The 111440-nt window shown below is 42.6% G+C and overlaps 1 protein-coding gene across 1 annotated transcript; it reads left to right on the forward strand.

The window, feature by feature from the left end:
- Window positions 1–35206: 35206 nt before the first annotated feature.
- On the forward strand, window positions 35207–110476 carry RHBDD1 (rhomboid domain containing 1; the record flags this gene model as incomplete). Its single annotated transcript, XM_081095939.1, has 6 exons — window positions 35207–35639; window positions 36894–37026; window positions 63408–63496; window positions 66541–66597; window positions 74092–74235; window positions 110382–110476. The coding sequence occupies 6 exons, from the start codon at window positions 35207–35209 to the stop codon at window positions 110474–110476; spliced, it is 951 nt and encodes a 316-aa protein (XP_080952065.1).
- Window positions 110477–111440: the final 964 nt, after the last annotated feature.

Raw genomic sequence — 111440 nt, forward strand, 5'->3', positions numbered from 1 at the left:
CAACTACAAACTCTTTGAGAAGTGTGTCCTCTTTATTTGAGAATCATTCAGAACATCTAGTAACATATACTTGGTGCATAGCAGACACTCAGTGCTCAATTATAGAATTGAACGTTATTACATCATAACTTTGAGGGCCCACATAGATGATTTTGAATGCAGAGCAAAGAGCTCAGACTTACTGCATTAATAATGAGGAGCACTTGGTATGATAAACAGGAGAAGTAACATGAGCAGATGCAGGAAATAGAATAAAATGGAAACCTGGGGCAGGGGTAGGCTAGTTAGGAGTCTGTTTCAATAGATTAAGTGAGATGATGAGGCCCAGGGTTAGGTTTGTGCTGGTAAAATGAAGGTGCAGAAACCTTCAGAGGTGAAGATGATGGGCTTTGGAAACAGATGGGATGTTCGGGACAATCATTAAGGCAGCAGTCAAAGATGATGGCATTTCAATCCTGAGTGTTGGGAGGTTGGAAGGACATCTGATCACTTTTCTTTTTCAGAGATGAACGGCTTTATTGTAACTCACAGAAAAAGCAGTCGCCAGAAGTCAGCGTGTTGGAGCTAGGTCCCTATCTCTCCAAGTCCATAGGGTGATGCGGTGGCTGACATGGATGCTGCCCAAAGAGTGGGCTGCAGTACAGGGAGGAGCCCAGGGCCATGGGCCCAACAAGCAGCAAAAATTGCAGTAAGAAGCAAACAAGCCACCCTCCATCCCTAATGTCCTCTGGGGAGTAGGCAGTTGCTGACAGTTACACTGTGGGCACCTTGATCTACTGGGTTGCTTCCATGACTAGCAACAGAAACTGCTCAGCATCAGGAGATGGATCGGCCTTCAAGCTGGCTGCTCAGCTAGAATTTTCAGAGACTGCATGGGGGCCTGTGGAGGATGTGCCTCCCAACACCATTCGTTTGAAGTGCATGCATCTGACCACTTTTTAGGTTTAACAGACATTATTTTTTTTCCTTTCTTTGCCCAAACCTAACCTAATGATCCCCCCCCGCCCATAATCCTCATTTATAAACTCAAATTGTTGGTAACTGAAGGCATTAGTTGTCATCATGTAATTTTCCATAAATAATTATGTGACAAGTTAATTTCCACAATGAGCACAGTTGAAGTTATTTTTCTAACTTCTAACATAATATTTCATCATGAACAATTTCCTAGATTCTGCCTTTTGGAATCCCACTTCTTATCTAGTTTGGGAATTCTCTTTTCTAAAATAAGGACCAGTGTGTCAGATATTACAGTTACTATACATTTCATCTAAGGTTTAAAAATGCATTAAATGTTTCAAGTCTTCATTCCTCTAGGCAACATGGAAGTCTTTGGGAAATGTTTATATTGTATTAATTGAAGCATATCAAGATTGATTGACTCTAGTACCATGAATTCTACCTACATAACAGAAGGCAAAGGTAAAGTTAGAAGTTCCAATTTCTGCTTCACTTCATTCATTCTAGTTTAAGCTAATTACAGTAAACGTTATATTGAGGAAAAAGGTTATTTGAAGAGTTGTCACTATGTTTGTTTCTAGGAAAACTGAAGGGTTTTTTTACTCCAGTTTCTCAAGAAATCGTAGACTGAGTTTTCTGATGTTCTTCAAAGTGAAGTTTTCAGTACTCTGGCTACCAAAGGTTAATTTTTTCTCTCTAACTTACAATATATTCATGGATTCTTCAGACATTACAAGACAGGTCAACACTTTGGGGTGAGGGGAGTAGAACATAAAAGAGGCCATTTTGAGCTTTAAGTTATTTTTATAAAAAGATCTGCTCTGTGTCTCTTGTTAGAGAGGTGAAGCTGATGGCTCACCTATTGGTGTGCAGGTGGGGCTGACTGTCAACGTGTCTGGCTTCAGCTAAGAGGTGGATTCTATTGAACATTGTGCTGACTTGCAGGCTACAAAGCCTCTGACAAAGGATCATCACATCTGGAGCCTGATTTTATGTCAGTAGCTGACCTTCTTTTCACCTTCGTCCCCGGGGACTTCTTGACTTAGTATTTCTAAAGGTATTATACAGTGCCATCTTGCTGACTTAGACAAGGCAGTGACAAATTTAATGTTACTTCACCTCTGTGGGGGTGAATTCAAGACCCATCATTGTGTCCCAAAAACCAATAGCATATTTGAATATTATGAACTGCAAGGCTGGTTGCATTAACTGGAGTAGCATGAAAATGATGAAAAAAGACAAGCTGTGCAAGAAATTATCAGTTTATCTTGTGGAGAAGGTTACCTCAGAGGTCATACATTTCTTTTATCTAGCAATGGTTGGAATAGTTTAAGAAACAACCTAGTTATAGTCTAGGCTAAGGGATGAATAATCTCTTAAATTGTGCCTCATATTTAAGATTCTGTTGTTTGCAGGGTATGAACACCAGCTAGAAAACACAGGTCTAATGCCTTTTCTTGATCTCAATGTTTTTAAAAGACAATTTGCATTTGGGCTCATTTTTCACTGGTGCAAAATAACGATTTACATTTCAATTGTGGTTTTCCCTAGACGGACTAAAATGTGTAGTTCATTGAACATGTCAGTCTATCAGCATTTTCTGCAGTTAATGTTTCCAGTGTTTAAATGCTGTGACTATACCACTCACATGATACTATTTTTATTCTGTGTAAGAGTGCATAATGAGTTAGATCCTCCTGACAATATGTTTACTCCCTGAATTTAAGAGCAGGCAAGGTCAGAAGTTATATTAATTACGTGGGGAAAGGATCACTTGGTCACACGTCATCAAATAATTTTCTGAGAGCTAAAAATTAGTCAAATTATTGCCTTAACTAAGATGCCTAGTGGGTTAAAGTAAATGATTGTTCAGTTCAGTCACAGACAATCTGCTAGGCCTAGTTGATGATGTTCTAATTAATGTATTATAATAGTCAATCAAAAATTACTTACTGGGCACTGATCAGGTACATTACACTGATACTCAGTAGGGCGCCAAGAGGAAATAACCCACTAAGACATTAGCTAAATGAAGATGTATACTGAGCAACCATAAACTGCAAACTAATGAGGTAGATATTTATCATTATGAAGCATCAACCTGTAACCACAGAATTGAATGACCCAAAGGCACAGATGTGTTCTGGGTCGCCCAACCAAACATGGATCCAAGGAATCAAAAACTAAACCCACTTTAAATTGGACCTGTCTCTGCCTGGGTGAATAGGTAAGATACAGAAGTTAAGTCGGGCTGTGAAATGACCACATTGCCTATCCTCAAAGGGAGGAACCCCATTAATGGCTATATTAGAACCATCTCAGGACTGGGTGCTTGTACAAAGTCAGACTCCTGGGTGCCACCTGAGACTTAACACATGCAAATCCAACATGTAAATTTTAAATATGCTCTTTAGTTAATTCCGAAGTAGGTGGTTTGCCATTCACATATTGATAAATAAACTTATGGTTTCAGGTAGATTTCTAGACCTATCCTGTTGTTTTTTGTGTTTTTTTAAATCCTCACCTGAAGATATGTTTTTATTAATTTTAGAGAGGGAGGGAGGGGGAGAGAGAGAAAGAAGCATTGATGTGAGAGAGAAACATTGATTTGCTGCCTCCTGTATGCACTCCAACCAGGGATCAAACCTGTAACCTAGGTATGTGCCCTGGCTAGGAATTGAACCTGCAAAATTTTGGTGTACAGCAAGCATGTCAAACTCGCAGCCCACAACAAATATTTTTGCAGCCCAGCCAATATAATGGTATGTAACAAACGTTTTAATAAAAATTTCGTAACTTAATTTTTACAATATCCTGTTATACATAATGATTAATAACTACAACGTTTGCTACTGACTGATTACTATAATTGTGTTGCATTCATTTCCCTTATGTGCCTTCGCACGCAAGTGCACCATTTCTCTCCACTAATACTAGCAGCAAATACTAGTATTTTAGCAGCCAATTGCCATGTCATTAGTCTTGGACGGACTTGTTTGGTGTGCACAACAGGAAATATTTTGCTTTCAGGGAATAAGAAAAATGGGTTTATTTGCATTACGCTTATTAATTTGTGCAGTTATTCAGTGTCTGGTAAGTTAATGTTCAAGAAAAACATTAATTTTTATTAAAATGTTCTATTACTTTGTTAATAATTACTCAATTATATTCAGCCTTTTGTATTCAGCATGTCTCTGTCAAAATAAACCTACGTTTCTGTGAAAACTGAAGCTTTTGTTTTTTTGCGGACCACATAGTAGTAAATTTAAACCTTGTTTATTTGGCCCGTGTTAGCCTTTGAGTTGGACATGCTTGATGTACAGGGTGACACTCCAACTAACTGAGCCACCTGGCCAGGGCTTCCCTGTTTGTTTTTGTAAAGTATAACGTAAATGCAGTTTTAATGTTATATATAGGCTAATATAGAGGTATAAGACTTCCAAACTATGACATCATTTTCAGGTATTATTTCTATTAATATTTGTCTTATTTCATTAAACCAGAAGTTGCAAACTGTATCCTGCTGGCCAATGGGGTTCATGGGTGGTTTTTCAATTTTACCCAAATAGTATGTTTAAATTGTCAACATTAAACATTAGAAGATGATGCATCAAAAATTAAAATTCTAATTTCTCTTTAAAAATCAGAGTATGGGGCCCTGATTCCCACCTGGCCTCCGTCAGCCAAAATGGAGAGATAGCTGCCCCTCTCGGTGGCCACTTTGCGGTAATCCCACGACTCCAAGTCATCTCCCTGACACCATGGGCAATGCCAGGTGCCATTTGTCACCTGATGCTTCAGATGCTTCCTGCCACCCAGCCCGCGCGACTCATTTGTATCTCCTGCCTAGCTCCTCCGGGCGCTGGAGTGTGTGACCCTGTCTTAAGGGTACTTCAAAACCAATTGCTTTTGAACAGCATTTGATGATGAAGACAGATATTCCACATTCAGACCAGTTCTACTGAATTCCCCTGGGATGCCAGACTACGCTCCTGAGCAGAATCGGGGCTAATTCATTTAAAGAATGCCCATTAATCAAAAGGAGGTCCAATCTAGCTCAAGTCTTTCTAAGAGGCTACACAATTTGCCATGTTGAATGGATGTGCATATTTTATTTTGAGCGTATTTTGTACAGCAAAAGGAAATACACTGCTTATAGAGACTGCTGTCTTTCAGAAAACACAGATGGTTACAGTATTTTACCAAAAAAAATAAATAATAGTTTAAAAACCACTCTAAAAAACTTACCTTCAGCCAATCAGATTTAACAGCCCAAGAATATTCAATGGGTGACGTATTCTATATTTCATAAAAAATGTAGTTAAAATATCTTATATTATTTCTTAGCAGGAGCTTGAAAATTGAACAACAGGTTGCCCTTTCCCAAAACTAAATATAACCTGGCACTGGAAAGATAAGCCTTTCCCTTTGATTTTTATTCCCCCGATCATGTGTCCTGAAAACAAGTCTCAAGAAAATTCAAGGTAAAAATCTGTTAATAAAATATTAAGTCGAGGTTTAATTTTGAAAACTACATGTTATGGTATTAGTTTTCTCCTGCAATTCAAGTGTCTTTTTTTCGCCAGGAAAGCTAACGATCTATGGATGAATTCAGGTGATTTGGGTTTGCATTCCAACCCTCTTACTTTTTGTCTGTGTGATTTTGTTTCTGAGTTCTTTATCTGTAAAATAAGATAAAAATCCTATTTCATAGACTCATTCAGAGAATAAATGCAGTTTTATGGCCTAAGTACATGGCAGAGATTCAATAAACGAACGGCCTTCATTTTAACCAGTGAGGGTGATGCATTCTCATTCATTCTCTTTCATTCTCTCTCTCTCTCTCTCTCTCTCTCTCTCTCTCTCTCTCTCTCTCTCTCTCTCTCTCTCTCTCGACTAAAGAGTATTTCATAGGACCTAAGAAAAACTTCCTAAAAAAGTAAGCAGTGCACCCTTGTTTCCATTTCATTTTAAGAAACTTTATCCAGCCGACAAAAGGTAAGGCAATGAATATAGTATCCATAACACAGCATTGTTTAAGCTAATAGCTAGTCATCACTCCTAAGACTCTTGCTGAATCTTATAATACTCAGGTACAGACTCTAAGAAAGTCCACAGAAAAGTAAATATTTCTTTTAAAAATTAACTTTTACTCTAAAAGATCACAGAAGCTATTAGCACATCAAAAAATGAGTTTCCAGAATGTTAGCTGGTATTCCAAAGAACACTGTTAATGAAATGGGGCAATTCAAGATGGGCACACAGCACCCCAGCATCAGTATGATCTTTCCTGCTCTTCCTCTAGTCATCTGGTATCCCATCCTCTTTTTTCTTTGCTTCTCATGCTCTTGCTTTTCCTTCCCAAAGCAAAAAATTGAATATGAATGATGGAGAGTTTGGATTTATAGTTAACATTTTTTTTTTTTTAGCCCTTACTATTGACTAGTCGCTAAGATATACATTTTATGCCTTATCTCAACCAAGGTTGACAAGAAGTCACAGATGGTCTGGCCAGAGTGGCTCAGTGGATGGAGCATCACCCCATGCACCAAGAGGTCACCAGTTCGATTCCTGTCAGGGCACATGCCCGGGTTGCAGGGCTCAATCCCCAGTAGAGGGTGTGCAGGAGGTATCCAATTGATGTTTCTCATAGATATGTCTATCTTTCTCCTTCCCTCTTTCTCTAAAAGCAATTGAAAAAACATACTAGTATTTAAAAAAGAAAAAGAAATCGCAGAAGAATCATTGCCCCACTTAAGAGGCTGGTGAGATCACAAATTCCCTCGGCTAGGGCTAGAACTGAAGCTTGATTTGTCTGAATTCAAGCTACTTATAAATGCGATAATCCTATCTAATAATAGATAAACATGGTAATTGACTGTACCTTCGCCACGTCTCCCATAGGCTAATGAGTATGATATGCAAATTAACCACCAACAAAGATGGCGATTAATTTGCATACATAGGCCCCAAGCAGTGGAGTGAAGCCTCACAGCCCCGGGGCCAGCGGAGCAGCGAGGCCTCACGGCTCTGGGGCTGGCGGAGCAGCGAAGCCTGATGTTCCCGGGGCCGGCTCCGGCCAGAACTCAGCCAGAACGAAGGCCTGGGCCCCAGGTGCTGGAGGCAAACCGGTGCCAGCAGCCAGGGGAAAGGAAGGCCTATTGCACAAATCTCTTCATGCAACAGGCCTCTAGTCCTATATAACAAAAGCCCAGTGACCATAACGGCAGAACAACCAGAACGACCACTCGACCAGTCACTATGAGGTGCACTGACCACCTCTTGGTCTCTTTCACCGGCTGGCAGGCTCTGATCGCCAATGGTGAATAGGGAACCAGGGTGGGTGGCGGGGGATGTGGGTGGGGCCAGACCAAGTCCCCTGCCCCACCTGTCATCCCACAAAGGGTGACCAGCAGCAGGGGTGGGGCTGGTGAGCAGGCAGAACTGGCCAACCTCACAGTCCCTCCCCCAGCCACCAGGCTACCATCTCCAGATGAGGAATGAGAAACCGAGGTGGGTAGTGGTGGGGGGTGGGGGTGGGGGTGGGGGGGGAGGGGGCAGGGCCGGCTGCTGGCAGCTGGGAAGATGGCCCTGATCGCAGGCTAGGACCAGGGACTGAACCCACTCACGATATTGTGCACCGGGCCTCTAGTCATTAATAATGTTTTCTGTTTTGTTTTGTTTTAAAGGCACTGAATAACGTTTTTATATTTTTCTTTTAAATTAAAAATAATCAACTTATTCTTTGCTTGAATTGGTTCCATGGTTGTTGATTTTGTTTAGTTACTTAAAAACATTTTATTCCATGTAATACCTTAACCAATGAAGAAATTAAAGATTAAAAAAAATAAAAATAAAAATAAAACATTTTATTCTTATATGATTATGGTGGTGATTCTTTATCAAGATCTCTCTTTGGCTCTGCAACTCTTCTAGTCACATTTCAATATCTTACTGTCTTCTTTGATTTTTTTAACATGCTATTTATTTTTTTTCTAGATCTTAGAATATTAAAATACTTGAGTTGAAGGAGACTTGGAAATAATTTTTGTGAGTCCCTCATCTTATAGTTGAGAAAATTAAGTTTCAGAGGGTTTGAATGACCATAAAGTAGCTAGTGGCAGAGCCAAAAATCATATTCTGCACCCTTTCCAATTTTCTATATGCTTTCTTGATTATAAGTAAAAAAAAAAAAAAAAGAAGAAAAAGAAAAAAAAGGAAACAAAAACCATCATTAGGCCCCCAAATAGCTTTAAAGGTCTATGCAACAATATCCACGATGGCCTATTAGACCCATTACCATGCCCCACACCTCATCCTTGATAAGTTGTTCCTTTATGGCTTATTATATTCATTAAATCAATTTAGGTTCTGGGTTATTATTTAGTCAAATGAATTTATCTTTGTTGGAATACTTGTTCCTTGGTGTACATAAAGAAAGAAATGTTTGAGTCATGCTGGCAGTTCATCCCAAAGGGTCATTTGAATTTTATTGTTTAAAAGCTCTACTTCATATTTGGATGTGTGGTCTAGAATAGAATAGCTGTCAACATTTCCTCATAACTGAGCCCATGCAACTTGCATGTTGGCAAGTTACAATGGATAGAATAGTGTGCTAGATTTACTCTGGAAATTTAATATTAATAACATTTTTTTAAAAAAGAAACCAAATGAACCCTTGGAGTGTGTGTGTATGTGTGTGTAAGAAAATGAATGTGGAAGGAAAGGAGCATGTGGAAGGAAAGGAGCATCTTGACTGCAATCTTGGCTATAAAAAATGACTCAGAAAAAAACTGTGTGTGCATATAATGAGAAGAGAAGGCAGGGATAGACATACTAGGAGAAACACATGTTAACACTTAGAACATTTTGTGAATATACAGAAATTCTATGGACTATTTTTGTAATTATTCTATAAAGTCAAATTACTTGAAAATAATTTTTTTTTTAAAAAATTGGCAATGTGATGTGACATTTACTTAAAGACTGGCATCCTCATAACTTAAGACAAACAATGAGCTGTAAAACTACCTTTTCACTTCAGTTAGAAGTCAGGTGTGTTAAATTATAACAGGACAAGAAAAATCTAAATTTTGTGAGGTGAAGCTCTCTGTAATTTTAGGTGATGTCAAAATTCTCCCCACCCCCTACACCATCCTGTGGCTTCTATTTTTCCTCCCACTATTATTGTAAACTAGAGGCCAAGTGCACGAAATTTGTGCACTGGTAAGGTCCCTAGAGGCTGCCAGCTGTGGGCCGGGGCCTCCCTCTCTTCCCCCCGCCGGCTCCGCCCCCTGGTCGAACTCCTGGATGAACTCCTGGTCGAGGGGACAATTTGCATACTGTGCTTTTATTATATAGGATTGGATAGAGCTTTGCAAAAATTTCAACTGTCTTTTGTCCCAGATTTCCTCCACCCAAGATGCCTCTGCCTCCAGTTTCCTCCAATCACCACCCAGAATTGCCACTTGCTGGTGGACAGATTGACCCATGACTTTTAAGTGAAATTCATTCTCTCCTAAGGGTTCCCTCAACAGCCCTACATTTTAAATATGTTGTCTAATTGCAGATGGAAAGGTCTTTTTGAAGGGATTTTAAGTATAAGCAAGCAGTGGTGGAGATACTGCTGTGTGTATCTATTCTTATATGTCCAAAGGAGGTCCTAAAATCCCCTATGGACTAGGGGCTGACAGGAAAGTTAGCCAAAATGCCTGCCATCTGTACTGCATCCTCACAGCCTTATTTCCCATATTTTGATGCATGTTCCTTTTGGAACGTTTTTTCTTTTTCCTACCAAGAACATTCTTAAGTTCTTCTTTTCTAAAAATTCATTATCTAAATTAGTTTTTCATAAAGCACAAACACATTGTGCCAGATTTGAGGAGATGTGGTGGGTTAGGAAGGCTCCTATGAGGCCTCACATGGCATGTAGAAAATGAGATTTGGCAGCTGGAGTAAAATTATTCATTGTAGTCATGGAGGCATCAGAATTTTAGTTGATTAAAAAAACAGAATGGCATTTGCAAATGTAAAAGAAAAATGCTGTTAAAAATGATTATGAAAATAAACAGCTTATTTAGGATTTATTATTTGAAAGAAATAGGAGCTCTCAAACTATATTCCTATTATCCTGTAAAATTGAAAACAATGGGACATCTATAAAATCAGTTTAATTTTTAGATAATAATCATAATGAGTTAGAACAAGAATAAGGAAGACTTACCTAAAACACTCAGTAGAAAAAATACTTCCTAAAATAGAAAAATGTAGAAAATTGAAACACAGTCATTCAAAATAATTCTGAAATGGACAGTGAATAGTTGTCATTTCAGTTTTTTGTCATTTAGATAATGAAACAATGAAAACTTGATGAAACATGTACATGAATAAAAAAATTACCATGTATATGGACCATGATGCATCCAGTGACACACAGTACTGGACATTTACTATTCAGAGGTAGAGATAATATATTAGAAAGAAAGTGTGAACCATCAATCCTTCTCCCTACTAGCTTTGTGAGCTTTGGCAAATTACTTGGACTCTCTGACCCTCAGTTTCCTCATTTATAAAATGGAGGTGAAGTGCCTGGCATATAATAGACACTTAACAAATGGCAGCTACAGTAGCTATCAAAACAGTTAACACGTATTGAATATTTATTATGTGCCTGGCACTTTCATTAACTTACTTAAGTATTTTAAGTTTTTTTGTTTCCTCTACTGTACAGGCTAAAACTTCCAGTAAAGTTTTTTAAAATATATTTGTATTATTTCAGAGAGGAAGGGAGAGGGAGAGACAGAAACATCAATGATGAGAATCTTTGATTGGCTGCCTCCTGCATGCCCCCCACTGGGGAACGAGCCTGCAGCCCTGGGAATTGAAATGTGAACTCCTGGTTCACTGGTGGATGCTCAACCACTGAGCCACGCCGGCCAGGCAACTTTTTTTTAAAAATGTTTTTAATCTAGGAGAAAGCACTCAGTGTTAGCTGTAGGTTTTTCATGGATGCCCTTTATTAGAGTAAGGAAGTTTCCTTATAATCCTACTTTTTTGAGCGTTTTTACCATAAATGTTTGTTGAATTTTGTTAAAATACTGTCTCTGAAGTATTGGCTTTCAAAGCAGCTGGCAGCCAGACCTGAGTTCAGTATCAGGTAGACTTTTTCTGTCCTCTCAAATGTCTATGAACTTTTTCAATATTTGAAATTAAATATAATTGTCTAAGTATGTTCTTAACCCTTATATATAACATTTTTATGAGATTATTGTATTCAGCTTCTTGATTTGTAGCTCCCTTAAAATCACCTCTGTATCTGATATCTATACTAATAAAAGGGTAATATGCTAATTAGACCGGGAGACCTTACAGACGACCTTCCGGACAAAGCCAGACAAAGCCGTGGCTGGGAGGGCCGAGATAAGCCACCAAGGCTGGGAGGGCCCATCACAGAGCCCAGCCGGGTGGGCAGGGTCTCCCTCTACGCAGCATTGATCACAGAGCCCTGGCAGGTGGGCAGCGCAGGGAGGGCCTCCTTGTGGGCAGCAATTGATCGCAGGGCAGGCAGGGTCTCTGTGGGCAGGGATTAATGGCGGAGCCCAGGCCAAGTGGGAAACGCCTGCCTCTGCTCTGCCATTGATCCCAGAGCCCTGGCAGAGTGGGCAGGCAGGTGGGGGGAGGGGGAGGAGGCAGTTGGGGGTGAGCAGGCCAGCAGGGTGGGGACAGTTGGGGCAAGCAGGCTGCCTGGGGGGGGCAGTTGGGGGTGAGAAGGCTGGTGGGGGGGCAGTTGGGGGGCGAGCAGGCTGGTAGGCAGAGTGGTTAGGGGTGATCAGGCAGGCAGGTGAGTGGTTAGGAGCCAGCGGTCGGGATTGTGAGAGGCCTAAACCGGCAGTCGGACATCCCCCGAGGGGTCCCAGATTGAAGAGGGTGCAGGCCGGGCTGAGGGACACCCTGAATTTCGTGCACAGGGCCACTAGTATTAAGATAAGAACAAACTCCCGTTTGACCCAGCGATCCCACTTCAGGGAATATATCCTAAAAACTCCAAGACACCAATCAGAATGAATATACGCACCCCTATGTTCATAGCAGAGTTATTTACAATATCTAAGATTTGGAAACAGCCCAAGTGCCCATCAGTAGATAAATGGCTACAAATGCTGTGGGACATTTACACTGTGGAGTACTATGCAGCTGTAACAAAAGAGGGATCTCTTACCCTTTGGGACAGCATGGATGGACCTGGAAAATATCATGCTAAGTGAAATAAGCCAAACTGAGAAAGACGAATATCCCCACTAGCTGCTTGTCTCTACATCTGGCCACTCCAACGCAAGCCACTTGTTTGCATCAAATACGTTCACTGCAATACTTAACAACTAAGGCCCTCACATGGACACACAGACTGAGAAATGCAGCCGCAGACCCAAGCTTTGGGGAGTGAATAGCACACCCACGACCCTGTTTGGGGGCGTCCTTGGTAACCGTGGGTGCCGCCCGGAGACAGGCAGCTCTCTGCTGTCTGACAACTCATGAAGGTTTAAGTGTCTCTCACACCATCCACTTCACCAGCAGCATCGGACCCCTCGCAGCAGGTGGGGGGCCCTGGAAGGACAGTTTCGCGGCCCCCACGCAGCCCACTGGCTGCTGGTCTCCACGTCTGGTCCCTCCAACGCACGGTCCCTCCAACGCAGGTCGCTAGTTTGCTTTTCCTCTACGCACGCGCGGCAGAGGACGACAGTCCCTTAGGGCAGGGGAGACAATGGTTACCCCCTTTCCACTCGCAGTCGCAGGATGAGTCCACACGGTGCCCACGGAGCCACCGCCCTGTCACGGCCGCCCGCTTTACAGCCCCCCCTCCCTCCCCAACACGGGCCGCCCGAGGCGCGCCGCCACATCACCCACTGTCTCGCGCGCGCCAGCCTAGCCGTGGGGAAGAGGAGCGTCGATCGACGCCGCCCGTGCGTGATGACGCACGTGCGCGCGCGCGCAGACGTGAGGACGCAGGCGGGCCGTAGAGAGCGTGAGTTTCCGCGTCTGTTTGGTCCCGTTCGCGGCGTGGGTTCTGCGCGGTTTTTTTAGACGTTTCCCGGGGCCGCGGCGCCGGCGGCGGGGCGGGGACTGCGGGGCGACTGTCGGCGTCCCCGTAGGGCCGGGGGCAGGGGAGGGGATGGGGCAGGGGAGAGGGCAGGGGAGGGGATGGGGGCAGAGCGGATACGGGTTGGAGGCGCAGCCTAGGCGCCCCGGAGATAGGGGATCGCGGAGGGCGTTCCCTAGAGCGACCCTGCCGGGGTGCTCTTCACCCGCGCCTCTGCGCCGACCGCAGGGGACGACCTGCCGGGCTCTCAGGGTGGGGGCAGCTCCGGGGAGCGTTAAGGGATTGTCTTTAAAGGCAGGAGCTTACAGCGACGTTGCGTCAGCCACAGCTTTCACTTTCAGGTGCACTTGGATCAGTCACTTTCTGTTCTGGGAGCTAGCGGTGTGCAGGCGCACCCCACCCCGCTAACCCGCACCCCACCTCCCCAACCCGAGGAGTGGTGTTTCTCCCGCAGGGCAGAGGAAATCCACCCACCCCTTTAGCCCTTTCGGCCCGGACCTGCCAAGCCTCTCCCAAACCGGATCAGCATCTCTTTCCCAGACTCGGGTGCTCGCAGAAGGAAGGAATCATCGCTTAGTCACGATTGAGCTACCTATATGCGTAGGTCCCTTTGCAGGACACTCAGTGACAGCCGGACTTTGCTGCTCTTTTCTATTTCTCCCCTTTGGAATGTCTTCTTAAAAGTCTGTCTACTGTCTCAAATGTATATGTCAGAGTTTCTAATAGCGTGTAAAGACCTCATGTGCTGCCGGCATGGCAAGGCTTGGGAAGAGGTCATCTTACTTAGGAAGAGCAGCACTGCATTGGTTTCCTAAATTGTCCCTGGACTGCTAGTATCGGCATCCGTCTGTAACTTGTTGGAATTGTAAATTTGGGGGACGGACAGAATCAGAAATCTATTTCAACAAGCCTTCCGGTTGGTCCCAGTGCATCCGGGTGCTAAAGTTTGGGAATTACTGGCATATCGATAAAGAATAACCATTGGGAGTCGCCGTGGAATTTGACAGAATGGAAGGGATCCATGTAGGGCCTTTCCTGGGTGTAGGATCTTGGGCAAGTTACTGAACGGTTACTTCCTAGGACTTGTACGTCTTCAATGTGAAAGTGCACCAGCATACCTGGAAAACACTCAAAGATGAGATGTGACTTAATACCCGTTATGACTATACAATCTATACATAGGTTGTGGTGGAAGGTTCTTCATTGGGTTAGATAGGGGTTGTAGGATATTGTGATAACCGCTTAGATGGCATTTTATTTGTTTATTTGTGGTTTCCCAGTTATATTCTACAGAATTAAGGTTGTTTATTGGAGGCAGGATATTCAGTTCAAAGTTATAGTAATATGTACTATCTCAGACCAGTGCTGTGGTGGCTGGAGAATTTTTAAGAATCACATAAGTTACTGTTAAAAAGTACTTTAAAGAATTTTGGCCTTCTGGTCTCCAGCTGAGTTATACTTTTTGACCCAGAATTTGGTAAAGGAGGTAGAGTGGATAACTGAGCAGAGATTAGCCTTCGGGCTGAGGAGTATTATGGAGCAGTGACTTGCAAGCATAAGACAAGGCTGGAGATGTCTCCATCCTTATCTTTCTTTCCCGCATGTCAGACTGTACAGCCCAGATAGCAGGCAAGGCCGCCTCCCACCCGTTCTCCATACCTCTGTTTTCTGGGGGCATCACAAGAGCTAAGGTAGGAGTGCCAGCCACCTGTGGTTTTTGCAGATCATCAGTTGCAGTGTTACTCACAACTTTCCCCTTCCTTTTCCAGGGGGAGGCTTTTGGGGGAGAAAGAGAAGTATTCAGGATTTGAAGCAGGTGCCTTAAAGCCTAGACTCATTCCAGTGTTGAGAAAGGTCAGTGCCACCCTGTAGCCTAACCAGAGGCTTGGATTAGAGCACACTGCTCCCAGGGCCTTGCCGTGGCTCCTGGATATCGTGGGTGAGAGAGTTTTCAGATAATCAGGAGCCACGTCGGATATCAGCTGCTATAAATAATTTTGATAGTGCTGCCCCATTATGAAGCATTCATTTTCCAAAGGTCCCCACATTTTTCTTGTCCTCTGTTTCAGAGAGGCAGATCTATAGCAGGGGCTTGGGGTCAGGAAGACCCTGCTTTGAACCCTGCCTCGGCTGCATACTGATTGTATCCATTAGACAAGTTAACATCCTCCCAACCTTAATTTCCTCTCCTGTCAGATAGGGTTATGGTGTGTGATTGCCTCCGGACATTGGATAAAATGAAATGAAGTGCAGAACATGTCCACCAGGTGTTAGGCAGAGAAGCTCAATCACTACTGCACGGTAGACAGTAGAAAAAGGTAGTTACCACCTCAAACCGAACTTTATCCCATTCATATCCTCTTATGAATGAGGTAGTTTTAGCACCTAACTGCACTGCTTTTCTTAAATGATCAAAGATGCTGAAGTGAAAAGTCAAACCTTTTGCATTATAGTGAACAAAAGAAAGCCAACACTTGGAGAAAGTTAAAACTCTAAACATGGTAGAAAAACACTGCAGTTTTATCACCATCCAGAGCAACTTCCATAAGACTTTTTGGGGTGCTTACTGGAAGCTGAAGGTCAGGGGTGATTAATATTTAAGTTTCTTCAATTAGTTAATAGGGACAATCAGTTATAGAAGGGGACACTATGTTAGAGGAGATGAGAACTCAATAAAAATATGCACCAAAGTATAAGAAAGTACTATTAGTTCTGATATTGTTATTTTTTAATATGGATGCTTAATGATAGCAAAGTGAAAATCTTTGTTCAATTTTTTCAAAGTAATAGAAGTTTATGTGTGTGTGTGTGTGTGTGTGTGTACATATATCCTATATAATAAAAGCCTAATAATGCTAAGTGTCCAGTCATCCATTTGTCTAGTCAACCAATCAAAGCGTAATATGCTAATGATATGCTAAAGCCACTCACTGCTTGCTATGACATGCACTTACCACCAACCTCCCATGTCCCTCCCCGGCCTCGATTGTGCACCAGTGTGGTCCCTGGGCCTGGCCTGCACACTCTCATAATCTAGGACCCCTCGGGGCATGTTGGAGAGCAGGTTTTGGCCCAATCCCTCTCAATGCAGGAGTTGTCCCCTGGTAGCCGCTCAGCCAGAAGCCAGGCTCACAGATGGTGAGCTCAGCGGCGGTGGTGGGAGCTTCTCCCACCTTTGCGGCAGCGCTAAGGATGTCTGACTGCCAGCTTATTCCATTCCCTGTGGAGAGTGACCCTAAGCTGTCAGATGGACATTTCCCAAGGGCTCCTGGACTGTGAGAGGGCGCAGGCCGGGCTGAGGGACCCCCCCCCCCCCGAGTGCATGAATTTTATATACTGCGCCTCATATATATAAATAAATATATGAGCATGGAAAATACTTGAAAGATTCATACCAGGTCATAATTACTTGTAATATGGGGATGGGGTAAACCTATACAATTCATCTAAAGTTAGATATGTGCATGTTTATTTAAACAGTCTTTTAAAAAGATAGAAATGATGCTTTAAAACGATTTCCTTTTAGGCTGCAGTTGTCATCCAAGCATTGGGCATCAGATATTTTTAAAAGCAGGGATCCCTATTTAGCAGAATCTCAACTGTAGTGCTCAGGAGATGAGAGGCTTTAATGAAAGGCACGGGGCCTCAGCAGGGACACACCTGAGGCATGTCCCTGGGACCTAGGAGTCCAGGTCACTGGTCTGAAACTCTGTCTGAGGGATAAGAATCCTCAGGAGATGAACTACACCTAAGAAAGTCATGGCAGGAAGAATTCTTGTGGGTGGGAATCACAGATGTGTTCTGAAAACAATGCCCAAGGTTTTCAGCAATGTTAAACAGGTAGTATAGCTTCTCATGCAGAGGAGTGATTACTTAAAACAAAATCCAACCTTTAGTCTGACCCATATTTTATAAAAATAGAGAGGTGTCTATGCACATTTTTCTTTGAGAAATCATCTAAGCTTTTTTTTTTTTTAATCCCTCAAGTATGGCAGCTGTATCACTGTTAAAGCTATTTAATATTTTAACTGGCTGTTGTTTAGCATTACAAATGACTCAAGGAAAAAGAAACAAGGAGTCCACGGAAATACATTACTTGTGTTTACTGCCCCTGGGATTTTTTGTTGTATGGAAGAAGCTGGTTTGCATTTATATGATAAAGGATTTTTCTTAGAGTTAATTTTTAGTTAATAGTGAGCTTTCATAAGAAAAATCATTTCAAATGAATGCTAAGAATCAGATTGTTATTAATAGGGGAAGTAATATTGCTTTGTCTTTTTTTACACATTGAGGGTTTCCTGGTGACAGCTGGAGTGTGGGGGAGGGGCAGTCACTTTCAATCAACCAGCTGCTCTGTGCAGCATCCTGATGGTGACATTTCAAAGCCTGTGGATAATTTTGGCTGTATTCAGAAAAGAAAATGTATCGAATTTCTGGGAAGCAATAGATAGTGTGCAAGAGCCCTTTGGGATCTAGATGATAGCCAACTAACCACGCATGCATTCAGGTTTCCATGTTGGTGTTAGTTACCATCTACTTTCTTGGACATTGTTACTAGTACATGCACATAATAGTTATAAAGCAATAACGCTTAGATCCATGGGGGGAAAAGGCTCATTACTTTATGGAGAGGAAGGGAGAATGGAAAATAAATTTTGGGGGTGTGCTTCTTGTTTTCACATAATATGCTGTTTCATCTAGTCTTCACAATGACTCCAGGAAGTAAGGGAAGTTTTTCTCATCTCTGGATTAAGAAGCTCAGCAGGATTGATTATATGATTTGCCCTCGGTCACGTACCAGTAAGCGATGGCATCCAGATTTGACTGCATATCTGGCTTCAGCTTCAAGAGTGTTGTCATAAGAATTACAGCTGTTTCTCCATGGTGTTAACTTGCTTTTGCATTTTTAATTCAAAGTGTCAATATCAGGAGAGTTATGAATAAAATTTATATACATATTACAATTACATCTATTCTATATTCATAATATATAGGGAGAGAGTTGACAGCTACTAATTTTGGATTTTTTTCTCCTCGAGAAAAGTCTCTTGGGCAACACCGAAAGAAGTTTTGATACAGTTTTTATGTTACAAATACCAGCGATTTGCAATTATGTGTTATAATGAATCAGTTGTGATTCTAAGTTTGAAAAAAATGGAGGAATAAATATATATGCATATTGCCCTGTAGCAGAAGTCCCTGCCTTCATACCAAAGTTTTCAAGATTTCCTCCTTTCTTTCAAGGTGTGTTAATTTTGTATAAGTACAAAACCTTATAGATTTCTAAATTTCCAGCTTGTAGCTATACAAGAATATCCACCAAGTGATGACTTAAATCCTTTTATTTTTTGTGAAATTGCTCCACAACTTTTGACTATGAATTTTATTGGTCACTTCATCTCCTTCCCCATTGCCCACAGGATAATGCCTGCCCCAGTATTTTCTTTATTTCTCCACCGACACATCATACAAAACTTTAATTTTGCTACTTTGTAAACATTCCATGCACTTTTATATACAGTTCTATTATGGTTCTTTATCACACTATATTGTTGCTGTTTGTGTGTTTGCTTCTCTTCCTAGGCTGTGGTTGCCTCAAAGAACAGTGCTTGTCCCTTAGTGGATGTTCAGATATTATTAAACTAGAGGCCTGGTGATTTTCTTCACCCGGTGTCCAAGTTTATGCACTAACTATATGACTTTGAGAGGTCTTTGCCTTACTCTTGCAGAAGTTACTCTCACACTCACATGCTTGCACTGTGCTCTCTTTTCTCTTTAGGGCATGCCTGGAGCAGACCTTTGAGATACTGCTTTATACCCTGGGGGCTAGAATATTGTACGCAGTAGAAAATGAGAGCTGGTAATGCTTGAGGTAAACTAGGATTTGCTTGCCAGTCCTTGGCAAATGCCATAGTATTCTGGGTAGGGTTCTTTGACAGCAAACAACAAAACTAAGTTAAAGCTCATCCAGATAACTCAAGAGCAAGATATTGGAAGTGTATGGGTAAGCTCAGAGAACTGACAGAAAAGCCAAACCACCAGGCTACGGGACAGCAGCTTGGTGGGGTCTCAAGGTTTGCATAGACCTAGTAGATAAGAAAATTCTTTTATTAAAAAATATATTTTTATTGATTTCCGAGAGGAAGGGAGAGGGTGAGAGAGTTAGAAACATCAATGATGAGAGAGAATCATTGATCGGCTGCCCCCTGCACACCCCCTACTGGGGATGGGGCCGCAACCTGGGCATGTGCCCTTGTCCAGAATTAAATCCAGGACCCTTCAGGTCTGCAGACCGATGCTCTATCCACTGAGCCAAACCAGCTAAGGTTGGAAAATTCTTTAAGTTACTAGTAATGCTCTGAGTGTCAACTCCAGGAGTCGTTGGTATTAGTGTCTCTACACAAGTTTTAGATTCCAGGGAGAGAGTTGTTACTCCAATTCTGGTCACTGCCCCTCTTGATTGCCGGTCCCCTCAGGACCACATCCAGTGGAGGTCTGAGGTAGATTCCTATTACTGAAAGAATGAGGTATTGATGCTGGGCAGGCAAAATCCTCACGCTGTCCCTATCACCTAGTAATTAGTGGACGTCCTGTGTGCTTTCTGGGAGCAGAAACTACATCTCTGAAGTCTTGACTATTTCTTATGCTGGGCAGATTTCGGTTACATAAATAATTTACCAACAGTCCTTACACACATTAATTTAAAGGGTGTGGTGACTATCACTTTTTCATTGATTTTAGGTAGACAAAGAAATCTGGCGTGGAGCAACTGGGAGAGTGGAATTACTTAAATCCTCTTGAAGGGAGAGATGGTGGGATGTTGGCATTGCTGCTCCCTGTGTCTGCTGGTTTAGGCTCTATGTCTGATGGGCTGTCAGTGGAAGAACTTTAATGAGCCCTCATTACACTAAAGCTTGTAGTCTGTGAGAGAAGGAACTGGCTTATGATTGATATTGGAAATCATACGTGGTGATGGATCAAAATTGGAGTTGGCACTAATTCACCTCGCTGTGGAGCAAAAGTCAGGACTATGTACAAAATCCAGTAGTTTCATTTTTCATGTATAAAGATAATCTAATCATTTTTGTTAAGACAGTAACACTTAAATAGGAGGGAAAAATAAAAATTTGGCCATCTGACATTGATTTTTTTTTTTTAATCCTGAAATGGAGGATCATTAAATTTTCAAATGTAGTGATGATTTAAAGACAATTTTGACAAAAACTGGTTTGACATTTTATTATAAAATGTATTGTAATTAGAGAATCACTTCTATTTTCATGTGTCTTCCTAACACCCATCATATTGTTTAATGTGTGTGTAATTGAATCGCATGAAAAGGTTTAAAAATGTGGGATCATAGCCCTGACCAGGTGGCTGAGTTGGTTGGAGCATCATCCTCTAAATCAGCAGTTCTCAACCTGTGGGTCGCGACCCCTGAAAATACATCCTGCATATCAGATATTTACATTACGACTCATAACAGTAGCAAAATTACAGTTATGAAGTAGCAACAAAAATAATTTTATGGTTGGGGTCACCACAACATGAGGAACTGTATTAAAGGATCGCGGCATTAGGAAGGTTGAGAAACCAAAAGGTTGCAGGTTCAGTTCTAGGTCAGGGCACATACCTAGGTTGGGGGTTTGATCCCTGGTTGGAGCACATGAGGGAGGCAATCTCTCTCTCTTCCTCTCTCTCTCTCTCTTTCCCTCCCTCTGCTCTCTCTAAAAATCAATAAAAACATATCCTCTGGTGAAGATTAAAAAAAGAAAGTGGGCCTGGCCAGTGTGGCTCAGTATGAGTGTCGACCTATGAACCAGGAGGTCATGATTCCATTCTCATGGCACATGCCTGGGTTACGGGCTGAATCCCTGGTAGGGAGTGTGCAGGAGGCAGCTGATCAATGATTCTCATCATTGATGTTTCTATCTCACCCTCTCCCTCTCTCTGAAATCAATAAAAACATACTTTTTTCAAAAAAGTGGAATCATAGAAAACCCAGAAAATGTTAATTGGTTACTAAGTTATAAAAATACTGTAAAGCTATTTAAAATTGTTGATGTCTTATTTTACTTTGTTTATATGGGTTAAAATTACTGTCATTTCTAAGTTTATAAACATAAATAATCTCAATATAATCTCATTTAATGCTCACAACACCAAATACGCCTGCATCATTTCCTTTTACAGATGGGAAATGGCAGTTAAGTGACTTCCCTAAGGTCACATAAGTGGTGTATTGTAGAGCTCTTACCAAAAAGACCATGCCCTCAAACATTGTCCTATACTCTGCATACGTTAATATTGCCAGCCCTGTGCATCATTGTGACAAAAAGCATTGGGACATGTCTTTTCCCAGAGCCTGTCTGTTTACCCGAGCTTCCTGACAACTTCTTTGTGTTCGGAAAGTCTTCAGATGTGTCGCATTGCCCGTCACCTGTGCTTCTGTTTGCTGTGAACATGGCAGCCCTTCCCGCGGTGCAGGGTGTGCTCTGTGAAGCCTGTTGTCCTGTGTGCCTTAGAGCAGCCTGGCAGCCTTTCATGCTGAATCCAGCAAGGTTGCTTTTTTCATTTACCAGAGTTGGGGTGTCGCTTTCTAGGTGAACAATAATTAAATGCTTTTAAAGATGTATTTGATTAACAGGAAGCTGACCTGTGTAAATTAATTATAACTGTAATGATGTCATAGCCTTGTCTTTTATTATTAGCCAGGTAATTGACCAGAAGTTTGGAAGCTTATTGTAACTGACAGTTAGGGGTTTGACCTTGTGTGCTGTCTAGAAGCGAAACGTGCACAATGCATGCAAATGCAGTGTGTTGACTGTGCTGCATGTGTGGTCGGAGCATCTGATCTTGGCTTCTCATTTCTACTCTGTGCTGCTTTGAGGAAATTGGTATACTCAAACAGAATATTACACTGAATTCTCTCCGTAAAAGCATCGGGCCAAACACAGATGTCTGTGTCACTGAGTAATTACAATCAGATGGGAAACCTGGCACATTTAGGATGTGTAGTCAAATAAACAAATGCCCTGAATTAAATGAATCTTGTTTTTAAGTTCCATGTGAAGGGTGGCAAAACAACTTTTGGTAGAGAAGACGTAACAATAGGGGCATATTTGATAAGTTGAGAGAATTTGTCCCCTCCTATTCCAAATTGTCCGAGAAAGTTCAGAGCACATGGTATTTTCAGTATTTGAGTGATGAGAGCCTCTGACTTTGGTGGATTTGGTTGAAGAATGGGATGATGGTGGTAAACATGGAGGGGAAGCGGGGTAATAAGGACTAAGCAGCAGTGGTTCCTGGGTGTAGACGGTCCTCTCTCCTGCACACTTTCTACTAGGGGCAGAGTCAGCTCTGCTGGAATATGACATACGCATTCCTAAACTCACCATTCTGAGCACAATCAGGCAGTAAAAACCACAGGGGCTTATGGGGCACATGGTATTAGGAGCAAAACACCCCAAAACTTTGTCAGTGGTACATTAAAAAGAAGAGATAGGCCCTGGCTGGTTTGACTCAGTGGTTAGAGCGTCGGCCTATGGACCAACAGGTCCCGGTCAGGGCACATACCTCAGTTGCAGGCTCGATCCCCTGGCAACCAATCAATATGTCTCTCACATCTGTTCTCCCTCTCTCTCCCACTCCTTGCTCCCCTCCAATCTCTCTAAAAAAAAAAAAAATCCTCAGGTGAGGATTAATAAAAAAGAGAGGTAGGAACCTAATAAAATAGTAGCACAATTCTACGCCTTATATAATAAAAAATATACAAGTGCTACCATAAATACAGCTGCTCCCTTCAAAAAGTCCTAAATTTTGCTGTGGAAGTGGTAGCAACTTGTGAATTATTGTCAGTGGAAGAAGGAGGGATATCTGGAATTGGATGGCAGACATTGATGGGTGTAGCTCATAATACAATCTGTGAACTTGAGGTAGCTGGATTGAGGTGTGCAAATGTGTACATTTTGAGGATTTCCATGAAGCTTGCTTCAGCTGAGTATACTTTTCTGCATCCACCTGGTATTTCTTGCTGATGAAATACAATCAAAAGCGAAATATGCATTATGCTCAAATTGTTCCGTGATACTGTATATTAATTACAGTTGACAAATTTGCTTGTTTTAAGTACTGCAGCAGAAGTGACGGAGCCCGGTCAGGGAGTGGTGCTGGCAGTGCTGTAAGTTCTTTGCCTGAGTGCTTTCTCTGGCCCCTGTCACCTGTTTTGCCTGCTATGGCAAGCCACAGGGACGGGAGTTAAGGCGGACCCCTAGTCTTGGGGATAGCACTGAGGCATAACTCTACTAGTTCCCAGGGTTCCCGGTGGGATTATGCGCCAGTACTCACAGTGATGGCTGGCTTAACGATGCATACATTTTTGGCTCTTGCCTTCCCTATCTTGCTTCTCCATGACCCTGTCAAGGTATTTGTCACCTTCCAAATAAATTAGTTGCACAGAGACCTTTGTCTCAGAGTCTGCTTCCCGGAGAAGCCTAAACTATAACACTGATGTATAATAATAACAAGAAGCTACATTCATCAGGAGTGTGCTGATGGAGTCCTCATACTAACCCATTTGAAGATGGGGGAACAGACATGGCTTGATGAATTTGCCTAAGATAAGTCACACAGCTAATAAATAGACCAGCCATGTTTGCCACCACTTAGCACTGAGCGAAGACTCAGAGGCAAACACGATCTGATTGGGAAACTAGACATAGGATAGTAATAGAAAATAAGGTTAAGTACTCAATGTTTTCAATTTAATTACTGGGGCTTCAAGGGGCCTTTTAGCAATGTCTCCTATTCTGTGATTATAAAAGGTGTTTGTTTTTAAAGCAGCTGCTTGGGTTGGGGGTATGAAAATGGAATGTTCACACCTAATTTGGACATTTGCACTTCAGTATTTTTCCCAAAGTTAATCATGCGCATCCCAAAGTGCAGAGAGGAGCAAGGCCTGGCACCTTTCTAAGGTGCTGCCACCCTGGTCTCGCATGTGGATGTGTATGATTCTAGCCCAGTGATGGCGAACCTTTAGAGCTCGGCGTGTCAGCATTTTGAAAAACCCTAACTTAACTCTGGTGCCGTGTCACATATAGAAATTTTTTTATATTTGCAATCATAGTAAAACAAAGACTTATATTTTTGATATTCATTTTATATATTTAAATGCCATTTAACAAAGAAAAATCAACCAAAAAAATGAGTTCGGGTGTCACCTCTGACACGCATGTCATAGGTTCACCATCACTGTTCTAGGCAGAGTCTACAGGGCAGGGGACCTTTACAGGGCCCCCTTTCCTGGTGTTCTTATCCCTGGGAAATCCAAGGTGAGGTGACATTAGAGGTCCTGCGTCTGTGTGTCCTTTTCTGAATGCTCCCTGATCCCAGGGAGGATGCTTGAAAGCTATGCAGCAAATGGGCCACAATCCTCCTATCCAATAAAAGAGTAATATGCAAATTGACCATCATTCCAACACACAAGATGGCCACCCCCATGTGGACACAAGAAGGCTGCCACAAGATGACCGGCAGGGGAGGGAAGTTAGGGGTGAACGGGCCAGCAGGGGAGGGCAGTTAGGGGTGACCAGGCTGGCAGCAGAGGGCAGTTAGGGGCAATTGGGCTGGCAGGGGAGCAGATAGGCGTCGATCAGGCTAGCAGGGGAGTGGTTAGGGGGTGATCAGGCTGGCAGGCAGAAGCGGTTAGGGGCAATCAGGCAAGCAGGCAGGCAAACGGTTGGGAGCCAGTAGTCCTGAATTGTGAGAGGGATGTCTGACTGCCCATTTAGGCCCACCTAAACGGGAGGGTGCAGGCTGGGCTGAGGGACATACCCCACACACACAAATTTTGTGTACCGGGCCTCTAGTAAATGAATAAAAGTATGTGTGTGCACAAAAGAGCTCCTATTAACTGCAGAATCTTCTGTCAAACTTTTCTGGTGACTTAGAAGATAAGCTGGGGCAGTTCTGTCTCTGAATCTACACCCTTTGTCACCCTAGGGGGACGGGGGCGGGTAGGGTTAAGCATGGCTGCCTCTCCAATGATGTGCAGGAAATAATCAAAGCAACTTCTAAACTCCTTTAAAACAGCAGCAGTTGCCCTAACTGGTTTGGCTCAGTGGATAGAGCGTTGGCCTGTGGACTGAAAGGTCCCAGGTTCGATTCCCATCAAGGGCACGTGCTGGGTTGTGGGCTCGATCCCCAGTAGGGGGAGAGCAGGAGGCAACTGATCAATGATTCTCTCTCATCATTGATGTTTTTATCTCTCTCCCTCTCCCTTCCTCTCTGAAATCAATAAAAATATATTAAACAAACAGCAGCAGTTGTGTGCACTTTGTCTTTTTTCCCCTCCGAGCCTAAAAACTATCTGGCCTAATAGATGGTCAGTATGTTACTTTGTTGTCTGATTATATTGGTGACCTTGTTAAAGTTTAGCCTCTTCTAATCCTGAGAGAAGTTAAGCTTTCTTTCACCAGGCAGAATTGGTAGATGCTTTCCTCTGGTCTCTCTCTCTTCCCCTCTGCATCTCTCTGTCTTTTTCTCCATCTATGTCTGAATCTCTGTGTTTAGGGAGGACATTTCAGTCTTTAGACTATACTTCAGATTTCTGAGCTTTTTGTGGTGCAGAGCAACTTAACCGAACTGAACCTGAAGAAATAGACCATTTAAGTGTTTGATGATCTTGGACATTCAGGACCCCCAAGCTAGGAGCAGAACCAGCTGGGAGGAAGTGCTGACTTACTGGGGAATAGTCTGCCCAGTTCATTTTAATCAACTCTTTTTGCTTTTTACCTAAAGTTTTCAAATTGCCAGGAGTTGCCCGTAGACTGCTCACCACTACCACAGCCTCGTCCTTTCCTTTCACTTTGGCAAAACCCCAGTCCCTTGGAATGAATGAATTGTGGATCTTCATTTCCTTTGCTCTGTGTAAGTTAACTGGCATTAAGCTGACACACACAGCCAGTTGTTGAAACTAGTTCAGAGCATTTCCTAAATGTGCCATTCCTTTCCTGAGTCCTCTGCCTTTACCTGAGACCAGCTCATTATTCCTTAAGATTTCTTACCCTTAGCAGCCAGTCCTCAGTATAGTAGCAAAGCTTGGTCTTGGTGCTAATAGTGTTGATGGCTTTTTATTTGCTTGTTTTATCTTTTAGTTCTCACACCTTTCTACCTCCTTCTTGGTGGCAGGGCCAGGTATAAGCTGAAGTCTTGTGTTTAGCCTTGTGTACTTTGTACTGCGCCACAGTTCCTCCTGGTGAAATTGATCTAGCGTTTTCCAGCAGCAGTCGATCGATCTTATCACTTCCTGGATATTGTTAGACTCTAGGATAGAGCTGATTACCAAGGCCTGACTTGACCATTTCTTTTGGAGATTCCATTTATTGCCTTGGGGAGGTATTTCTATGGCTTAGAATAAGTGATTGTATCATTTGAAACCACTTTCCTGTATTTAATTTAAACTTATCTTTTCACAGCTACCACCTTAGTTTTGCCTCAGTAATTATCTATATAAGACACATGCAATTTTGGTCTTTCTTTTACGGTTCCACACCAAAACTGCAGAAAGGATTTCCACCAAATGGGGCAGTTATGTTTGGAATGGTCAGACTTACAATATAAGATAGGGGATGTGTGTTAAGTTCACTTTGGTGACCTCTGGTGGTAATAGTACCCCATGTGGCTGCCTATCTGAGGAGATGGCTTCACTTAATTAAGCACCTTGGACAGAGAAAGCTGATCCCTGAAATTTGAATCCCTGGGAAGTCTCCATTGAGCTTCTTTTCACATGGGCATCCTTCAGGAGAGATGGCAGGGCAGGGAATGATTTTCTTGGCAAGTGCTGTGTAGACCAGCTAGTAGATAATGTGGAACTAATATTGTCTTCACAGGACTGTGAGAATTAAATGAAACAAATGACACAACTCCTTTGTAAACTATCAATAATTTCACATATATGTTATTATTGGGAAGGTACATAAATGTTATAAGACATTGGATCCTGGACTGAAAGCCTTGAAGTTGATCAGATGATAAAGAGTTAACATCAGCTAATACTTATACAGTGCTTATTATGTTTTACATATGCTAACGCATCAACTCCATGAAGCAGGTTTATTATTATTTAGCATCTGTTTTATAAATGAAGACACTTAAGCATAAATTGATTGAGAACTTGCCCAAAGTTATACCCAAGCAATTGAGCCAGGAATCAAACTCAGGCCACTTGGCTCCAGAGTTCATTCTGTTAACCATAACACTGTTCAGTCTCATGATGAAGTACAGAAAGCTGTTATAGGTGAGAAAGCATGATGGATTGGGGCAGGGGATAACATGATGAGATTGGATTTAAATCAAATCGAGTGAGGTATTGTATAAAGTCGACTGAGGGAAGACTGTTAGGAGATAGGGCATGGTCTTCAGTGAGGTTTGTCACCACATAACATATGCCCTTAATAGTGGTTGCTTACTTGCCTGGAACATTCTTCTACTTCTATTACTTTAGTGGTCTTAAATTCTAACTCACCAGTGGTCAGGTATTCTGCCTTCCACGTGGATGGCATTTATATTTAAGGCAGGCTATTTTAAAGGACAGTTGGACAGTGTCTAACTAAGGTAAGGAAACTTTTATTTGTTTTCATTTGGGGAGATGGTATATGATTGGGGGGGGGGGAGGGAAAGAAAGGAAGTCTTGTATCTTAAGAACTCTAAATCTGGTAGTGTAAAATTAGAGGGATTTAGCCAGTTGGCATTAGGGAGATAGTTAATGGTTATGTGGAGCCAAATGAGACAATTTCTCATGTAGTTATAAAGATGAAGTGTATGAGTGTGGAGAACTACTGTATAAATGGGGGTCTCAGCAACCTCAAAAGAGGAAAGTGCTCTCAATTCTCAATTTCTCTTGGAACAGAGTCCCAGTTGTAGATAGTTCTGTGGCTACATGCTGGAATGTAATTACTGAGAGTGGCACAATATTCATAAAGACTAGATTCCCATTACCTTCTTCATATAATTGGGTTCCAGTTTTCATTTTTTATTTATAAAGTCAGTTTTCATTCATTTGATTGTCTTCCACGAGCACAGGGCCTCTTATGGTCCTCGGATGGAGATTCCTCCCTGCACTCCCAGGATCCCCATTGACCAATCAACTCAGGTAGCTGATGTGTTGTGATAAATTGAACACAGTGTAGTGATGTGAAGCTGTTGCATTTAATATTTAAATATTAAGTTTTAAAATCATAATTTACATGTTATACATACAGCTATGTATTGCATATACCAATTATGTATTGCACATAAGCTATAAGCTTTTTGAAATACATTCATGTATTTGAAAAGTGGAAACAAGTTACTTTGAAGTCTTTCATTAATAAATTCTTGTTCATTAAATGCAAATACATATTATACTATACAATTTTCTTATTTTCAAAAACTATCTTGAAAATCTGCATTTTGTAGTTAGGTTCTCTTGGGGCCTAAGGAAGCTAATGCCTTTTAGGGAAAAAATATGCTAAGTAGGAAAAAAATTACACTAAGTAGGAGAAAAAATTATGCTTAGCAATTTTATTGGAAAAACAGAATTCTATTATTGTCTGGACTAAAAAGTTCTCACTTATTGGTCCTATAGTAACAAGCTGAGAAAATAATTTGTTATGTTAGGATTTGAAAGCCATGAATGATAAGACTCCTGAGAGAGTTACAGGAGAAGAATTGGTCAGTTCAGTTCATTCCTAGAGAGAACAGACTGTCTTGAAACAGAATGAGAGAGAGAGAAAAAAGCATCTAGTGTGTATAGTGTGACCAAGTTCATGTGGTATTTTTGATGCACTGATTTGTTGTCCAACTCTTGTAATTTAAAAAGCAGAGGGAGTTTTTATGTTTAGCATAAAGAGTCTGCTATTTCTATAGCATTTTTGCTTTGTTTGAAGCAATAAAGCACACTAGCCTTCTGTTTCTTTCAAAAGCAATTTTACAGTATCGCTAGTTGAATGTGTTGGTCCCTGTCCCTGCTATTGGACTACATTCCCATTCAACGCAGCACATCACAGGGGAGGGAAGTGCTGACATCCTTGCAGTTGAACCTGAACAATGTCTTTGTAGTTTCATTTTTCTTTCTGAAGCATTCGTTTGACCGGAGCTTGTTAAACTGTTTCAGAAAGAGAGACAGAGTGAGAGCGAGAGCGAGAGCGAGAGCGAGAGAGAGAGAGCGAGCTTGTCTGTATGGTTCTGTGTACCTGTGAGCATGTGTGTTTATATTATGTTTTAAGCAATGAAAGTTTTAGCATTTGCTCATCAGTAGTCATTGTGGAAATATAAATCAATACCGCTTCACTCCCACTAGGATGACTATGATTAAAAACTGGATAAAAACAAGTATTGTTGAAGATGAGAAATTGGAGATCTCTGACACTGCGAAATGTAAAAGAGTACAGAAATTTGGAAAACAGTTGGGCAGTTCCTCAAAAAGTTAACAAATAAGCCAGCAATTCTACTCCTAGGTATGTGCCCAAGAGAACTGAAAACAGAATCTATGTTTCTATAAAAAAACAACAACAACTGTTTATGAATGCTCATAGCAGCACTATTCACTATAGCCAAAAAGTGAAACAACCAAGATGTCCATCATCTGATGTATGGACAAGTCAGTGTTGTATCTCTCTATAATGAAATGTCATTCTGTCATAAAAAAGGAACTACTATATTATTAATACATGATACAACATTGAAAACATGCCAAATGAAAGCAGCCAGACACAAAAGGCCACATGCTGTATGATTCAGTTTATATGAAATGTTTAGAATAGGCAAATCCATAGAGACAAAGTAGATTAGTGATTGCCAGGAACTGGGATAGAGGGGAGAGCAGGAAGTGACTGCTAATGGGTACAGAGTTTCATTTTGGGGCAATGAGAATGGTCTGGAATAGATAGTGGTGTTGATTTTACAACCTGTGAATATACTGAAAAACACTGAATCATACACGGTAAGAGTGAATTTCATGGTATGTGATTTATATATCTCAATTTTTTAAAAAACAAAGCTTAAGCATCTAGAAAATCAGGCATTAGCAAAGTACTGAGTCTGAGAGATAGTAAGCCTTTGATAAGTACTTGCCAAATGAGTTGAACAAACCTACTCTCTCCTCTATGACATTTTTAGGTAATATACTTAAAATATATGGTACTATTATTAAATGAAATTTACCACATGCATGAAAATAGTAGTAATGGCAATAGCATTAATTAATCTCACAGATGTAGTGATTGGCCTTTTCTTGAGTCTTAAAGAAAAACACACAAAAAAAAATCAGTGAGTAATTGTAAGAGTTGTTGCACTTTTAGTGATATGGAAGGCTGTTTTTCAGAATAGCATTTTATTATTCCCATTAAGACTCTGTCATTTCTTTCTTTCTTGTGAAATTAATTTGGTTACTATCCAATGCCAAATTGGATATATAATTTATAACTGTTGTATATTCTTGCAAGTTAATGCTCTAAATTGTTCTTGAACATTTAATCTGAAAGTTGAGATATATACCTCCCTATTAAATGATAATGATGAAATATGTCCCACTTTGTAAGTAGAGTTGAAAATCACCACAATTAGTTTCTTTTCCTTTTTTATAGAACTCCTTTCTCTCCCCCTTGAGACACATTGGTTTCCCAAGTTATGAATTCAGTTTCTTTTGTTTGTTCCAGCCATTTAGTTTTTCTTATTACATACCTGTTAAATTTTTAATTTCTCATTAAAAGTAAATATGGATAATTTTCCTATCAATATTTCAAGAAGCCTTTCATTTTCTATCTGTCACAACTTTGGTGTGTATTACTACATAATTAAAATGCCATTTTAAAAAATCAACTAGTACTAGCAAAATAGCCTATTAATACATTTTAAATGGATCAAAGGTTAATTTCTGTAAAGTTGAGATAAATGTTATAAACACTTCTGGAACTAAAAATGGCAAGTGGAACAATATAGTGTTCTGGGGAAGGTTTCTACAATTGTAGGACAAATTCTTAGAGATAAACATCTCATCAGTATTCAGAACTTTTCAGTCCACTTATTGTATAATCAAGATGTAATAAAAAATACTAATCTTGAGTCATTGGTCAAATACTTACTAAGCACTGACTATATGCCAGTCACTGGGCTAGGCTATGGGTATTCAGTGGTGATCAAAATGGATAAGACAGTTCTGCCCTTGGCTATTTATGCTGTAATCCTGGAGCTCCTGGTGTGGGAGCCCCCATGTGGCTGGAGGCTAGTGACCGAGGCAGAGACCGGTGTGAGATGAGACCAGAGAAGTGGTCAGGGCACTAGTAAGCACAAGTGTTGAGTTATGGTGAAGAGTTTGGTCTTCATTCCAACTGTAATGATAAGCTACTGGAGGCTTACTGCAGGGGAATCCAACTGTAGTTTTTTGAATATTGCTCTGAGCAGCAGTAGAATGGTGTAAGAAGTTGGTACGTGTAAGAAGAGAAACAAGGAATCCTGCTAGGGAATTTGTTGTAATCCAGGCTTAGACTACAGTAGTGGCCCTAGAGTTAGAAGCATGTAAATGGGTAACAAACTGGAAGGATTAACTGAGTCTTATATGGATGGGTGTTTGAGATAGTGAGGTGATGAGGGCCAAGGATGTGTAAAGGGTGTTTTCTACATCACTGACTTGAACTGGTTGCCTGGGGATTCCATGTCATGAGATGGGAAACATGGGTGGGAGGACAGACTTGGAAGGGACCACCTCGTGTTGTTTTGGGCATGTTTAGTGTGCAGGAGGATGTGTTTCTGAGGTGGGATGTACAGAGACTAGCCTGCTTTTTTCTTTGAGCTGCAGTGACTAGTTTATGGTCTGGATACAAATTAGAATAAAGAAATCACTTCCCAAACACATTGTACCAGTTTCTAGCTCATAGATAAATTGCTATAATCGATCATGCCTCTGTGGTCTCTCTTACAACTCAGCACTGTAAAAATCTCTGTGTATTTGATGGGTGGGACAAAGCAATATTCATTTTATTGTCAACACTTGCTTACTTCCATCTGTTGTCTTTGTCTTTGGTGTTCCTAGCCCACAAGGTCAAGTTACAGATTTGGTCTTCACATGCACCAGTTGGGTTTTCTATTACCTTGTCACCAGCTTCATCCTTCGCGTTGGGTGGCTGACTTATTAAACTACTAAGGGAGCTGGTATGAAATGGTGCCAATTAATCTTTGCTACTTAAAACTCAAACTTAGGTTCTACCTACACTGATACTCTAGTGGCCTCTATGAAAGCGGGGCCCAGCATATTGTGCCCTTCTCACATTGACTGTGCTTATATCTGCCTTCGCAGTAAGTATATATTTATTTTATTCATCTTCTGATTTTCTGCAGCCAGAATTTTTGTTTCCTTCAGCAAGTAGAAATGGGCCATTTAGGGGCTAGAGTTGTATTTTGTTCTTTGCTGTGCCTCTAGTGACTGGCATGCATTTGGCGCCTGATATTTATTAAATAAATGAGTGATGGAAAGAATGCTGAGTAGTCATTCTGTGTGAAGAGGGTCAATTTATTTTCCAGAAACCAAAGAGATCAGGCAGACTATATACTTCCTATAAGATTATATTCTTGGAACCTACTGAGAAATCAGGGCTGAAAAATATAAATGTGGGAATCATTCCAAGGAAAAGAATGATAGAAAGCATGAGAGTGGAATTCCATGAGTGTGTGGAAAGACTAAGGATAGGTGGGAAGTGAAAATCAGAGGAGGGTGAAGGCAGGGAAAGTACAGTGTCCTGGGAAGCAGGAGCCTTCAGCAGTAGAGCTGAGAGGTGAGGAGGGAGGCGGACAGAAAGGGACCTTTAGATTTGGGCAGAAGTAAAGCAAATATAATGAGAGCCTGGGTGTACAGTGTGAAAAATGATTGGGGACATTCTATTCTTTTGTTTATACTTTTCATCACTAACAATTCCAATCAAGGGAGAACTTTCTCTTAAGCAAAGACATAATTAGTTTTTATTTTCTCCTGTTCATAGCCTGGCCTCCATAGTACACTGTTCGTACTGGTACTGAAGGGTTTATTTGTTAGTTAATGATCAAGGCCATATTTTTTCATTGCTCTGATTATAGGTAATGATGTTTTAATACATGTGATTATATGGGAGGATTGTGAGAAAGTCACAGTAGTTGAAGAAGAAAATCATCCTGAAGGCCAATGTGAAAAATAGAGACCATTTCTCCAAAATTATTTGGGAACTTTTCAGTTGAAATTTTATGAGAGTGCTACAGAGCTATAATAATAAGCCCACGCAATAAAGAAACTGGGGTTGTGCTAGTAATGAGGATATGCACACACATAGGCACATAGAGTTTTTTCTTGGGCATTTCTTTTTGGGGTGATGTTGATAAGAATTTATATGGGGGGATGGGAAGTACCTTTGAGCCTTATCAGGATGCTTCCATTTGCAAAGGATTTTTCACCAAAATGAGGTTACCTTTTCATAGTGAAAAAGTAGCTACCGTTTATTCAGCACCTACTTTGTTCCAGACATTTTACAGTCATCCTGGGAAGGAGGTGTTATTCCTAACTGAAAGTGAAGAAATTGAAGTTCAGAGAGTTCAGTACTTTGCTCTGGGTCATAGGGTTAGTACATAGGAGAATCCTGCTCTTTTTTACTCCAAAGCCTGTGTATGTTCCGACGTGCCCTCTGAATGAGAGTCTTTAGTGTATCAGAGTGTGTTTCTTGTTTGGGTGGAAGCCAAGAAGGCTCCACAGGGAAAACAGAGCCCCCTCAATGAGCACTTTTTCGGAGTCCTGTCTCCTAATCTGCCTACTGACCCATATCTGCATTTATTGATGGCATAAATGCCATAACGAACAAGGCTCTTCCCTTTAAGGACTTGACTTTTTTTGTTTATCTCTTGAATTGTTAGTCTGTGTCTCTTTCTTCACAAGCTTCTTCCCATGAGCATAAATCAGTCCCTCACCAAAGCAATTGCCTTCCGTTTTGGTCAGTAATTGCTGTATTAACAAACCCCTCCAAAACTCCGTGAAGTAAATAGTTTATGTGGGTCACGGTTCTGTGGGTCAGCAAGTTAGTCTGGGCTCAGCTGGACTCACCCATTTTGTGGGAAGCTGCTGGTCACCTAGACAACCTTGCTTCTGGGCATTAGCTGGTTGGTGGCCGGGACCACCAGGGTGGCTGGCCATCTTGGACTTGTCCACGTGTGTGGGAGGGTTTCAAGAGAGAGCAGAAGCCTGCAGATCATCTTAAGGCCTCGATTCCTCTGCATCCTGTCAACTGAAGGCAGTCACAAGGTCAGCCAGGACCCGGGATGCAGAAGCAGACTGCTGGACCCTGGCACTCCCCTGTGTCACTAATTCCTGTCCACTCTTGAGACAGGAGGCGCATCACCGCCTCGGGCTGAAGTGTGTGCCTAGCATCTCGGTTCCCCCTGTCACTGTGTTTAGAACATTGTGTGGCACTTGTCAATTTACTTCTTAGTAGAATGTGAGCTCCTTAAAAACAGTGTTGCAATCCAGGATTTAGTTCCTACTAGGTAATGTTTAAAAGCTAAAGTTTCTGTGAAAATAAAGTATTCCGGGAGTTGATACCTTCCAAAGTGGATTAGAAGATAATATATGCTTACCTTTTAAATCTGGCTTGTTGATGTTTGAACACTTTGGAGCAGACTCTGTCTAAAATATCAAAATTGACTATTTCTTTGAGAAAATGAAGGGGGTGAAGAATCCTTATCAGCATTGAGTAGAAATCATTATTAAATATTTATGTACTATCTTTGTAGGTTTTTTTTAAAATTAGGTTGCAAGTTTGCTCAAAAGGAAGACAAGTCATATTTTCATAGCATATTTATCAGAGAAAGCATACCCACCCATTCACTGGTCCATTGGGATTTGGGAGAAAAGTCTCTATTTTAGAATGTGATATGAAGGAAGGACATCATCCAATGTCTGGAAGACACTGAAATAAATGCTGCTGGTAGATGAGAGATGGGGTACACAATGGAAGCTCATCTTTAAGTGAGTAGTATATATTGCATTCATTCTTCATTGATGGATGTTCATGTGCATTTTATTTTTTGTTTTAGGTTCAGCTGTCTGTATACCTCCCTGGATCCCACATTTCCCCCTCACTGGGTTGGCATCTAACCATGCAACGGAGACCAAGAGGACTGAATGCTGGGCTTATTCTGCTCCTTTCTCAAATCTTCCATGTTGGCATCAATAATATTCCACCTGTCACCCTGGCTACTTTGGCTGTCAACATCTGGTTCTTCCTGAGTCCTTTGAAGCCAGTGTATAGCTCCTGCCTTAGTGTGGAGAAATGTTACCAGGAGAAAGACTGGCAGCGCTTGCTGCTCTCCCCCTTTCACCACGCGGACGACTGGCATCTGTATTTCAATATGGTGTCCATGCTATGGAAAGGAATACATCTGGAAAGAAGACTAGGAAGCCGATGGTTTGCCTATGTTATCACCACGTTCTCCCTACTCACTGGCGTGGTGTACCTTTTCTTGGAATTTGCTTTTGCAGAGTGTATGGGTGAGCCCGACTTCAAAAGGAGTTGTGCTGTAGGTTTCTCAGGTAAGGCCGACAGGTTTCTAGGGGGGCATGCATAGAGACAGTAAGGCAGGTGGGCTGCTGTCTTTTATGAAGCGTGGGCCATACTTGATGAAGGAAACACATATTGAGTGGGTAAGGGCTGCCAGAGGCTGTATTTTGGAGAGGGGGGGCTCATTGGACCACAGGAGGGACATAGATTTGGCTCTGGATCATTTACTCTTGGACAGTTTGGACTACAGTCTGTTCAAAGGTGGTTTTATAGGAGACGCAATACTGATATCTGCGCACTGGCTCCTTGATGGTGGGACCAGGGAGAGACCCACAAGTGTATTTGTGATGGGGAGTTCTGTAAAAAGATGAGTATGCCTCTTAATAACTTCATTCAAATAAATGCATCATGCTTGCCATGGCATGCTTACCATGTTTTAGGAGCCAAGATAAATCGCTCTATATAACTCACTAATTAATATTCATATAACAGGTTCATAGGGAGCTGGCATTGTCTTGGTTTTGTAGATGAGGAAGCTAAGACTCAGAGAAGTAAAGAACTTCCAAAAACTTGCTCAAGGTTACACACCTAGTAGGTGGGAAGCTGAGATTTGAACCATGCTGCATGACTTTACCCATGCGTTGCCTTACCGCTCCCTTTAACCTTTACTGGTTCTTTTTTATATATATGTCATAGGACTTAAATGGCCATCAGGGCATAAATTAGGTGTTCTGTAAATAAGAAAGTGAAGGGGAGGAAGGAAATGATCCTGAAACAAAGGAAATCTAACCCTGTACTTCCCCTGCTGTTGCTCCCCCTCCCTCTAAGATGCACCCTCTTGCATCTAATTGTGGGAGAAGAAAGAAAAATGTCCTTCCTTCAGCATCTTTCCATTGAGGTTAGAAAAATACATGTGACTTAGCATACTTATTTTCTATTGAGTTAAAATTCACATGGCATAAAATGAATGATTTTGAAGTGTACATTTCAGTGGCATTTAGTGCCATTGCTGGTGTTTTATAACTTCATTTTATGTGTTACGTATTTAGTAGCATGCAGAAAATCAGTATTAACTTCTGTGTTAAGAAACATCACAAGAATTATTACTTTGTACATTGTCTTTCTACTGCTCGCTGGGTTGACTTGTAAGCAGTTAAAGTATGTTTCAAAGCAAGAAGTTGATGTAGTGGAATAATCATTTTCACTTTCAACTAGTTTTCTTTGTAAATGTTGATTATCTCCACATTTGGATTGTTAATATTTGTATGCTCTTTCTTCTCTTTCAGGAGTTTTGTTTGCTTTGAAAGTTCTTAACAACCATTATTTCCCTGGAGGCTTTGTCAACGTTTTGGGTTTTCCTGTACCCCACAAATTTAGTTGTTGGGCGGAGCTTGTGGCTATTCATTTAATCACTCCAGGGTAAGTATTTATTTACTCTTAGAAAATACAAATGAAGAACCTCATGTTCTATGGAAAAGAAATTAGAATAATAATGAAGTAACTAATTGTTCAGTGAAGTTTATTCTTTAACTATAAGAATAGAATCAGTGTCAGGCATTCCTGAGTTTGAATCCTGTCACCTCTGAGCTGTGTGATTTTGGTGTACTTGAATTATCTGAGGTTTGGTGTCCTCATCTTTTATGTAGGAACTAGAAGCCCAGTGCACGAAATTCCTGCATGGGTATGGTCTCTAGGCTTGGCTGGTGATCAGGGCCAATTGGAGCTTTCCAGCTGCTGGCCTGGGCCTTTCTTCATTCCACACCAAACCCTGGTGGTCAGCACACGTCATAGCAAGCAATCTAACTCACGGTCGAACTCCTGAGGGGACACTTTGCATATTAGCCTTTTATATATATAGATAATAGAACATGATATACAGATTTGAGGGTTGACTTTAACCAGCCTTTCAGTCCAGTAACTCAAACAACAATAATTCAAAGAGGCACATAATTATAAAGATTAAAAAACAACAACAACAAGGTATGTTGGTTCAATGCTTTTATTCCATTTTAGTTGTGAATTGTCTTGGTAATAAACTCTTGTGGACCAAAAGGGGCTACATGCTAACCAGCTCAGGGAAGGCCTGCATGGCAATCTTGCAAACTCAGAGACTTATAGTAACCACAAAGGATACTCTGAAATGAAAACTTTTTAACTAAAAGCAGTTTATAGCTCATGTCGTAGGCTAGAATCTTCCCTGAGAAAAGTTAAATACCTTAACCAACCTGTCTATTGTCTTTTTTTTTCTTCTGTCTATTGTCTTTTGCATCTACCATAACATTCCTTCACAATGTCAGGGTAACTCCCTTTTCTCCAGACCCCTCAGGGCACAACCAATGCACCAGGGTGGAGACCTTAAATCCTCTCATTGTTAATTGTTGACTATGTAGGATTCCGGTAACCACCTATGCAAAAGATGTATGTGTCTATCATTTTACTTTTCATCCAATAACAGAGGTTTCCCTGTATTGCTTTCTCCCACCTCCCTAATCTATCACCAATGGATTTCTTGTATCCATTTGCATCTTCTTTTTTAATTGTATTATATAAAATATGGTGCAAGACGGCCATTCTCTGGAGCATTCTCTTAGTCCCTTGAGATTTTGTTTCCTGACAATTGTCCGCTGTTTGGCTGAAATAAACTCACCAAAAAAATCACCACAAGTTTAAATGTTTCTTATCTTGACACTTTAAACAAAAGTCTTTACTCACAAACTTGATATATAAAATGGATCAACTTTTCACTCTTTGGGGTTGAGAGGAAGCAAGAGACCCCATTCCTTTTTGCCTTACCCCTGTGTCACTGTGGCTGCCTCAAAGGCACGTCCACAGAACCCTAGGGTTCCAAGGAGCACAGTTTGAGAACTACTGAAGTCTCAATGTTTTATACTGATGAGGGCAAGGACATTCAGGAAGTTAAGGGACCCATCAAAGGACTCCTGGTAGACTCCAGGACTAGTTAGGATTCAGGCCTCTGACTGCTGGTCCCCTGCTTCTGTCTGGGGTACTGGGCTTTTCCACTTGGGTCCCTGTCTCTGCTTTCTGGGTAGAAAAAAGGGGGTGAATTGTGCTATTTTCCCCCTTATTCCACCAGCCTCATTTCTCTTAATCTGTATAATGCAGCTGAAAACCCATGGCTTGTTTGTTGACTTTTACTGTGGGGACCTGGACACTGTTTGGAGAATGGGCTGATTTAGGAAAGTTCAGAAAGAAGTGAGGAGGATTTTTTTTCTCTCTGCTGTTCCTTTCAGAGAGCAGTGTTGTTTTTAACTTGCTTTTTGTTTGTACGTCTGTGTTGAGTGTCCTCCTTCATTTGGGAATATTCTCCTTGGGCTGTTGTATGTGAGCCCAGTAACCCTGAGTCTTTCTTTAATGCTAATTTCCATCCCAGCCAGCTGGCCTGTAAAAAAGCAGTGCGTGGCCACTGAGCACCACTCATTTGCAACTGTATTGTTATTTTGTGACAGTTCCTGGAAGAAAGCTTAACAAAATCTTCAAAGTTTTCTTTGAAAAAAGGGTTCTGTAATGTCTGCCCCTTATCTGAACAACCCTCTTTCCACCTTGTCACTCACAGCTCCCTTACTCACTTGACATGACTCACTTCTCTGTGTAGACCAGAGACTTGTCTGTGACAGCAACACCCAACATTCATATGAAAATCACTCCCAGTGGTGCTGGGACTTTTATTCTATAATGAACCCTTTGAATAGCAGTGCCTTTAATATGCTCATTCAGCTATTTCTGAAGACTCTCACCACACATTTTATTTTTTTTTTTAGTGTCCCTTTCTTACGTGGACAAGGCATAGTTGTATTTTTATGTAATATGCTTATTATGGGTGGAGGAACCTGGAAATTAAATGAGATTTCTTCCCTTTGAGGTTTGAAAGAATAGATCTTTTGGTTTTTAAGATTTGATTACTTTGAATGATAAACTTCTGATAGCTACGCATCTACTTATGCATGTGTCCAAATAATGACTGAGCTAAACACTGGTCCAGGAAACCTGAGAAGCAAGTGCTTCTTTGAGATGGATCTTGGAAAAGTGGGAGAAACCAGAGCTCTTTGCCCTGCATTGTTCTTCTGGTAGTTGTCAATTGTAATTTTCATTGGGAAAACACTGTAAATGTTCAGGACAGAGCCTGCTTTATTGTTGGACCTAATGAGCTGCCCGTTGGGAGGGAAAAAAAAATCTGCCAAGCAGACATTTGGTGGACCTCTGAATTTTATGAAAGCCATGGAATTAGTAATTTCCCCTAGTTTTATGGCGGGAAGCCTCTCCAAACAGCCAGCCATTAGGCATTGTGAGGGGTGTGGACTTGACCAGCATGTTGAAGTACCCACATTCAGTCCTTTGGGGGTGCTTTTGCTTTTCACAGTACTTGTGTGTGCCTCGTTTCAGTGATTGCACTGCCTCATGTGGTCTTTTTATTCCTCTGTATGTGCTGGGACCCTGGGAGGGGATTGTGTCTGACGTAGTGCCTCTGCTCATGAGTGACACAGGAGGGCGGTATGCATGCTGCCTCCTCCCAGGCATGGCTGTGCCCTCGCCCACCTCTAACCCCAGCCACCTTCTGTTGATGGAAAGAAGGGGGATCTGATGCCTCATGTTACTTTCTAGCCCCCAGTACTAGCCCAAATTATGAACTTCTGCAGTTTCTCTATGAGTTTAAGGTTGTCTAGTCTGAAAACTGAAGCTCAGAGCCCTGAAGGTTATCCAGAGTAAGACAGCCGCTTGGTGACCATACTAGAGGATGGTAGTCAGTAACCCTCCTCCTTAAGGTTTATGAGTATCACTCGTGACCCTTGTCTGAATTGGTTATTTCATGGTGAGTCCTGAAGGATGACTTCCTGATTCTATCATTCCTTGTACATTTACTGTATGGGGTTAATCTGGGCTTGGAAGTTCATAGCCAAAGGCAAAGAATTGAGAAAGGTGAGTGTTCTGTTAAAGGCAAATCTTAGTTTTACAGGCTTGAAGCTTATTCAATTTTGTGGGTCCTCCTTAAGAAGGAAATACAAAATTAGAAACAAAAAAGTAAAAATTTTAAGTGAGAAAAGAAAGTACAACAATTGACAAATTTTTAAGAGCTGACAAATACTATAAACATTACAAAATCCATAAATGTAATATTATGTTAACTCCCTGGCATCTCCCACAGGTTTTGCTTGCATATCTGATCTCTTCATCATATGATATTAATTTGGTAATAGTGTTTCTGTAGAGGGAATAGCATGGTGCAACAAAGTCAGTTTTTATTATTATTGAGAGTTTAGAAAAGTTTTCTCAACTCATCTAAATTTTTAGAATTCTTGTCAGATTTGGGGAAACTTCTATCAAGATATTTTTACATACAAGCTGTAAAATCTCAGGGCTTTTCAAGTTTTCTTGTGCAGCTTTCTTTTCAAGTATCTTGACTGTTCTTTGAATTGATTTGAATGTCATCTGATATATTCTTTAAATATGTTTTTGTTTGTTTTTTATTGACTTCAGAGAGAGGACAAGAAAGAAACATCAATGATGAGAGAGAACCATTGATCAGCTGCTTCCTACTGGGGATCGAGTCCACAACCCGGGCATGTGCCCTTACCAGGAATTGAACCATGACCTCCTGGTTCATGGATCAATGCTAACCATTGAATCACACCAGCCAGGCTTGTCAGTGATCTTTATTGGCATAGTTCGAGATTTATTTTTTCTTCATGGACATCAATGCTTTGTGCTGTTTAACAAGAAATATTAGTACTAATATTTTTATGATTCACTCTCATTAATTAGGTTACCAGAAATCCAAGAATTTATTACAGCTTTTGATATAATTTAAAAATATTTTTGTTTGATAGCTACAAACACAGGAATTCTGATAAAGTTTATTTTGCATGATTCTCAAAAAAGAAAGGGAAAGGTGATGGTGCATTTAGAATTTCATGCACTACATTATCCAGCATATCCCTGACAGAGAACTTCTGCTGAATTTCTGTTTTAACTATGTAGTAATGGGAACTGAATCCTCCACTTACAGTTTTGCCTGGTTGGTGATTGGAAGAATTTTCCAGACTCTGGGTTCTGACTTCAGCACGATAGCTGGTCGCCCGAGAGAGTTGTGGGATTTCTACTCCTGTGCCCCAGTTAGAATTATAGCCAATGATGCACAGAGGGTATTAAGAGTATTTCTGAAAGCTGTTTCTATACAGCAGTGACTAACAGTGACCTAACCCTGCACTGAGATGACTGTGAACCCCATAAATAAGCCCCACTGAACTCGAGCTTAATATATCTTCAATTTGGCTTCCCTCTAGTTAAATCTGAAACATATCTGTGGCCACCCCAGGGGCACCTGACCTGGGGGGAAGTGTGATAGAGAGGAAGTTGGAGTGGAAAGAGATAGCAGTTTTAGTGATTGTGGTTAAGATATCTCACTTTCACAAATTTTATAAAACATGTGACCTTGTGAACATGTTGTTTGCTCCCCTCCCACAGCTGTGAAGGGTCCCTGGCAAGGGAGAGGCCTTATGCTTTGTGAGCTTCCTGGCCAATTCTACTTGTGGCTTCTGTTGAGGACTGTCCCAGTGATGACCATGGGGAAGGGAAAGAAATGAAACTGAAGAGGCCTATAGACTGTGGGCAAAAGAAGGGATGAACAGTGGAGGTTTTGTCAAGTTTGAAAACCGAGAGAATTGTGTGGATAGGAACTGGTACCAGGAAACAGGATGCTGGAGTTTGTTTTACTGGTGACATGGTTCAGAGCAGGTCTGTGGTGGTATGAAACTGAGGAATGGTAGAAGAGAAGGTCATTCAGCCTTCAAGGTCACATTGCTCTCCCCTCTCCAATCTCTGTCAAATCTTTCTCTGCCTCTCCTTTATAAAGACACTAGAGACCTGGTGCACGAAATTTGTGCACTGAAGGTTGGGGGTCCCTCAGCCCAGCCTGCCCCCTTCACAGTCCGGGAGTCCTCAGGGGATGTCCATGGGGTGTGGGCCTAAGCCACAGTCTGGCTGTGGAGGCTCGGAGCAGGTGCCCCGTGTGTATGTGTGTGTGTGTCCCCGCTGGGGTCCTGCGCCGAGGAGGCTTGAAGCAGGTGCTCCTCTGTGTTGATCTCTCAGGCTCAGCCGAGCCCGGCCCCTTCTCCTGAGCTGGTCGTGACCATGATGGAGTCTCAACCTCATTTGCATATTACTTCTTTTATACACACACACACACACACACACACACATATAATTTGTTATTGCATTTAGGACTCACCCTGGTAGTCTAGCATAACTGCCCCATCTCAAGATCCTTAACTACACTTGGAGAGTCCTTGCCATATAAGGTACCATTCACCAGTTCCAGATATTAGGATATGGATATCTTTCTTATTTTGGGGGGAGGCAAGGGGTCATATTCAGCCTACCATACCATCAAAGTTGAATTGCCCTGGCTGGTGTGGTTGGGCATCGTCCTATGCATTGAGAGGTCACTGGTTCAATTCCTGGTCAGAGCACATGCCTGGGGTTGTGAGTTCTGTCCCCAGTAGGGGCAAACAGCTGATCGATGTTTCACTCTCACATCAATGTTTTGCTCTCTCCCTCTCCCTTTTTCTCTCTCTCTAAAAAAAAAAATCACAAACTTTTTTTAGTTTTAGTTTGATAATATGATATCACCAAGTTGTTCAGTGTGCATATGTGTGTATATATGAATGTGTGTGCATTTATAAATACATTTATTTATTTATTTATTGTCGAGAATGAGCATTTTCTGAAGCATTGGGTTTCTGTTTATATTGCACAATCACATCTTTTTTTTTTTTTATGTACTGGGACTGTTGCATTTTTCTCCTAAGCTTAGATAAAAAAATATATATAGAATTGATACTCACCCTCTGTTTTATTTCATGGAAACATATTTTTGGAGCCTGTTAAAGAGTTCAGTTTGAAACAACATTCCAGGACTGTCCGGAGCAGATTTTGTGAAGTAGGGGGAATTTCTTTACGGCATTTCTCGGATGTTCATTTGTACATTTACTCCCTCCTGTCTTTGCAGGCTCCCATAAAGGAAAGTTGTGTGTCTTATAAAGAGTTACTTTGTCTGTCTCCCACGAGGGCTTAGAGTTGAACAGGATTCAAGGTGAGAGCAGTACTTAACCAAAGCTAAGATGCCCTGGAGTTTGATTTTATGAGATGAGAATGAGAAATTTTGAGGCAGGGAACTTTTCCCTCCCACTAGAATTTGAACTCTGAGGGAAAGGGTAAGTCATCTTTTTGGCTCTGGAGTCCAAGCCTGTGGAAAGAGGTCTAGAGGACCCAGCCTTGTCTTGGATATCTGGACAAAGTGATCATCCTTGATGGTTTTAGGAAGAATTTTGAGGTGAACAGGAAGTGCATGGAGAACAGAAAAGACAATTTTATCTCAATACTGATTTTTCTTCAGATACTTTCTTATAGGAGATTTAGTATAACAAAGTTTTTTAAGACAATGGTTAAACTACATAAATAGTTAAACTGAAAAGAAAGTAGTAGCTAAATGAATGTTTAACACAATTTCCCTGTTCCTAATTGAAAGAACAAAATATTTTTTATAGAAGAGTTGAAAGTATATAAATGTATGATGAAAAAAACAAATTTTCCATCATCTCCTACCCAGAGAAAATTACTATTAGAATTCTGCTATCAAACACCCCTACCCTCATGCAGAGTTATATCTTCTACACTTTCATTTAACTTGTTATAAGCACAGTTCTTCAAAAGCTTCAGTTTTAATGGCTACATAATAGTGTCTGTTGTACTTCCTTTAGTTTATTATCTCTTTCACTAATTTTACTACTGAATCATTCAACTTACAAGTGAGGATTTCTGTCAGAGCATTATCTTGGCTCCCGGGCCCGAATATGTCCTTGGAGTAGATTCCCAGACATGGAATCAGGGGTTAAGAGTTTGAACTATTTTCATGGCTCTTAATTTGTACTGCCAACATCATATGAAAGTGTCCACTTCCTCACTTTCTGGCCATTCTGATGTTTTAAGAAATTTTGTATGTAACAGAATTATTTTACTGCTGTTATTTACAATTCTTTTATTAGTGAAATGGGATAACTTTTTTTAAGTAAGTTGTTTTTCCCTGTATATGGTTTGTCTGTTTGTGTTCTCTGTGTATTTTCAAGAAGCTGTAATTGTTTAGTGTTAAGGATGGTTTATATTAAATTCCAAGAGGCCTTTCTTATTAGATTATGTAAACTAAGAGACCTTAAGTATATAGTACAATTTCAGATCCTATAAATAATAGCTAAGACAATGCTTATGGGATATTTTTTTTTTTTTGCTGTTGTTAATAGATAATGATTTATTCTCAACTGTACCTAAGAACAGAAAGTCTTTTACACTGAAAATAAAGAAATGATAAGATGTATTGTTTGGAGGGAGAGCGAAGACATAGGTTTTATTTATGTATGTATTTTAAATACATTTTATTTTTTACAATTATTTTAGGTTTACAGAAAAGTTGGGGCAATATACAGGAAGCTCCCATATAACCTGCACCCAGTCTCACCACATTATTATCTTAACATTAGTATGGTACATTTGTTATAATTAACATGCCAATATCGACACATTATTATTAACTACACTATTCAAATTTCCCTAGTGTTTCTGTTCCAGGATCTCATCCGGTATGACACATAACATTTATTCTTCATATCTCTTTAGACTCCTGTCATAGCTTGGGCTGTCCATACAAAAATACAAAATAATAATAAGTGTGGCTTAAATAACAGAAGTTTATTTTCTCCCAGTTCTAGAGGCTACAAGTCCAAGTTCAAGGTGCCAGCCTGGTCAGTTTCCAGTGAGGACTCTCTTCCTGGTTTGCAGAGTTCTCATCGTGTCCTCATGTAGCAGGGAGCGAAAGCAAGAGAGGAGAGCGATTGTGCTCTCTGGTGTCTCTTTATAAGAGCACTAATGCCATCAGCAGGGCCCTGCCCTATGGCCTCATCTAAACCTAATTATCTCCCAAAGGCCCCACCTCCACCTACAATCACATTGGGAATTAGGGCTTCAGCATAGGAATTTGGATGGGGACACAGTTCAGTGCAGCTTCTCTTCCTCGTGACAGTTAGCTTTATTTTGGTTTTATTATTCATACAAAATAACATTTTTGAATGTCTGTGAATGAGAGTTAACTTCCTCTCATTTGTCCTCATGTGATTCAGAAGCAGTGTTCAATTAGCCACATAACCTGGTTTCTAAGCAAGTGCTAATTTAGGTGTCTGAACACATGTTGTTTTCTGTAATTGGACAGTCCTGCTGTGGTTCCACTTTGAGATGTATATGTCATACTCAGAGGTAGATATGAGAAATTTCCATCACAACCAGCAAGCACCCCTGCTGTTTTTAAATCAGTCAGACCTTCTTTAGGGCCTGCTTTGCCCAATTGGCTGGCGCGGAATAAAAGAGAAGAGCAGTGGGTGGAAATAAGGAAGCATCTGTTTTTCAGTTGAACACAGAGTTGTCAGGAATAAGGTTCACTACCCAGGTTGAAACGAATTGGCCATCATGCTGTGATGTAATTGCCGGTGTGCGGATGGTAACACCTATCTGATCTGTACTTAACTAACTAGGCCTGTTAATGATCAATTCTGGTGAGTTGGTGACAGGTACAAGGTTTGGGTTTACTATATTGGATGTCCCAGGTAAGGATGACTGAATGTTATTTTTAAAAGATACTTCTTTTTTTTTTAATTTGAACAAAGTCATTTTTCTGGGTTAAAAGGTGATGTCAGTAAGTGCATCGTATTAAATTGAAGAGCTGTATAATGTGTTTTACAGAAAAAGGGTGTTTTTAATCTCAAAAGTTAATTACCAAATGGAGCAATTATTTTGACTTGATTCTTTTTCTACTAATATTGTTTCATTAAAAAATAATGAACCCTGTGAAGCACATTTATTTCCCTTTGGAGTATTTAGAATATGCACTTTGGCCTATTTGGATTTTTTTCAAGGAGACACTATTGGAGATAAATGTTACACAATTAAATATTCACTCTCAACTAATAAGATGATAAATCACATCTCTGGAGATTTCAGATGCATTTACTTAATTCTTCCCATTTCAGTCTAAGGAGGAATGTTTTTAAATAGAAAGTTCTTTATATTTGCTAATTTTCCCCTTCCTCTTCTGCAGAATTAAGTGACTTTTAGTTAAAAGTCAGGAGAGTTAAATAGGCAAGAGGACTGTTTTCCATTTACATTCAGATTTGGTTCAAATTATGCAAAATGCAGACAGTCTGTGCTATGAGTTGAAATCATTAGTATATCAATTATTCTGTGATAACCAGCTGAGGACAGGCTGCAGACTGCTGAACACTTCTTCCATTTAAAGTTGGCTTCTCATTAGCGTACAGAAGACATGAAATAATTTGATGCTAATTTATCTCTCTTTAAGTGGACATTGTTCCCCTCTGGATTCAAGAGAAGAGCATTTTAATTTTGTAGTCATTTATAACACAGGTCAAATAAATAACACGTTTTACTTCTAGCAGTATATGTCTCTTCTACTATTTGTGTTATCCTAGTTCTTTGACTCTAAAACACTTTTTTCTACATTTTTAAAGATAAAATAGATCACAAACATAATAATAAATAAATAGGCCACTAACATAGTAAAGATAATAAGAAAAATCAGTAGGGAACATAGGGTTATTTAGTTAAATGGTATGTGAATGTTCTAATCATTTGGAAGAAAGTAAAGATAGAGCTTTACCTCACTATACTCCAAAACAAATTTTTAATAGTTTACGTTTAGGAGACATAAATATAATCTCTATAAAATGTCTAAGAATGTGTGAGAGAAAATGTTCAATTATTGAGTTGGGAAGAAATATATAAAATACATAAAAATGGCAGTGCTCTTGGCGGTCCCGAATCTGTCTCTTGCTGATCACCTATGAGCTCCCATGTTTGTCAGAATTATTCCACCGAGGTGGAGGTGGCAGTCAACCACCTGGCCAACCTGCATCTGCGGGCCTCCCACATCTACCTCTCTCTGGGCTTCTATTTCCACCATGATGCTGTGGCTCTGGAGGGCATGGACCACTTCTTCCTGGAGTTGGTGGAGAAGCACGGAGGCACTGAGCGTCTCTTAAAGTTAAAAAGCCAGCACGGTGGCTGCATTCTCTTCCAGGATGTGCTGAAGCCTCCCCAGGATGAGTAGGGCAAAACTCAGGATGCCATTGGACCAAATGAAACAATAAAGCTTTTTGCAGCAAATAAATAAAATAAAATGAATGGTAAGAATACTCCATATCTAACCTGTGGGCTATGGCAAACTCTTAAATGCTTTTTATAATATAGCAAGAAAGTTTAAAAGGAAATAGTTTAAGCCCTCAACTTAAGAGGCTGGAGAAGTAACAAAAGATTAGAGGAAGTGGAATTGATACTGATAAAAACAAAATTTAATAAACTTAAAAAGAAAAAAAATGATAGAATTGATCCTTGAAGAACCATATCTTTGAAAAGGCAAATAAAGTAGGAAGCTTGTGGCAAATTGAATTACGATTATTACAAGGGAAACTTGAAGCAGTAGATATTAAAAAGAAGATGTAAACAGAAATACGGCAACCTACATCAACTACTAGAAGGTTGTATATTTTGAGAGGGTATCTTCTTCTGTTTTAAGAGAAAACCATTTGTGAGTGTGTGTGTGTGTGTGTGTGTGTATGTTAAAACTTGGATTAATTTATTAAAACCAAATTTTCTTTTTAAAAGAAAACATGGACATTTTGTGATCCAAACAATATTTATGTATTTTTTAACAAGTCTTTTATATTTCCCTGATGTATTCCAACTGCTGCATCACTATTGCATCAGAAGTTGTAGAGTTTATCTCTCAGGTTTTTTAATTTTTATTCTTTTACATTCAATATTATTTTGTATTAGTATCAGGAGTGCAGCATTCACTCAGTTCCTACCTGGAGAACACTGTTATAGTGTCAGTTTGTGGAGGACTTATGACCCTGTAACTTTTGAGGGGTAACTTCAGTGTAACTGGCATTGTGCAGATTTTTGATGAACGGGTTAACTGTACTTTGAGGGTGGTATGAATCCACTGGATGATATATTCCAACTTCTCTTAACTCTGAACAAAGGGTCACACTTCCTATTCCTCACGAGTGATCCTGTGACGTGTGAGGCACCAGTGGGTAAAAATACTCGCGGGCTTGCTAATGAAAGACAGTGCATTCAGAGCCTGACTTTCTAGCACATATTTTTATAGATGTTGAAAATGCTGTTGTCAAACAGTATTTTAAAAGCTGTCAGGTGTGTGTGTGTGTTTTAAAATGAGTTTTAAATAATTCAGTACTAAGCAGGCAGCAGAAAAGTGACTTTATAAACCTGCTGTGCTCTTTTGTACTGAATATACAAGTCGAGTCTATGAATTAAAAATGAACACTATTCCGATCCATCTTTTTAGTAATAACCAGTGTAGTGGTGATGAAATTCCGTTACTAATGTTTTCTTTTTGCATTTTCCCATTAGAGAATTGTCTTGAAGTCATTTCAACATAGATGCTACAGGTGCACTTATGGTGAAATTGGTTTCTGGTATCAAGACCTGTCTGGTTTATCTAACTTGATGGCTGACTCCTGGCAGCTTCCTTCCCTTTTCTTCCCTCCCATGTGCAGCTGAATGAGAAGTGAGGACAGGGTGGGCATGGGAGATAGTTCACTTCGAATGAGTGTTCGAGGCCTCGGAACTTGCCCATCCAGTCCATAGTGAGATGGTGAGCAGCACTGTGGAATAATAAGAGTCTCCATCCTAATACAAGACTCTGATTCATAGATTATTATGAGTCTTGGCCAAATTTCTCATTGACTCATTACTTGAGACTCTCATTTTTCTCCTGATCTTATTCCCGGTTTCTTAAGGAGTGACTGAGGAAAATGTATGTATGTGCCACGGCTAAGTGGAATGCATAGCACTGTATACAGTTCTTCTTCCTGCCAATAAAGAGTGGTGGTTTTTCTGAAGGTACAAAAAAATTTTCTTCATCACCATCATCATCTTTATGACTATTACTGGGTTTTGTTTTCCTCAGTCAGTGCCTTACACTAGCAATAGTGGTATTAGTCATGTACATTTATCAAATCTCTAATCTGAGACTCTCAGAGTTAGGCATTAGTAGCTTTCATGGCAAAAGACTTATGGTGTGTTTGCAGGGTTTGGGGAATGACTGAAGTCACAGCCACAGTAATTGGAGGATTATAGTTAGACAGACACCGGGAGGGTGAAAACACTTGTCTTGGCACATTAGGGTGACAGCTTTTTGCATTGTAGCACTCATTTTAAATATTTTCCTTAAGAAATGGTAAAGGCTCATTTAAAATTCATAAATTCCACTCTTGTGTCCCTCTGCATACATGAATGCTATCAGTGGTCTGAGTGTGCTGATTATGCACTGTACACACATTGTTTGTAATGGCATTGTAGAGCTGACCCATTCTGCATAGTCCATCTGAGAAGACTCAGCAGAGTTGGTGTTGCTGACCTAGGTGGTGGCCTGCCCAGCTAATGAGAGCGGAATTCCATATGCGCTCCATATTCTCCAAGTTCCTCCTCAGAGATCTTCATTTTTAATGATGACTTCAGGTCCCTTTTTGATCTAAATTTTGTAGACTTTTGCATTTTAGTTTCAATTTACTTTTCTTAAGGTTCACCAAAGACTCTATAGTAAAACGAGGATTGAATGAGGCAAGGGCAGCTAAAAATCTTAGAAAACAGTAAAGGAGATTAAAACCATGTAGTGAAACAACATCTTTTAATAGATTTGAAGAAGCCACATACTGTTTTTTGAAAAATTTTGTTGAGGAATACAAATTAGAAATCAGAGTAGATTATTTCATTATTTGGAAGTGTTTTGTCTGTCCAAACATGATCCATTGTGTTGTTAGACTGTGTTACATGAGCAATTATATTGCTCCTAGTCACTTTTAGAATCTTGTTCTCATATTCCTCATTTGCAGATTATATATCCTAATTCTACTTTTCCCGATGTACAGATGCTGAGCGAAGGCAGGGTAGTATATCCATCAGTGAGGGAGTACTAGGGATGATGTATTCCCATGTTCTCCTAGATTTCCATTTCATAATCCTAGCCCTTGGTTTTATTTCTTTCTCTAAGCCTCAGTTCTTTATCTGCAAAATGGGGCCAATAATAGTACCCATTTCATGGGCTTGTTGGGAGGATTAGAAAGTTAACACAAGGAAAGTCCAGAAATCGGTGATGGGCTTATTGGAAGAGCTACCAACATTTTAGTACCCATGAGTTGTCCTCTGTGAGTACAAGAAGAATGGCTGATAAAGCCCAAGCCAGTGAGCATGTCAAAGTCCTTCAGAACCATCTCCTTGGATGTATTTGCTGACAACTTACTGAATAAAGTATCTATGGATTTAAAAACCACTTTAATAGAGAAAGTAAATGAATACTTAAAAGTAGCATTTCTCAGTTTTAAAATCTAAGATACTTGGATTTCTACTCACATTTTGTTTAATATCTGTATCAGGCATTATATGGAACACTCACAATAATATTTTTATTGTCTCCCACACATGAGGAATAGAGCTGTATCTACTACATGGGTATAGGTTTTGGAAATTAACTCAATGATCTGAACACTGGGTTGATATTTCTTCAGTGTGGTAACATTTGAACCCTCAAGTTTTCCATCCCACCTGGAGCTGAAATAGTGCACAACAGAATTCTCCTCAAGACTTAGAGATCTGTTAATTCCATATGCCTCTGTCATCTTTAGATATCTGAGTCAAGATTCTTTTACTTACAATAGAAAGAAACCCCATTTAAACCTATTTAATCAAAGAAAAGGATCACTATTGGCTTATATCATTAAAATTTTCAGTGGTGCATTTCAGGGTTCCAAAGACTTCTCATGTGGGATTCAGGGACTCAAACAATGTCATCAGGATTCTGTCTCTATATCCTGGCTCTATTTTTTTTTCCTGTGTTGACTTCATATTAGTCATCTATTGCTATGTGACAAATTATATCAAATGTCATGTCTTAAAACTACACATACGTATGATCTCATGGTATTTGTGGGTCAGGAGGTTGGGCACAGTTGACCTGGGTCTCTGTCTTCAGGCTTTCTCAACAAAGATTACAACAAAAGTGTTAGGCAGCACTGAGGTTTCATCTGAAAGCTTGCCTGGGGAAGGACATGCTGCCAAGCTTCTGTGATTTTGAAAGAACTCAGTTCTTGGTGGGTTATTTGACTGAGAGCCTTGCTGTCAGCTGTCAGGCCTCTTGAATCTCTCCATATATTAGCTCACAGTTTAGCAGCTTCCTTCATCAGAGCCAGTGAGGAAGAATTCACTAGCAAGGCAGAAATTATAGTTTTATGAAACATAATTGTGGAAGTGGCATGCTATATTCTAGTGGTTAGAAGCAAATCACAGGTTCTGACCAGGCTCAGGGAGAAAGGATTAGGAAGAGCTTGAATACCAGGGATCAGGGGTAAACAGGGCCCTTCTTAGAATCTGTCCACTATAGCTTCATTCTCAGGAACATTTTTTACACCTGGTGACAGAGTGGACTAGTATCTCCTATCTTACATCATCCCAAGGAGAACAAGTCTAGAGAAAATTGAGTTATTTCCGCAGCATCCTTATATGTATCTGTACCCTATCAGTTGGGATTCTTGGTTGAAAATAGTAGAAGTGAACTCTGGCAAGCTTAAACACAAAGGATTTACTGGAAGGGTATCGGGTTGCTTTAAAAATTGCTGAGAATACTGAAGTAGTACTGGGCTGGAAAACCTGTGAGAGCTGGACGCACATTTGTTACCACTGCCTCTTAGGGCTCCCATCTCTAGATCCTAAAGATTAAATACACGGTGTACCCCATTGGCCAAGTGCAGGTCCTGTGCCTGTGCCCCAGCTGCCATTGGGCCTCTATTGGCAGTGGGATTGTTTCTTTGAAGGTGACAGTGCTGAAATGAGTCCATATGGGTCTCGTGGCTTCGGTAGGGTTACTTTTGTTCACAGATGTTCAGCCTAGCAGGTTGCATTGCATGAACAGATTCTGCTCTATTGGGCAGTTTTCAGAACTGTGTAGCTGGTGGTTCTGTGCCCTTGTTTAACATGAACTGTGCCTTCCAGGCATATCAACAAAGCTGCTGCAGAAGCAGCATGTGATGTCAATGCAGGCCCAGGTCTGAGTCATACCATAGGTGGGGCATTCATAGTCAGAAGTTTGATTCAGACCAGATTTAACCACAAGTAGAACTTAATTTTTCTGAAACTACAGGCTAACTTTATGATCCAGATTTGTTTCCCAGTCTTTGTGTTGGATCTGGGGATTCAGGGATTACCCTGACTCTTTACTATTCTCATCTTTGGCCATGTGTATATGACTTTCTTGGATATGAGACACACTAGCTGAAGTATCAGGTTTTTATAGGTCCAAAGAACTTGTAAATCTTTTTGAAGTAAGTTCATGTGTTTCCTTGCATGAGTTTTCAAAGCTATACTTACTCTCTTGCAGCATTACAGTAGAATATATTAAGACCAATTTACCAAGAAGGGAAACAGATGTCCCTTCTGTTGGGTAATTTGTAGGGTGAAGAGTGTTGCCTACACTCAAAAATGTTTCTTCTTATTGGCCTACTATGGCAGCTAAAATCTCACCATTAGATTTGAACTTTGGCTTAAGATCAATCAACACATTAAAATCTATTGGGGAATTAAAAGCAAACAGAAAAATAACCAACCAAACAAAACAATGCCAGGGTCTGTCTCATCCCAGAACAATATTTGCAGAATTTCTAGGAGTAGAGTCCAAGGAACTGTAATTTTAAAAACTTCTTTACAAGATTCTAATCACAGCCAGCATGGAGAACCAGTGGGTCAAGACTACAGTCTGGCAAAGGGCAGCCAGTTCATTCATGTTATTATGGGTACAGGGCAAGTTTAAAATTCATTTGCATAGTTCACAGTTGAGACTGTTCCCTGCCGTCCTTTCTTCCTTGTGTATCCTTATAATGAGCTCCCATTCATCAAGGTCACCTACGCCAGGCTTAAGTGACTGCAACCTCAGAGAGCCCCGTTATCTGGGGATTTTCCGGTATGATATTGCTTCTGTAAATTTCTTTAAAGGCTAAGCATAGGAACATCTATTTGCTTCATAGCACCAGCGCTTGTTAAAATCAGGCTATAAACAATCCAACTTCTCTTTCATTTTACATTTACTTTTTGGAGGTGATATGCAAATAGTCATTCATGTGGTATCCAGAAATATTTTTGTCTATAGTAATAGCAGATGGCGGAGCGTTCTTCACGTGCCAAGTTGCATTTATTCTACCACAGTGCAATGTGGAAGTGATCACGGCTTCTTTCAAATATTCCAACTCCCCATGTGCATCTCAGTTGTGGTGGGAAGTTTTCTTGCATATCAGTTCAAGATGTTGTAGATTTACTTGGAATTTGTGGAATTTGTGCATAGTGTAGTCACATGAGAAATACTTTTAAAAGAAATATTCTTGAGGCCTAATGATTAAAGGTCATCAATTCAACAAACATTCACTGTGGTTTCTCCACTGGGATAAGTGGCTTGGTCCCCAGGAAGGACTTTGGAAAATGGCAGGGTTGTTTTTAGTTATAATGATTAATGATAGTGGGGGGGTGGGGGAGGGTGCTACTGGCATTTGGTGAGCAGGGGACAGAGGTACCAGCTGTCCTACAGTGTGCAAGACAGTCCCTATACCAAGAATGGTCCTGCACATACACCCTCCCCAAACCCCTCAGTCTGTTGAAAGGACATTTATGTAGGCGAAAGTGCTGTTTATGATTATCCGAGCCTAAAACCTAGTTGTGTTTTTCATATGCACACAAAGATTTTCTGTTTTTGGCATGGATTTAATTTACAGTGACTTTTCCAGGAAAATGGTAAATTGATCTGTAAATGCAACTTAAGGGAGAATTTTACTTTGCTTTATTTGGAGTCAAAAGTTACTTACCCTCCATAAAATCATGTTGCCGATGGAGCCCTGCAGATGGTGTTTGAGTCACGCAAAGCCCATCTCTGTCCTCCTGTATTTGTTATTCTCACCTTCATGCAGATTACATACATAGCAGCAGGCGGAGGGCCACATCACAGCCTTCTGCTGGTGCTGTGCCTGAGCATTTATAATTCATAGTGCTTTCTTATGTTACTCCTACAATGTTGAGCTGAGATTGTACATGTGGATGCATCTGTGTTTTTAAAAGTATGTGTGTAGGTGTCTTATTTATTCCATTTCAAGAAGGTAGAGAAAGCATTACAAGATATTTGGGTTTAAGGAGGCCTTGGGATGATAGGGTTGAGGCCACTAGATTAAGCAGTGGGGTGATAGCAGACAAATCAGCAAATGATGATGGAGCCGAATGTGAGGAACACAAGATACCACAGGAGCCAAGGAGCAGCCCCGCCCATCTGCAGGGCAAGCAGGGCCCAGGGTGATCAGGAGGGCTGTTTGGCTAGGGGCTTAGCGGGTGATGTGGAGAGCAGAGGGCTTGGTGCATACAAAGTCATGAAGGGAGGACGCATGGCTTCTGTGGATGGCTCAAACTTGGGGTGGCATAGCGCTGGGGGCTGGCAGTAGAGAGAAGGTTAAAGAGGCAGGCACTGGCGAGTTACCCAAAGGCATATGGATTGGTATCAGGCTTGCTTCTTAGAGCACAGGCTTGTTTGTCCCAGTGTTGACTGGAGCAGGGCAAGGTTGACCAAGCCAGAAAGAAGCCTGGCTAAGGTGTTGGAAGTGATGAGAGCTGGTGAAGCTCACATCGATTCCGAAGGTCGGACCCAGCATTCAGTCCTGGACAGTCTAAGTCCAGTACCTGTGCTCACAACCACTTTCCTAGATAGTCCCAAGAGCTGGGGTGGGAGCCGGGTGGTGCAGAGCAGGTGAGAGTCATGGCAAGTGGAATTCAGTCAATAGTGAATATGGAAAGTATGGGAAAGGGAACTCCAGGATGTGTCTAGTTGTGTGAAGTGTCTGATGAGGAAAAGAACACAGGCCTCACCCACAGTGTTGTGCTGAGTCTTTAACATCTGTGCCCCCATTAAGCATATGTGTGGGGAGATTCTTGTTCATTTGTGTATCATTCACTTACCTGTGTTTTCATTTAATTTGGCACAACCTTTCATCTTGTTTTGAAGGAGATTTGAATAACACAGATTCTAAAGAAACTTGGTAAATACCACAGAACTAGCGATTATGATTTTCATCTGAGTGCTATTTAAAAACATGTGCACGTGCCGCATGAGGGAAAGTGTTCTTAACAATTTACCCAACAATGGAAATACTTAGATTTCTCCACCACATTGGTGAGAGAAAGTCTGTTCTTACATGAGAGCCTTTCTCAGTTGCTGTTCTGATAGAAAAAATAATATAATGAAATTCCTTAAACACTATTACAAGAAGTTTGAAAAATAGAAGGGGGAATGTTACCTCCCCCCCCCATATTATCTGTTACTGTGTTTATGTATTTCTTTTAAATCTTGTTTTTCAATATATATATTTGTGTGTGTATAATGTGTTCTACATTATAGGTAGACAGATAGACCATTTTAGTTAAAGTGTATACAAATATTCTAGGAGTCAAGTGAAATATGGGAGGCATATTTTGAACCATTCTTCCTCTGAGTTTCCAAGTTGATATCCAGCTACCTACTGACTACTCTATCAGATATCTCTAGTTGTGTTGCAGGCATCTCAAAGTGAATACACCAAAACTGAGCTCTTGAATCCTCTTCCCACCAAGTAGGTGGTTCCATCATCCCTACCGTTGCATGAGTCAGAAGCCTGCTTCTCCCTTTCCCTCCTCCACAATGAATCCATCAGCAAGTCCTTTTATCTCTGCCAACAAAATAGACACCAAGCCACTCTCACCACCTCTGTTGCCACCACCGTCTTCTAAGCTGCCATCAGTCTTCACCTGGACTTCATGGAACTGAGAGCCAAGGATGAGGCATCACCTTTGATCTAGCCAGTTCTTTTGTAAAGGGGCTTCTACCTTTGCAGTATCCTTGTTTTTGTCTAGATTGTGTTTGTCTGGGACTTAAGTAAATGTCAGTGGTTAGCTCCCAGCCCAATGCCTGAGGTTGGTGCCATGTTCAGTAAATCAACATGGATAGTAGAGGTTGCATTGCCAATGTAGCTACCTTTGGGCAAATATAATATTGGTAAAGAGAAAGGACATATAGACCAAATCTTTCCAAATTGCCTTTGCCAAAGACACGTGCTACCATGGTGGTTGAAGAAAGCATCAAGGGTAGAAAACAGTTTAAGAGCAGTTTATCTAGGGAAGAAGCAATCCTATCGAGATCTTCCCCAATGGCATTAATGTTCACTGACCTGAAAAGTTCTCACCACCTCTTGGTGCTGTAACGTCCAAGACCCAGAACTCCGGATCAGCTCAATCCCCCGCTGGTAGTAACTGCTTTTACAGGAGGAAATGGTGAAATGTACAATACAATAGGCCACCTCTAGCTGACTGCGTCTTACCTCACCTGTTCTCTTCCCTTGTCCAACACTGTGTCTCCATCAAGTTGCATCCTTAATGAGGTCATTCAGTACACACTGGGAGATTATGTCTTAGGGTAATACATTTTCTGCTCCCTGAGCTATGCCTGAGAGGGCAGCCTCTTCAACTGTGGAAAGAATTTGCCATTTAACAGAGGAGGACCTTTATAGCCTGTCACAGATTTCAGTCATAGCTTTAGCTTTTGATCCTTTAACAGTAGCATGGGAACATTTTGCATAATCACTTAGCTCAGGCTTACAAATTGCCTCTCAGAGGAGTGAGGATCACTTTATGCTGGCATAATAGGAAAGAACACCGTGTGTTAGTGTTAATATCTGCATACAATTTGCATAACTGAAACCCACACTATCTTTTTTTTTCCAGCTTTGAGATATAATCGACATACCTTAATCTTAGTTTTGTTCCCAAATTACCCTTTCCCCATCACTATCCTTTAGAAGTAGTGTATAGCAACATTGATTAGATTTTAACTTTCCTTTTTTCTTTTTTCTTTTTGCCATAAACACATAGTATCAGAAAGTGTGTGACTGCTGCATAGCTAGAAAGACACAAGTAATGGCTTTCCATAGTTTTTCAGAAGTGTAGGAGGGCATGAGACCTCAGATAGAAAAAGCACAGCAAATGTCAAGGAGGGGAAATGAAATGAACCGACAACTGGAATGATTGTTGTGTAATGACGGTATATCCAAAATAAAGAGAACATCTTAAAAGCTGAGAGAAAAGACAAATAAATTGCCTACAGAAGAAAGACTGGTTGGCATTTCTCAGCAGCACCAGTAGCGCCTGTACTTATTATCAAAATAGGAAACAGAAATAAAGACCTTTTTGGACATACAAAGACCAGCAGAGTTTTCTACCCTTAGCCTCTAACTGAAAGAGTGACTGAAAGTGGGATTCTAGCAAAAAGGGAAGTGAACTCAGAAGTAGGTTACACCATTTCAGAGCAATGGCACAACAAAGAAACTGGACATGTTAATAAACTTAAATAATCTAAATAAATGACTGCCTCTGTGTTCAGATTTGAGTACAAATGGAATGTTTTTCCAATTGAGTATATAACGACTTAGACTTGGTGCTTAATGTGAAATTCTTCTGTCTGGAATGATTATTTTCACTTCAGGGTATTTAACCAGAGGTCCATGGATAGAATTCAAGCCATCTGTGAACTTAAAATTATTTTGTGTCTGGGAAGTTTTTCTGCAGACAGGATTCATAGCTTTCATCGGCATTTAAAGAGGCTCAGAACCTGAATAAGTTTAAGAACTACTAGGGTGTCCTGGCCAGTTTTCTCAGTGGTTAGAGCATCATCCCACAGACCAATGGGTCTGGGTTCAATTCCTGGTCAAGGACCACGTGTGCAGGAGGCAACCGATTGATGTGTCTCTCTCACATTGATGTTTTTCTCTCTCTTTCCCCTCTCCCTCCCTTGCACTCTCTCTAAAAATCAATGAAAAAAAAATATCCTTGGGTGAGCATTAACTAAAAAAAGAACTACTGGATTAAGTATTGTCCTCTAATAAATGAAATTATATCAATAGTCACTCTGAAGTTGAGATTTGATTACCTAAATTTGAATAGTGGATATGTCCAATATTTGTGGAACTATTGAGGCCCTGGATAAATTACTTCTCATTGTGGTTTGTCTGTGCAGTGCACAATCTGTGTGGCTATACAAAGCGGTGATGTATCTGGCCCTTATGCTTGTATCTCACCATCACAGTCAGTATTTGATTATAGCTGTTATGATTTTCTAGAGGGAGTTACTATTGAGCTATCAAAAGAAATAAAGCTCTTCTAAGTGACCGATTTTAGGGATAATAATAGGTTTGGTGCTATTGTTTTGTTGAGCACATGTTTTGTGTCATACATTGTTTAAGGGGAGGGGAGTAGTTCAATTATTACCTCTCCCAGTGAAATTTGATATTAATGCAACTATGGAGACCATGTGCAACTTGGGATTTTGTAATGCAATTATAATGTATGTTAGATATGTGCCTTCTGTGTGTAATTTTAATTCCATTCCTCCACCCGTTCAGTAGTTATTTATTGTTATTGTCAGGCTATTTACTGCGTCAAGTGTGGTCACGAATATAAAGTTGAATATGGTGGTACTGTCCCTGAGGAATTACTCTGACTTAGGATAGAGGGTGGCAGGATGTAACCAAATCTTCAGTCTTGGCCCAGGCCCTAGTAAGGTCTAAAGCAGCCGTGGGCAAACTACGGCCCGCGGGCCGGATCCGGCCCGTTTGAAATGAATAAAACTATTGAAAAAAAAGACCGTACCCTTTTATGTAATGATGTTTACTTTGAATTTATATTAGTTCACACAAACACTCCATCCATGCTTTTGTTCCGGCCCTCCAGTCCAGTTTAAGAACCCATTGTGGCCCTCGAGTCAAAAAGTTTGCCCACCCCTGGTCTAAAGGAAGCTGTTTCTAAGAGCAGGGTTTTCCCTGCCTGTCCCTTAAGATGCCATCCTCCAGGCAGAACCTAGAACAGAGTTTAGCCCACATCTTCAGGAAGGCTGCTGTGAACACACAGGTTTCCTCAGACATCTCAAACATCAAAATGTCTGTTTTGCATGTATACTTATGATCATAAGAACACAATCTGTTACTAAAGCTGTTACATTTGAAGGTAGATCCCAGCCACTGATTAGAGGACGCAGATGGCTTCTTCCCCAGGGCCTCCTTGTACCTCCACAGCGCGGCCAGAGGCAAGGATGAAGTGCCCTGATCCCAGTGCTGCTGGGAGAAGATAGTCCCCGGTCCCATTTCCATCTTCTCTCTGCAGGTCCATTTCCTCTCCCAGGACAAGGGTAAAAGGTATCTCGTAGAGGGCAAAGGGAGCTCCTTTGTCAAGTGGTTATCAGTGGCATGGACAAAGTTAATATACTTCTTGAAGTTAGCATATGCTTCCTTTTTTCATTGGTGGGATCCTCCCCCTTTTATGTGTAATATCAAGATATTCTCAGTTTTGATTGAATAAGATCATATTCTCTTCATACTTCTACTTTTTTAAAAAAAGAATACTTTTTACTAGTATAGAGCTAAAAATGTTATCAGTTGAGAGCTTTCCACATCCCCACCTGTTGCCAGTGGAAGTGGGCTTCTTGCAATGTCACAAGAAAAGGAATTTTCTGAGGCTCACAGGGAGAATGAGTGACATTTATTTGCATGGAAGTAAACCCCTGAGTTTCCAAAGTTTCCTCTTCCTCTGTCCCTCCGTGGGAGAAGTCCAGCTGTGTCTTCAGCAGAGCTAGGATTAAAGCCAACGCCCAGAGTTTCCTTCTGTGCTGGAGCACAGTCCAGTCCTGTATCAGGTTAGCTTAGTTTGTGTTCCCAGCTATAATCCATTGCATGGGGGTCGTCATGGTCTGGGTCATGTGACTTCTAGGGCCACGTGGCTGTGGAGGAAACACAGGCGAATGCATGGAAGCAGGAGCGAAGCCAGAGGAACAAGAGAGCCAAGAGAGAGAGAATTCCTTTGTCTGTGGATTATGCATTCTCAAATTTCACAGGCTTGCATTGGCTCCACCCCTCTAGCCAATGATCTTTGTTTCCAGGTTAGACTGACAGGCACCTTCCCCATGTCACCCCGACTTTACCGTGCATATGTCCATCTTCCCATTGTTGGACCCCTTCCCCCAGTGATCTGCAGGAAGCAGATCTGGGCAAAGTTGCAGCTTCCTGGTGAAGCTGCCCAGATGGCCCTGCTTATAATTTCTGGCCTCCCTTTTGTTTTTCTATTATTAATAACTAGCTAATTACAGTGGTAACAGCATGAAATACAGACAGCTAGAGTTTTGAGAAGGGACTTTTGTGACAAATGCTGAATATTGGAGGATAATGCAATATGGTCTCTGGCCTGTCAGCCTCCCTTTCCAAATTATTCACAATTATATTAGGACAATTAGATTACAGCTAAAACTTCTACAAACCCATGTAGAGAGATGAAGAATTCACTGAACTGTATTGTACTCTAAATTGTAAATGAAATTCAAGATTGATTGTTTGATAGGTTGGGGTTTTAAAATGAAATTTTCTTCCATGTTATTTTTAGAGCTATTTGATTCACCATAAAGATTGGTTTAGAAAGTTTCAAAAATATTGATGTTATTTTATTCTTTTCAGTTAAATTGAGGTTACTATTTTAAAAATTGATTCTGGCCTTTTTTTTTTTTCTTGTATCCCTCAAACTACCACTTTCTTTGCCATTCCTAGAACTAGTTGGAGTGTATTATTTAGCCTAAAAGTAGAATAAAATAAACTCTTTTATTTTTTGGAAAAGCTAAAGAGAAGCACAGTTTATGCTATTCTTTGGAAATGGGAAACCAAGTGTCTGATCTTGTATTTTTATTATCAGATTACACATCCTAGGAGGTAGGTACCTATATTTGATGAAAATAATAGCTCTCCTGAAGGAATGCTTGTGTGTGTAGTGTGTGTACACGTGTGTGTGTGTGCGCACATGTACACGTGTGCTCATGTCTTTCAGTGTGTGTGTGGCATATGCAGGGGTTGGGCAATGGCGTGATTGAATTGGCTAATGGGGACGAGCCCCAGTGCAATCCTGTCTACAGAAGGCTTCCTTTCCTCTTTTCTCTGCCTGTTCTTCTCCCTGGGAGCCCACAAGTCTTTCACTAGCCCTGAGACAATGGAAAGTTCTTGTTGCTGCCTTGCCTGTACCCCAGGGCCCCTTTCCTCTGTCAGTTGCTGCTGTGGTAGGCGCCATGTGGTTTTGATTCTAGGTCTTGTGTGTGAACCTCAGCCTCGTCACTGCCATGGCTCAGCGAGCCCTCTAAGTTGCAGATCTAGTGTTTTTAACTTGCCTACTAGTGGTCTTGATGAAACCATCTTGGGACTCTCAAGCCATTCATTCAACACATACTGGAGTGTCTGTCCTGTGCCAAGCACTGTCCTAGGTGTGTGTGATAGGTGTGTGAAAATCACAAAAACCACGCTGCTCCTGGAGTTTACATTGGCTCCTTGATAACTTGCAGGTACCCCTCTTGTGGAGTGAGGGGCCATTTCCCCAAACCAGGGAAATGTATTCATTCACCTACTTGACTTTTTTTGGTTGTTGGGTTTCTTTTACCTCCCAGTTTAGCATACAGATGATTCAGCCTGTCCTCAGGGGGTTTGTAAGAGAGAGACAGACAGGAAAGCATGTAAACCCCTTCGCTCCCCAGAAGGCTGGGTCTGTTCTATAGGAAGGAAGGCAGTGGGAGGAAAGAGCCAGTCTCCAGCCGGGGCCTGGGTTATGACGGGGGTGCTGTTTGGCTTAGCCTTGTGGTCCCTGGTCAGCGCTTGGAGGGTCTAGGTGTAGGTGGAGGGATGGATTTAATGGACAGTGAAGGTGGAGGGAAGGGATAGGATGGGCAAGGCCCAGTGTTGGAGGGCTGTGACTGCAGGCTGCAGAGAAGTCTGAGTTTCACCAAGAGGCATGGGCATGACTTGCCCTCTGTTTCAGAAGGGCCACTGATGGCGGTGTGTGGGATGCGGAACGAGCAAGAGCTGGAGGCAGGGAGATCTGCTGGCCAGTTCTCTTTCATTTATTCTTCTATTTGTTCACACATAGTTAGCTGGGGCTTGCCTTGACTTCATATGTATAAATGATTGTCAATGTTAGATGCTTAGGAAGAGCAGAGCCAATTTAATGCACTTACTCATCTTTCAAGCTTAAAGTTTACATGTATGTGTCTTCGCTGAGCAACATATGAAGATGACAGAGGGAGGCGACGTTGGGGTGGGCGTGTGAACATCTCCATCTCATCCATTGAATGTCTCTTGCTCTCGGCTTCACTGGTTAGTGATGTATAAAAACACAGCTCTCTGCAAACACAGGTAGATACCGCCTGCATGATTTAAGAGTTAATTCAGAGAAAACTATTGTCATTTACATTTTGTGATAAGAACCTCAGAGAAAAACTGGAAGAAATCTAGTGGGTTGTCTTGACAAAATGCTTCCACTGCCCTGAAGGAGCCAGCCCACTTCTCTTGGTCAGGGAGGGAGATTGAATTTTAAACATGCGGTGGTTGTTATTAATGCGCTCCCCACTCCCTTTAAGGTAGGAAATGTTCTTTGGACTGAGTGCTGTGCTGCTCAGCATAAAAGACGTGGTGTGGAACAAAGCCTGACTAATTGACATGCTCAGGGCTAGCGAGAAGGCGGGCTGCCTGTAATCAGGGGCAGAGCGCACACTCATAGAGGGTCTCCTTCTCCCCTAGGACCTCCTTCGCCGGGCACCTGGCCGGGATCCTTGTTGGACTCATGTACATTCACGGGCCTCTGAAGAAAATCATGGAAACATGTGCAGGTACAGAGCAAATGTCTTTGGCATGACACGTTGGAAGGTCATCTTAGTTTTAATAGGGACGGAAGCAGCCCCAAGTTACCCTGTGGGTCTGCTTAGGAATTCCCAATAGTCTCTTCTTCAAACAAGAAGTATAGGAGCTGGTACAGCTCCTCACATGGCTCCAGAGAGGCTGCAAACCCTAATTCTCAACCTAATGCTTCCTGTGGACAGAGAGTGGTTTATATGTATACCCTCAATGTTAATGCTACTCACAGAAAACCACGGTGTTCTTGAAAATGTAGAGAATGAATGTAGGTTTAAAATGATGCATTATTCTACAATATTCCATGATTTCATATATGTGCAAGGCAAAGTTGACAAAGAAAAATCTGTACTGAAGTATAAAGAATTCAGAGTGACCACTAGGTCCTTGGAGAGAGAGAGACATATTCATGCAGGGCCAAACCAGAGCTGTTATTGCTTAAAGCGTGGCTCCTGCTTTAACAATTTTTTTTTTCTTTTTGTTTCCTTCAAATTGATGCTCAATGAAAAAACTTCATTTTATTTAGAAATATATGAATTCTTTTAGGCCTCAATTTAAAATCTACATTGGTTATGACTTCTAAGGACACTATTTTGCAAACACTTCTTTAAAGGCCTTATGAGTTCCAATATTTCATCTTTTATTCATGGGAAATCTTCGGAGACTATTTTACCTTTTCTTGAACCGCAAATAATTTGTTTTCACAGTTTGTGGCGATGGCTGGTGTTCTTGAGAATCATATAATATTCATGGTATTAGAGAGCTTTCTGGGCCTCACACTGTTGCCTCTATTAGCAGGTTGTGTTCGCTCTGGATGATTTTTACAGGCTGTATTGCATCTAAGCAGATGCATCTAAGCATTTTTCTATATTTGCTCATGACTGTGTTTCCACTGTATGTGCTTGGAGGAGGCAGTGGGAGCTTCATAAAAAGTTCACTTTTATTATATTTTTTGATGCAATTTAATAATGGAAATCTAGTAATGAGCTTTGTTGCCCAAATACTATCAATATGGATAAAAGAAAAAAAATTATTCTCAGGAGTTTAATGTTTTGTTTCATTTTTCTATGTGTGTCTGAAGATTCAGTGGTTAGTAATGCTTTTTGCACACATTACAAAATGTAGGCAAGTATTTTGTATGTAAAGACGATTTCCCCCACAATCATAATAGGTAGATAGAGACATAGACATCTCACATATGTATGATATACACTGAATGACCAGATTATTATGACCACCTGACGTTTGTAGGCAAATTAGCTATAATTTTGCGCTGAAGTTGCTAGAGGGCCAGACCATTATAAATAGGGAAGCAGGTTGTTTACCACGACAGTAGAAGTGATATTTTTCTGAAGATAGGGGTAAACAACACGATTTAACAGCCTTTGAATGTGGGAGATACACACACACACACACACACACACACACACACACACACACACACACACACTGAGTGGCCAGATTATTATGACCACCTGACATTTGTAGGCAAATTAGCCGTACACTGCATCGTATGGGATATGGAAGCCAAAGGCCTGTTCGAACACCTTAGCTGTCTGCAGTTACCAAGATAAAACTTCTCCAATTTGCGCAGGAACACAAGGATTGGACAGTCGAGCACTGGAAAAAAGTCATGTGGTCCGATGAATCACGTTTCCAGTTGCATCATTCAGATGGCAGAGTGAGAATTTGGTGGAAACAGCATGAAAGCATGCACCCCCACATGCATGAGTACAACCCTTCAAGCTGGTGGGGGCAGTGTTATGGTTTAGGGCATGTTTTCCTGGGATGATTTGGGCCCTTTAATTCGTGTAGGACAATGTCTGAACAGTACAACATACCCAAGTATCATTGTTGATCAGGTTCATCTTATCATGTTAATGGTGTATCCCAATGGAGATGGCTTCTTCCAACAAGACAGTGCGCCATTCCACGGTGCTCGTATTGTGCAGGAGTGTTTTCAAGAACATGAGGGAGACTTTACCTTGCTTAGGTGGCCCCCACAATCACCAGATCTCAATCCAATTGAGCATTTGTGGGACGAAGTTAAAAGAGCCATCAGGCAGCTCGTTCCACAACCATCAAATCTCACAGAATTGGACAGTGCTATTCATCAGGCATGGCGTCAGATTCCTCGCATCACCTTTCAACATCTTGTGGAGTCAATGCCAAGAAGAATCGCCGCAGTGTTGAAGGCAAAAGGTGGCCAACAAAGTACTGATGGGGTGGTCATAATAATCTGGCCACTCAGTGTGTGTGTGTGTGTGTGTGTGTGTGTGTGTGTGTGTATCTCCCACATTCAAAGGCTGTTAAATCGTGTTGTTTACCCCTATCTTCAGAAAAATATCACTTCTACTGTCGTGGTAAACAACCTGCTTCCCTATTTATAATGGTCTGGCCCTCTAGCAACTTCAGCGTGAAATTGTAGCGAATTTGCCTACAAATGTCAGTTGGTCATAATAATCTGGCCACTCAGTGTATATCTACACAATGAAATATTATACAAGCATCAAAGAAGGAAATCCTGCTATTTGCAACAAAATAGAGGAAGGTGATGACTTGACACTAAGTGAATTAAGCCAGAAAGAGAAAGACAAATACTGTATGATTTCACTTGTATGTGGAATCTAAACCAGAGAGTAGAACAGTGGTAGCCAGAGGCTGGGGGAAGCAGGGAGATGTTGGTCAAAGGGTATAAGTTTCCAGTTAGAGGATGAGTGTGTTCTGAGGATCCTAGTGTACAGCATGGTGACTATAGTTAATACTATGTTTTATACTTGAAGTTTACTGAGAGAGTAGACCTTAAGAATTCTCACACGTACACAGAATATGGTAACTGTGAGGTGATTGATGTGTTAATTGTGGCAGTCATTTCATAATGTATATGTATATTAAATCATCACATGTGCAGCTTTAAAGATCACATTGCACAACCTAAATATATACAATTTTTCATTTGTTGGTTATACCTCAAAAAAAGCCTTATGGCTACTATTAAAATGTCTGTTTTCTTTATATTTAGGCATTTTTTCCTCCAATAATGGCTACCCAGGACAGCAATACTACTTTAATAATTCAGGTAAGCACTTTATTTTATTTAATACATGATAATTTAAAAATTATGGTGTTTGCCACTGTGGAGCCACTTTTAGGCAATGCTAGTTTATGCTGTTGTGGAGTTCACACATTGTGTAATTGTGGCTCCAACATGCCTGAAAGCTCAATGGAGGGGTAGCCTGGGAACCCATCTGGGTGGGTTGGTAGGGAAGACCAGGAAAGGAGATAACAATGACGTGAAAATATTGTACGATTAATATGAGGTTTCTCAGTCATGATAAGATTCATACTAGACAGGTCCCTTTCTTCTCAGCATTAGAAAACATACCACTGGCTAAGCATGAGAAGTTAGTTTCAGATACACAATTCTCACTAATCCACCCTAACTGCATATTCAGGAAGAATCATGCTTATCCTAAGATAGACATTCCTCTGATAGTTAATACCATGGGACTTTCTGTGTCTGTGTAAATAGGTAAAAAGGATTTCTGGTTAAAGCAGGTGACCTGTTTTAGGCTAAGGCCCTGACAGGCCAGCCTGGGGAGACCTCTCGGTAATATCCTAGACCAGTAGTGGCAGCGGGTCTTAAAGAAGCCATAGGCCACCGAAGCACTGGGTGTCTTGTAATCGTGCCCATTGAAAACCACTGTAGCTTAACTCTGGGGCCTGCAGTCTTTTATGTGAAGGGCCAGGTAGCTAATGATTTAGATTCTAAGGGCCCTATTGACCATATGGTCACTGTCACAACTAGTCAGCCTGTTCCCAAAGCAAGTCATAGCCAATTAATAAAACAAATGGGTGTAGCCGTGTTCCAATAGCATCTTATTTACAAAAGTAGGCAGGGGGTTGATCAGGAACCACACATTGTGGCTTTTTGACCCCTGGCTCATAGCCTCCCATTCTCTCTGCATGATATTCCTGTTTTTCTTTCAGTCATGCGCATAGATAGTTACAATAGCTGTCTTGAAGTCCCTGATTGCTAATTCTGCCCTCTCTCTATATATGCTTTTTTGTATCTGTTTTATTAGATTGATTTTTTTCCTGGTTGTGGGTCACAGTTTTTGCGTATCTAATAAGATGTGATTGGACGCTAGACATTCCATATGGTGTGGTGCTGAGCGCCGGAGTTTACCTTCTTCTAAGAAGAAGGACTTTGCCTGTACCCAGTTAAGTTCTGTGATGACTAGTTTGATCCTTCTGGGGCTTGTTTTAAAGTTACTTAGGGTGGATCTAAAGTAATTTTTTAGGGTTATTTCTGCACTACTATTGAGGTGTCTGTTCTGGGATCGCTCCTGAATGGTCTCGTGAAAGTTCACTTGTGCACACTTGGCGTAATAGTCAGCAAGTCTCAGGGGGACTCCATGCAGATTTCTGGATGTTTCTCTGACATACAGTTTTCTCCTTGGCTACACTTGGCCCTGTAAATTCCTACGTAATACAGGAGCCTGCTGTGGCTGCTTGTGTTCCCCATCCCTGTACTGCCATCTGGAAAGTGCCTCAAGCCCATTTCCTTTACTTCCTTTCTCTAAAGGTTCAAAATCCTGTGCTGCCTGTTATGCAGCCTGAAAACTTTTGTTTCACGTATCTTCTCCAGTCTCCTATTGAGCATGGACTTGAGCTAGTGCAACCCCATTCCTCCCTCCTGGCAGGAGAAGCCAGCCCGTCAGCACCTGGAACCTAGTGTATTCAGTGCTCGGCCTGTGGAGAGCAGGGATTTGAGTTCCTAGAGGTTACCTGGAGGAAGGCTGTGTCTCCATCAATGAGGAGAAGTTAAGGAAAACAATAGCAGAAAGGGCTCCAGGCCTTTGTGAAAAGGCCTGTTTGGAATTATCCAGAACGTGCTGGCATGCCACTGAAGGATTTAATCAGAAGAGTGGTTCTATTGGAGTTACATTCAAGCTATGTTTTTGATGTAGTTCTAAAGACTGGGATCATGAGTATCAGTCTTGGCTGTCTGTATGAATCAACTGAGGAGCTGGTACAACATATCCATGCCTCAAATTCACTCACACCAGCTAGGTCTGAATAGGGGTGGAGACAGGGACGTGGACTCTTTTTAAAAAGCTTCCTAGATTATTCTAAGGGGATCAGTATGGAAAAGCATAGGCTTAGCAGATGGGGGTTGTCTAGGTGTGGGGACCACAGGGGTGTAGACTGTCGCTATGCCAAGAAGAGGCTGCACTTCGGAGGCTTCCTGGGCTAGTGATGTGTACAATTAACATCCTAGAAATGCAGCCTCCATGCAGGAGAGGGACAGTTGCTGGACAGTGTCAGCTCACCTGCCACTGTCTGTGGACCCACCTGAAGAGAGGAAGTGCAATGATTAGTGACCAAGACAATTACTAGATACAGCTGACCCTTGAACAACATAGGCATGAACTGCGTAAGTCCACTTATATGTGGACTTTTTAATAAACACATACAGTACTATAAATGTATTTTCTCTTTGTTAATATTTTCTTAACATTTTCTTCTCTCTAACTTAGTTTATTGTAAAAATACAGTATGTAATACATATAACATCCAAAATATGTGTTAATCAACTGTTTATGTTAACGGAAGCTTCTGGTCAGCAGGAGGCTATTAGTAGTTAAATTTTGGGGGAGTCAAAAGTCATATGCAGATTTTTTAATACATGGGGGAGAGGGTCAGTGTCCCTAACTTGAACATTGTTCAAGGGTCAACTGTATAGCCATTTGGAAGAGCATTGGGTCCTGTGGTTATTGGGTATGGAGAACAGTCTACCAGGGGTCCTCAAACTACGGCCTGTGGGCCACGTGCGGCCCACTGAAAACATTTATCCAGCCCGCCAGGTGTTTAATAAACACCCTGCCGCTGCCTGTCCTGCTTAGCAGCCGACTCATCCCGGGCCCGCAGTGCGCATGTGTGGAATGTCTGAGGGACAGTGAACTGGCCCCCTGTTTAAAAAGTTTGAGGACCTCTGGACTCTATACCAGTGGTTCTCACCCTTGGCTGCACATTAGAATTACCTGGGAATCTTTTTAAAATCCTGATTTCTAGGCCTCATCCTCCGGAAATTCTGTTTCTTTGTTACTAATGTTGTGGCCCCACCCCATAACAAAGAAACAGAATTTCCGGAGGATGAGGCCCAGAAATCAGGATTTTAAAAAGATTCCCAGGTGATTCTAATGTGCAGCCAAGGTTGAGAACCACTGGTCTATACTGACTTGAGTATAGTAGGACTTCGTTGGCCTATATGACTGGGAAGAACTGGGTTGGACAGGAAGACCACTTTGGTTCTACCTCCCATGGTGATTTCTCTCTTCCCAGTGACTATTCACTCCCCTGGACAGGTCACATGGCCACTGACACCTTGATGTTGCTAGAGGAAAGAGGGCTTCTCTCCTGGTTCATTTTTAAAAATTCCCCAAAGAAACAGGAATGTTCCTCTGGACAAAAGGAATAAGAACATATCTGTGCACAGACATGGCTTAAACTATCATAGATTACCTAGTCCTGACCTTGTGTGACAGCTTGGAAATGTTAAGTAATTGGGCTAAAGTCAAATAGGTTGTTAGTGATAGAACCAGGACTAAAAATGTCGGCCACTGATTCCTAGCCCCTAGAGTTCTGCTGCTTTAATCTTAAAAAACAGAGCAGTCCCCCTTATTGTCTTTTCCTCCCCTTTTTATTGCAGTTATTTACAGGGGGGTGGGGGTGGGCTTGCTTCTTTCTTGCTTCATATGGAAGAGGCATAAGTACAGCAGATACATAGACTAGGGAATTAAAGGCAAAAATAAAAGCCCCTTTATCGTTCTTACCGCTGTGAGATTGCCATATTTGTACTCCTTCCTCTGAAGGATTTGGGTTTCTTCAAAGGCAGAGCTCCATAGGCCAGGTGGCTGGGCTAATGGTCATCGAGGGAACTTTTGCGAGAGCATATGTATCTCCTATAAGTAATGATTTATTCTTACTATGGCCCTCCTTAGCTGCAAAAGTCTTTATAGGTCAAAGAACCTCATGAATGTTTAAAAAGCTGCTACCAATTTTTCTAATCTTGGTGGTGTTTCTTGATCTCTTTTGCCATGAAGTCCTGGTATGTGTATAAGGAACAGATGGAGGAGTAGTTAATGAAATAACGATAACCAGAATTTCTTTTACTGCAGAGCCAAAGTCTATAGCTACAAAGGAATATTAAACTAGCATTCATCGCAGGATATAATTTAAACTCATTCATTATAAGTGTTTGATTGTTAGGTTTTTCCAGCCATGTTTATTATGAAGATTTAAAAATGTCTGATTGGGCCAGCGGAACAGCTGTAGAAAATTTATGGTCCTAGGAGACCTGTTTTCATTATAACAGACATGGATGAGATTTTTGTTCTTGTTGGTGATTTATGACTGATGATATAGAACCTTTAACCACATGAATCCTTTTGACTTAAGGCACTAAAACTTTCTCTTTCCCTCTCCCCATGTTTTGTCTGACTAGTACCAAATTAGATTTTATAATATTCAGATGTTTAGAGTTGTAGGCTTTATTTCATTAAGGCTGGGTGGGTTTTTTTTTAAGGAAATAACATGAAAAATGTTGCCTCAAATTATAGCAAACTTGCTTAGAAATTAAAACTCTATAGATGTATGTGGTATTTCTGGTATCTGATAAAATGGGTATTCCGCACTTTTGAGTTATTTTAGATTTGGAATCAACTGAACGTGTTCAAGGATAAATAGATAGAAATGCTGCTTAGACTTTCTGTAACAGAATGACTTTCCACAGGGGTTTGAAAGTGGTAATAAGCCATATGGGAAAGTGCCCAATATGCATTTTTGTTGCATTAAAATAATTGGCACTCTTAGGGAATTGAGCAGTCTCTTTTTCGGGGCTTGCTGAAGTATCCCATTCTATTCAGTGACTTATCCATAAATATTCTAGTATGTTTTAGAATGCCCCTCTCTTTTGTTCTTTGTGAAGTAGATATATTGATTGTGTTTTGACCATTTGTCCTTATGTGAAGTTGTGTGTGTGTGTGTGTGTGTGTGTGTGTGTGTGTGTGTAAAGTATAAAAGCAAGATTTGTAGCTGTGCCACACTCTTTTCCTCTCAGGATATGAAAATCACTGATGGGTGTTTCCCATAGCAGTGGAAGCTGAATTTTTTTGATAGTTCTATTGAGTAGAGACCAATGAGGAAGGGCATCCATATTTAAAAGTGTGTCCAGGTCCCACTTCAGCCCTAAACCATTATGAGGATTTGGGAAATTTACTTATATCCTTCTTCTGTTTTCGATATTATAATGTTTATATTTTTACATGGGAAACACGTGAGAGAATGTGGAAGTTGGGTTATTGGCGGTAATTAGCAAGGCTCGTCAGAATTAGCTCCTCCCCAAAGTCCTGAGCTATTTTCTTTAATTTTTATTTAAGTCATTCATTTTTGTGGCTTTCAAGGACATTCAATAATGTAGTACCAAGTAATCAGTAAAAGTGGACAAAGGCTCTGAATAGACATTTCTCTAAAGAAGATGCACAAATGGTCAATAAGCACATGCAAAGATGGTCCACATCATTATTATAAAAACCATAGTGAGGTACCATTTAATACCCACTAGGATGGCCATAATTAAAAAGAAAAATTATAACACGTGTTGACAAGGATGGGGAGAATTCCGAATCCATCTACATTTCTGTGTGAATGTAAAATGGTGCAACTGCTTTGGAAAACACCCTGTGAGTTTTGAGTGGTTAAACAGAACTGCTATATGACCCAACAGTTTCACTTCTAGGTTTGTAGCCAAGAGAAGTGAAAACATGTGTCCACACAATAACTTGTACACAAATGTTTATAGCAGCATTATTCACAATAGTTAAAAGGTGGAAATAACCCAAATGTTTACCAGCTGATGAATGAATAAACCAAATGTATATTCATACAATGAAATATTACTGAGCCATGAAAATGAATGAAATACTACTTAATGCTACAACATGGGTGAACCTTGAAAACATTATGCTAAGTGAAATAAATAGGCATAGATATAGAAACAGAAAGTAGTCAGTGGTTACATAGGGCTGGGAGGCCTGGAGGGGGAGATATCTAAAGGGGGTGGTATCTTTTGGAGGGTGATAAAAATGTTCTAAAATTGATTGTAGTGATAAAGGCACAACTCTATGAATATACTAAAAGCCAGAGTTACATACTTTAAATGGTGAATTGTGTAAGATGTCATTTACATCTCAATAAAGCTGCTGTTGCACGTAACTAATAGATATAAATACTTTATATGAAAAATACTTTTATAATATATAATTACATTAGAATGTCAACTGACACTAGATTAGTGTGTTTTATTGTCATTTCAGTGTTTATATGAAAATAAAGGCTTTTAGAGTGCCTGAAAATTCTTATGGAAAATAGTTAACCTGCCCCCCCCCCCCCAAGCTTATATACTAGAAAAGCCTTTTATTCATAACCAACACAAAAAGTAAATTTTAAAATAGTTTCAGGATCAATTATCAAAAATTCTGAATATGACCCTACCCTACAGTGTTTTTCTTTTTGGCTTGATTGTGAGTCCCCTCCCCCCCCCCCCCCGAACCCCACATAATCTTATTAAAGCAATAAGAAGCTTAAACCCAGGCAAGTAGTGTGATGTTGGTTGATAAGGAAATATATGACACAAGACTCATAGTAATGGGTAGGAATTTTCATCAACACCAAAAAACATACAAATTAAACTTTTGAAAGATCGTCTTCAAAGGGTATAAAAGAAGGAAAAATATTAAAAGGACTATTACTCACCTCTCACTAAACCAGAATTAGATAAGTAATTTTCGATGGGGAAAAAAATCTCTCCTAAGCAAATTCCATAAAAGTGGGGGATTAAAGAAAATATAAAGAGAAAACTCAAACTGACTTTAAAAGAGTGATGGGAATACGTTGCAAAAGTGAACTTTCTCTGTGACCTTCGTCTTTTCTCTCTCATCCAGTAACTGGTTTCTTAAAGTACTGTTAATACAAACTGTGATCTCTGATATGAAATTATAATTACAGAGACATTGGTTTGATTATCTCAACATATGTATTACAGCACAGAAATCTGTAGTCTATGTTGATTTGTCTCTCATTACATGGGGCCACTGGACAGTAAGGCTTTATCAACTATCATTTCAACCATTCCCTTGACTCCTGTCAGGACCTCACTGAAAATTCACCAAGTATTAAATAGCTCTAAGCTGAGAGAATTAGTTTATATGTCATTAGCCCATTTGGGTCCCCTCTCCAGTATCACTGACTACCTTCTAAATTAATATCTTGTTCCTCTTCAGCCGTAAGGACTCGCTCATGTCTGGCCCCATGTGGATACTACAGTGACAAGACAATCGTTGCCCACCCTCATGGAGGAATTCTCCAGTTGTCATCTTTTCTTATTTTGAGGATGATTATTATGCTCAGAACAATGACATGAATTGTTTTATTGTCTCTGCTTACAAAATAGGACATTTGAAAAAACACTCCATGACAGTGTTCTATAACCTTCTCACTGTGCCTGTAGGCTACTCTGGATATCAGGATTATTACCCATATGGCAGGCCCGGTTACCAGGAAGGCGTACGCAGAAACTATGATGCCTACACCGCAGGACTGAGTGAGGAGGAACAGCTGGAGAGAGCACTGAGAGCCAGCCTCTGGGACCGAGGTAGGAGTCGTGCACCCTTCCCTCCCTTTAAATCACACCGCACATGGTGAGCTGGCCTAGCAATGGAAACTTTAAATAGTTTGTGAAAAGGATATGTAGATAGGAAAATGTGTGCACATTGTGATTACAGAGAATGGGGTGTGATGCCATATCCCAAGCTACCTGGGCTCCTGAGGTGCCAGACTATGCATGTGTTGTAGTCGGTCTTTTTATAGGCCTGCTGCACTCAGCACTGTGGCATTAAAGTCAAGAAACTGTGAAAAAAAAGGGTGGGATGGCCTGACATCGTGTGTCTCCTGATATGATGCAGGATGAGCAATGCAGCACCACCTATGACATATTCTTGCTAAAAATGTTTACACTGACCCTAATTAAGTCATCAAATGTGAGTGTCACTACACAGGAAATGCAGGGACTAGCAGAACAAGCTGAATAATGCCATTGAGAAATAACCAGGCAAAACATGGGATTTCTACAATTCAATGAGGCTAGTCTCCTGGGGAAAAATGTCATGAAAAGAGCAGGATGTGGTTTTCTATTAAAAGGAAATAATCAAATGTAACATGAGAACCTTGAAAACTGACTTATATAAAAGACTTTTTTTTTTTTTTTTTTAGAAAACTGGGGACTTTTGTATTTTCACTAGATATTAGATACTATTAGGGAAATAAGCTAGCTTTCTTTGATGTGACAGTGATATTGTGGTTAAGTAGCAGAATGTCCTTTATTCCTGGGAGGAACACACTGAAGTATTTAGAAGCAAAATAATATGATGTCGGTAACCTGCTTTCAAAGGTCAGCTAAAACAACTTTCTCCTCTCTCTTTGCCTCGTTCTCCCTCTTTTGCTCCTCCCTTCACAAGTTCTATATACACATGAATTTGTGAAAGTCTGCAAACTATACCTCCTTGAAGATCCTGATTAACACTCGGATACAGACGACCCAAATTAGCTATGCAACCAAGATGCCAATTTTATAACTAATGCTTCCCCAACATGTTTGACCACAGAACTTTATTTTCAGTGGATGATTTTAGGGACATATGCATCTAGTTTCAAGGAAACTAATCGAAAGAGACTTCTTAAAGTGCATTAGGTAGTAATTGATGACAGCAACGTGTAACCAATAGTTTATATTAATTTCAACTTTCTTTTTCTTAAAACACTTTGTGATTGCCTTGTTAAGAATGAGACATCAAGGAGACATTTTTGAAAGACCTGTATTATATTTTAGTCCTTTTTTCTGTGGCAAAATATTTGGTTTGAGTTTATTTTATAAAATTCTGACCATATAGTACAAACTATTTTGTACCTTACTTTTTTTCATTCAATATTATGTTGTAATCATATTTTCGTACCACTGCATTTTGAGCATGTTATCCTTTATATGTTTTCTTAAGTGTATACCTAACAATCTCTTTCTTTTTGTAGACAGAGAACTATGATACATTATAAATAGTGCTTGTAGAAAAGTTCTATATTTTTTGAGATTATCATATACTTTTTCTTCTTTGGCCTGTTGACATACGAAATTATTTTGATTTTCAAAGTTGAAGCAGGTTTGTACCCCAGGAGGAATATCACCTGGCTGTGATATTTTATGGTCCCTCCTGGCGTCAATGCTGTATGCACCTGAAAAGAACGTGTGTTCTGCTCTAGCTGGGCGACGGGTTCTACAAGTGGTAATAAAATTAACTCAGTTGATGGAGTTGCTCAGGTCTTCTGTATCCTACTGATTGCCTGTCTACTTGTTCTGTTGAATACTGTATTTTTACTTGCACAGAATTCCCTGGAGTGATACTGAACACATATTGCTGCTCTGGGTACCCTCAGTGCACCAAGGTTTCCAGCTCCTCTAGTGTGATCTTGTTCTTGGGTGAGGGCTGATTTACCCGAGTGTCTGCTTGCACTTCACTTCCATGTCTTTCCTTCGCACCGGAACTTGGCCAGCTTCTCTGTCCACTCTTGTCGCCCAGGGGTACACTCTGACTGCTTTTTAGTCTGGTGGTGGGAGGCAAGTGGGGGTATGCTTTCACCCCCCCCCCCCGCCATCCAATATTGATGTTCTCTTTCTATATAGAATAAGCTATGTTTAAAAACATTGAATTATAGTTGGCGTACAATATCATGTCTCAGGTGAAAGAACACAGTGATTCAACGTTAAGTCTTGGTCTGAGTCAGTGACTGTCTCTGGTTTGGAGCTGTAGCCTTCTCAGTGTTCCCGACCCTCCCTAGCTGTAGAGATGGTGTTTTGTTTAGCCTTTCTCCAGGCATTTAAGGATTCTGTGCAGTAAGGAGGACTGGAGAAGGATCGAGGCCGCCCCGGATATAAACCTTTCCTGCAGTGGCTGAGTTCTCTCCCCATGAAGAGTTTCTCTGGACTCTTACCCATCTCTTAGGTGAGGACCCTGTGAATTCCTTTATATTGCAGCTCCCAATATATTCTGTGTTACATAGTCTGTGAATAGATCCTGTTCTCTTGCTAGCTCACACTTGAGCGATTTGCTAACAGTTTGGGCTAACATCTTGTTAGTGCCAGCAGTGTCTTCTAGGTAAGCAAGTGCCCCTCTACCGTTTTAGACTTCTGTTTAGTTGGGTGCCCCATCTCTCAGCTATCTGATGGGTTCAGGAAAAGTTAGTCATTTTCAGAATGTCCAGCCTTTATGTTTATTAGGAGGATAGAAGTGATGCTTTTTCAGCTTTCTCCATCCCCAGGGGAAGCTGGGAGCAGCCCTTATTCTTCACCAGGTCTTGAATCTATCATTCCTAGTACAGTAATTTACTAGGGTTTTTTTGTTGTTGTTGTTGTTTGTTTATTTTATAAAGATCTCTCCCCCATGATGTAGGTAGAATCTATAGTCCTTTTAAAAAAGGCTGGGTAAATGCTTACTTTTTTGTCTTTGATTCCAAGTTTTTACAATAAGAAGTTAGTGTAATAGTCAAGCAACAATACTGAGATTTGAAAGGGCCAACTAACAGAATTCATTTTATAGAATGCCAGTGTAGCAAGAAACATCCAGAACCAATTAGGTTCAAACTGTTCTTCAGTTAAATATATTAGAAGACTAAATTAAAGAATCAAAGCAGCACCTTTGTAACCTCAGACTGGCTGCTGTCATATTTATGATTATATGCATCCTAGGGCTCATGCTGGGACTCATAGTACCAAGGTAGCCTCTGCAGAAGAAATAGTGAGACCCCTCTTATTTCAAGGGGCTCGCACATTACTACTCTTAGTAAAATCTTGTCTCATTTTGTCGGCAGTTTCAGCTTTTATAAACCAGTCCAAGAGGCAGCTGATACCACAATAATAGAACAGTTTTGGAAAAGGGCCATCTCTTTGAGTCAAAAGGCAGATGCCAGCTAGGAACACTAGCTCATTGCATTTACTGCGCCCCCACCCCACTCCATCCTTCCAAGTATAATTTGTGCCCTTTTTGTTTTTAATAGCCTGCCACCAAGTTCAGCTGGTGGCTGGGTACAAAGCTGTGTCCTTTTCAGCTTCTGTCTGCCAGCCCGGCACATGTGTGCTGGTTACAGCTGGAACTGCTTGCCGACACGTGGAGTAACTCTGCTTCTAGTCCTAGACTCTTCTGAAAGGCAAATGGCCCAGTCGCACTCCACTGTGTGGATCAAGCAGCTGTCATCCCCTCCCCACACTGTACAGTCGGGGACACCGGTGAGCCAGTGGGCGCCGTGGGGGAGGAAACCGCAGAGGTCTTGGCGGCAGCAGACTGGAACTGGTTGCAGCCTAGTGTCACAGTCCTGAGATGTAAAATTACCGGGGAGCCGTCCTGGAAAAAAGTATTTAGGTTTCAAATTAATATCTAGTTCTTTTGTTATTAACAGATCATTTGACGATACCTTTGAATCCTGTTTACAGGTAGCATGTGCGTGGGAACAACTGAGATACATTTTAAGTAAAAAAGACAGAATTTATTTCAACTAAGTTGTACATTTTCTTTCTACTGAAGCTGCACCAAGGTATCTACAAGCAGCATTTGTCTTGTTCCTTTATTATTGTGTAGAAACTTTTGAGAAAACGGAATAAATTATGTCCATGTTCTTTTAGTCATTCATGGTGTGGCCCACAGAGAAAAGGGGGGCACCTCAGTGGCCTGAGCTTCAGTCTTGTGAGCGAGGGTGCTGATGTATGTGTTAACACCTGCTAGGTGTGTGCTGTGATTGCTGTGTGGTTCTGCTTTTGTTTTTCCATGGGAATGGACAGCTCTCAACTCCTTTTCCAGAAATCCTATCTGAATTGTAGATGTTCTGAGGTGTACTGTGGCTGAGAGCCTGAGGCAGGTAAGGATGGTTGCCGGAGCTCATCTCTTATGGTCTTTTAGATTTGGGTAGCATTTGTTGTTCTGGTTTTAAAAGTAATTTGGGGGGGGGGGTGTCTTTATCCTTCTAGGTCCTCTGACTGGTCTAATAATTAAATCAAAATGAGACAGATTAACAAAAGCAAACAAACAAAAAAGAAATTTAATTACATACGTTTGTATGAGAACCTCATGTACATGAGAGAGTCAGACACCCGCATGCACGAGAGGCGCAGAGACAGAAAGGGAAAATGAAGTTTATATGGCAATCTGAGCCACAATGAGGGAAGGCGCCTGGGGCTTCAGAGGGAGGAAGGTCATAGCAGGACGATAAGAAGAGCAAATGTTCAGCAATTAGATTTGTCCTTCCCTATAGATGGGACATAAAATGTTATTTTTGGTAATAATTATTGGGGACGCCTATTCTGAACCCTTTAAAAAAATCTATATTCACCATGGAAAATGTACATCAACAAAAAGAAGACAAAAAATAATTCATAATCCCACCACACAGAGAAGAATCACATAACATTTGAGGTGCACCCTTGCAGCAACCTGTAATACAGGCACCAGAAAAAAAACACTGCATGTTTTGGAGAAATGTTTTCTAGCTCATTGAGCATAAAGTGCCTCTTTCCTGTTGGTTACTGTACTGTACTAGGAAAGCTCACATACCCATACAGAATCCTGTAGAATAAGCATTTGTGATTATCATTTTTATTTCTCATTGTGAAACAGAGGTACAGAGAAATTAAGTGACTTGCCCAGGGTCATGTTCTAAGTCTGGGGTGGGGAACATCTGGCCCTTGGTCCCATATCAGGCCTGAGAAATCATTTGGTCTGGCCCTGCCAAGGCATTAGGGGTGAGTTAATTAAATGTCTGACCAAATATAGCAGGCGAACTTTTAAGTTGATAATTTTATATGGCCCAGGAATGATGTTATAAGTATTCAAATGGCCCTTGGCAGAAAAAAAGGTTCCTCACCCTTAAGTGATTAACACCAGAAAAGGTCATACTTGCCTATTTTCCTGGCATCGTCCTGAATTTGGGAAACTGACATTCAGGTAGGTGGAGCCACTATCAGTCTCAGCTAAATGGGAAAGACTGTATTGTTATAGATGAGCAGTGGCATTTTCCTCACTGTTGTCTTCTCTTGGATATAGGACTGGCTAAATTCCTTTTTTTTTTTTAAGTAAAATTTCTGGCAGGAATTAAAAATAGTTTGTATAGGGAAATTGCAGATATCTCATAGGGTAGACCCTCCCTCCCCACCAGAAAAATGTTTACTCTGGACAATTCTAAGTAACCTACTGGGCTGTTACTTATTTCTACCAAAAATTTTAGCATATGAGTTTTAAAATATTGCTTTACTATGGACACATTTCAATTAAGGATATTTGCATTGCTAATTTAAATAGGACTCAATTATTCTTCAATAGTTTTAGAAAATAAATGATTCATAACAAAAATAAGAACAAATTTACTCACATTAAATGTGCCTTAAGACATCAGAATTTTCTGTTGAGTTATTACACATGACTCCGTTGAGTTATTAGCCATGGCTCCAGCTACCTGCTAATGGGAATTACTCACATGAGACTTCTCACTGTAGTCTGCTCTGCCTCTTCAAGCGGTCTTCCCCAGACTTGCACACATTGTCTTACCCATTTCGTTGTGTTGTATTGCTGGTGAGAAAAATCAAGAGTCATATGTTGGTTTCCATTCATTATAGAACCACAATAGCTTTCAGAGTGGTCTAGTTTCATCACATGGCAGTCCTCCAGGGATTCAAAGCTATTTCTAATTCTGTTGTACTTCCTTACAGAGAATCAGATGCGAGAGTCATGCATAATATGTATGAGTCTCAGTCAGAGGCCAGAGATCTTCCTGTGTCATGTTTGTGTTGTTTAAAGCTGGTTCTGTTTTAACAAAGGACCAGAATTGGGCAGTTAGTGAGACTAGTATACACATTAAGCTGATTAAAATTATATTGTAAGCATACACTTTAGGAAAACTGGAAATGGCCTCAGCGTGCTGTGATAGGAGACTGATTAAATAAATCATGATATAGAATAATACTCAGCCATTAAAAAGAGAGGCGAGTTCAGAGTGTGCCAGATGAGAGGCAGGCTATAGCAGTATTCCTACTCACTAACTCATTTTTTTTGTAAGACCAAATAACTGTGCTGTAAAAATGTCGGGTTAATATTTAACAATGCCAGTCATCCTTATTTCCCTGGAATAAGATTATGGTGACTTTTATTTTCTTGTTTTGACTTTACTCCATTTTCTGAGATTTCTGCAAAATCATGTAGAGCCTTTATAAAAAAAAATTAAAATAAACCTGTGCACTGCTAAACATATTCAATATTAGCCTTGCTCTTCCCTGATTCACAGCCCCATCCCATTTAAGGCATCAGTGGAGAAACGCACTGAAAGCCGTACCTCAGTGCATCCACCTCCAGCCTCTGCAGACTGCGTATGGACAATCAGAATGGTGAGCAGAGCTGAGTGTCTGGACTAGCCTCTCTCCAGATCCTGTCTCCCCTTTTCTTTGTGCTTATTCCCTTCGTTTCCTTCTCATCTCAACCTTCCAGGCTAAAGTTGCCCTCACATTTCAGGCAAGAAGGCCAACTGCTCCTGTTGTGAGGGGCTAGCTCTCCTTGGCCACTGCCATGACTTCTTTCTCAAGGGTTTCGGAACACACGATCCTGTCCTAGCCTGAGGCTGCTTTAGCACACCATTTAGGAGCCACGGTACCAGGCAGCTCTGTTTACCTTACCGTGTACAGGATTTAAAGCTCTGGGCAGTTTATCCAGTACAGTCCTTTCAGATCTGTCCCCTTTCATCTCGATGAAAGGTTGTGTGTGGTGGTTGGAACTCGGAGGTCTGGGGCCCACGGAAAGGAGGCATCTGGCACACTTTCGGTGGAGGAGCATTTCTGTATTGCAAAATACAGATGTGTTGCTAGAAAACAGGGCGGGATGACTCTTGAATTGCTGCATTCAGGATGCTGTACAAACCAGCCGAAACAGCCCAAAACCCAGTCGTTTTTCATTTTCAGCTCAGTGAGACGGAAAGGAAACAGTTTGCTTTTGACGAGGGTGATGCTGAAATAAAAAGTAGAACACCCATGAACATTAAGGGAACTCAGTGTTTAACAAGTGTCTTCTAGAAGTGTATCTGTAGAGGACACCTGCTGTCTGCTTTATCACTTTAAGTAAGCGGCGTCCCTGGTCCCTGGGGTTAGCGGAGCCCCCTTTTGGCACACTGAGCTGTGGCAAAGACAGATTTTAAACCCCGAGTACTTCACCACCGTGCACAGGGTGCTTTTGGGTGGGACATGTGGAGGTGAGGTGGCTCACTTAGCTCAGGTCCAGCGAAGCCCATTCTGAACTTAAGTCTGACACTATGGCACGTGTCAGCTTATGGTAACATTTCCTACCCCCGGGTGACCCTAATGATTTGCTATTATCAGTTTGGTGTTTTATCTATCACAGACCCATGTAGACAGGGCCTCCTGGTCCATGGGCAGAGCCAGTTAGTGGAATGCTGGGGTTCGTTGTGTGCTGTGAGGAAGGGGCTGGGCAGTCGTTGAACGGGGCCTGTGTTGATGGCTTGTTTGTTATACTTTCGCTCATCACAGTCCTGCAGGCACAGGGCTGGGTGGCACCACAGAACGCCTTTCTCGACCTGCCTTTAAAATCAGTTGCCTTTCTGGCAGGTTACAATCTAGCCGAGAATGATTTCCATAAGCAGTGGCTGAAAAACCATACAACCCAGAAAATGTTTAATCAGCAGTGTGGCTCATCTTATTAGCCCAAGGAGAAAATAACTCACCACCAAACTCTACCGTACTATGGGTGGGATTGTTCAAACCCCAAATCAAAACGTGCGCCATCTTTCAGCTGTGTGGGCCCCGTGCTTTGTCCCCCTCGAGCAGCAGCAATGAGACAGCCCAGACCTTGACACCAGGCCAGGGACGTCTTCAGAGTTAATGAGCAATTAGGACATTCTTTCCTGTCAATTAACCAGCAGAATAATGAGATCAAATGAGCACTGTCCTTAAAAATACCCAGGCCTGTGTTTTCTGAAAAGTGGGTCTTTCTCTGCTCTCTACAGTTACATGAATAGACAAACAATTGCTTAACATGAAAATAAATTAAAATTGCTCCTACAGCAAACAGAAGAGGGAGGTGTATAAACAGGAGGCCATTTCCTCTAAACACGGATTTTCCCCCAGTGACTGCCATGACGTCAGGCCATCTGCTATAGCCTTAATTGTCTTCAACACTGGTGGACAAAATGTTCAGGCTGTGAGCATTCTTTCCCCTCTGAATGAAGGTATAGTATCTAAGTTTGGGCAATGTAGGAACTGATCCTAAATTTGAGTTAGTGGGTTTCAGGCCATGACCCATTTAAGGGTTTTGGCTTTCCCTTGGATGTGATGAGAAGCTAGTGAAGAGTGTGAACCGAGGAGTGAGGTGAGCAGGGAAAATGGATCAGGGCCCCAGGATGAGGGGATGGCTACTGGAGGAGTTAAATTCATTGTGTCTGCAATACATTTTTCAGTGTGTGGGTCTAAAAGGCAAGATGGCTGGAAATCAAGTTGTGAAAGGCCCAGTATGCTGTGTCTAAAAGTTTTTTACTTGACCCTGGGGACAGTGGAAGCTTTGAGAATTTTAAGCAGGGAGCAAGAAGATCAGATGTGGATTTTAAGATCACTCTGCTCTGGGTGAGGGTGTGTTGCAGGGGGAGAGATAAAGTGTGAGTCAGCACACCAGGCACTGTTGTAAATGACCGCTATATGCTTATGCATGCATGTTTACATGTGTGTACATGAGTGTGTATGTGTATATGTGTTCACTTCCTCCAACAACAACCAATGGGGTGAGTTTTACTATTCACCCATTTCAGAAAAGAGGAGGCTAGACCACAGGACTGCTAGCTGAGGTCCCATAGCCAGTAAGTGATAGAGTTGAGATGGGAGCGGTCTTGGTTCCAGAGTCTATGGCAGGGGTGGGCAAACTTTTTGACTCGAGGGCCACAATGGGTTCTTAAACTGGACCGGAGGGCCGGAACAAAAGCATGGATGGAGTGTTTGTGTGAACTAATATAAATTCAAAGTAAACATCATTACATAAAAGGGTACGGTCTTTTTTTTTTTTTTTTTTTTAGTTTTATTCATTTCAAACGGACCGTAGTTTGCCCATGGCTGGTCTATGGGCTTAACCATTCCATTATTTGGCCTTTCTATTATATTTGTAAGGTCATCATCATCATCATTGTTTAATTAATTATATAGTTAATAATACTATTTTAGTGTGCTATTATAAATGATTTTAATAATTTACTAATAGTAAGCTCTTTTTAGATTCATACTCATTCCTATTGAAATGAAATTAGAAATTTTTATGAATTAGCTTTCTGTAAGATAGTCATAAAGAAATTTCAAGTTGAGTTATTCAAGTAGAGGTTATTAATGTCTTCCTGGTCACCTTTAAGCTTCCTGTGGGAATTTCTACTGCAGACTTAATAATGGAGTGTTTTCAAGGCCCTTAGTAGGTACCCGTTAAAGTCCAGGGAATATGAAATCACGTCCCTGAGCTTGTCCTAGGTTCTGCATCATTACACTCCCATTTAGAGCTATTCTACATATCACCCCAGTTCTGTTTCATGCAAAATACGCAATCAAAAAATAAGCTGAATTTTTCAAAGAGAGAGAATGCCTATACTGACCATTGCTGAAGATTCCACACTACCTTAGAGGGTGGTCAGCAGGATCCTTCAGTACCTACTTTCGCTTTGAGGAGTACAGGCGTCTATCAGAGAAGTTGCAGGTGAGTATCGCAACAAAGCTAGTGGTAATCTTTTAGCTGGTGGAGAGCCTTACCTTCCCTTTGTAAAAAACAGAACACCTGTGAGTTCAATAAAGCAAAGTGCAATAAAACTAGATATGGCTGTATTCGGTGGCAACTTGAGTCGAGGCGAGAAGATACATGTTAACAGGTTTTCATGGGTTCCAGTGATCAACTTGAACTGGCTTGCTTTCTAGTGTGTCTTTATGAACTCCGGTAGATTTTCTTGTCACCTTGTATTTTTAACTGAGCTTTCTTGTGAAAGGATCCAGAACATCCTCCAGCTAGATTTTCTTTTTATGGATTGACTAGTGAGTAGCTCGCGGCTGCTTGCCTCAGCTGGCCACCCCACCCACCACCACTGGTAGCTCTCCACTGCTCCTAGCTCGCTGCCCCACCCTCCTGTAGCTCTCCACCGCTTGTAGATTGGTGGTGACATTACAGCATCCTGGCTAATTTGCATATCCCTCTATTATTATTTTAGATTGTTTTGATGTTGTAAACTTTTGACCGGATGAATTTGTAAGGAATTTTGACCAGATGAATCTGTAAGGTGTTGCTTGATTTTCAAGACAAAATTGGGGTCATCGACTTCTCATATTTTATTAGTTGTTTAGTTTTATAATTTTATGCAGAAATGGATTTTCAGTGGCTATCAGTTCTACTATTGACCTGTTGCTGTGTTCAGGAATGTTCGATCTTTGCATTGGGAGGGACCTTAGCAGATGCTCTGCACTCCTGGCCTCTGTTCCCTGCAGAACCCGTGAGACGGGCCATCTTCATGCTTCAGAAATATGAGTCCGGAAGGACCTTGCAAACTGAGACATAGAACGAGAGTAATTCTGTCTTTTGTGGACTGTTGCCAAGTTGGTACTTCAGGGGATTAAGATTGAAATGGCTTGATTAAATGACCTTGATTTAAAAATTGTTTTATGGTAGTCATTGTACGGTAGTTATCAGAAGAAGTTTAGCTAGCTGGCTAGAACAGCGGCTGCCTATCAAAAGTTTCATTACTGTGTTTTTAAATGTATGTAAATGGAAAAGAAAAAATAAGTAGGTAGAAGGGCTTAGACCCTGTGCCCGTCAGTGTGCGATGAAGACTTCGGAGCCTTGCTTTCACACCTCACCACGGCAAAGCCCAGTTGGTGTCCAAGCTGGGTTTCCTTCACCAGTGGACAAGGTAACTAGGGGTGTGTGGGGACTTTGTGGCTAGAGAATGACACCTTCCCCATGGGGCTGCAATGATGGCCACCTGAGGCAGGAGCTGAAAGACACCTGGCACAGAGAAGGCACGTGAATCAGTTCCTCTTCTTGCCTCTTCATTTCCCTTTCTCTCTCCTATGTTCTCTGTCTCCACATACCTAGGTCACTGACTAAAACTTTCCTTTTTACATCCATTTAAATCAATTTCAGAGATTTCTAAAAAAAAAAAAAGAAAGAAAGAAAAGAGAATAAAAGTATAAATAAATACTTAATCACCAACATTTAGCAATCCTTTTTTATGTACCAGGCATAGCAAGTACATTTCATGCATTTTTCCCTTTAGTTCTCAAAGAACTTGTATCTAAGGCTCACCACACCGTTTGCAAGTTCTATTGCTATCCCGTTTTTGGAATCCCTTTTTCAGGTGTGGAAACCAGGCACAGAGAGGCTGAAGGACTTTTCCACTTACCCAGGGTCACATGGAGTTAAAACTGGCATTCCCACTCTGCTTCTTAATCCCCCGGCAGTCTTTCCCCCGTCACTTAAGCAGTTCTTAAAACTTCTTTTATGGTAGAGCTCAGTATAATCAAAAGAGAGACAGGAACTCTTTCCTGCTCACCCCAGCCATCTGGCTGCTCTTTCCAGTCTTCCAGGAACTTGCAGGATTTTTTTCTTATCCTTTCTGCAGTTCCTCCGAAGTAGTGACGTACTGGGTATTTCTTCCAAAGGCTCACCCAAGACGAATGCCTACACAAGGAAGAACAGATAGCAAATTCATTAACCAGGGATCTAGTCACAGTCAGCCCGAGGCTCACTGTGCAGCCAGTGCTTCTCCATCACTCAGAGTTCCAATAAATGAAAGTCTTTGCCTCTTTTCAAGCATCTTGATATTTACAAGTCCCATGTTTTACCATAGGAAGCAGCTTCAACAAGCATATTCATGTGTTGACAGTTCTAATTAATAGAAGTAATTAGTCCTGACAGTGGAACTGTGAAAGGAAGACCCATTCATAAATCCACTAATTATGTTACTCTGCTTAGAAGTTAATCACAGTCTAGTCTTTCATCATGTCTGTATGTGAGCAAAAGGCCATCTTCCTGAATTCTTCAGGCCTTCACATTTACTGCTGGGAAGGAAACTTTGTCAAAATTAATTTCTCATTGGAACTTAATTTTCCAGAGTGCAGGAACTGGTGAAGAACAAACAGCTTTCTGGAGAGAAATAAACAAAAGAACAGGAAAACCAGGGGAGGAAGGAGGGAGGGCGGGGGGAAGAAGTCAGTCTGTCCATGTGCGTTCTTACATATCTAAACCTTATACCTTTTTGTGCACTTATTTTTGCCCCTTTCCGAAAGCTAACATAATTTTATTCAGGCTATTGGTATGTGCATGGCATAGAAAATGTGAAGCTTGGCCCTAGCCAGTTTGGCTCCGTGAATAGAGTGTCAGCCTGCGGACTAAAGGGTTCCAAGTTCTATTCTGGTTGCAGGCTCCTCCCCAGTCCGGGTCCTGGTCGGGGCTCATGCAAGAAGCAACCAGTTGATGTGTTTCTCTCACATCTGTGTTTCTCTCTGTCTTTCCTTCTCTCTTCCACTCTTCCTAAAAAACAATGAAAAGATATCCTCAAGTGAGGATTTAAAAAAAAAAGAAAGAAAATGTGAAGCTTGTTTGTTACTTTGATCCCAGTTTGACCTTCTTCTCTCTGATATAAATAGCCCACTTTTTCAGGGCCCTTGGTTCTGTAGCCGAGTTTTTCAATCTTAGCATTATTGACATGTTGGGCTGGGTCATGCCTTGGTGAGGTGGGTGGGGCTGCGCTGTGCACTGCTAGGTGTTGAGTAGCATCTGGCCTCTGCCCACTAGCCGCTAGTGCACCCTTCCCGTGGGAGTGACAGCCAGATATCTCCAGACATTGCCAGTCATCCCCTGGGGGACAGAACCAACCCCGGTTGAGAACCACTGTGCTAGAGAGTAACTTTAGATAAGAAAAGAATCAGGTAAAACATATGTAGACACATTAATTCAGCTTTAGCCAAATCAATAAAGCACATCATTTAGAAGTAATTTAGTGGCACAAAATCCAGATTTGTAACAATATTTCTTGAATCGCAGTACAGGCAGACCTTGGAGATATTGCAGGTTTGATTCGATTCTATTGCAATAAAGCAAGTTCTGATCCTTTTGCTTGGTGGGTCTCGCCTTCAATTTGTAAAAAATGCAACACCTGTGAGGCACAATGAAGTGAAGCACAGTAAAGCAAGGTGTGCCTATACCTTCCTCTTGCCTTTCAGTGTCCCAGGGGGTCCTTGTTGATAAAAAGTAGAGTAGAAGGAAGGATTTAATTAACTGTGGAGTCGCTGTATCTACAACCCCTTTGCTCCTCATGTTGGATGCATGGGCTCTTGACATTCGTGGATTTAATATTTAAGGTTTTGACCACTTTTCAGTGACCTTTAAGTTTTGAGTACTCAGTTCCAGGTGCTCTTTGCCCCTTTTTTTAAGTTAATTAATTCCTCCCCTTCTTGTCTTTCCTTCCTACCCTGCTTAGATCTCTAGTCTTCTGTTTCAGTTACTATTTTACAAATACTTTCCATGTCCTTCCTGCCCAGCCCTTCCACCTACCTGGAAAACCTCGGACTGGGGTGAACCCAGCCACCAGGATTCTCAGACCCTGCATCTGGCAGCTGACCCTGATTAGAGATCCTGGCCCAGCAGAGCAGACTGAGCCCGTTATAAATGCACGTCAACACCTCACCTGTCCTCGACTTTCCTGGTGACTTCATTCTAGGTCCTCTGTTCTTCTCCCGAGGCTTTAGTTACTATTTATATTCCAGCACCTTCCAAATGTATCTCCTCATCCCAGATCTCTTTTTGAGCTTCTGAAATTATACTCAAAGGCATTTCAAATGCAATGTGCACAAAACTGAATTTGTAATATCTTTCCACCTCCCCAACTTGTTCCTCAGCAAGTGTTACCTCCTAGATGTTGTCAATCACCAGGTCCTCTGGATGCTAACTCAAAAAATGTCTCAAACCCTTCCACTTCTCTCCATGCCCAGTAGTCTGAATCATGGCCATTCATGACTGGACGCAGGAGATGAAGATGGAGAGGTACAAGAGCTGGAACACATAGGGCACCTGTCATTGTGACAGCCTAAAGCTCTTCCGTAGACATTTCCCAGTGCCCCCTGGGGAGGCCTGCTATACCTATCTCTGATCAAGGATTAACAATTATCAAGATACAGAGTAAAAAATTATTCCAATAATGACCTCTCCTAAAACAAGTTGCAGAATTATGGGTCAGAAAATTGGAAATCTAATAGGTTATCCTGAATGCCAAAAAGCCATCAGCAGCAGAAAGTTGGGGGCGGGATAAGAGTTTTTAACTTTAGATGGTTTATCTGGGCTAATTATATAAATTTCTCTGCATTCAACAAACCCTTTAGGAGCCCTTCTATGAGCCAGGCTCTGTTTGTTACTGGATCATGAGAAAACAGCTAGATAGATTTTCGTGTGCTTAGGGTACCTTTAGGATATCTTCAGAAAATACTTATAATAATTTCATTTATGGAATTCACTGTCAGGGATTTGGGGGCACCTTGCAAAAAGGTGGTCCTCCTTCTACATCAGGTTCTCAAAGTGATTCCAGACCAGCCTCAGAGCATCATCTGGGAACTTGTTAGAAAAGCAGATTCTCAGACCCCATCACAGACTCACTAAATCAGGAACTCTGAGGTTGGGCCCCGCTCTCAACACACGGAAAAATTCTCTTCCGTGTGCAGCGGAATCACCTGCAGGGCCTGTTGAAACCCAGACTGCTGAAATGAGTTGATGGTGAGGGTACATCTGGGAAGCACTAAACACAGTAAATGCTCAAGTGTTTTATAGCAATGGCGGTGGTGGTGGCGTCCGTGGGTGCATTTTGTGTGATGAAAAAAACAAACAACCCACACACAAAAAAGGCCAGGTAGGTAAAGCAGCTTGATTGTTGTGGGCTTTGTCTAAAATTTGCATCTTTAATTTGGAAAAATGGTAGTATTCTTGTAAAGTCAGTTCCAAATGGATGAAAAGGAAATGAAAACGTCCCTACACATGCAGCTGTCCTCAGCTGTCACAAAGACTGCAGTAGCCAAGGGCCCAAGGCACTCCACATTTCTTACAGAAGCAGTCCTCTATGTTTGGTGCTTGGGGTGTTAGGGGTGAGGGAAGAGTCATTTATCATATGCTGATTGAATACATTGCCTAAATAGGAAAGGAGAGTTAAGCCATTTCCAAGAAAATCGTTCCAAGTTTCTTAGGTAAGGGCCGCTGTAACCCGTTGAGTTGACTCAGTCACCGGAGGAAGCGCCAGGAAAGGGATGCCGACCTCAGTGCAACTGACAAACTTCTCTTCTCTTTTTGTTTGCGAGCTGAGCTCTGCTAACCAAGCTCGTGTTGCCAAGCAAGTTTTGCCTCTTCTCTAAAGCCACATGACTTTTGAAGGAAATTTAATCCATATGTCCCGAGTCAGTTATGCCCAAGTCACTAGACTGTTATTTTGTAAATGTGACTTCATTTTGAAGTCATGGTGAAGTATTTTCGGAGACTTTCCTTCTTCACAATGCTAAATTTTTCCTGGTGTGTTGTCTTGTTTTACTTAAACGCCCTGTATATCATCTTAGCATACATCCTGCGGTGAGACATGAAGGAAATCTTGAAGCCAGAGGAGGGGGTAGTCTAACCCATTTGAAGCAGCCAGTTTCTATTTGCAGGAGTTTATAATTTGTCCTTCTTCAACTTTTCATGCTGTATCCTGAGCCCAAGAGGGTGCCTATGAAGAAGAATAGAGAGAAGAGATAAAGGAGAAAAGCAGGGCCAGATCGCCCCCTGGGATATAATTCTGTGCTCTGCCTTGTGATTCCCTTTCCAAACTAAGCTGTTTTCCCTTTTACCTATGAGCATTGCCTGCTGGGAGAATTAAGGTGTTTCGTAAAATGCCCACAAAAGAGGGAAGTAACATTTAATTTCGGAGCCGTCTACAGCTTCTCATAATTAGGGCAAATAGATGCTGTCTGCTGAGGACTGAAGCTAATTGAAAAATGGTTTTATTTTTTACTAAAATAGCTTTTATTTTAAATCTCTGCCTCTCTGGAATAGCATGATATGGACCATGTTTTATCGTACACGAAGCCTCCTGGTTGATGTGTGTCTATCCATTGGGAGCGTCTGTTGGCTACAGAAGGCACCAGAGCAGCCTTGCTTTCAGGGTGAGGTCAATGTTCATCCGCTCAGAGCACCGGGTCCTATGTAGGCAGCAGGTGTAGCTTCAAACATAGGAAGAGACATTTACCACCTGGAGGAACAAAGATTTAAGAGGTTAACACTTTTGCTTCTCATCTATTTGAGCTTATGAAACACTTTCTCTTTTTTTAAAAAAAAAAACATTTGATCCTCAAAATAGTCCTGAAGACTATGGTTTCTTGTTTTCGGTTGGTTGTTTTTTTCATTAGAGTTTACTCTCCTAGTTATTTCAGGATGTTGTGGCTGTTCGTGTGTGCCTGTCTCCACTAGGCTGTCAGTTCCAGGAGAGCAGGCATGTCCTATCCATCCAATGGGGACATCTGAGGACCTGTATGGGCTTTTACTTTGGAAGCCCTACCCCCCATCTAAACATATGCAGTCCCATCCTTAGCATGCAAATATATAGTAAAGGAAATGAATATATATGATACACCATATACATGAGTTGAGTTAAAAATGGTTGATATAGTACATTTCCTAGACATTTAATGAAAAACATTTTCCGTTTTATAGTTTCCTTTCCACTTAGGAGCAAATTAGTTATCTTGGGGCAGTGGTTGGCGAACTCATTAGCCAACAGAGCCAAATATCAACAGTACAACGATTGTAATTTCTTTTGAGAGCTAAATTTTTTAAACTTAAGCATATAGGTAGGTACATTGTTATTAACTTAATTAGGGTACTCTAAGGCTTAGGAAGAGCCACACTCAAGGGGCCAAAGAGCCACGTGTGGCTCATGAGCCGCAGTTTGCCGACCACGGTCTTGGGGTCTCAAACATTTTCAGCGTCTTTAAGAAACTCATAGCCCCTGAGCACTGTTCCTACAGCAATAAAGCCTCTTGTTTGCCCTCAGTCTTGTGTCCCTCACACCTATCTTGGGAAAGAAGGAAATACCAAGGGACTAGAGGAGGGGAGGGGAGGGGAGGGAAGGGGAGGGGGAGGGAGGGGAGGGGAGGGGAGGGGAGGGGAGGGGAGGGGAGGGGAGGGGAGGACAGGATAGGAGGGGAGGGGAGGGGAGAGGTAGGGAGGGGAGAGGAGAGAGAAGGGTTTTCTAAAGGGAAGAGCTATCCTTTTCTTCCTCAGCCTGATTTCACCTCTAGGAAAGGGGTGCACACTCTTCATATGGAAATGATCTTGGGAGTGTTGCTCCTCCAGGCTCACCTGGACCCCCGACCTGAGAGGCAGTAACAGACTCCACTGAATGCCTCCCAGGCAGACCTGGCCAAGCTCACAGCCTGCAGTGCTGCTTGGTGGGCTGAGTTTCTGGGTCAGGGCAGGAGATGGCAATGGTGGGACTCGCCCTCCATCCATGAACATGTCTAGGGATTCAGTCATTCACTAAATATATGTTTGCCCTCCGGACCGGGGATACCACAGTGGCCAGGACAGACATCCCTGGAGTCCAGAGGTCTCTCTGTTCACACACTGGCCAAAATTGTGCTCCTTGGGGTGCCTTTCTTGAAGTATGTTTGAAATGGCTTGGGTTTATATTTTTCATTTTTTTTTGTAGGATTATATGTGTATGCATGAGTAGCTTTGTATATTCATAACATTGAATCTTTCTGCTTACAAAGTTGGGGGGAAGCCTATAGCATAAAACTGGGCATGTGAAACATCAGTTTCTTCACGGCTATACTGTTTTTTCTGCATTTCTTTTATAAATTCCCTGACTTCAAATAGAGAGATGCTGAGCCTTTCCTGAGTTTGTTTTGTGCCCTCGGGACTTCAGCCCAGGGAGGGACTCACTCACCGTCAGTATTTACACACACACACACACACACACACACACACACACACACATATTCCTTAAATGATCTTTTTCTAAATTCATCTCTCATCTAGACCATTTAATTGAATGAATTCCAAAATTCAGTCTCTCCAAAGAAAGAACAAGACTTGCCTGGTATCAGTTTAAGGAAACAGTGAGATGGTGTCTTGTGCTGGAGAGGTTGGCGCCATGAAGTGGGTGCCAGGGGAGATGCCTGGCCTGCTCATCTAAAGAAATTGGGAGGGTGGTATTTTTATGTTCCCTTTTCCACTCTGCTTCCTCATGCTTTGCCGTTTACCCAACTCGAAGACTGGTATTTGTTTATTTAGAGTAAAGCTCTGTTGCCTTAGGAGTATTTCAGAAAACAGTTCCTCGATGCAATCTCTCAAACTCACTCTCCTTGCCTGCCCAGCTTTCAGCAAGGACTTCTCCGATACTTCATATTTGAGGTATTTTCGTTTTAGAGAAGAAGGTTAACAGACCGACAAGTCTAGCAGTTCTAGAGACTGTCATCCTTGAAAATGCCAGGGCTCTTATGATCCCTGTTATCATTGTGTTAAGGAATGATGACCAAATGGGAGGAGCATGGACCTGCCCCCTCACTGACAAAGCTACAGTTGATCCTTTCTCCTTTGCATTGAGCCTTAGAACAACTCCAAGGCCAACAAATGAGTGTATCCATCCTAAAGCTGTCATCCTGGCTGTGTATCCTCCTGGCTGCTCTCTCCTGAGAGCACCCCGCTGTTCCCATGGACCAGTTGGTAGCAGAATAGCTGTCTCTCCTATGATGGCCCCAGGGGCTGGGGGAGGAGGCCTGTGCTGCCCCCAGCCTTGCCTCAGTCTGGATTCCGTGCCCCATTTCATAGGCCCTGACGGACCACCAGTGTTTCTCACCCAGGATTCCTCTTACACAGCCCTGGTGTGACAGTCTAACCACGTATTAGGACTCTGACCCTTCAGTGCCACACTCAACATTCTGAGCATAATTTGCCATCAAAAACAGGTCTGAAATTTGGTCTGAAATCAGCTGGGCCATGTGCGCACTCTTGAGCCAGGTGGGAAGAGAAGTCAGCTGAGGCACACAGACTTCTTTGATGGCAGGTTAACCGCGCACCAGTGCACATTTGAGTAAGTGTGGCCTGGCTTCAAAGCAGAGCCACGGCTCTCACGGTACCTGGATGCCAGGCTGACGATGCCTGAGGCCGCTGGGCCGTGGCAGGGACCCCTTTTGCTTGAAACCTTGTTCCATGTTCCGAATCTCAGGTACATCACCATGTCAGGGAGTGAGAGAGAGAGTCCAGTTCCAAAGGGAACACAGCTGCCGAGGGACCGGGGTAAATTCCTTAACTTGCTTGAATCTGTCTCGGCATCTGTAAGACAAGGGCTGTCTAGGTCATCTCCAAGGCCTAGCTCACTTTAGAAATTCTGCCAACATTTAATACTAGTCTCATTGCACTGGTCTCATGGGTGTGAATATATGCACTCATTTAAACCACAGATTTATATTCATCTTACGCTTCAGTAAGCTTTTCAAGAGAAGAAACTGTGCCTTACCCGTCCTTATATCCCCTCAGTCTGGCCTGACACACAGTAACTGTTTTCAATTAATATTGGTTGTTTAATTAAGGAAAGAGGGGAGAGGCGGCAAGTTGCTAAAAATTAAAAACAATCTCAGAAAATTCTGTGGAATGAGAAATTACAAGTTGTAAACCAACACAAAGAAGAGGCTGGAGAGATGACAACGAGAAAATTAGCCATGCTCTCCCCCAGGCTGTTCCTGGTAAAGAAGACTGGCTCTTGTCCCTAATTGTTCGGGAAGTGCGTCAGCCGGTGCCCAGCGAGTGCCTAACCCCACACCCGACACACAGGAAGCACGCACCGAAATGCCAGCTGTCATTAGTAGGACGAAGAAGATGAGCCTTCCAGTTAACCACGGATTGTCAAACTAGGTGCATCGTCTCTCAGTAGAACTAGAGTTTGAGAACATACAGATGTTCCACCAAATTTTCCTGAACTTCACATTGGACTGGGGTACCCTGCCACGGGGGCATCCGTGCTCGGCACAGGGCTGTGGCTAAGTTGGGCAGGGACTTGGCCTCACAGTGGTGTATGTGTTGCTTTTCTGAGTCCTGAGTGTCCAGGTGGAAACTTCTGTTAGGTGTCTTGTGCATTAAACAAAGATGCACAAAAGCGGCTATTTGATTTTTCCAGTTGGCTGAAAGATAAACAGGAGTTTCACCTGGCGGTGATTTGCCTAGGGCTCTCCAGGCACCAGGATACTCCCTGGTTTCTGGTGCCCATCCTGGGGACAGAGTGGAGGCCTGCCTCCTGCACCTGAGAGGGGATGACCCATCTGGAGCTGAGGGTACGATGGGAGAACTGGAGGTCTCGCCTGTAAGGAGCCCGGCCCATCCTGGCTGTCCTGCTGCTGCTGCCCCTGATTGCAGGCCGGCGTCTCTTCCAGGCTATGCTCTGTGGCTGGGGAGGCCCAGACTCTCCGCTCAGAGGGCCACATGGGCACCAGCTGCTCCGACTCACGCAGGGACTGCGTTGAGGGCCTGGGAGGATCGGGTCTCTTGGTGGTGGCCAGGACATTGTGTTTAAAGCCGTGAGCTAGTCCTTCCCTTCGTCAGCAGCTCCGTTTCTAACATATAATGTTCAGATCTGAACTTTTATGGAGTCTCCCAAGGGTGAGTGTGGTGCCAGGACGATCACAGAGAAGAAAGAGAAGCCCTTTTTGTAGGACCACGGTGCAGCCCCTGGGGCCGATGCCCTGAGGCCCTCGCTCAAGGACACCTTGCTGGCCTCCCAGGGTGGTGAGGCCACTTCCCCATGCTCCTGACCCTTCTCACTCCCCCTCGGCCGCTGGAAGCCAGGCTGTCCTACCTACATCCCAGAAACCGTAGTGCAGCCCCCCAACGAGAGGGCAGTCAGGTGTGGAGCAGCAAAGACACTGTCACGGTCTTGTGCAGAGGGCACGGGAATGCAGCTACTTCTGTGTGAAGAAGAAACCTGGAGAAGCCACCAGCTGAGAATGTCCACACTCATTTCCATTCCCCTCCCTCCGCACTGCCTGGTGTACTGCACAGTAAGTTATGGTGACGCTTGTAGAAACTTCCCCGGGTCTTGTATTATGAATCTAGTCTGAGCAACAGACAAAATGCAAGGGGGCAGACCACTGGTGTCCCAGTTTAAAATAGTCTGTCCTCCTGTTCCCACTGGCATAGCCGTACTGTCTGGTCACAGTCCCTGTGTTCTTGTTTGGAGACTCCGTGCAGTGTGGATTGGAGCAGGCATGCAGCTCCCCATGTCTGTGGCCCCAGGGACACTACAAAGGCATGGAGATGTGACAGCACAGGCTGCTCTTTCCTCAGGAGAAGTCCAAACCGTGCTTCCAGGCAGGGCCCGGTGGCCATGGGCAGGGCGGGGTGGGGAGTGTGGAGGGGAGGCGGGCAGCGCAGACCTCCTGCAGCCTCCTGTGCCTCCTCATCTGGTCCAGTCTGCACCATCTGCTCCTCCTGGATCTTGGCGATATCATGCCCCACCCCACCCACAACCTAATCCACCAGAAGACAGAGACAGAGGGAGGAGGCCTAGTCAGTGACTTCCCGCGTCCAAAGCACGACTTTCGCTTCAGCCAAGTGGACACGTAGCACATCCAGGGAGCAGTGTCAGGACAGCAAGGATGTGTTGTAAATTACAAGATGTGTTAGCCTTACCCACCCACACCACACCCAGCCTCGGCCCTCCCTCCTCCTTCCGCCCTCTTTTTCTTTCTCCCCCTAATTGCAGCCTACTTTCAGTACTATTTTGTATTGGTTTCAGGTGTACAGCAACCATACACATTACAAAGTGATTCCCCCATAATTCAAGTACCCACCTGGTACCATACATAGTTATTGCAGTTTTATTTTTTAAAATATATTTTTTTATTGATTTCAGAGAGGAAGGGAGAGAGAGAGAAAGAGAGATAGAAACATTAATGATGAGAGAATCATTGATCAGCTGCCTCCTGCACGCTCCCTACTGGGGATCGAGCCCGCAACCTGGGCATGTGTCCTTGACCAGAATCGAACCCAGGACCTTTCAGTCCACAGGCCGACGCTCTATCCACTGAACCAAACTGGCTAGGACATATAGCAGCATTATTGACTATATTCCCTATGCTGTACTTCACATCCCTGTGACGCTTGTGTAACTACCAATCTGCTTCTCAATCCCTTCACCTCCACGCACAGCCCCCCAGCTCCCTCCTCCCTTTAGACCGAGAGCCGCTCCCACCTTTAGCTCCTCGAGAACATTCGTTTCCCTGAGAGGAAGTGGAAAGAGCCCAGTGTGAATTCATATATCAGGTTCTGTGTCATTATGAGGAGAGGTGAGAAGGACTCCATTTCTATCTTTTATGAATTTTTTGGTTAATCCTCACCCAAGGATATTTTCCCCCCATCGATTTTTAGAGAGAGTGAAAGGGAGAGAGACACATCGATGTGAGATGTGGGAGAGGCACACTGATTGGTTGCCTTCCACATGCTCCCCAACCAGGGTCAGGGATGAATCTGCAACCCAGGCATGTGCTCTTGATCAGGAATAGAACCCGTGACCCTTTGGTGTATGGGCTGACGCTCTAAGCCCTGATCCACACGGGACAGGCAGGGTGCCACTCCTGAAGCCTGCAGGCACAAAGGACTGTGCCAATCAGCCACCTTGACAGTACTGTTCTTGTGATTTGTTTTCCACGTGGAGGGGCTGCTTATGTGAAACATGTGGCTTTGTCTATCCTGCCTGTGTCCTTTAAAGCAGCGTCAGCTTTTTCTAAGAGGCTTCAAACCAACAGGGCGAGGACGAGCAGCCTCCTCTTTGGTATAAAACACAGGTTACTAATGCTGTGACAGACGGCCCGGCAGATCCGGTGGAAAACCAGCCACTGCCCTCCCGAGGCTCCTGCTTGCGTGGAAGGGGACCTGCGTGGTCATTGGGTGCTAAGCCCTTATTTAATAAATGAGGTGCTTGGGGCCCAGCGAGGCCAGGGACCTGTGCTCCGAGGGCCACAGTCTGGACCTTTGTCTGCACTCCTGCCGGCCCCGCTGCGTCTGGTTTGCGTTCAGCGTGGTCTTGTCTTCATGACTGCCTCCCCTTTTCTCTGTAAACATGAATATGAAATATATTTGCTTTGCTCCTCAGCCTTGCCTGCCCCCTGTGTGTCCGAAATAGCCGGCTGGAATTCATGAGAATGTTATGTCTTCAGATGTTTATAATCCAAAAGAATCCCTTATGGGTTTTTTTTTTTTTTTAATAATAAAACGACTTGGATATCGGTGTTTTCTGTTGGAAAGGCGAGCCAAGTTCACAGTGCGGCAATTACAATGCAATGCATTATGTGTAATTTGTAGCGCGCCCCAGGAGCAGGGGTAAACCCTGGAATGCCTGCGGCCCCTCAGCATAATTAGCAGGATCAAACCCCGTGCAGAGAGAGAGACAACAGTCGTTGTCCGAGGTCAATAAAAGTAAGGAAAAGTTCCGATAAAAGCAGTGCACCCCATATTATATCAAGAGCAGCCCCTCTCTCAGGCTGGAGTGCGTCAAGAGCCTTCATTGCTAATTAAAGAAACCTTTTGAGGTTTAACAGCTCATAAATTCGCACTGGGAATGCCCTATTGTTCTGAGGTTACAAGTCTTGTCTTTGAAATGTAACAGTTGTACTTTATATTGCATTCCTCCGAGAGAACCATTGTAAACACGAAGGGTTTGCGTTTCAACTTAAATTCGAACAATGTGGTTTGAAAGAGTTCCCCACATCAAAGAGAGACTGTTTGGGCATGTTTTATAAATTCTTTTTCTATAGTATTTAAAGCTACAAATGACTCATAGAAATGTGTTCCATTTAGATCCGTCCTGTCGGTGGGGTGTTTGCTGCCCTTATTTTTTCTACCCTAAGAGAATTGTCTGAAAACAGTCTAGGCCTTTTGCCAAGTCAGTTGCCCTTAATCTACTATCTTCAGATCCATAGAAACAATTCTGGAAATGTTGTTATACTGCGTCTAAAGAGCAACAAATGTTGTGCTTTTTCATGGTCATCTTTTTTTTTTTTTAACTCAAAATATCCACTGTATCAACTTGGATTTTTTTTTTCTTTATGAACCAGTTATAACCCCTTCCATCGCCTCTTATCCTCCATTTAAAACAAAACAAAAAACACTACCTTTTTTTTTTTCTTTTTGCTGAGTCAATGGTTAAAATGAAGAAAGGTCGGATGGTCAAGGGATAGATGTGGGTGCTGGCTTCCAGAGTGGTAGGAAGAACACTGGCTTTGATCCAGCCCCTGGGTGTCCAGGCCTGTTATTTGCTGGCTGTGAGACCTCAGGAAATCGCACACCTTCCTAGAGCCTCAGTTTGGCCCTCTGTGAAATGAGGACAGTGCCCACACCCACCTCCCTCCCTCCCATTCATTCATCCCTGGGGACAGAGTGTGAACACAGACCCTCCCTGTTCTGGCACCGTGCGTTACTGAAATAATTGGAGTCATGCGCCATCACTATCTGCGGTTTCATGTGCTTTGATAGGATGTGATCTTGTGAGGGCTGAGGGCAAAGGGGGGACGCGGTCCCTCCTGAGGATTCGGTGTTTGAGCTGAGCACTGCAGGAGTAGAGGGGAGAGGAGGAGGGATAACTGGGGAGTTGGAGTTGAGGGAGGGCAGGCTTACTGGGCGGGTTGCGAATGTTGATCTTTATTCTTAAATGAAAGGAATCTTTGGATGGTTTCGGCAGAGGATAAAGTTGATCAGGAGATGTGTGCTTTGGAAGAGCTGTCATTACCATGTGAAGAAGGGCTGGTAGGAGGACCAGAGAGAATGGGAGATCGTTCAGGGGCTTGGCCACCAGTCCTGGCTCTCCAGGCAGGCACAGGCAGCACTGGTGGGAGGCGGGTGAAGAGGAATGGATGAGTTTAGGGCAGGGGTGGGCAAACTTTTTGACTCAAGGGCCACAATGGGTTCTTAAACTGGGCCGGAGGGCTGGAACAAAAGCATGGATGGAGTGTTTGGGTGAACTAATATAAATTCAAAGTAAACATCATTACATAAAAGGGTACGGTCTTTTTTTTTTTTTTTTTTAGTTTTATTCATTTCAAACGGCCGGATCCGGCCTGCGGGCCATAGTTTGCCCACGGCTGGTTTAGGGAGTGTTCAGGTTAGAAAGGCAGGAGTTGGTGATGGGTTGAAAAGGGGCAGGTGAGGATGAGTCTAGGGCAGCCGTGGGCAAACTACGGCCCGCGGGCCGGATCCAGCCCGTTTGAAATGAATAAAACTAAAAAAAAAAAAAAGACCATACCCTTTTATGTAATGATGTTTACTTTGAATTTATATTAGTTCACACAAACACTCCATCCATGCTTTTGTTTCAGCCCCCTGGTCCAGTTTAAGAACCCATTGTGGCCCTCGAGTCAAAAAGTTTGCCCACCCCTTGTCTAGGGTCTGGGCATATGTGACTAACCGGATGTACGGTGAGGACGTTCTCAGGATGGGACAGCCTGGAAAGGGATTATTAGAATAACAGGTACCACTGACCCTTGATCGCTTTTCACTGTGAGCCAGGTGCTGACATCCTTTCATTCATTTATTTCAGAACACACCTGTGATGTAGGTCTCCGCACCACACAGATAAGAAAATTGAGGGTCAGTGAATCAAGTACCAACCTGTCCAAGGGCACAGAAAAAGGGGCAGAGCCAGTATCCACACTGAGCCAGAGCCAGGGCACAGAGGGGCACGTGTGTAAAACTGTAATGCCCACTGACAGAAGGGTTGGGTGATGCGGGATGCAGTGGCTGAAAGAGAGAACAGGAAGCCAGGCGATGGGACAGACCTCCGAGAGACCTCGCTCTGGTCCTGCCCTCTGGGCTGTGCACAGCGGGAAGGCCTCTTCCCCTGGGTGATCATTTCCCATCTCCGATGGGAGCAGATTGGATGTCACCGTCCTGAGAGCTCCCTTCCCTGCTTGGAATATCCATGATTTTTATGATGGACCAATGCACCTCACACAGAATCTCATTCCAGGCTTAAGCAAATCTTTGAAGCTTCTTTCTTAAAACTATAGCTGGGCCCTCAGTGCCAGCTTTCATGGCCACAGCACACAGGCAGATTTTCCCAGAGGCTCAGAGGCAACCTGTTCCTCCCCCTGATCTAAATCCTCAGTTATCCGAGGTAAGCCGAATTCCAGATTCCTAATGTGGAATTTGAAGTCCAGAAATAAGTTCTGAGGTCTCCCTTTCTGGTCATAAAGTAAGTTTTGTTTTACTAGAAATGACTAACAGGCGTGTAAGAGTAAGTCAGTTCTGTTGTTTTGAATATCTGCCCATAGCAGATGGACAGATATATGTCCGTTTTAGAATCATTTCTTAGCAATTCTAGGTCAACTTGAGCCAGTTAGAGGCAGGCTGTCTGAAGGGGGTGAACAGTCTGGAGAAGGCCCCCAGGTCTGCCTGAGGCTGGGAGAGCTTGTGTGTTAGAGATATGTGTGTGTGTGTGTGTGTGTGTGTGTGTAAGTTAACACACGAATGCATACCCTCGCACAAGCATCACCCCCCCCCCCCCCCCAAATGGGGCTCAGGATCAGAACTTGGTATAAGTGAGAGTGAGTTAATCAGACCTGAAAGAACACATAATAAGTGGTAATTAGGTTCAGGGTTGGGTTGAACACCATGAAATACAGACACAAACATGTTTTTAAAATGACTAGCAGATTCCAGGAGGTGTGTCACACCTCAGAATTCCGCCCCTTCCATGCTCACACTGACCCACATACAGAACCTCTCAGTTCTTAGGTGCAAAGAGCAAGGTCCTGCTTGTTTGTATTTTCCCCAGACGGCCCCTCGCTGCCACTTATCTCGCAGGGCTTATCCCCTCTGAGAGAACTAAAGGTCGAGTTGTCCTCACCTTCCGAGTTATCGAGGCCTCGGTGGAGGAGCCCACCCGGATTCTGAGAACACTAGCTGCAGCCATTCAAATTCACGGCTCTACGCTTTTGACAAGGAGGTCCTTCTTCTTGACTTATTTTCACCCCCTCCCTCTCCTGCCTTTGTGTTTAACCCGCCACGTGCACATCTGGCTGCAGTCCTCCAGCTGCTCTATGTTCTTGTGGTGGGGTTGGGCGGGAGGCCCCAGCCTGTCCCCCACCAGTTTGGATACCTTCGAGACTGGCCGAGATGCCCCCTCACGGCAGGGTTTTCTCAGAACAGTTGGTCTTCCTGTCATTCCACCCGCAAGAGAAGGATGCCCCGCGGCTTTCGGCACCTGTGAAACAGCTTTGAACCAGTTACAGTCTCAGGGACGGTTTCCTGGGCCAGGGACCGTTTTGTAATTAGCCGCCGATATCAGCACCCCTGGACATGTAGTTACGTACTAATCAGGCTGGTGCATTTGAAAAGTAAAAATAATTTGAATTTTTAAACTTGTTAAGATAGCATTCAGCTTAGAGGTACAGAATACATCTCATATATTGGCCTGTTTATAGCGATTGAAAGTTCTCTTAAGAACCTGGAACCCCAGAGCCCAGGCAAACTTCCTACGTTTCGTAGAGGAAACAAACAAGGTAGCCTCCTCTCAGCATTTCTCTCTCAGGACGTGGTAGCTGGTTAGTGGCCACGGCCAGAAACCTCTCCAGATTCCCCCACCTTGAGATTTCCTACCTTCCACCATGACCTGCATCTCTCTGTGCTCTCAGCCTGTTGTCCTGGCCTGGTCCTCTTGTCCCCCTCCCTGCCCAGCCCTGATGCATGTTAGTTGGTTCTTTGTTTATCCAGCAGACATGTATGATGCACCTACCATGCGCTGGGCACCGGATCCAGAGATGAATCCCTTGGTTCCTGGGATCGAGTGCTTCTGGGCCAGTTGCCTCGCCTCTGGCGTTGTGACCAGCATCTCCAGGGCACTCCTGTAACTGGATGCTCTGTTCCCCAGGAGAGGGGGCTGCTTTGCTGCTATCTTACCTTTAAAATTGTGGCGTCTGCAGTGGGACATCCCAGCATGACCTGGGAAACCACCAGGGTCTCGGCTCAGGACAGAAGACTGGCTCTGACAGAACCAGACGGCAGGCTGGTGCCGATGATGGTCAAAGCCGCACAAAACCCCAGAGCACATGGCTGCATTCATCCAGTCCCAGTGTCCCTAAGGCGGGCTGGTAGCGCCAGACTCACAGAGGTACCTGTGGAAAAGGCAGATTTCTGCCCTAGCCATTTGGCTCAGTGGATAGAGTGTCGGCCTGCGGACTGAAGGGTCCTGGGTTTGATTCCAGTCAGGGCACATGCCCAGGTTGTGAGCTCAGTCCCCAGTAGGGGGTGTGCAGGAGGCAGCCGATCAATGATTCTCTCTCATCATTGGTGTTTCTATCTCTCTCTCCCTCTCCCTTTCTCTCTGAAATCAATAAAAATATTTTTTTAAAAAAGAAAAGGCAAATTCCTGGGCCTCACCAGACGTTGATCTGGACTCTCCCACATTAGATCCTAGAACACAGTGATGGCGAACCTATGACACGCATGTCAGAGGTGACACGCGAACTTATTTTTTTGGTTGATTTTTCTTTGTTAAATGGCATTTAAATATATAAAATGAATATCAAAAATATAAGTCTTTGTTTTACTATGGTTGCAAATATCAGAAAATTTCTATATTTTCTAAAATTTCATGGCACCAGGCTGACACGCCGAGCTCAAAAGGTTTGCCATCACTGTGAACCTGCCTCTCCCCGTCGCCCCTCCTGAGAGTTTGGGCATGGCTGCTCTGGATCAGTGTGCAGTGTTCAGAGCCTCACATGTCGTGTTTGTGCAGGATTGAGACAAGGACGCAACAGGTGGGACCTGTTACCTGGTTCACTGTATTTGCTGCTAGTCAGTCCATCACCAAGCCTAAGGGTCAGCTGTCCCTTCCTGCCTCAAGGCCATCGGTTCCCCTGATGTGCGGTTACCTGCATCCAGTGGGACCTGGACTTGTCCCCTGAGTGGTCCCTTTCATCAGCCGTTTCCAACCTAAGTTTTCTTTGTCCTTTTTCAAAAGTCTCCTATGAACTCTCCATCATTTTCCTTATCCCTTGATTTCTTGGGATGGTGTTCACTCGTTTTTTCATGCCCAGATGTTAAAGGGTGTTTTCAGAAGATTGAGATTCCTGAGAGAAAGATGTGCCAATTTCAAATGGCCCATGGTTTCAAAAGTAGTGAAAACATTATCTTGGGCCTTTGCTTAAAGAGCTGGAAATTGGGCTGTCTCTGATTTGAAACTCAATTGAGAAAAAAACAAACAAAAAAGGTCTAAATGTCATCAGCTGTGCTCCTCTATACCCCTGTCTGAGCAGGGGGTTTGCGGTCCTGGGCACCAGGCACATCCCCACGAACACTGACGGCCCTTCTCAGCCTCACTTCCTCCTCCTGCCTTCCGCTGGGCTGGTTCAGGAAGGGGCAGCAGGAAAGAGGATGGGGGCAGGTGTCAGTGGGTGAGAATATGAACTGGTAAACAGCCACTTTGCTTAGGTTCAAAAGAAATCTATTTTAGTATTACTGCATCCAGGGTTTGCGCAGATTGTATCTGTGTGTCTCTTCTAATGTGGAGTTAGAGCGACACAGACCATTCCAGCTAAAGCCTCAGCTGGGCAGGGCCGTGTGCGCCTTAGCAAGAGTGAATCCTGGGCGTAGAACTGGTTAAAATATCTGCATCCACGGCCATGCCCAGCCTGTCTCCCTCTCCCACTGCCTGCCCGCCGTGTCTGCGCTGGGAGAAATCCGGTATGACGTAGGAGCTGCTAGACGCTGGCAAATACTACCCAGGTTTCAGAGCATCCAGACAATAAACAGCTCCGTAACATTGGCTGCGGCAGCTTCTGTGGAGACCATCTGTTTCAAAACAACCCTAATTGTGCTTTGGAGGTGGAATGCTTTGTTGGCTGGAATTTGTCCTCATTTTCTCCCACAGATTCAGCGTCCTGGGCCTCTGGTTCCACCTGCTGGCAAGTGTAGGGACTGCAATGAGACCCAGCGTGGATCTTTTCAGTTGAAAGAAAAATCTGAGCTATACACCGTATGTAGCTTAGTGGTTTCCAAAAGCTGCCGCAGGTCAGAATCGCCTGGGAGTGCATTATAAATACAGCGGCCGGGGCTCTATGCCACGCCCTCTGAGTGGGAAACCCTCTCAAACAATTCATCACACCGGCGTTAGAGAATTATCACCTGGAATTCAGCACCTGGAGGTCAGGGATGACCCCACCATGTTCTGCTCATCCCCAAACAGGGGAGTGACAAAGCCCGCTGGAGGTACACACTCCTTCTCCTTCCAGTTTATCCTGTAACCCTTGGTGGTGCCGGTTAAAGCTTTATCCCCTCAGAACTCATCAAAACTGTTTAAAATGGGAGAACCTGGCAATCTCTATGTAAGCCAGTGTTCCCGGTGGCAGTACCAGTGAGGAGTCCTGCTGATAGCGTGACCCTGATATGATGGGGAGGGAAGGGCACCTCACCCCTGTGGTCTTCCCCAAACCCACATCCCCAGATTCATCCTGAGGAAGACAACAGGCCAACCAAATCCAGGGACATCCTCCAGACTGCCGGGCTGGCCCTCCAAGATGTCAGGGTCACGGGAAATGGCCACAGCCCACGGAGACGAAGGAGTCATGCCAGCTAACTGCTGTTGGATCCTGGAACAGAGAAGGGGAATTGGTGGAAAAACTGGCAGAATCCCAGTGAAGTCTGGAATGTAGTTACTAGTAACGTACCGTCTCTGCCAGTGATTTCTTGGTTGACAGTTACTCCATGAGCATGCAAGATGTTAACACAGGGAAATTGAATTTTCTGTGTTCTCTTTATAACTTTATACCTCAAATTATCCCAAACTTAAAAGTTTATTAGAAATTAAAATGTAAGAATGAGGGCCACTGAATTAGACCAAATGAGTTTGAGGGTGTTACCAAGGAGCCACGGTTCCCACCCAGCTACCAGGAGTCACAGCCAGACTGGGAGCCCCGGCAGCAGGGTCCCCAGAGCAGCCACCCAGCCAAGGGACGGAGAGGAGGCAGGTTGCTGTGTGCCACTGGCACTCTCCCATCTCCAGTCAGCCGACCCTGACATCTCACCAGGAAAACAGTCGGGGAATCTTGCCCCCTGTGCAGAGGTATAAAGTGTCTAGTCCAGCCCCCTGAGCTCAGAGGTGAGGAGCCTGGGGCCCAGGGAGGAGAGGGACTTGTCCAAGGTCCTGGTGGATTTTTAAGTGCAGGTCAGATTTCAAGTCGAGATCCCCCAAATTAACCAACCACAGGAGGAAGAAAAGTACAACAGGTAAAGTTGCAACTAATGTGAGCTCCGTTTCAAAGCTCTTCCTTTTTAAGACTCCAGACTGTTTTATAACAACGAAATCCCCACTGTTGCTGGCTTGATAGGTGGAGGAGTGGATATGTGAACTTTTCTCTCTCCAGTCACATCTAAATGTGACTTTTCTTGTAAACCATAATTAACTTCCATTTGTATGAAAGTTATAAAGTTTTAGGTGCGTGTCAAACTATTTTTAAAGAGATAGATGGATATAGATGGATAGATAGATAATTATACCTAGTGACTCAAAAAGTACAGTGGCCTTGCTGTCCTTAAACACCTCTCCTTTTCAAGGAGTAGGTTGGACTTGGGCTTCCTTCCATGCTTTCTCCGTCTTTATCAGTAATGACTTAACAACCATCTTTTTAGAAGGAATTTTGGAAGCTTTGTAATTTATGGAATTCTAATAAAGTAACATTTCAAAGAAAGGATGTGGGTCCCAGGCTGCTGCCCTCTTTTGACAAGCGAAATCTCAGAGACCACTGATTTACTTGAGGGTTCCTGATTTTTAGAAAATTCATATGAAAAAAGTGATTGCCTCTTTAGCTCCCCAGTTTAAGGGAAAGATGTGCTGTCCTGCGACTTCACTTGAGTATAATTTCACTGGAGTATAATGATGGTATGGAGTGCTCATCAGATCATGAGCAGGCCCATGAACACCAGCACATTAACCATCTCTACGTACAAGGGTGGTGGGCAGTGGGGCAGATGGCCATCAGCGCATGGTGTTCGTTTTGGCAATTCCTACTGGGACGGAATTGCTTCTCCTCCCTTAGATGTAAAACGCAGAGGATTCTGCATTATACATAAGGGTAGAGAACTGAACATGCTCCCATCAGGAACCACGGATCAATAAATTTTATAATCTCACTACTGGTGTTGTAATTGAGCCAAATCATCTCAAACTGGGCGCAGATCCTGAGGTTCTTAGAGGCATGCTCACTGTTGCTTTGAGTGAAATTAAGGGCTCACCGGCATTTACAAGAACGCAGCGGCAAGGCTCGTCAGTACTGGTATTCTGTACCCACCTCATCCCAGGCACTTCCTCCCAGACCATAGCTGTTCCCTGCCTGACCTCGCGCAGCAGGGAAAGATCTCGCTGGGCCTCCAGTTTCCCCGTGGCTCCTCCACGTCACAGAACTGTGCCACTGACTGGAGGGGGCCAGTTACCTGTTTGTCTCTCTTTCTTTGAAGGCAGATGTTTAGTAACTAGCAACTTCATAAAACCCTGCCTAATGGTCTTCAAACCGAACTGGGCTCTGTCTTTTAAAAAGTCACTGTTTCCATCATTTTACGTTGCAGTTGTCTTATACATTTTACCTTGTATCTCTCTAACAAGTAGACATTTAACACACAACTCGTGATGACGTTAGAGGTTAATAACCAAGCATCCAATGCTTGGCAGGTGTTTCTGCATGCATTTTATGGATTTCAACTCTTCTGACCCTCCCAACAGCCCAGCAAAGTGTCTGCTCTCACTGTTCCCATTTTATAGGTAGGGAAACTGAGGCCAAGTTCAGGTAACCTGCTTGCTTGAAGATGTGTGGCTAAAAAGGAGAGAAGTTGTGATTTAATCCAGGTCATCAAACTCCAGGGTCCCAGAACAGTTCCTGGTAGTGACCTCTTCAGCAGCATCTCCTCACAGTGACCCGACGTGCGCCTGCCCAGGTGAAGGCCTGCAGGGTGCCCCTCTGGTTCCAGAGAGGCAGGGTGCCCTCCCAGTTCCCTATCAACACTTTTCCAGTGCACCCAGGGGGCGGCCTCTCCTCTGTCCACCCAGCTGAGGCCCGTCTGGTTCATTTCTATTGAAATAGGGGACCGTTACAGGGCTCTATGAGCAAAAGAGGGATTATTGTCCCTCTCATGGTATGAGTTCCCTACTTTGACATGTGGCGTTTCTTCTGTTGGCTCAGCCTGTTTCTCCTCGGATGCCCTGCGAAGGGGTCCAGTGAGCCTTTGTGCTGGTTGCTCACTATGAGAGCTGGAGCCCAGAAAGCTCCACCGCTGGGCTCTCTCACTCCTCCCCGCCTTTCCCATCATGGAGACATTAACTGTCAGGCTCTTTCCTTTGGATGCTGGGATTCCCTGTAGGTGTCTGAGCCTCCACAGGTCGGCGCCCTGAGGCTCAGAGTTAACATGCCAAGCCGAGCTTGCGTCTGGCTCTGCCCGCAGCGGGGTCTCACCGTTTCCTGCCCGCGCTCATGAGTTCAATTAAGAATAGTCTTGTTAAACACAACTGTTAAAGGCAAAGCAGGACTTGGGTTTTATAACATCTAAGAAGTAAACTAATGGTAATTGGATTCATGAGGTTCAATGTAATTTCAAAGCATTTACCACTTTGAACAAAGAGAAATTCCTTTACAGATGTGTATGGCAAAAGCCATATCCAGTAAAACTTTGAACCTTACAGCAGTCATAAAATCTGTATGGTGAAAGTCTTAAGCCTATATGTTTGGATATCATCTTTAATGAAAGTTGATACATTGACAGATATAGGGTGGGGCAAAAGTAGGTTTACAGGTGTTAGAATGGAAAATAACACAATAATGCATAAATAATAATAATACAAGAATAAACTCTGTGTTTTGCATATTCACAGCTGTAAACCTACTTTTGCCTCACCTGCTCATTCATTGGAGTGGAAAAACCTGAGGTGGCATCTCCCCAGCAGGAATGATGGGCCCAGGCCTGCCCTGTTCACTCCGGTGTGCCAGCCAGGAAGGGCTCCCGGGGTCAGCAGGGGTGATTCTCCGATGGTCTCAGAGGGAAGGGAGACCCAGAAATATGGGAAAGCAGACATACGAAGGAGGCACTTTTGACCATCTTCTAGAAATCTCTCCTTGTCTAACCATCTTTACATGTCCGTATGTTACCTGCAAACATCTTTGACAAGGTGCCACGCTTACGGAGTAAGCAGGAGGGATCCGCTGTTCACTTGTTTTCCCTCCTGGCTGGAACCCCTTACCCACCCTTCCCAGCTGGGCCAGTGGTGGGGAGAGTATTTACCCCACCCGTGCCCCCTGAGTCAGTCCTGTCAGAACCCCAGTGGGCAATGTTGAATGTCGTTTTGTCTGGCTGTAACATATACCCTTGGAGGTCCCAGGCAGGTGCCGCTGAGTCAAGCCTGTATGTTTATTGAGCAGCTTCTGTGTGTCCAGGACTGTACCGGGCACTGGGGAGCAGAGAGAACGGTCAGAGCTGTCACCTGCCATTTAAAGCTTAGGATCCTGGTAGGAGAGAGAACAGACGTGAACAGTGGCTGCCCTCACTGGCAGGTTGCATGAGGACCACCAAGAGGAAGGTGCTGGAAGCTGAAGAGCTAGAGTTGGGAGAGGACTCTCCCATCAGGAGTGCCAGGAGGCAGTGGGTTCAGATGGGGCAGGGGAAAGTGAGTGAGACAACTGGTCGATGTAGGCAATGGAAGTGAGCCTTTCAGAGCAAGTTAACAGGGTTAGCATGGTCACAGGAGTAGAAGGTACAACCTTTTAGGTCCACGTGCTTAAAAGTAAACCTGCTGCTTCCCCATATCTATGGGTGGTGCCCTGCATGGCTGCCTCATGGAGACTGTTGAATCTCTTAGTAGATTTAGGCTGCTGGTGCCGAAGTCAAGGACTGCCTATTTTTATTCCTTCATTACTCCCCTAATGCCTGAAAAAGTGTTTTCGTGTGTGTGTGTGTGTGTGTGTGTGTGTGTGTGTGTGGTGATTGAAATGCTTCTATCATTGTGAACTATATTTTTGGTATGTTTGCAGCCCCAAGAAACCCTTTGTAGTAATGATCTCCATTATCCTTCATATGACCTTCACATATTATGCCTGCACATTTGTCTGCCTGCCCAGATGTTGGTCATTATGGTAATGCAGTCCCTGCGCCGTGGCCCATGATGCCCCGGGGAGCTTGTGCATTTCAGGCTGGGAGGGGCAGGAGGCACCGGTTAGAGGGAGGAAAAGAGAGGACTGCAGGGGCCGATCAAGAGAAACCAACCAGTGCACCTGGTGGGAAGACACAGACGGTGACAAGTTATTTCTGAGCATTAAAAAATAAATAAATCAAGCCCTTGAGACATTAGGGATATTACATGATGTAAAAGATGGAGCACGGTGGAAGGAATAATTAAAATCAGAAGACGGTTAGGAAGCTTCAGAATGAGTCAAATTAGGTTCATAGGCTGGACCACACTAAAAATATTTGCTGGATGTTGAAATGTAGTATTGACAGCTAACACTGAAATATGTTGTTCTATTTCTGTTTCGTGCTACAATGAAGATGATGCCCAGGCCATTTTCCCCTTTGGAGTCCCAGGGCGCGGTGCCCTGTAAACGTCCAAGCAGTGGACGGGCTGTGTGTGATTTTTCCCTGTGCTTTCTCATGACAGGCAACAGCAGGAACACCTCTCCGTCCTATGGGTTCCAGCTGCCACCAGAAGAAGAAATGAGGAGAACACGGCTTCACAGATTCGACCGCCAGTGAGGATGCACGCAGCATCCCGGCAAACAGCGGTGGTATAATTACTGCCCGTGTGGTTCCCCCCCAAACCCTGATGACTGTAAACAGAAGCAGAGAGCGGGTTATGGTCCAGACAGCTCAGATCTGCCTTGCCCGTCTGTCTCTCATGGCCCCAGGAGCCTAGAGTCCCAGACAGGCTGGTTGCCCTGAAACCAGCCTTGCTCAACAGCAAGCAGCCTTTCTTCTGGCCTTGCTTTCTCACAGACAAGGTCAGTGCCTCCATGTAAGGACCAGTTTCCACACTCCTTTCTCTCGCTGTTGACTCCATGGCTCCTCTGCCTTGTTTTGGTTTTGAGGACTCTGACCTTCACCAGGAGATTTGTCTCCACCAGCTCCAGCTCCTAAAATGGGGCTTTATTCCACCTGGCCTGCTCCGTGTTTGACTTTGCAGGAAGTTAGGAGTCGTGCCTCCTGGCATGTTGCCATGGCGACTTCCCAGGACCAGGATGTGGCTCCCACCACACTGTGTTCCTATCTCCTTGTGCAGGAACCCCAGCTTCTTGGGCTCCTGCATCTGGGTGGTGCTGGCAGTGCACTTGTTTGGTCTCATATTGCTCGGCCTCACAGTGTATCTGACAGAAAAGCTTTAGTGAGATCAGGTGGGGAAAGCGCACTCAATGGACATCAGGAGGCACCAGCCTGGGGCAGCCTCCCTAGTGGCCGTCTGCGTGCCTGGGATGGGACTGGTATTTAACCCGTCAGCAAAGCAGCAGGTGCCACATGCAGAGCAGAGCCAGGGTGTTGGTGGTGTGTTCACTGAGAAATCGCACAGGAGGAAGCCTTTTCTCATCAAAGTGCCTTTTCATTGGCCACTGCAATAGCCACTTGTCTACTCAAGTGTCCAAGACACTCCCCTGCTGTCTGGCCAATCAGTTAAGTGCTTCCTGGTGCTTCTGTTTTGTGAAAAGGACAGTCGATACCACTGATG

Source organism: Myotis nattereri (genome assembly GCF_964212035.1).
Source record: "Myotis nattereri genome assembly, chromosome: 7".
Lineage (NCBI taxonomy): Eukaryota > Metazoa > Chordata > Mammalia > Chiroptera > Vespertilionidae > Myotis > Myotis nattereri.